The sequence below is a fragment of the Triturus cristatus genome, chromosome 2_1, assembly GCF_964204655.1.
Source record: "Triturus cristatus chromosome 2_1, aTriCri1.1, whole genome shotgun sequence".
Lineage (NCBI taxonomy): Eukaryota > Metazoa > Chordata > Amphibia > Caudata > Salamandridae > Triturus > Triturus cristatus.
In genome coordinates this window covers 618,399,515-618,543,693 of record NC_140581.1, presented here as the reverse complement: position 1 = coordinate 618,543,693, position 144,179 = coordinate 618,399,515, and positions in this window count along the sequence as shown.

The window sequence follows — 144,179 nt, the reverse complement described above, 5'->3', positions numbered from 1 at the left end:
CTATAACATTGAGAAAAATGGCGGGAACCTGTATTAAATTGCAAACCAATGTAATCTCAGCCACGTTGTTGCAACAGTTATGTTCTAAAATCATTGTTCGGCCACATTTTTTCTCGGGTGGAAACCCAACAAAAATAACCACGGAGAAGGGCGACCTGCGTATGCTGACCTATGTATCTTAGGATACTTTATGAGTGCTCCATAACTTGCAGTTATGTGGCCACATTGTTTGAATACTATGCAGAAATACACACCCACTACTCCCAATTTAAATACAATTTCCCAGCAGTGGTGGGAACCCCCAAACTTTTAACAGTAGGTTTAGGCTTGTTCGCTCCCTCTCTGCCATTCAAGGTGTGCTTTAAATTAGGAGCGAGAAAGCAAATGACACACAATTGATGGACGGAATGCAGAACAAATCAAAACATTCACCCTCAGACAAGAGATCTGGATTAAATCCATCATTCTTTTGCTTACCATGCCTCAAGAATCCTAGGACCGGTTTCGGGGTTTCACCCCTCATCAGCCAGGATAGCTTGATTCCAGTGGCACAGTGAGCTCAGGACCCACGTTTGGGCATACCTGACACACTTGGAGCAAGAAAGCAAAAGACACAGAATTGCCCAGACGTGGGTCCCGTGCTCTCCATGCCACTGGACCCTGGCTGATGAGGGATGAAAGCTGAAACCGGTCCTAGGATTCTTGTTTACAGTCCAGGGAGGACCTGGCCTGGCAGTTCGGGCTGGACTGTTCCCATTGGACCCAGGGTCAAAACTGATTTGCATATAGCTGGATCTAAGCTGGAAAGGCATGGTGAGCAAAGAATCGATGGATTTAGGCCCAGATCTCTGTACTGGGGTGAATGCACGGCATTGTACTGCATTCTGTCCATCAATTGTTGTTTTTGCATTTAAATTAGGAGCGGGCATTTTTCTTTTGGCTACTTCCTTGGAGAGAGTCATCATGACGCACACAAGGCTTTGCCTTTCATGAGTTACGGTTCCTTTCTCGATGGTAATAAATAGCATATTGCACTCTGCACAGTTGCATGTTTACTATACTTTATGGGCCTTATTTACAAGAAAGTGACTCAGCACAGCACTGCAAGCCATTTGGCTGCGCCGCACTGAGTTACTTTCAAAGCACAGGTATCGACCCACAATTGGCTGCCATGTGCCTACACAGCCACCCTTGCATCATGGACACCTTCCTGCACAAAAACAATCTAGAGAGGTGATTTCCTCTTTCTATGTGTGCTACAGAATGCAACACGCATAGGAAGAGGAGAAAACGAGGAGACATGAAAACATTTCTCCTTGTTGCGCCTCCCTACACCATTGTGATGCCTTCCCAGGTAAACAACAGGTTGTAAATCTGGGAGTGCGGCAGAAGCCATAGGCATTGAGTAGGAACACCCACAGTATCACCTATGGCACGCACCTTTCATGCTAAGTGCTCAGGACTGGACTGAGAAGCAAAATTGGCCCTGGCAAAGTGCTTGGCCGGCCCCCCGAAGGTTGAGGGTGCGGCCGAGCTGCTTGCCAGGGCCGGTTTTGGCCGATTTTGTTACAGGGAGTGATATTGCAGCTATGCTGCAAAAATGGCCCTGTAACAAAACGGCCCCCTGGGGGCCCAAAACCGGTCCCCACTCTGGCGGCCCACCGGTGAAACGCCCAGTGCCCACTACAGCCAGTCAGGCCTTGTAAGTGCTGTGTGAAAAGGGCCAGTATTTAAAAGGACACGAAAGGCAATGCAGGGTGGCTTACGTGTCCTTTTAAAAATGGGGTAGCAAAATTCGCCGCCGGTGCATCACGAAAAGTAAAAAGTAATGCACGGCCAGCGCAAGGGATTTGTAAATATGCCCCTTTGATTTTTTTTAGAAACATAAGGGCGGAGATACCACTAAAGCTGTCTCCAGGCCATTCCTAAGGTCTTGCATTCCCTGCTCTCTGTGCTCTTGAAATCTCACAGCAATAAGCACAGCATGGCGCGCCAACCTCTCTGCAGAGCACTGCCATTTGAAGGCTTGCCGGGGACAGGAAACACTGTCATTTATATGCCATGGTTTCAATTATATTCTGAGATTCACAGATGTTAATGGAAGTTCCATTTACAAAACTGCTTTTGAAAGATCGACCCTGATCTTGTCTTCAAATTATAATCCTCATTTGCACAACAGGCACGGGGCATACATATGTATAGCCTCACAATATATTCCGTCTCATATTTTTTATTAGGTTCAATGTTCAGTGTAAGCCTTGCCCCAAGGTAAATTGACAATCAGTGACAAAAACTATGCAATTCCAAAGTAAACAGCGATATGCACAACGATTTAAATGTCGTATCTCATTTACCATTTTCGAAATTAAAAACAAACCATGGAAAAATACTGCCTAAAAAGATAACGTTTTTCTTAGGCTGACAAGTGACTTAAGGGCACTCTGCTAATCTTTTAATTCTGCCACATTCCAAATCCCCACGTAGTTTCTACAGCAAACATATTTATCCACAGGATCAACAAGTGACAGAATAAGCTTCAAATAAACAGATGAAGCCCAAAATCTATATTGAGACTGAGTTTGCTGTCCATTTTCACAATCAATTTAGCCTTGGTCGGCCTCGAATGGTCTCCGTATATGCTATTTGATTTTTAAAAATGATATGAAACAACCCTACTCATTTGGAGACCTCAGTTGGTCTGCTTTGTACATGTGTATGATGTTGTCTTCCTTAGGATGGTTGTCCCCCAAATGTTTTGCCTTACTCCTGCATTTTTGTGACTCTCGTTTCTGTTGACCATAGGACTCTGTGCACTGGCTACCAGTGCTAACATTCTTGTGCTCTCTCTTTTAACCATGGTAAAATCAGTGTTAGACCTGACCGCTTTGACAGTTTAACCCCCAAACGTTTTGCCTTTTGCCTCCTATTTTTCTAACCTTGTTTTGGTTGGCTATAGGATTCTGGGCACTTTACCACTGCTGATCAGTGCTAAAGTGCATACGCTCGCTGTATAAATTATGACATGGATTGGATATCCATGATTGGCATAGTTGATTTACTGGTAATTCTCTAGTAGATGCACAGTGTGTGACAGGGTCTGTAAATCAAATGTTACTAGAGGGCTTACAGCACTGGTTGTGCCACCCACATGAGTAGCGCTGTAAATGGGTCTCAGACCTACCACCATATTGTCTGCGCACCCAGTTGTAAAGTGCCATGTTGTTCCTGCAAGTGCACCCAATTGCTAGGCCGAAACCTTCCCTTTCCTTACATGTAAGGCACCCCTAAAATAGGCCCGAGGTACCCCCATGGGCAGGGTGCAGTGTTTGTGAAAGATAGGACATGTACTGGTGTGTGTGACATGTCCCGGTACTGAAAGGCGGTCTATTTCATTTTTCACTATTGAAAGGCTGCCTGACCCATAGGCTTATCATTAGGGTTACACTGTGACATTTTTACATGTGTAGATTTCCATAGGGAAAAGATAGAAAAGGAGTTTAGGATCTCTGAACTCAGAATTTATTAACACACCTTTTGGTAACAGTGGTTTTTAAATTCTGTGTTTAAAAATGCCACTTTAGAAAGTAGGTATTTTCTTGCTTTACCATTCTGTGTGTCTATGGCTATTTGTGATTTAGCATCTGGTGTTTGAGTGACAGGAGCTGGGGATGTGCATTCACTCTAGACAGTCACTAGGGGGAAGTTGAGCTGTGCACTGCCTTGCCTGGGTGACTCATCACAGGGCTGAAAAGACCTGATCTGCATTTACAGTGGTGGTAGGAGTTTTGCTTACCTTGAATAGGCTGTGCCTCCTTTTTCACAAGGCTGTCTCCGCCCCTGTGGTCATACTGCAACAGGGAGAATAAGACTGGTTTGGACTGGGTTCAGAGACCCTCACAGCAAAGAGAACAATGACAAAATGGGGCATTTCCTTTTCTGAGTGAGGAGTAGGTTGGCATGTAGTTGCTTCTTCTGTCTGTGCTGGAGGAAAATGACTGCCTCTTTTTTCCCTTCCGTGATATCCTGCTTGTGAAAAATCTCCAACGGAGGAAAAGCTGCAAAACGGTGTAAGGAGCACTGCCCCTGATGTGTATGGGGTGGGACAGCCTGCAGTGGCTGCTCCTGCCTAGAGCAGAAGAAGGGCTGGACTGCCCTTTGCCTTTTTATTATCCAGAAAAAGAAAAAAGTTTAGGGGACTTCCTAAACAAGTGTAGGTTGAGCGCTTTGTGGTTACCTCCCCAAAGTGCATAGTGAGAGCTTTCCAGTTGCCTTTCTAGGGAGTGTGTGGATCATTGGATTTCTCACAGAAGAAAGGTTTGAAAATTAAAAAGAGCATGGTAAGCACTTTGAGTCCTGTGATCTGTGGCGTGGGCTCACTTTACAAGTACGGCGGGTGCAGAGGAGTGAAGCAAAGGCCGGAAAAGATCTCCACAAGTGGGCACAGCCGCTCGTCAGCGAGCCAGCGCAATGGATTCCCCGGTGTTGCCAGGCAACCAGCATGGCCGCCTGGAGGTCCTTAAATTGCCAGGCAACCGCCAGCAAGTGGACAGGGAAGCAGCATTGTCTTTGGCCACCTGGAAAGGCCAACCAGCACCGCCAAAGAGGAATCACTGGTGTGGGGCAACACAGGGCACTTCCCGGGTAGGCCGGCGCTCCTCCCGCACAGCCCCAGCTGCAAAGGACCAACGAGGATGCCCCACGGAGAGAAACAGCACCTACTGCCCCTGGATGGAAATCCTCGGACAGCATGGCTCTTTGCTAGGGGCAGCTCTCTAGGTGATACCGGCTGCTACCCTATACAACCGGGGAACCCAGCGAGGCCCCCGTGATTATGCCCTTGGAGGTATTGCTGTTGAATTGGCCCCTCCCCAAATAACCGCACAGAACTGGGAGCGGTCTCCGAACGAGTTGCCCAGCAGCAGCTGCCCCTCCGTGCAATTGCAGACAGCTTTGGGATCACATACCTGGGGGGGTACTATTCTGTACTGTTGTGGCATAAGAATGTGGCTTTTGGGAAAATGGCCTATCCACTTGTAGTAGGAGTGCAGGTGTTCCTGCGGCCTACGTTCCCGGGGCTAGCCTAGATTAAGTGATCCATGTGTTTGATCTCTTCATTTTACGACTGTATTTTTAGGCCCTGATATGTGGATATATATTGAGTTTAGGCCCTGATGTTGTGCTTCCCATATGATACCCAGAATTTGATGGCCTAATGTTGTGGGTTATGCCAGTTAGACCTGGCCATGATAGGGAGATGAGTACCCCTGACAACTGAATCATATGTACCGTGAGGGTGCACTAAATGTGGTATTATATGTTTTCATAGTATATGTTTTCACAATGTTTTAGGAATTGTGCACCTAATAGATATTTACTACAGTGCACTTAATGTGATGTCATGACAATTGCCTAGTTGGCAAAGTGATTTATGACTCATGCTTTATTATGACAATTGCCTAGTGACAAGGTGATTGATGTGAATTGTGGTCTAATGTGTTTTATGTAGAATACAAAGGATATTTTTTTTTATAACCTGGTGTGGAGTCTTTTTTTTGGTGTGCCTCGTGTGTCACTGGTGTGTGTGTGTTGCACAAACGTTTTACACATTGTCTCTGAGATATGCCTGACTGCTCTGCCAAGCTACCAAGTGGATGAGCAGGTGTAATCTTGTGTGTGTAACTCCCTTACCCTGACTAGAGCGGTGGGTTCTGCCTGGCTTAGGTGCATAGCCTAGCCAACCAGAAACCCCATTTCTAACAATTGGCTTACACCCAATAGGCACATTTAATTTACATGTAAGCCCCTAGTAAGTGCTACTTCTTGTACCCAGGGACAAGAAATGGAATGCTACTCGTGGGCCCGCAGCACTGATTGTAGACCCCTCTTTAGTAGCCCTTTAAACATGTCTCAGGCCTGTCACTGCAGCCTGTGTGTGCAATTTCGCCAGGAAGTTTTATTTTTTGTAGCCATGCCTAAACCATCCTTTTTTTATACATAAAAGTCACCCTAATGTAGGCCTCAAACAGCCCAGAGAGCAGGGTGCAGTGTTTTATTGAACTTGGAAACGTCCTTTTCACTTTTAAATGTGAGAGGGCAGGGTGCAGTGGGTTTAAAACATTTGGACTTTCCTTTTAACTTTTACATGTCCTGGTAGCGAAAAACCTTACATTTATTTTTCATTACTGCAAGGCCTGCCTCTTTCATTGGATAACATTGGGCTAACCTATTATATTTAATATGAGCTAACTTCCAACTGGAGGCAGATAGGAATATCAAGTTTGCTGTATAAAAAAACTGTAATTTAAAACCCTCTTCAATAGCAAAGTCGGATTTTAAGTCAGAATTCTGAAAATATGTTGCCCCTAGCTTAGGGGCAACGACGGACAGAGCGGGGCCTCCTTAACCTGAGCCAGGTTCCAGGGTAGGTGAGGTGAAATCCCTGATCACGCTGGGTGATGCTAGCACCCTGTGATATAGAGGATTAGGACAACGTGAGGTTGTATTTATTACTTCTTCTTATGTTAATTTTCACTTTTTACATTTGCACTATTTGAAATCCATCAATTGAATGCAGTAGCATTAATTTATATAGGTCCTGAAGAAAGCCGTGGGCTATAATCCCGTGAAGGCTGAAACATGTCGACCCTCATTCAACAGTGACTAGTTAGCACTGCTTGGTATATTTTCTGTTCACACACCTTTTTAATCGAGATGTGCGGAATGAGTGAATTATATCGTACTCTTCACACAATCTCCTTTTAAAATTCACATTTTTCTTTTGCACTGCACTTCCTTTGTCTGGTGGTCACAGTCTGTCACGTGCCTTCTGGAGTTCTCTTTATCAACCCAAGTGAGCAATAGAGCCTTGCACTAACGAGGAAGTCTCTATGATCAAGAGGCATACCTCGGCTCTAGGTGGAGACCATTTGATATAAACTGATCGTGAGAGGTGACTTTGCTCTCAATATTGGTCTCTTTGGTTGAGTCGGTTTGATGGTTTTCGTGCTCTGCTCTGACTATGTATGGGTTTGATACTTCACACACTGTTTTTCCCTTTCTTTATTCTTGTGCTGTCGACCATTAGACCCCCTATTCTGTTGTGTGTATACAGTCTTGTTATGGGGATTAGAATTTGGCCAGGTCTTTAAAATTTTTTCCCTTAGACCCTTTATCCAGGTGGTAGTTTTGATGAAGAATTCTGAAAATGCCACTTTTAGAAAGTTGGCATTTTCTTATCCTAGTCATTTGGTGCCTGAAGCCTGTTTCCTGGGTCACATGACTAGGTGTAGCTGGCAGTTAGTCTTTGTGTATTGCTCCCAGTCAGTGAGACAAAGGAGCATAGGTGTTGGCAGATGGGCCATCTCTTACTTACTCTTACCTACCACACTTGCACATCACAAAGGCTCTGCCTGCACACACTCACAAAGGGTTTGACACTGGTCTATTGTGAACCCAGACAATCTCGGGGCAGGGAGTAGAGGCAGGACATTCCAAACACCTCTAGAGTGGAAATTTCCAGAACCTTCTCCTACTTCAAAGTGGGCACCAGGTATAAATATTGCACCCTCAGATCCATCGGAAGCCCCTCATCGACAGCATCCTTGATATCGACACAGGAATCCACATCACAGTCCTGCAGCTTTTTCAGAACTGCTGCGGCGAAATGCATCTTTGGCACAGGACTTTGCATTGCAAGCCTCCCGTCAACAGCATCCTCAACGATGAGGCAGGGATCCACCTCTCAGCTCCTTGGAACCTCCGCTGCACTACACATTCTCAATGCAGGATCTCGCAACGCTCATCAAACCAGGATTTATGGAACTTTATTAAGTGGGCCTAATATGGTCTCGGTGCGGTCGGCCTGAACTTATGATTTTGTCCTGGTCTGGCGCAACCATATAACCACAGTTAGCACATTTTCACTTAAAACTTTTTAATTGCACATATCTTGGTCTACTGATTAGATTTCTATTATTTTAGTGTCACGTAGTTTATTACATTTTGCTCTATTGTTTATAAATTGTTGTGGGATTTTTCTTGTGTTCTGTTTTCACTTTATTACTGCTTGAAGTGCTGCATAAATAATTTCCATATTGCCTGTAGGTTAAGCCTGACTGCTTTGTGCCAAGCTACTGGAGGGTTAAGGACAAGTTAATTTGTGGTTTGGTGGTGTATTTACTGTGACAGAAATTGTGGCTGCTGCTTAAATAGGGTACCACCCCCCCAACCAGTTACCCAGTGTACAACAGTCCCCCATTTGTAGGCCTTTCAGCCCACAAGGAGTTCATGGCATTTAAAATTCAGCCCTTTTGAAAATTAATGCTACCATGTCCTTACAGAGACAAAGCGCCCAAAGCTATTTTCACGGTGGCAGACCTAGCTATTCTTTGTAGAAAACCAGAGTGCAACTTAAAATAGTTGCCATGCTATCTCAAGAACAGGACCAGCTGGAAAATAACTAAATCACTATTATAATGTTTATTAAAAATCCAAATAATTGTTGATATAGATATATAGATATATATATATATATATATATATATATATTCAGTGAAAAAACCATAGGTTTCACACACGTTATAGTTAGGAATTAGCATATAAAAAACCTTAGAAATTCAGTGAAAAAACCATAGGTTTCACACACTTTATAGTTAGGAATTAGCATTTAAAAAACCTTAGAAATTCAGTGAAAAAACCATAGGTTTCACACACGTTATAGTTAGGAATTAGCATTTAAAAAACCTTAGAAATTCAGTGAAAAAACCATAGGTTTCACACATGTTATAGTTAGCTGGACATTTTACTCGTAAAAAACCATTGAAATTCCCCCGTTATAGTTAGTTCAGCTAACTATAACTCGCGCGCCCGCAATGCACTGCTGATGACGTCACATATTACATCACTCATGACATGGTCAGTGACATCACTCATGACATCACTGATGACATCTCAAATGACATCACTGATGACATCACTGATGACATCATCCTTGTGATAGAGTGGCAGACCTCCTCTCACCCTAATATAACCTTTGATACACACATTCAAAAATAGAGACTAAAATTTTCAAAACAATGGACATACCAATACCAGTTACAACAACCTCTTCAGTAATTCTAAGATCCACATACACATCCACTCATTCACCAACAGTCCTATACAGGCACTCATACATGTACTCACTCATCATATGTACTCATACACCTATACATCCTGTTACACAATGCCACTCATCCATAGAGTTACTCACACACATAGTCACTCATGCTAATAAAGAATCAAACATACATTTACTTGCATATACAGTTATACACACACCACCATACTTACTTCTACGGAAACTTACACATACTTAGTCTTTTAAACAATCACTTATAGAAACACATACTTATTCATACAGGAACTCTTTCAATCTCTCACTCTCACATATACTCACATATATACACCAATAGTCACATATACTAGTTTAAAACATATGTAGTTACTCATAAAGACACTATTGAGACAGTCATTCACTCACTAACACACCCATACACACACTCATCCACCCATACAGTCCTGCACACATGCTGTGTTCAACACATACAAACAGTGAGTCACTCATTCATGCACCTATGCACTACATAATACCCCCCACCGAACCATGCAGACACTCAGACTGATACTCAAAAAACCAACTAATAACCTATATAGACACCCATGTAGCTACTCACCAACCCATGCAGCCACTTATACACAAAGTGAGAGACTGATACAGATATTTACATATTTAAACATTACTGACTAAGCCATGTATTCACTATGATACACTTAATCAGTCAGTTACCCAATCAATTTTTCAAAAACAAATCATCCATTTAGACACTTATATACCCATTTATTCTTCCATAGACCTTGAGATATACATATATAAAACATATTTAATTTTCAGAAAAACACACATTCACTGGATGATGTCATCAGTGATGTCATCAGTGATGTCATTTGAGATGTCATCAGTGATGTCATGAGTGATGTCACTGACCATGTCATGAGTGATGTAATATGTGACGTCATCAGCAGTGCATTGCGGGCGCGCGAGTTATAGTTAGCTGAACTAACTATAACGGGGGAATTTCAATGGTTTTTTACGAGTAAAATGTCCAGCTAACTATAACATGTGTGAAACCTATGGTTTTTTCACTGAATTTCTAAGGTTTTTTAAATGCTAATTCCTAACTATAACGTGTGTGAAACCTATGGTTTTTTCACTGAATTTCTAAGGTTTTTTAAATGCTAATTCCTAACTATAAAGTGTGTGAAACCTATGGTTTTTTCACTGAATTTCTAAGGTTTTTTATATGCTAATTCCTAACTATAACGTGTGTGAAACCTATCGTTTTTTCACTGAATTTCTAAGGTTTTTTAAATGCTAATTCCTAACTATAACGTGTGTGAAACCCATGGTTTTTTCAGTGAATTTGCAAGGTTTTTTAAATGCTAATTCCTAACTATAACGTGTGTGAAACCCATGGTTTTTTCAGTGAATTTGCAAGGTTTTTTAAATGCTAATTTTTTTTTTTCTTCTATTTTTTCTAACATATTTTTATTTTAATTTTCTTACCTTTTATAAAGACTATGATTAAATTTTTAAAATTCTTAAATATGTTTTTTTTAATATATTTTTTAAAATAAACATGTAAAATGTATTTGCAGTACTTTTTTTCTATTTTTTTTTTTATTTTTTTAGTACGCGTACCGTAAGCTCACGGTAAGCGTACGGTTTACGCAACGTCCGTAATTTTCCTACGCTGCTTGCGTATAGTTACGCAATTTGCGTAGCCGCGCGTACTCTGCGTGGGACGCGTACGCGTGTACGCTACACGCGCACGTTACGCGGAAGTGCCGGGAGTCACTGTTATGCGCATGCGCGCAAGCGCGTGTCTTTTTTACGCGCATGCGCACTTTTGCCGTAAGCGTACCGTAAGCGTACCGTAAGCGTACGGTAGGTCATGTGATCATGAAACACAACTTTTGATTGGTTGAAACTACTTTCAGTTCTAGAACTCTCCTACACCACACCCATTCCCCTCATTTCTGCTTGTGATCCCTTGGGAGAAGGAGCTGGTTTGTCTTTGGGATACGATGGCAGAACAGCAGAGCTCTTCTGAGAGTGAGGCTAGCACTAGCAGCACTGTCTTGAGGCAGAGATCGAGGAAACAAAAGCCCTCTTATGTATGGGATTATTTTACTTTTCCTGAAGGCCAGCAAAAGGTAAATGCACCCTTAGTGACTTGTAAGCTGTGTAAGCGTGTACTTTCTAGAGGTAATCCTAACAGGAAGTATTCCTTTGGGAATCACACCATGAAGAGACACCTCCAGGATGTACACAGAAGGACACATGGTCATCTTTTTGGAGGTAACTCTTCAGAAAGACAAGCCAGTACATCCACAGCAGCTCAGCCTGAACCATCATCTGCAGGGCTGACTCCTTCTTCTGCAGGTCAGGTGAGCCCTTCATCTGTGGGGGGAGAATCTCCTTTTGCTGGCCCTCTGGAAATCAACCCTCGATTTCGGAAGGTTGATATTCGATGCACATTTTGTCAAGATCTAATTTGCTATAGGGAGACCAGTGTTTCCCTAGTGAACAACAAAATAGATCAACACATTTGTCGCTTTGAATAATTTTCCCATGCTTCCTTTCCTCTGTCCCTGCATGAACACAACGGTTCTTTTAAGAGCCAACCTTATCTTTCATCTTTTTTTTACATATGTTTTTAAAAACTTTTTTTTATTTTTTTTTTACCGTACGCGTACGGTGCGCGTACTTTTTTTTTTTTTTTTAAAAAACACTAAAAATCAATAAACACATTACAAGGTCCTTGAGAGACTACAATTATTATTATTGACTTACCATACTCACTGAAAATATATTTATTCATTTGTTTTTTTTAAAAATAGTTTTAAAAATGTTTGTACTTTTCGAAAATTTTCTATATCTATCTGGAAAAAAAGAAAAAAGTATTAATATTTTTAAAACATTTTATAATACAGTACACATATTTACATGGGTGTGTGCTAAGAGTCTGCTTCTTCCCCCAAAAATTCGCTCCCCCTTTCCATCTAATGCAACTGTGAAATCACCAGAGCAAAACGCAATAAATCTCTGCCTATAATTCCTCTCTGCACACAGAGTCATGTTTTCACATTAGTCCCAAAACGAAATTTCTTTGCCAATTTGAAAGCACACTTACTGCTCTTTTTTTTTTCGGGGCAAGTGAAAATCACTTTTACAGACTGACACATTATGAAACCACTTTTTTTGATTTTTTTAAATGCACATGTCCAAACTGTTTTTTCAGACCACCACCATGTGTATTCTCGGTGACTGCCTACACTCCAGCAAGGGCAACCAGCCTTAGTGATGCTGAATGTATTTGCATTACAGACTGAAACCTGAAAACCCCACTCGCTTGTAAATACTGTGCATGACTATACATGGCAAGCACATGGGTGTGTGCTAAGACTCTGCTTCTTCCCCCAAAAATTCGCTCCCCCTTTCCATCTAATGCAACTGTGAAATCACCAGAGCAATACGCAATAAATCTCTGCCTATAATTCCTCTCTGCACACAGAGTCATGTTTTCACATTAGTCCCAAAACGAAATTTCTTTGCCAATTTGAAAGCACACTTACTGCTCTTTTTTTTTTCGGGGCAAGTGAAAATCACTTTTACAGACTGACACATTATGAAACTATTTTTTTTGATTTATTTAAATGCACATGTCCAAACTGTTTTTTCAGACCACCACCATGTGTATTCTCGGTGACTGCCTACACTCCAGCAAGGGCAACCAGCCTTAGTGATGCTGAATGTATTTGCATTACAGACTGAAACCTGAAAACCCCACTCGCTTGTAAATACTGTGCATGACTATACATGGCAAGCACATGGGTGTGTGCTAAGACTCTGCTTCTTCCCCCAAAAATTCGCTCCCCCTTTCCATCTAATGCAACTGTGAAATCACCAGAGCAAGACGCAATAAATCTCTGCCTATAATTCCTCTCTGCACACAGAGTCATGTTTTCACATTAGTCCCAAAACGAAATTTCTTTGCCAATTTGAAAGCACACTTACTGCTCTTTTTTTTTTCGGTGCAAGTGAAAATCACTTTTACAGACTGACACATTATGAAACCATTTTTTTTTTATTTATTTAAATGCACATGTCCAAACTGTTTTTTCAGACCACCACCATGTGTATTCTCGGTGACTGCCTACACTCCAGCAAGGGCAACCAGCCTTAGTGATGCTGAATGTATTTGCATTACAGACTGAAACCTCAAAACCCCACTCGCTTGTAAATACTGTGCATGACTATACATGGCAAGCACATGGGTGTGTGCTAAGACTCTGCTTCTTCCCCCAAAAATTCGCTCCCCCTTTCCATCTAATGCAACTGTGAAATCACCAGAGCAAGACGCAATAAATCTCTGCCTATAATTCCTCTCTGCACACAGAGTCATGTTTTCACATTAGTCCCAAAACGAAATTTCTTTGCCAATTTGAAAGCACACTTACTGCTCTTTTTTTTTTCGGCGCAAGTGAAAATCACTTTTACAGACTGACACATTATGAAACCACCATGTGTAACTACAACAAAAACAATTTCCATTTCTATTATTCATTTCTTAAGTTACCACATACATCCCCTCTCAAACTGTAAACTCACCTTTAAAATTAGTTAGTTGTGAAAGAAATGTGACACTCAAACAGCAGATTATCAGAGCCAGGATCTCTGCTGTGTTCACCTCTCTCCTCTCAGCAGAACCAGATAATGGCAAACTTTCCCTCTATTTTTCCACACATATACTTGTAAGTTTCAAATCTCAGTGCTTCCCCCTTTTTTTCAAATGTAATCACACATTTCTATTGGTTGAAAACCAACCCTTTTCCAAAAGTACCCTTCCCCCAACTTGACTTCTGCCTAGTACCCTTCCCCCAACTTGACTTCTGCCTGCTACCATAGCAACAGCTCATGGAACACTGCTGTGTTGAGTTAGGTCAGAAGTTCGCCAAACAATGTTTCAATTCCACAGAGCAAGAGTGCTTGACTTTTCAAACCTAACAGCAAATCCATAGTACTGTTCTTTGGTTACACATTTTTTTTTACCAATACAAAACATGCTTCTATTAATTTACACATACAGCCTAGTTTTTATTCTAGAATGGTATGAAACAGCCAATCAGTTCTTTTTGTTTTGTAAAAAATATGTATGCCTCCATTTCCAAACTGTCTTTCTTTTCATATTGCCATTCTACTGAAAGACACCTCCTGAGTGCATCCAGTTCTCCTTTGAAGATGTTCACAGTGTGGATTGTAGGGCACAGCTATGTCTTCTGGAGTGAAAAGTTTGCAGAGAAAACAGGTATGGTGAGAGACCTTGCTTTGCCAAATGTAGACATTAAATGGATTGGTCAGAGAGGGTTAAAGTGGCACCAATTGATGCCATTGGTGAAATCCTTCATTCAAATCCAACACCCTGACCTCATAATAGTGCACTGTGGTGGCAATGACCTAGGCACTTTGACTGGGGTAGGTCTGGAAATGCTTATGAAGGACACCTTTGCACAACTGTTTACACTTTTCCCTAAAACTGCCTTTGTGTTTTCCAACATATGCCAAAGGCAAAAATGGAACTGGTCCAATCATTTCTGTCCACAGATTGACAAAGCAAGAAAGCACGTCAACAAATCTGTTTCTGCTTTCCTCCGTGACTATGGTATGGGTGCCATTTACCACAACAACTTGCGTTATGACATGCAAGACATTTATAGAGGAGATGGTGTACACTTCAATGAAGAAGGGAACAGAGTCTTCCTCTTGAACCTTAGACTCTGCATCGGTACTTACTTGTAGGTACCACTTAAACAAGCATTTGCAATGCAACAAGTCTCGCATTTACGCGAGTTTGAGCTATTGACATGTAAATGACAATGCCTTTTATTTATGTTTTGGTTTTTAAAACATAAAAGGCATTGTCATTTACAATGCTAATAGCTTAAACTCTCACAAAAGCGAGACCTATTGCATTGCAAATGCTTGTTTTATATGGGGCAGACTTATTACGGGTGTTTGTAGTGAAAAACGATGACACGACTGACCGAAGCATGCTATCCTTGTATTCTTTACGCGTATTCCATAGTAAGAAACGGGAGAAACTGATTTTGCCTGACACATACTTTTATTATAAATGTGGAGAAAATTACATCCGTTCAATTTCTTTTTATACACAATCCCCAAAAATGGAGCTCTATTGAGTTTTGCCTGCTTCGAATTGGTATGAGCATACCCTGTTTGCTCCACTCTTGCTAAGCATGCTGAAAAACTGTGGAAAGGGCATTTTTTTTCTCCCAAAACGTTTATTCTGTTTTACGCAGGGTGGCCAATGAACGTTGTCTGCCTAAACTTTTTGAAGCTAATATTTGAATAATCGTTTTTTGTGTTGTTTAAATAAAAAAGTACAATTTGACGTTCACTGCGGGGGTAAATAATATGTAGACCTATTATCCAGTTTCTAAGCGCTTATTTTTAGCAACCACCTAAGGAAAGACAGTTGAGTTTGCCCTTGGCAGAACTTGACCTCATGTCCAGGAGGTTACAGTAACAGAAGATGTCAGCAGTGAGTGTTGAACTCTGTGCTACGAGTCCCCGTCTGCTGCCAGCTACTTTCAGAAGCAAACATACCTATTCACACTTTAGGTGCTGACAGGGGTCAGCTACGGTTAATGGCTGCGTCCTGGGCGCCAGAATATTTCAGAAGCGGTGGTGAAACTTGCTTTTTGCTAACCGCAGTGTGAATTCCCCTGCGTGAAAAAAACAGATCTTGCAATGTTGTCATTAGGACCTGTTAAGGTTTCTGTGCCCATAATGCTCAGATGCAAAGAAATGCATTTTCCCACTTAAACTCCGTTGGCACGCGCGTGCCAGATGTCAGGAGCTCAAATGATTAGCAGAGAAATGTTTTCATATCTCGGAAAATAACTTAATTACACAACGTGGGCGTGAGAGTAAAACGTCTAACCATCCTTAGCCGTGACAGCGGGGTTTCAGTCAGCGCAGTAAATACGGAGTTGGACATTAAAACAAGGAGCGAGGGGCGGGTGATGGTGGGGGGGGTGACCACCGAGGAAAGCGGCCGTGCATATATTAAGCGTATGCGCGAACCAGGCGTCATGGCGAAAACATAACGAAGTAGTCCTTTAATTAAAAGATACAGCCCTGTAGCGTAACTTAACAGTAGTTGGCCGGTGCTGCTTCCTCCAAAAACGGAAGTGACCTATGGCATCCAGAGGCAACCATAAGCCTGCTAACTGAAGCAATGCCACAGTTAACCAATGGCAGGCGGGAGGAGAAATTACCATCAATATTGTATTTACTGGAGGTCTTGCGACAGCGCATGCGCTGTCTAGGCTCGACCTAAAAATGACTTCATAAACACAACAGCTCTTTTTAGAGCTCCCTAATATCTAAACTCTTAAATCTGCTTTTCATTTTTTTTTTTTTATTTTTTTTTTACCGTACGCTTACCGTAAGCTTACCGTACGCGTACCCCGTGATTTTTTTTAAAATCAATAAATGTTTTTTTTGTACTTTTCTGTCCCTCTTTGACCCCCTTACAAATGTTAGGGGGTCTGTAACTCTCCTCATTGCCCCCTTTCCTTGTTTTCACTCTTTTTTTTCAGAGTGAAATACACAAAATGGCGGCCGCCGCTTCCTGGTTTCGACCGATTCGAATGTTTACTAAGATCTAAGAGCCAATCAGAATCGCGCTCGCGCACGCCACCGTACGCTTACCGTAAGCGTACGGTAAGCGTACCGTAAGCGGGCTCAGATATATATATTGATTTAAAGGCTATTTTCTCAGAATCTACTGAACAGATTTACACCAAACCTACAAAAGGCACTTCCTTGACCTAGGGACTACCTCTCTGCCAAATTTTGAGTAATTCTGTTCAGCCGTTCGGGCTGTAGCTCGTTCTAAAGGTCCTATGGAAAAATGCATGGGAAAAACGCGTTTTGGGACCCCCCTTTTATCTCAGCCCCCGCTTGACGGATCCCCCCGAGACTTTCAGGGTAGGAGCGGAGCGTAGCGCCCCACCTATTTTGAGAAATTCGCGAGGATTCGTCGACCGGCGCCAAAGTTATTCAAAATAGAATGTTGCGGATTTCCTATGGAAACGTGGTCCTAACTATAACTACCTACTGGCGACCGCCAGTAGGTAATATATATATATATATATATATATATATATATATATATATATATATATATATAATTTATTTTTTAAAGGAAATTATATTTTAGAAAGTAACGTTTTTTCTGCTTGAGCCTTCTGGAGGCTGATCAGCATTAACCTTTGGAATCTGGTCAGTTGGTCAGAATGAGATGTCACTGAGGTATGAACGTCCTCCCAATAGCTACACAGTAGGTCAGCTTCATTGACAGGTCAACCTAAATGGACGGGGATGGCTCCTCTGAGCTCATTAGAATATTCAGTTTTGGGGCTGTGGGCATCCTGTTGGCACAAAAGTGTCAAATACTGCCTGACTTTGAGTGGTGGCACATTCTCAACATTTCTTTTAAATGTCTTCCGCTGGCCTGACCCCAGTTTAATGAAGCAAGGCGTGATCTCTAAGGGGGACACATGTTTAGAGGCAAGGTGTATCAAATATAATTATACATCTCTTTGATGTATGAGTTTAGGTTGTATCAACCTTGAACTCATACAGGTGATTTTCTTGTGACTAACAGTGTTCTCCATGGCTTGCGCTTTCACCCCAACTCATTGAAGAAAATATACCCTAAGGGGAGTTCATAAGGACGAAAAGTAAGTGCTCTGAGGTAAAAGAAATGGAATCCAAATTCAAGGAAACAAAACAGAAATTCCTACAAAGAGGGTACAAAGTCAGCGACATTCAACATGGAGAGGCAAAAGCAAGGTGCGTAACAAGAGCTCAGACTCTTGTGAGCAAAAAGGAAGCAAGTAAGGATAAACAAAAAAGATGATACAATTCGGATGATCTTAACCTACAGCAAGGAAAGTTTCATGATTCAGAAAATATTGAGCAAATACTGGAATGTTTTGAAAAAAGATCCTGATATTGGAGAAAAGTTGGGTGTACCGTAACCAAGACCTGTGTGGTTGAAACGCATAGGAGGAGTGAAATGACTTGCTAAATAAATGAATTATAACATCCCCAGGAGAGTGCTACCTTATTTCGGATTTGGTGAGAAATATACATTCAAGAATAGGCCAACTTTGCCGCATGCACCAGCTGACAAGTGCGCCTTATGTTAATTCACCAGTTATAAAGTAACTATAACTCTTGCCCTCTAGCCTCTGGCATGCACAGTAGTATTATCAATGATGTCATTTCAGATGTTGCAGTCATGAAGTCATAAAACGTCATCATGAGTGATGTAATATGGGAAGTAATTAGCAGTCCAGTGACTTTGCTTGTTGAACACGGTATATTTTTAGTGACATTTTCACCTAACTATAATGACTCTATACCCTTTATTTTTTCTAGTGTATATCTAAGCTTTTTTTTAATGCAAAGTAACATATTACTACCATACCTAACTACAACGTCAATCTATACTTTGTTTTTTCCGGTGTTTTTTTTTATTTGAAGTAAGATGTTCATCGCTGTGTGCAGCATAGGGTTTAGCACAGGGCCTGAACACAGCAGCTTACAGCCTTAGAACACATTCCTCTCTCCCCTTAAAAATCCTTTGTGCCCCCAGACCGTCAGCCACCCTGGGATTATTTTACAAAAACAATATTGCTGCTGATTTGTTGATCTAATTTTTTTTCACAATTTGTTTTCTAAATATATATTTTTGGCTCTTGGAGGGATTCCTCTGAGACCCCTCACTAGGCCTAGGAGGGCAGGTTATCTAATCAGGTCTCATGTAATGTAATGTAATGTAAACAGATTTACACCAAATCCCTTAAAACACGTTTTCTGGACCAAGTTCTAGTTTTCTGCCAATTTGGTTTTATTCTGTTCAGCCGTTTAGCCTGCGTCTAATTTTTCTATGGAAAAACAAATGGGGAAAATGTGTTTTGAGACTCCCACTTTTTCTCGGCTCCTGCTTGACTCACTGATACTTTCCAGGAAGGAACTGGATGGTATCTCATTTTTTGGGAAGGGGGGATTTTGAAAAGATTAGCTAAAAGACCTGCAGCAGGGAAACTGCAAGGCCGAATAGAATATTTAAGGAGTTACCATTCAATAATTAAATTTTCTCATCATGTTCCTAAGGGAGCGATAACAATCCTTGAAGAAGGCGTTTTCGACAAAACTCATGTCAGCTGTTTTCAGAGTATACAAGAAGACCTTGATTTCACATACAGACTACAACATTATTGACAATTAAATCACCTGTTTTCAACTGGTGCTTGTCGGTGGTCTTATTGATGGTTCAGTCTTCACTTACCTATGTTTTTGGACATTGTTCTTGAATAAAATAGAATATACTCCTACTAAGTATGTATAGAATCCTGATACTCCACTTTCCTGATTTAATTGTGGCGCGCTCCATATTTCTTGAAAATTTGGTTGAGTGTACCAAGCCGACCAACTCGACTTTCCCTAGACCCTGCTGGTGGCTTCCCCTGGAGTAAATCCTGACCTCCAAGGGGCCCTGGGATGCGTAGCAGCGTATACTCATCCTACCTAATCCAAAAGGCTGAGTCTAAGAAACTTTTTGAAGGATTTTTGCCAAAAGAAACACAGGCTGTCACCGGAATGCCCGAGCCACAGCCGCTGACGTCGCACTGCCGATCTGACTTAACTTGCATGTTTTATCTGTGAAAAAAGAACCTGACTTTCAAAAAAGTCTGACGATAGAAATCTTCTCTGGGCAAAGGTGTTAAAATTATCAGCCAACAAAGGACTAATCTAGGGAATTACATTTAAATTCCTCCCGCTCAATGCATTCTCACTAAAAGTGAACAGCTTTACCCGGAATTTGCCTGACCGCTACCTGCTGTGGTGGAAGCCATCTCAGCCACAGCCTGCTGCCTGGTCCCACTGAAGATTTTTGCCTTTCATTTCAGGGATTAAATCAGAAGGGAACATTTTTCACAGACAAAATCTGGTCCCTATGTCTGATCCGCGCTCCAATGCGGTTGGCTTAACTTTTGACTTTGACCTGGACTACTGCGACCAGATACCCGCGGTTGGTGTTTTGTGCTTTTTGCTGCTGGAAACATACAAAACTTTGAAAAATCATATCTTCTGTTCCCTACATTTGATTTTTTAATTTTTTTTAACTGTTTTGATACCGATGAATGTTTTATGCATTTCTCCTAATATAGCCCTGTGTGCTCTGTGCTACAGATACCAAGGGTTTAGCTCAGGCTAGAATTATTGAGATCTAACTGGACCTAATAAGGAATAGCGCCATTATTAATTGAAGAGGACTATCATCGACTTTAACTAATTATCCACTTTCTCACACATTCCATAACTCTTTGCAGCAACTCGCTTCTCCAGCACAGACACAGATTTATGGACACAGTCTTCAATATTATGCACTATAAGAGCGGAGGAGCCGGGTGGGGGTGGGATTTTGAGGGACGATGACAAGGGAAAATTAAATAAAAATAATAAATTTTCTCTCGTTATCGTCAGCAGAAGCCCCCCATCCCACCAGGCCCCACCTCTCTTACCTGCACGGTCCGCGGTTGGCACTAGGTAGGCGGCAGCAGAGGGAATTGGATATAAACTGCTCTCCAGTTTAAATTGAGATACTTCTTGGTCTCACTGCAGAGAACAATCACGCAATTTGGTGCCTCTCAGTAAGTTGCTTCTGCTGGCAGTTGTACATATTCTTAAAATAAAGGTTATGCCCTTTCAAAAATATCCTTTGTATATTGCAGATGAGAAAGATATCCATCATTATCCATCTTAAACTCATGCCTTGCACCTAATTGTCACAGTTCACAGACAATTGCATACACTCTAGGTAGTACTCTATGCATATGATCAAATTGGAATTGCAGTGGCAATCCCCAAAGGCCCATTTTCAAGTGCAGTAATAGGGTGACTTCTGCATGCAGGTCTAACAGTCACATTATGTTATGTTATGTTATTATTAGAAATGGGGTCTCTAGTTGACAGAAGTATTTCCTCTCTTCAAGTTGAGGCCCCACTCCTGTTTACTCTCTGGTAGCTTGGCACAGAGCAGGCAGGCTTAGAAGGCAATGCGTAAAGTATTTTTGCAGTAACTCATACAACATCACAGTAAATACATCAAATAAAGACTTCACACAAGGTTAGACAAATAGATCATTATATTCTGAATGAAACAAGAACAAAATAACAAACATTGAATGTGTAGAAGTTGAGATATTGAATTTAAATGAATAAATGCAGAAAAGTGCTTAGAAGCATGTAGCGCTGAAAAGATTACTTTAGGTTACACACCGGACTGGGGAAAAGTCAAAGCTCAGGCTGACTGCAATGGAGCACTGGCTGGCTACAGGATCCATGCAGGCCCCGGTGAACAAACTACCTTTCATTGGCGCAAGCAACAAAATGTTTGAATCTTCTCCACACCGCGGAGGCAATGCATCAGCTCTAAAGATGGGTGCCAGAGATAAAAGACGAGCATCTGTTCAAATTCACGCACTCAGTTGATGCATCGGAGTCAACCCTTGCGGTTGGGTCCTTAGATCAGCGCTGTGTCATTGTCAAACCTCACAGTCAGGTTCTGCATCGTCGTTGAGCTGTGCTGGAATGTCTCTGGATCAGCACTGCGTCAGTGTCAAAGAGTACTGCATTGGTTCCGATTGGTGCAGTGGTGACGATGTGTCGAGTTTGTAGCAAAACTGCTGTAGAGCCCACTTCTGAGGCCCAGAACTTGGAGAGATCACCTCAGGCAAGGGTAGGACTCACAGATGGCAGAGTCCAGCAGCAGGATTGCCGGACGTCCCTGAGACTTCAGAAAACAGGAGGCAACCAGCAAGCCCTTGGAGATCATTTGACGGAAAGGCAGACTCCAACTCTCCTTCAGCAGGGTCAGGAGAAGCAGAAGAGCGGATTTTCCAAAAAAGCAGTCCTTTGAGCAGCGCATCAGTCCTTCTGACAGACGTTCAGTTCAGGATACAGAAGTCATGGTGAACTGAAGGGCATGTGAGGAACCTTGGAGCACTTACTTGGTTCCGCATGCTGAGTTGTGCTGAATGTGCATGGGATGGCCTGCTAGAATTCTGGCATGATGCACATTTAAATATAAAATACATTAATCTGTAGATGCCAGGATAGCTGAGCTCACTAGACCCTGCACATTTTTGCAGATATTTTAATCACAGATTTCAAGAAATGATGGCTTTCATCTTGAACAAAAGAAAACCTCCTCTTGGTGAAGTGATTTATTTATTTTGGATTAAAGAGTACCAAGCCATAGATGCTCCCTATATTCACATGCTGTTGTGGGTAAAAGATGCCCCAAAGTTTGGAACAGACAGTGATGAGTCTGTGCTGTCTTTTATTGAACAATATGTGACTGTCTCCATCCCAATGGAGAGTAGTGACAACATATTAAGAGAACAAGTTCTACGATTCCAAAATCATAGATGCGTAAAATACTGTCAGTGAAAATACAGAACAAAAAGGGAAATTTTATACAAGATGCCGTTTCGGAATCCCACAAGCTCTCATCTGACAAGGAAAAGTTAACAGCTTTTTGTCTGCAGTCAGACATTCACTTATAAGGAAATCACCCAAAAAAACATGCAACCTAAGTAGAACAGAGGCCTCCAAGTACATTAATGACTACAAGCCTGTGAATCTGAACATGTGGAATGCAAACATGGATGTACAGTTTGTTGCAGACAACTCAATTGCTGTTGCTCGGTACGTTACAGCTTATATAACAAAGTCAGAGATGAAAGAGATGTGGGAGGCGATTTCGGCAGAAAGGAGTCTTACGACGAAATTGTACAGCTTTAGTTTGAAAATACTTTCTCACAGAGAGATAGGCTCCCATGAATGTGAAGACTGGTTAAGCTCAGCTAGTTTGTTTTTTAAATCTAGAGGAATTCTCTGGTTGAGTTTAGGACTTGCTAATACTCGTAACAAAGTACTGAAGTCTTTTCCTGAAATTCAATATCTTGCAGAATTTGAGTCACACAGTACATATATTCTGAAGAGTAACATGCTGGATGCGTACTATCCAAGAAGAAGTTATCATCTGGAAAGGATATGTCTTTATGACATACTTCAACATTATACTTTCAGAAGGGGAAATGTCCTTTTGGACAAAGCCAGAATCACACTGTGCCAACACAGTGCCGCCAATAGAACGAACGGGGCATTAGCACGCAAACGTTCAGTAGGCAAGTTGTAACACCAAGGGGGGAGAAATTGGTGGAATGGTGTTGGATTTAAAGTCCACAACCTTCCCTACTGTTGCACAGACTGGAGTTGGAATATTAAATATAAACTATTCAAACATCCAGCACCCCCCTGAGGCAAGTGGTTAAAATGACTTGGGCGCTGAACAAATGCATCCTAAAGACTTATCGTACAAAAGACAGCATTCAGAACGCATGCATCCTAAACCCATGAAGAATACCGTCATCCATGTTTTCAGAAGTAATGCCAGTGAAATCATAGATGAAGGTAAAATTGCTGTGACTAGATGTGAATGATGTTTGGTGAGACATGACAAAGGAAGTTAAATCAACCATTGAAAGCTTAGTTGCCAAACTCAAGACAAAAGAGAGTTTTTCTATTTAGCCTTCCGACAATTGTTAAGCCATGCCAAACAGAAAGTGAGCTACTTGGAGAATTTGACTCATTCATTGCAGTGAAAGACAGCATTGAGTGCTGTGTGTTTCCAGTGTATCTTCAAAAGTTGAGAGAAGAGATTGAATGAAAAGAAACAAATGCTGCTGAGATAGCAAGATGAGAGTTCTAAGAGCAAAGGTCAGCACCTGGAAGTCAAGATCCTCTTGGACAGCACATCATTGAAAATGAAGCTGCAATAGCTATGAATGAAGTGGTGAATGCAATGCAGCAAGTAAGATGGAAAATGGTGGATCTTGAACTACTAATACATCAATTGAATGTAGATCAGAAATAACATTTTAAAAAGGTAAAAGGAAAAGTATAACATAGATTTCTCCATGTGAATAAAACGTGTGCATGTTCTACATATAAACCAGTTCGATTGTACATAAGTGGTCAATCTGGAACTGGAAAAAGCTTCTTGACTAAAGTACTGACAAGTTACTTACAGAAGACAATAGATTCCAATTTTTCGTGTGTTGTCAGTGCACAAACAGGCTCAGCTGCTCATAATGTTAAAGGAGTTACCCTTCATCGAATCTTAATGCTGCCTGTTGAACATGACAACAAATTACAATACAACAAATTATCTGGTGATGCTTGTCATGAAGTGGCAAGAGTATTAAAAAATTAAAGCTACTAATTATTGATGAAGTCAGCATGGTGCCTAAACTTATGCTAGGTTTTATACATTTAAGAATGGAGCAAATGTTAAAAACAGACTATGATGTACTTTTTGGAGGAAAACACTTAATAATCTTTGGAGACCTGCTACAACTAACTCCCATAAAAGGACAACCTGTATTCAAGAAACTATTACATTCTGAAACAAGGAATTCACTAGAAAGTATTGGAAATCTAAACATTTGGGAAAACTTTCAATACAAGCAGTTCATCCAAAATATGCGCCAAACATCTGAAATGCATTATGCAGATTTAATAAAGGATATAAGAGTGGGAGTCCTCATTCCAAGTAATGTTTCAGCAGTTGAAGTAATGTATAATTTTGTAATGGAAGAGAAGTCTATTGTTTGTTTGATGCCAACTCTTGAGGAGTGTAGTAAGTTCTATGAAAAATTACTGCAACTGGAAAAAGAAGAGACCATCAAAATTTGAGCAAATGATAAAAGAGAACATCAAGGATTTACAGTACTACTAACAAAAAAACTACAATCACAATTGGATAGTTTAGAAAAGTCTGTGTCGAAAACTGCAGGATTAGGAAAACAGTTACGTATCTATAAAAATTGTTCTGTAATCTTACTTTGGAATTTAAATGTTGAAGGTGGACTAGTGAATTGTACAATGGTTAAAATTATGAAATTTGTTAATTATCCGAACAGAAATTATGCGGAATTCTTAGCTATAACATTCGATGATATTACTGAAGTTAAGCAGATTGGTAAATGTGTTGTATGTTTCCTACTAGTGAAAGACTTGTATGGCCAGCAAAAGTAGTTCCAGTGTCTTTAGCATATGCAGGAACTGCTAAATAATCGCAAGGTTTAAGTGCAGATATAGGTCTTGTATTGGTAGTGGTTAAATCAAAGAAGGAATGTCATATTTTGCTTTGTTGGGAATTGGCACATTGTCTGGTTTATTTCTGATTGATTTGGATGAGAAGAAAGTAAGTGCTGATGTGAGATGTGTTACGGAGTATAATCTATTGAGAGCTCAATATGCTCCTCATTTAGGCCAGTATCCTGCGGTGAAAAAAGCAATACTGTGTCCAAAGTGGAAAATATCAAAACAGTTTATCTGAGTTGAACAGAAAGATTAACAAAAGGAAAATCAAGACAGAGGGAAAAAAAAAGCTAGAGCACAATGAGGAAATACAATGCTATCAGTTTGATAATTACTCTTGAGTGAACTGTTATGCAAATGCAGTGTTAAATGAACTATATCGTTTGCTTCATTTTACAAATTCCATAAAAGAAAAGGTAGATAAAAGAACTTCTACACCACTATGTCGTTTACTTAAACAATTAAGAATTTACAGAAGTATTATACATTCTACTACTGGAATAAGAAAACTCACCGATGACTGTACTGGATCAGTAGTGTTCTCTCAAAATCTTCAGCACGATGCTCAAAAATTTCTAATGGTGATGCTAGGACTATTAGATGAAGAAGATGTGAATATCAATGAATTATTTGGTTTGACTTATAAATGAACCCATAACTGTGAAGATTGTGAATTTACGTCTAGCACTGAAATCAATTCAGAACAATTCCTCTACTTGACAGTACCGGATTGTAAAGCTGTGTTGTTTGAAGATTTAACTAGAAACGCCCATCCAGATATGACCTGTCCAAACTGCAAATCAGAATCTAGGTCAACATTATTTCTACAAAGGTAATATATCGTAGTTATGCTACAATGATGCAGAGTGGATGGTACTCAATTAGGAACTGAAATTACAAACTTTAAAGCTGCACAAATTACCATCTCAAAATAACTTTTACAACTAATCATATTTCATGAAGGAGTTAATATAACCTCTGGACACTAAACAATACATTTAAGATGTCAAACAGGATGGACAGAGTGCAATGACATACAAGTGACATTCGAATCAAGACTACCCAAAAAGTCTTTTTGTCAGAGTTATTGGAGGGTGATTTTAGGGTGGTGTTTTACCACCTTAATTTGAGCAGGGATGTGCTATCTAAAATAACAAGACACACGTGTGAGATGCAGGAACTGAGTCAGAGTGGCATCATTTTAGATGAAGAGTAAAAACATGCAATCTAGTAAGTTATCAAATCACAGCAATGCAAAGGACAGAGAGAGAGAGAAGAGAGAGAGAGAGAGAGAGAGAGGGAGAGAGAATGAATTTCAAAGTACAATGAAGCATTACAACCACACGTGTGACCCAAGAGTTCACTGCGCGAGGTGGTCAACAAAAGGACTGGGGGCAGCTATTTTATATTATTTTAATGAGGAACTGCTGACCACAAGTCTTGATTATGTCAGATGTTTGACCGTAAATCATAACACAAATTTGAACATTTATCAAAAACAATTTGCGTCACTTCTCGGAAACTTTTAAGAACGCAGAAGATTACAAAAGGTAAGAGGTCACTTGTTAGGCCATGTCACTATCTTAATTTCTAAAGCTGTGGAAAGTCCCAGTTGACCCCCACTCCTACTCTTAGCCAATTTTGTTCTTCTAAATGACAGACACGTCATTTCATTGCTACATATTGATGTTCAGAAAGATGTACAAGAAAAGGTCATAGGAGAGATACATCTGAGTATACAGGAGGGCATGGAGCCTACTGTCTTTGTAAACGCTCAAGGCAGTGTGGACAATTTTAACACAAACCTGTCTATGGGCTGGCAGGGACAATTGAGACTCTCATGGTTCAGATGTGGACAGAATGGGCCTGGGGTACTATATGGTAAAACTAGACCCTGCTTCAGAGTGTGTCTGTGAATGTTTTTTATTTTGCTGATATTTGTGAATTCGCCACAATATTATACACATCAGGGGGCACTGAAAGACCCTTATATGCCAAACATAGCTCCGGGGTACTTTGACCCCGATAATTTATACAACCCAGAGACTGTTCCAATGAGGTAAAATGACAGTCACAACTCTCTGCCCAGGTTGCGGACAGCCAATCACAGCATTCCTGTTGACACACGCATTCATGATTAATCACAAAATTGTCACAAATTAGCCCCGATCACAGAGATCCTAATTTGGATTTCGACCAACTCATAAACTGATTGACTCCAAAAAGCACAATCTGGGTACCAAAAGCTAGCTTTTTGCCTACTTTGTTGTAATTTCATTGAGTGGTTCAGGTCGCAGGTGTATCTAAAGACTCTATGGGAATATCGATGGGAAACACACTTTTTATGACCTCTGCTTGACAGATTACCCCAAAACTTTCCATGTAGAAAAAAAATTACTAGTGCACTATTTGGAATATCACAACTCTTCCAGCTGATCTGCATTGGGTGGGCGCCCCTCCTGAGGCTATAATTTGCCCAGGGTGACATTCCCCGGGGCATGGCCCTTTTTTTAAAATTAATATTATTTTGTAGGGGGGCTGGCTTGCCGCCCTCCTGTGGCCACTTATGGCCCCGGGGACCCCATGCCCCGGGGCCGGCCTTTGTTTTTTTAAATATATATATTTTTTTCAATTTGAGGTGGGGGGCCGTGTAGCCCCCCTCCCGGGTCACTGATAACCCTGGGAACCCCATCCCCCGGGGCTGGCCCACTCCGTTGGGGGCCATGGGGGGGTCCCCAATCCCCCCACGGTCCCAGCCAGCTCCCCGCGTCTTACGGGAGCCGGCATTGCTTTTCCACATGGGGAGCAGCTAACATGCTGCTCCCCCTGTGGAAAAGCAATCTGCTTTGCTATTTGGAAGAGAGAGCAGTTTTCCTGCTCTCTCTTCCAAATAGCAAAGCAGTTTGCAATGACAGGGTGGGAGCCGCGAGGCTCCTGCCCTGCCATTGCAAACTACAGTGTCCCGGGGGTGGGCACCCCGGGACACTGCAGGAACCGGCCCTGGGGGGTGGTGGTTCCCAGGGCCTCGACAAGGCTCCAGGAGGGGGGCCGCGCAGCCCCCCTCCCATATTTTGCAAAGCCCCAGGGTTGGTGGTCCCTGGGGCTGGGGGGTCTGTCACGGACCCCCCAAATTGAATCTTTAGTGCCCCGGGGAGGTGGCCGTCCCTGGGGAATGTGGGGGGGCTTGAGCCCCCCACACAGGGTATTTGTTGAAAAAATAAAGCTTCGGGGGTGGCGGTCCCTGGGGCTGTGGGGGGCCGTGAACCCCCGCCATTCATGTTTTAAAGCCCAGGGGGTGGTGGTCACCGGGGCTGGGGGGGCCTGAGAGCCAACCGCAACTAATTTTAAGAAGCCCCGGGGGTGGCGGTACCTGGGGCTGGGGGGCCTGAGAGCCCCCCCACACCGAAATTTAAGAAGCCCCAGAAGGTGGCGGTCTCCGGGGCTGGGGGGGCCTGAGAGCCCCCAAACCTAATTTAAAGAAGCCCCGGGGTGGCATCCCCTGGGGCTGCGGGGGGCCATGAACCCCCGCCTATATTATGTTAAAGCTCTGGGGGGTGGAGGTCCCCAGGGCAGTGTGGGGGGGATTGGGCCCCCCACACTTTTTTTGATTATGCCCCGGGGACTTGGCCCCCCCAGGGGCTAATTAACAAAGAAGCGCAGGAGACCACGCTTCATTTTTTTTCCATCGGCAGGATCCGCGCTCTCAGCGCGGATTTTGCCGATTTTATTTTGGGCCTTGAGGGTCCTTGTGGGACCCCCTGAGCAGGCCTAGGGGGTCAGGTGTTTCTACCCTGCCCCCTTTTTGCGTTCTGTGCGTTTGTTTTTGTGCTCTCTTGTGCCTCGGTTCTACCGAGGCACAAGATGGCTGCCAACACTTCCTGGTTTGGAGTGTTGACAACCAATTAGCATCCTGCTCTCTCTTCCAAATAGCAAAGCATGTTGCTTTTCCACATTGAGAGCAGCATGTTAGCTGCTTCCCATGTGGAAAAGCAATGCCGGCTCCCGCAGGAGGCGGGGAGCTGGCGGGGCCCTGGGGGCACCCCCCCACGGTCCCCAACGGAGGCCAGGCCCCCGGGGATGGGGTTCCCCTCTGCAAAATAAAAAAAAATTAAATATTTTAAAAACGGCCCCGGGGGATGGGGCCCCGGGGGATGGGGTCCCGGTGCCAAAAGAGGCCACAGGAGGGGGGCAAGGCAGCCCCCCTCCAAAAAAACCCAAAAGTAAACAAAAAACGGCCATGCCTCGGGGGATGGGGTCCCCGGGGTAAATTAAGGCCTCCGGAGGGGTGCCACGCGGCCCCCCTCCACAGTTTAAAACATAAAATAAAAAAATAGGGGGCAGGCCCTGGGGGATGGGGTCCCCAGGGCCAAAAAATAAGAAAAAGAAGGGGAGCTACACAGACCCCCTTCTTAAAAAGAAAAAAAAACAGGATTGGGAGGAGGCCACGCCCCCTCCTTTCATCACTCTGCAAACGCGCCCCCTGGCACGTTTGCAGAGGGGGAACGAATTCCCCTTCAATACTGGGGTCCCAGGGGGCCAACTAATCCACCAGGAACCTCCAGTATGCGCCAGGGGGCTGCGTTGCAGAGAGGTGTAATGAGGCCATGCCCCTTTTTACACCTCTCTGCAATGCAGCTCCGTGGCACTTACTGGAGGTACCTGGTGGGCTAGTTGGCCGCCAGGGGACCTCAGGATTCAAGGGGACTTAATCTCCCAACTTAAAACACGCCACGAGGCGCGTTTGCACAGTGGTGAAGGTAGGGGGCGGTGCCTGAGGTGATACTGTGCAAACACGCCCTGTGGCGCGTTTTAAGTTGGGGAATTCATTCCTCTTCAATCCAGAGGTCCCCTAGGGGACAACTAGCCCACCAGGTACCTCCACTAAGCGCCACAGAGCTGCGTTGCAGAGTGTTGTAAAAAGGGGTGTGGCCTCTGAACACCTCTCTGCAATGCAGCTCCCTGGCGCATACTGGAGGTACCTGGTGGGCTAGTTGGACGCCAGGGGACCTCAGTGACAGAACAGCAATCCACACAACACCATACAGCATAGCACAAAGACAACAGCACACCCAGGAAGTGAAGCAATAACACAAACAACACACATACATCCAACACAACACACAATAGATACACAAGTCTGGGACACAAAGGTGGAAACAACTTGACCACAGGACTGGCCAGCACACACAGTTGAACTGCATAGCAGCAACCATGACTGACAAACAACACCAGTAAATCACACATGACCCATTGGTGAAATGCACTGAGTGACACATTGACTAAGGGTGGGCGTAGTTCGCGAAGAAGCACTTCGCGAAGCTACGCAAAGTGAAGTTCGCACTACGTGAGCTACGCGTAGCACTTCGCGAACTGCGTAGTAACATGTTCGCACTGTGCAAGATGTTGTTTTCAATGATTGCACAGTGCGGACAGTAGATTTTTACTCGAGCGGCAGCTTTCTCAACGCGAACTGGTAGTTTCTCATCGCGAGCGGTCGCGAGCATACGCGACCCCTCGCAATGAGAAACCTGACCTCCTCGCGTTGGGAATCTCGCCGGGAGGTTTATTTTCCATGCTCGCGATTGCCAACTTGATGTTGCTGATCGCGAACAAGGAAAAAGTCTCGCCGGGATGTCATTTTGCTTGCTCGCGGTCGCCAACTTGACGTTGAGGACCGCGAGCAAGCAAAAAATGACCGCAGCACTACGCAACACTACGCTACGCGTGTTCGCACTGTGCTGCGTGCAGTTCGCGTAGTGCGAAGTAGCGCGAACTTCGCAAATTACGCGAGCGTAGCGTAGTGCTTTGCCCAGGCTTAACATTGACCCTGGACAAAGAACTGCACCACAAAGCACAGTGACACAAATGAAGTCACGGGGAGGCACACGCACATACAAACCAAGGGGACAGCTCACACCAAAGTGAAGTGTACTGTATGTCAGTAGGGGACATGGCAGGAATGTACCATACACAAATAGAGGGAGTGCAGACCCACAATGGGTAGGCAGCTAAAGCACAGATAGGGGATAGCATGACAACACACACAACATGCCACACTGGAGGCAAGAAGGCACCATGGGACAGCAAGGCATGAGAAAACACAACCACAATGGCAGTGGGGATCAGCAGGTCTGCACAGACCCCACAAACAGCCACCAGACACAGGGATGTGCAACAAAACACAAAACTGAATTTCCAGTAACACCCTCTGCATACTCACAAGTGACAAAAACAACAAGTAGGAGTCAGACAGAACTGCAAGAACACACCAACACACTGCACAGTGCACAATATCCAACTCACACATGGACATACAACCACATCCACAGGGATGAGCAATCAAAACAACAGGCACACAACTCCTGGGTGACACATGTGTGTAGTTGACATTGTAGAGGCATGCACACATCAACACTCCCCACAAACTCACCCCCTTCACACTGCACAATACCTGGTCACCCAAGAGCACACATGGAAAGTAAGCCATGGGACTAGGATGACTGACCATCACAAGATGACCACACACATACACCAATGGGCACACATATAGAAAGAACACACCCATGATGACCCTGGACAGCCTGACTGAAATACTGTGTGCAGAAACCCACCCTGTGCTGGCAGTGCCCCCCAACCTGACATGTGTACAATAGAGCCAACATGAACTAATCAAGTAAATGACTACTGCTAAACATTCTAAATTGACACCATTGCCATCACAAGTATCTGGGCCAAGAAGAACTGAAGCCCCTGTCACCCCTGAAAAAAAGAGAGCAAGTGAGCCCAAACATTGACCATGTTGAAGTGCCACACAGACCATGTGGCACAGTAAACCATTTACACACAGCAAAATAACTTTATTCAGTAAGGACACTGACAAAATAGACAACTGGAGCAAGTGTTTTTATTCACAAATTGCACAGATAGGCACTATGAGAAGAGATGAGTAAGGCACAAAATGCAGAGCATGTCCATGAGAAGATGCACAGGCAAGGGCAAAACAGCAGTGAATAACAAGGCCAGTGGCCAGGGCAGGGTGCAAAGTGTGTCCCTGAGAAGCTGCACAGGCAAGGGCAAAACAGCAGTGAACAACAAAGCCAGTGGCCAGGGCAGGGTGCAGAGTATGTCCATGAGAAGCTGCACAGGCAAGGGCAAAACAACAGTGAACAACAAGGCCAGTGGCCAGGGCAGAGTGCAGAGCATGTCCATGAGAAGCTGCACAGGCAAGGGGGCAAAACAACAGTGAACAACAAGGCCAGTGGCCAAGGCAGGGTGCAGAGTATGTCCATGAGAAGCGTCACAGGGAATGTGTGTGACTGTACCTTTCCATGGACAGCAACACAGTCAGGGTGCAACAATGTGCAGTACAGGCCCTCCTGTGTGAGACACAGGTGTGTGAGGGTTACTACCACTCAGACTTGGCTGTCAGGCAGACTGGGTGCTGGCTGTGCCTCCGGGACTGTCGGGCACTTAAAGGGGGAGAGAGCGGAACAGCTGAGGTAGAGCGATCAGTGTCTTGGCAGGCTGGAGGGCTGCTTTGACCAGGTGGTGCAGTGGCACGTGGAGGTGGAGTTATGCAGACGGGAGTCACGGTGTGGCTGGGAGATTGTGGAGGGGTGCCCTTCCACTTCTTGGGGATCCTAAATGGCTTGACTGACTGTGGATCAATGGGAAGTGGTGTAGGCACAACATGCACTCTCACCACCACTGCTGCAGCAGGTGCAGGCGCTGGCAGCCCCTCTGGTGATGTGCTGGACCCAGCGGAATGCTTTGCCTTGCTTTGCCTCTGCCCCCCCTTCTCCTGTTTACTAGGTGTCACCCCTACAGTCCCCTCCGGCCCCTGCTTCACTGGGCTTGGAATGGGAGTTGAGGTGGTAGGAGATACTGCCTTTGAGCCCTTCCCATGTGTACCCTTGGCATGCCCCACCTCCTTGGTGGGCACAGACACTGTACGATTATCTTTGTGCGATGCCTTAGGGGCAGGAGAGTCCTTGGATGGGGATGCCACTGAGGCATGTGTGCCTGAGGTCTGCTGCTTTGCTAATTGTCCCCTGGTGTCACCTGACGGACTTTTCTCCCTGCGCTCTGGGGTGCCTTTGGTCTTCTGTGGGGATGGTGTCTGCACACGGGACCTCTTGGGTTGTTGCTGCTGTGTGCTTCGTGTGCTGCATCATGACTTTGATGTATGTGGGCCATGGTCACTATCGTCAGACGTGGCCACTGCTAGCGGGGTGGACAAAGGGACCAGAGCTGGACTGTGAGAATGTGCCTGTTGCAGGGCAGATGTCACTGTTGATGACAAAGCCTGGACTGTCCAGTGCAGCCCACCCACATCGGAATGTATGCCCCCCATGAAGGTAACCACCTGGGCCAATTTCTTGTCGTGGTCAATGAAGGCATTTAGGAGAGCTGTCTGGCCTACACACAGCTGGCGCAAAAGGCCCACAGACTCAGCACTGATGGCAGCAGGGGGGACAGGGGCAGGAGCAGCAGTGCCAGAGGTGAAGGACACTCTTCCCCTCTTACTGAGGCGGACACGGGCAGCACCAGAGGAAGTGGCTGGGAGGGTGGGCAATGGCCACTGAGTGGTGGAAGTCGAAGCAGAGTATCCGTTCCCTGTGCCCTCCAACATGGATGCATCCCCGCTGGCATCGGATGATGTGGTGCTTTGCGTCTCACACTGGGACTCCTCCAGCAGACTCCTGTCCCACTCTGATGCACTGGTGACATCTGTGTCACTGGGCTCCTGGGCACCTCTGGTGCTAGTTTCACCCCCACTGGTGTCCGTGTCCTGTCCCTCTGTAACCACAGGTGATGCTACATGGGAGAGAGAGATGTAGGGTCAGGTCAGTGGCAAAAACAGAACAAACATATGCAAGCAATGCATGACAAAAGTTGAGCAATCTACATGTTGCACACCACCCTGTGCAATGACATCGTGCCAACTCACTACATAGACTCAAGCAGTGCATGGAAATTGGAAACTCAGGCATGAGTGAGCCATGTGATGACCACACAGCACAACACCCTGCTTGTGGCTCTGTTCAAACAGACACACAACTAGTTCTGAGCACACCTAGGGAAATGATGGGGGCACACAACTTGTTGCCAGTGACAGAACTGGATATAACAGGAGGGGACAACACAGACCCAGATTACAACATGACAGTCCACAAGGGACATTAGCCCATGCCACCCACCATGCCGTACCTTGGGGACAATAGAATGCTGCACATTGATGTAAGATATCTAGCCCTACCCAATATGGGTGCATGCAATGGACGCATTGATGTACTCACAGTCAGATTGGGTACACTGCCGTTCCCTCCCATGGATTCCCAAGACTACACCAATGCAGAAGAAACATGAAGAGCACAACTCAGAATGTAATGTGAAGGCACAGCTTCCAAATCAAGTTTGGAAGTACAGGTAGGGCAAATGCATGCCACAGGCTCCCAGGCCAGCAGCCACTTACATGCCACAGCATCACACTACCAACATCACAGAGGCCAGCGCTGGCACAAGTTCTGTACACATGCAGCCACTCCCATCAAAGTCAGACTCCCCAAATGCTCACCCCTGGCTTGCTGCTGATGCTCCTTCAAACGTGCATCCAGCTCAGGCTGTGTCACCGCCAAGATGCGCCACATTAGTGGTGTCATGCTGCGCTGTGCCAGACGCCCAGTGCGAGGAAGCCGCCCCAGGGTCATCAAGAGGGAGAAATGATCAAGTATACAGTGCCATGTAATGACATCTATCAGTATAGCAGCAAGATACAACCAAATCACATATCCAACAATAGATCAATCAGAGACTATAGTATAGCCCACATGTTCCCCTGCATGGGAAAAGCTGATGTTAAAGCATGCAGGTGTGAGGGGGAACACAGTCCCTGCACATCTCACACACATGCAGGATGCCAGCACTGAAACCTGCCTGCCCACATCTCCAGGCAATTGTTGGGTTGAGCAACACATACATCACATATCAGCCTGTGTTGTGGGGGTGACCCACTGTGTCCAAGACTGTGCAGCCCTCAATGTCCCTGCCCTGTGAATAGATATCTGTGTTATGGATGTCACATTGAGGGACATGATCTCACAAATACAAAATGCCCTTCACAAGGGCGATTGTGTGCAATCTACAGTGCTGAGATGGGCCACAGCTCGAGTGCAATGTGAAAGACTGATGTCATACTCTGTAAGTGAAGTGATGTGTCCTTGTCGTAGTAGACGGGGACTGTGCAGACCAGCTGGGCTCACACTGAGATGGACTACAGGGGCACACACAGCCATCCAGCCAAGCAATCACTGTCCTGACTACAGCATGAACAAACTTCTGTGTCACTGTATGGCTGACGACACAACACAGGTCACTCATACTTACATGTCCAATAAGGGAAAGCTGTGGCATTGGGTACACACACCCTCCCACTGGATAAAGCATGTCAGGCAGTGCATTACACTACTACACACTCCCAGGCACATACTGCATCAGTCCACTACATGTGTGTCCCCCCTGCCCTACCACAACACTGCTTAAGACTCACCACGACATTTCGGGCACCATATTGCCTTGAGTACTGTGTGAGCACCTCGTCCACCAGGTCCTCCAACTCCTCGCTTGTGAAGGGACTGGCACGGATCTTCTCTGACCTTGCCATCACTGTGGATGTGATGGAATTCTGGTGGCGAGGGTCCCCAGGCAGAAGTCCCTGGAGGCAGCAGCAGGTGAGGGGCAGCAGCAGGTGAGGGGAGTCAGGCAGCAGTCCCTGGAGGCAGCAGCAGGTGAGGGGTCTCAGGCAGCAGTCCCTGGAGGCAGCAGCAGGTGAAGGGTGTCAGGCAGCAGTCCCTGGAGGCAGCAGCAGGTGAGGGATGTCAGGCAGCAGGCTCTGTGAGCAGTGGCAATGTGAGGATCACTCCCACATATATAGCCCCCTGGGGTCGTTTCAAAGGTGCCAAGCTGCAGCAATTGGTGGTCCATGTCTGCCTCTTTCAAATGCAGCCAAAGACGGCCTCCGCGGTGGAGTAGCACGCCTACCGCGATCTTCAAAATTGCATCATGCCACCGCTATCGAGCTTCCCATTGGCTCTATGGCGAACTCCGTGGCAGTGTAACACCGTTGTGGCCTCGGGTGCGCTACCGCGATGGTGCATCTTTGTTAGACCTGGCACCTTGGCGTGAGTTTCCCTTCCACTTTTTGATGGTGTGCCTCGATTGTTTTGCTGGTGTTGTCCGCTCAGGGCACTGCGCCACGGCTAACCCGTGCCGCAGTGCAAGTGCTCCCTAGGTAAAGTGTACCTGTAATTGATGCTCATGATTGGTTTATTGGATTTACTGTCAGTCCCTAGTAAAGTGCACCAGGGGTGCCAGGGCTTGTGAATGCCAATGCTGCTGGTGGGCTTGCAGCGCTGGTTGCGCCACCCACAGAAAGCGGCCTTGTAAAATGTGTCTAGGGTCTGCCACCGCAGACCCTGTGCGCGGTCTTGGACCGTCGCGCTGACTGCGCAAGTGCCCCCACTTGCCAGTCCCTAAACCTTCCCTTACCTACATATTAGCCACCCCTCTGGTAGGCCCACGGGCATGGTGCCTTGTAGGCATAAGGTAGGACATGCCCTGATGTGTGTGGCATGTCTTAGTAGTGAATTACAGCCATTTTCGTCTTTCACTATTGAAGGCTACCTGCTCTCCATAGGCCAGAATGGGCTGCTGGAGTCACTACACGCTGTGACCCCAGTGGACTCAGAGAGCATGGTAGAATGTCAAGTTTAGTATGCCTGAACTCAGAATAATAAAATACTTCTTGTAGTCAAGTTTATTTTAATATCCTGGGTTTGTAAATACTACTTTTAGAAAGTTAGTATTTACTGACCTGGCCATTCAGTCCGCCTCTGCTGTGTGTGTGTGTTCTGCCTAGCAACAGTAAGGAGCAGGGTTGGGGAATCCCCAGAGACAGGTTGGCTGCCAGGTGGTGGGTAGAGAGATGACCCCAGGATGGGTGGGAGGAGTACACCTTGACTCTCGAATAGACCTGTGCTCTGCCACCACAAAGCCGGCGCCGCCCCCTGCGGAGCGGCTGATGTCTCTGCCCTGCTGCTGAAAGGAAAGAGCCGAGTCACCATAACAAAGTGCTCCAGAACTGGACTGAGCCAGGCCCAGGCCCCCTGGCGCTAAAGAACAAAAGAATCACTGTATAAAAGTAGGAGCCTGGCTCCTAAGAAATCAGAATCCTGTTTTACCACAAAGAACCTCTGCCCGACTAGAAGGAGAAGAAGACGCTGGAGGAGCTGGCCTGCTGCTTGCCTTGCTGAGAAAGGAGAGGAAGAGACTACTGAAAAGACTTTGCTGCTTTGTGCTTTAAACATTCTCCAAGGGCTTGATCTGAGCTTGCCCCCTGAACTGAACCCCAGGACCAGTGGGTTCTCTGTGCTTTTGCTCCGATTCGAGCCGTGTGTGCATCCCGCTGGAAAGAGACTGCGCCCCTCATCGCCCCTCCTAGGGCCGTGACACTCAGGAGCTCGCCTGCCGCAACCCCGTGAGAGCCCCGCTCCGTCCGGAGCCGCTCTCTGTCCCCGGGCTAGGCCGCCTGCGCCCCTGTCACCGCCTGCCACTGGAGCGCGCTAAACGCGCTATCACCCCTCCCTCCGGAAACCGTCCGACGACTGTGATCTACGCCGGGTCATCCAGCTGCACCGACCGTGCCCTGTGACCCCGCTTCGCTATCCCCGGACATCTCAGGCCGCGCCGCCCCCGCTGTGGAGACCCCCCTGCACCGCCGTGCTGAGGGTCGCTGGCCGCGCCTGCCTACCTGCCCACACCCGCTGATCGAGGACCCAAGACCACTTCCCAAGCTGAGAGTCGCACCGACCTGTGCTGATTCTCCACATCACTGAAGAAGTTCCAGTATCGGGCTCGGGGCCCGCAACGCCTTATTTCCCCGTTCGCAGGAGTCGATCCCTGTAAGTACTGGAACCACAAGTGACATTTGCAAGAGACTGCAAAGTATCTATTTGAAGCTACGAACAAAGAACATTTGCCTGCTTTACAACCTGGTGGCATAGCGAAAACGTTATTGGTCTTGTGATAAGTCTGCTGAGATATATATACCTATTTTTACATAAAGAAGCGTATTTTTCTACATATCCAAGGCTGGTGTCCGTTTCTGGGGGGATTGATGTATTTACTGTGTGTGTGATTGTAAGTGCTTAACCAACAACGCCTGAGGAATCGCCTTGGCTGCTCACGCCACGCACCTAGAGGGTGAGCAAGGGTCATTCACAAGGGGTTATCCTGCGCCCTGACATAGAGGAGAGGGTTCCTGCTTGACACAAGGGCAACCTTGCGCCAACCAGAGACCCCCAAGTCTAACAATCTTCAAATGCAGCCAATGACCGCCGCCGCGGTGGGGGAGCATGCCTACTGCGATCTTCAAAATTGCATCATGCCACCGCTGCCAGGTGGTAGCTACCACGATATGGGTGCCATGCATTGACATGAGGCACCGCCATTCAGGTGGCAGAGCATGCCAACCGCCATATGGGCATGTCTCCATGCCTATGAGTACCTCACTTGTGTGAATGGGGGTGCTGGTGACACACCACCAGTGCCAGGCAGTAGCTACCGCGATATGGGTGCCATGCAATGGCGATGTCCATCCGTCACACATCAACAATGCATAGTGCCAACATGTTCAATGGCACATCATTGTGCACATGATGCCAATGTTCTATTTACTCCACTGATGGCTACACATGCCATGTTTGTGTGTGTGTAACGTACATTTGTCTGTACCCACTCACATGTCACTTGAGGATTTGATGTTGGTGTAGGCAGGACAGTGTAGTCCTGGACTGTACAATGTGTACACATATCAATGTGTTGAGGTCCTGTGACAATCACAGCAATGCTCGTTTCGATGAATGTTGATCTAATTAGCATTGCCTTTCATGTCTGCTCATGAACACATTCATCATTTCAGCACTGACTGTGGTCATTGTGTGGTGGATGTGTGCCAGGTTGTAATGACGCATCAAGGTGTGACCGGTACAGCAGCTAGGTAGGAGACAGTGATTTTGATTAGTTACACATATGCTGGATGCTAGACTCCCAGGCGTGCACATGTGTACTGTGGCCATATGCCTATGTGCATTCACATAGCCAAAGGTGGTGTTTGAGGTACTTGTCTTGTGTAAGTTGACACGTGTGCCCTTTGTGTAGCTGAAGGTGTCCCTCCATGTAAGCTGGTCTGTTAGTCACTCTAGATGTCAGTCATTGTTGTCATTGTGTCATCCTGAACGTGATATGCTGTGCACATCTCTTGGTGTATTGTATTGATATGTGTCCACTATCGACTCCAATAGGAGGAGGCCAAATTTGATTCGTCACTTGACGGTTCTGGAGGACATGGAGGATTTTACGATCATACGCAAATGCCGCCTGGACAAAGCCACCCTGAAAACCCTTTGTGATCTGTTGGAGCCCCACCTGCAGCCACACAGGACATATCCAACAGCTTTCACCCTTACTTATAAGGTAATGGCAGCCCTGCATTTTTTTGCAACAGGATCGTTCCAGGAGGCTGTGGCCAGTGCTGGTGGGATGTCACAACCGATGTTCAGCATGGTGCTGCGTGATGTACTGTCCACCATGACGCTATACAAGGACAGATACTTCCAGTTCCCCAGGGGTGCTGAATTACCAGCTGTGAAGGGAGACTTCTATACCCTTGGACACATCCCCAATGTTGTTGGGGCCATTGATTGCACCCATGTCACTCTTGTGCCACCACAGGCAAGTGAGGACATTTACCACAATCGCAAGCATTACCACTCCATCAATGTGCAGGTGGTGTGCCTGGCAGATATGACCATCTCGCAGGTGTGTGCCAAATTCCCAGGCTCGGCCCACGACTCCTACATCCTGCGGAACAGCATAGTGCCCCAGCTGATAGCTAATCTTCTTCCAGAGAGTGCATGGATTGTGGGTGAGTATGCCTAGTTGTGTGGCGTGCTGTGTGTGTGACCTGCTCCCCTGAGACTCTGCGACATTGCAATGTCTATTTGTGTTTGTCATACCTAGGTGACTCTGCATATACCAACCGTCCCTGGTTGCTGAGCCCACTGCAGAATCCCAGGTCCCCGGCTGATGTCCGCTACAATGAGGCCCATGGGAGGACACGTCATGTGGTGGAGCGCACATTTGGCCTGCTCAAGTCACGTTTCCGGTGCCTGAACAAGACCGGAGGTGCACTGGCATACTCGCCCGGGAAGGTGTGTCAGATTGTTGTTGCATGCTGCATGCTCCACAATCTAGCCATTCGCAGGGAGATTCCCCTGCTCCTGGGTGATGGTGAGGACCCAAGGCCCCAGTCTGCAAACCAAGCTGTGTCCAGTGATGAGGACAGTGGAGAGGAGGAAGGTGTTGACCTGCTTGAACAGCTCATCACCCGCTACTTCACTTGACGGTGGGTGGCAATATGCAACATAACCATTGTCTGATGTGATTGCTGTTGTCATGAGGGGGCATGTGAGAATTGTAACATCAGTCAGTTGTAGACTCAGTGGTGGTTGGAAATGTTTCTAGGACATGTCATTTGAGAACATCAATGGGGCCTGTATGTTGACAGTTGGTGGCCATTGTGACATGTTGGGTTATCCTGGTGTTAGGGCTTGTGTGATGTCTGTGATGCCACACCCAGACCAGTGACAGTTGTCAATGAAGTGGTGGAGAGGGTTGCCATCATGGCTGGCTCTGTGACTTGTGTATGGCAGGTGCTTTGCCTCCAGATACTCCCAGGTTCTTCTTGGGACGGCCCCTTTGTCGTTTGGCAGGGGGGTCCCTGCTGCAGGGCCAGTGGGGTCTGAGGACTCACCCCTCTCTGTGGGCGCAGGGGAGGATGGTGAACTGTCAGTGTGCAGCCCACCAGAGGGAGGCGGAGGTGTTGTCTGGGGCGCATGCCTGTCCCTCAGTACCGCCACTTGCTGACCCAAGAGGTCCACGATTTGTCCCATGCGTCTATCGATGGACCTCATCAGCAGGATGAGCTCGTGCAACAGATCGTCCGACCGGCCCGTTCGTCCCTAGGCTTGTTTGTATGCACCCAGGACTCTGGTGATGTGTTCCAGGGAGTGAGTCTCAGCCTCCTGGTGACCCTGGGTGACCCTTCCCCTTCCACCTGCCCTGCTGCCACGGACCTGTTGCCTCACCACTGTGGGCACTCGCATCCTCTCCGTGCCCTCCTCCATGGGTGGCGTGTGCAGGGCATCCTCTGGGACAGGGAGGGTGTTACTGGCAGCACTGGAGGTGGTGTTGGTGGTGGTGGCTGTGGCTGCACAGGCCGTGACAGCAGGGGTCTGCTGTGGAGTTGTTGTTGCCGCAGATGTGGTGGGGGGACGCTGGGGTCCTGGGACCTGTTGCTCCCTGGCACACCAGATGGGCCGGCCTCAAGCTCATCGTCCATGGAATCCTGGGAGCCAACTTTCGAAAGTCCCTGTACCGGGGGTGGAGACTGGCTCTGAAGGTTGCTGGTGTTGTCCTCTGCAGTGAGTTCTTGGTCACCTGTGGGTCAGATGGGAAATGGTCATTTCAGTGCACCCGTCAAGCTTTGGGTTAGCTGTGTGTCATTCACATTTTGTACACTGCACAATTGACATATCATCACATTGTTGACTGTGCGCAGTACTGTGTTCCCTGACATGATACAGTGGTACAAGCATTACTTGTCCATGGTGCGAGGTGTCAGGGCATACAATGCGAACCGTGTCCAATTGTGGTTTACTGGGACTTGTTGCCATCTAGGGCCTGGCACAACATGTGTTTAATTGTGGACTCATGGTTTAGTTGTCTGACCTAGCAGACGTCACATCTGGCCATGGACTGGCCATTGTCATCTCCTGCATCCCTTTGTCCTGTCATGTGCATAACTTGATTTGTGCCACCACACATGCTTTCATATTTTGAGAATGGTCCTTGTTGCACTTGCACCATGGTGATGCACATGTAACTAGTCGCTGTGCATGAACTTGCCCAGGCTTTCTTCTACTTGTGCATTGGTGTGTCACACTTTGGTGGTTGTGACAGTTTCATTGGCTTACCTGTGTGCACACTGTGCTTGGCAATGGGTAGGTATGGCTCTTTGTGCAATGTGAGGGCTGGTGTTGTCATATGTCACCATTTAATTTGGGGAAATGTGTGGGTGCACGTACTGGCTACCTACGTGTGAGTTTGTTTGTTATACTGCAATGGCTTCCAACTGCTTCTGGGTGGGGTGGGGGAGTGCTCCATCCTGCTGAAGTGTGGGACAGAAGGCATGGTGGGAGTAGTAGTGCAGGCCCTCCACCCCCAGACACCCTCATTGTAAAGATGGTTACCTACCTGTAAGTTTGTTTGTTGTACTGCAATGGCATCCAACTGCTTCTGGGTGGGGTGGGGGAGTGCTCCATCCTGCTGAGGTGTGGGACAGGGGGCATGGTGGGAGTAGTAGTGCAGGCCCTTCACCCCCAGACACCCTCATTGTAAAGATGGCTACCTACCTGTACGTTTGTTTGTTGTACTGCAATGGATTCCTACTGCTTCTGTGTGGGGTTGGGGAGTGATCCATCCTGCTGCGGTGTGGGACAGGCGGCATGGTGGGAGTAGTAGTGCAGGCCCTCCACCCCAGACACCCTCATTGTAAAGATGGCTACCTACCTGTACGTTTGTTTGTTGTACTGTAATGGCTTCCAACTGCTTCTGGGTCTTGTGGGGGAGTGCTCCAGCCTGCTGTGGTATGGGACAGGGGGCATGGTGGGAGTAGTAGTGCAAGCCCTCCCAGCCACAAACACCCTCCCAGGGAAGATGGGTACCTACCTGTAAGTTTGATGAGGGTTCTGTAATGGCTGACACATGCTTCTGGGTGGGGTGGGGGAAGGATCCATCTTGCTGAGGTGTGGGACACAGGGAATGTTGGGAGTAGTAGTGCTGGCCCCCCACCCCCAGATACCCTCAGTTTGAAGATGGCTACCTACCTGTCAGTTTGATGAGGGTTGTGTAATGGCTGACACATTTTTCTGGGTGGGGTGAGGGGGTGCTCCATCCTGCTCAGGTGTGGGACACAGGGAATGTTAGGAGTAGTAGTGCAGGCCCTCCCAGCCACAACCACCCTCCCAGGGAAGATGGCTACCTACCTGTAAGTTTGATGATGGTTCTGTAATGGCTGACACATGCTTCTGGGTGGGGTGGGGGAAGGATACATCCTGCTCAGGTGTGGGCCAGAGGGCCTGGTGGTTGTTGTAGTGCTGTGTGCCTGTACACATGCCCCAATGGTTATGTTGTTAGCTATGTTTGTGGTGAATGGGAGTGGGTGAATGTTGGATCTGTGAGCCATGTTTTTGTGAGTATGTGGTGCAGATGAATGGTGTGTGTCCTAGGTGGTGTAGCTTTGTAGTTGTGCGAGGCAGTACATAGCAGAGTGGCGGTAGTCATTTGTTTGTACTTACCAGCCTCCACTCCCCCGGCTACTCCTGTGAGACTCTCTGGATGCCGTGTGGCAAGCACCTTCTCCTCCCATTGTGTGAATGTTTTTAGTGGAATGGGAGGGCCACCGCCAGTCCTCTGAGCCAGCTCACGGTTCTTGCTCCTCTCCTTGACCACTCTCTTCAGATCATGCCACCGCCTCATGATCTCCTTTTTTGATCTTGGGGTGGACCCAAATGCATTGACCCTTTGGACAATCCTAGTCCACATTTTTGCCCTTGTGGCTAATTGTGTCTGTTGGACCAGGGTACCAAAAAGCTGTGGTTCCACTCTGACTATCTCATCTACCATGACCTTCAACTCACTCTCAGTGAATTTGGGCATTTTCTGTGTGGCCATGGTGTGTGGTGTGCAAAGTGATTGTGGGTGCAGGGGTGTGAGTGGTGGTTGTGGTTGTGCTGTGTATGGTGTGTATTGTGCAGGGGGGTTAGTTGTGCTGGTTTGGAGGTGGTGGTGGAGGTGGTGCTGTGTGTGGTGTGGCTGCTGATGTTGTGTCCTTTGCCTCTCCTGTCAGCTGGGGTGTGTGTCCCTTCTCACCTGGAGTTTTGCATGGGAGTGTGGTCAGTGAAGGGGCTGGTTTTATACACAGCTATGTGGGTGTGTCCAATTGGGGTGTTGCTGACAGGTGTGTAGTCCTGGGATTTGTATTTTTCGTTTTGCCATGTGGTTGTGTCATTGGGGTGTGTTTTGTGTATTTGGGGGGCATGTCTAGTTTTCTGTGTGCACTTTTTGGCCTTCTTGTGGGGCTTTGGCTTCGTCTGCCATATTTTTGACGGTTCGTCCGCCGCGGTGGCTGTGCTTTAGCTCTTCCGCTGGCTCTCCCATTTATTCCAATGTGCGACCGTGGCGGTCGGAGTCGGCTGTACGTACCGCGGGACCGTCGGGGATATACTAATTTCTGGGGCGGTGTCTCCGCTATACTTGCGGCTGGTTGTTATTTTTCAGCCGCGATTCCAACCGCCGTGGACGGATTTTGGCCATCTCCACCCGCTACGGGCGGTTATTCTGGGGCAGTCGTTTTTTTGGGGCGGATAATGCTAATTTGTCCGCCGGTTTTCCCACGGGGCCGGCGGGTGGATGTTTTCCGCTTCCATGGCGGTCGGTGTGTTTTTCCGCCCTGCATCCTAATGGACCTCAGTATGTCATATATTTGTAACTTGTTTACTTTGATCAAAGCCTGATCAAGGATGGTCTGGCTATATCCCCTTTCCCTGAATCTTAAAGTTAAATCTGATTGTGCTTGTGCTAATGTGCTTGCCTCACTGCAGTTCCTTTTCATTCTGAGATGCTCCGCGTAAGGAATGCTTTGTTTTAACTTTTGTGGGTGGAAGCTTTTACTATGTACGACGGAGTTCCCCGCAGTGGGCTTCCTGAAAGTGCATGTGTGCAAACAGCCTTCACTGATAAAAACCTCAAGGTCTTAAAAGTATACAGAAGAAGAACTAATGGTGTCAGTAAAAATCAGATTAAGATCATTTTCATTCAAAGGCGAGATAAAAAGTTTTGCATCCATGGCGGACCCTCTCCAAATGATGAACAGGTCATCAATAAATCTGACCCACAGCAGGTTGATATCTTCCCATTCCAGCCTATGGGTGGCCATGAGTACCTGCTCCTCCCACCAGCCCATGTGGAGATTCGCATAACTGGAGGCCAAGCAGGTACCCATGGCCGTTCCCTTGACCTGTTTGTATGTGTCATTGCCATATTGAAATAAGTTGTTTTCCAGACAAATCTCCGCCATTCTGTTCAACATCTCTGAATGTTGATACAGTTCCAAAGGTCTGTTGCCCAAAAAGTGTCTTAGCGCCCTCAAACCACCAGTGTGGGAAATGCTTGTATAAAGCAAGGAGACATCAAGGGTGATCAACACGTCTCCTTCTTCCCACTTGATCTCACTTAATTTCTTCAAAAAGTCTCCAGTGTCTTGGATATGAGAGGGTAGTTTTTCGAAAAAATCCTGTAAAAAGTAATCCAGAAATCTTGATATTGTCTCAAAAAGACTGCCTATAGTCAAGATAATTGGTCTCCACAGCGGTGTTGTAGCATTTGTATGTATTTTAGAGATTAAATAAAATTTTGGGATTACAGGATTGTCCACTCTTAAATATTTAAACTCTGCCTCTGAAATTAACCCCAAGCCTCTCCAGCGTGCCAATTCCTTATGAAGTCTGGCTTGGGTTTCCAACATACTAGTAGAGGGGACCTTTTGATAACATTGTTTTTCTTTTAATTGAGATCTTGCCTCAGCATCATATTGTCAGAGGGGCCACAAGACAACATTTCCCCCCTTCTGTCTGACAATTATGCCCTTCCGTGCTCTGATTTTGTTCATGATCTTGTCATACTTGATTGCTTCTTCTTTTTGATTCTTGTAAAAATCTTTGCTTGATTCTGTAGGAAGGTGGAATCTGACTATATGTTTGCCCCCACTTTTCTCCGGGTGTTTTGCTGGTTTATGACTTAGTTGGGCTTGGACCCTGTTATTCAGGGCCCCAGTCTATCTGCTTTCTCTGTAAAATGGTTTCCATGTACATTAGGTACATTTCTAATTGGGTTCTTGAGTGCCTTATAAGCCCCTAGTATATGGTATACTATGTACCTAGGGCATAGGTACCTCAGAGGCCTACCAGGGGCTGAAGCATGTATTATGCCACCCATGGGAAGCACTCCAAAATGGCACCACGGGTCTGCTACTGCAGCCTTTGTAAGGGTGTGCTAGCACCCCTTACAGTGGTATAGACTACCTATATCACTAACATTACACACACATGTAAAAACCTATAAGTCACTACTATGGCAGGCCTTAACAATCCTGAAGGCAGAGTGCTTGGTTTTTATGTGAGAGGGTGCCCCTGCATGAGCAGAGCCCCTATGCAGCATTCGGAGTATCTCCTCTGATGCTGTTTGTGGTGCAGCCTGACCATATACTCTTAAGTGCATTGTAACCTCGCGGTAAATGCTAACTTTGGGATGGCTGCACGGAAACATGTCGTGTTTGGTGTCAAACGCTTTGGAATACTACCCCCCCTCCGCCAGTTCTGGCAGCGGGGGTAGCATTCCACCCTTCTAGAGGGAGAGACATGTTCACACTGGTCTAACCCAGTAGGACTTTCTTGAGCCCTGGCATCACAAAATGGATGCGTCAGCAACAGACACGGTTCTGGCCTCCTGCTGCTGACCGAAACTCTGGCTGGGGAGGCCTGGACAATAGGTTTCCTATCGAAGGGAGGTGTAACCACTTCCCCAGACAGGCAGATGTGTATTGGGGCTGGGCGGGAGCACTCTCTGGTGCTTTGAAATCCTGCACTGGGGGCACACTTGGTGTCCATGTGTATAGTTCAGTTCAACCCGGTTGCAGGGGCTACATGCCCCTGCTCAGGTGCAAAACTGGACAAAGGAAATGGGTGTAACCACCCTTCTTTCCTTGCACTCCTGCCACCCCCACCCATAGGGCTTATGTTGCCCATCACTACTGCCACCCCCACTCATAGGGCTTATATTGCCCAGCACTCCTGCCACCCCCACCCATAGGGGACCTGTTGCCCAGCACTCCTGCCACCCCCACCCATAGGGGACCTTTTGCCCAGCACTCCTACCACCCCCAACCATAGGGGACCTGTTGCCCAGCACTCCTGCCACCCCCACCCATAGGGCTTATGTTCCCCATCACTCCTGCCACCCCCACTCATAGGGCTCATGTTGCCCAGCACTAGTGCCATCCCCACTCACAGGGCTTATGTTTCTCATCACTACTGCCACCCCCACTCATAGGGCTCATGTTGCCCATCACCCCTGCCACCACCATCCATACATCCCCCCTAACATCATGACAACAGTGTGTAGTCTGTGACAAATGTCCACAACAGTGATTATAGCTTTGAACATTCAATGTAACTACCATCACGTGTGTGACGAAAAACTGAGTGTGGCCTACACAAGGCAAGCATCACTATAGCACTGTGTCAATGTAAAACTAACACACCCTCACTGTGTAGAACAAAAGTTAAGTGTGTGGTTCCAAACTGCAGCAAATGTTGAGCATTGTGGTGATGGGGTCCAAAAGCCCCCTACTCACAGTGACCAAAAGGTAAGTGTCATCATGGTCAAAGCTGCAAATGCCAAACAGCATGTATGATTCCTGATCCCAACACATGAAACACTTGTGGGGCAAAGTAGTGGTTGTGTCCCATACCCACAGAGATGTGGTGAGGCTAACAGTGCTGTGAACCCCTAACATACTCTCGGCCATGTGCAGACAGGCACCACCCATGGGGGCTGACAATGCATACAGTGTACAATGACACAAAAGCAGAAGTGACCATCACACAGCATACACATATCTAAAAAAAAAGACACACAAATCAAGATATCCTGTGTAGACTGTAGGTGTCAGATCACAAACTCCCATTCCATGCCAGCAATGGGACCTAACAACCAGGATGAATGTGCAGAATAATGTGATATGACTCACAGGGACAGCAGGGTAAATCACAAAAACAACATCCAGAAAATGGCCCACAACAGCAATACCAATGCACTGGTGCAGATGCACAAACACTAACAGGCAACCTCACACTGCACATCTGACACAACATGTGTGTGTGCGTGTGTCTCAGTATCCCCAGGCAACTACACACCACATGAGGGTGGCTGAACCACAGTGAGACAGATGTGGACACAGTGCCATACAAAAGTAAACCATCAATGGGCCCCCCTTAGTGGGCAATCAGGCATTGTGAGATGAAAGAGAGCACACAGACACATGTGAAACAAGCTGGAATGAACAGCAACCAACACAGCAAGAGACTGACACACAACAGCACTACCCCCAGGGACCAGACATTGGGGTGACACAAGCATGCATGATACGTCCACTGTGCTGACAAAGGTAGATGTCGTACAAACTGTGAAGCCCAGACGTGTCCTGTGCCACAAACATACATCACACCTACACAAACACAAATCACTCAGCATGGCCCGTCATCCATGTACAAACGGGAGCTAGGGGCCCATCCATGCAAACATTTGCATCAGTCTACCCTCAACACCACACACCCTGAACTTCACCAATGTGCATTTGTGAAGCCCACATGGACCCATGACAAACACAGTAATGTTTGGAGGAACTAAGGTGCACAGACTCATCACACAAGGACAGTTTACAACCCTGGTGAATGACAGACATACTGCACAGAATGCAGTACATGGCCATGACGTCAAAGTTACCGTAACCTTTGGAATACCTGCCACAGTCCCAGGACAATGCAGAAGCCAAGGAGAACCACAAGGCACACATGCTGACACCTGCAAACATTGCAGCCCTGAACCGGACAAGTGGGAGCAGTCACACACACATACACATGTGTCAGTCACTGAAAGGTACCACCTAGGGACAACTACATGATATTGCGAACAAACAAGTGCCTTTGGGACCCCTGACTGTGTCCCATCTGCATCTGACCACATCATCACCACTCAGAACTGACAAATCCCAATGACAAAACACCAATTAACAGTAGTGTGTCATGCATCCCCACATCTGGTAGCCCATGGCAAAGTCGTGTGATGAACACAGTACAACTCAGCAAGCATCAACAACAGGAATATATCAAAGGAAAATACTGCCTTTGTATGAAAAGGGATGTGGACACACACACACATGCTCACACAACACACACCATGAGCCCAGGCAATGTCATGGAACAACACACTTACTTGAGGGGACTCAACTCCTGTGGAATCTCAGGTGTGCCAAACATAGTCCCAGCAGGTCTCCGTCATGTCAGCAGAACACTTGGTCAGTCAGCCATCAGTTACCACACAATGAAGGCTCTGGTCACAACAGCCTGGGTACGGTAGTGCCCCTTAAGTCATCCGCACTTACTCAATACATATGTCCAGCAAGTTGCACAGAGGACCCAGTTGCTCCTACACCAATGATGCCCACACTTCCATGTCCAGTGGAGATGTGAGCACAGTCAGGGAAATAGACAAAGTGAACAATGGGACGCACATCATATGTGCATGTATGCAAGCCACAGATGTGACCATGCAAATGCAATGTTTACAGAGATGTTCACAAATTGTTAATCATGACACACCCAGTTAGCTGCAAAGGATAATATGGATAACGAAAAGAATAGGATACATATCTCATGGACCACATGGAGTACCTCACATCAACACCTCAGTATTCAACATTGGAAATCCAGTATTACAACTGCAAGGTCATGCTAAACATCATCAACATAATGTACAGCTAAATCAAATTCACAAGGATAAAGGAAAATGCTTTATTCAGCAATTTTAAAATGCAAAGCCCTTTCAAAACAAAGGCCAATAGCCAGTCCATATACAAATTACAAAAAGTTAACTTGAGTGACAACTGTCACACGTTGCTTCCCTGCACTGGTAAGGACAGGGGACATCCCCTCGGAGGGGCATACATGGGGGCAGGCCAGGCACCACAGAGACAGGATCAGGGCGCAGCAGAAGGAGGCAATGAAGGGGTGGTGGATGCAGGAGAGTCACTGGCAACTGCAGTGGAGCTGACTGAAGTGGTGGGTGCAGTCACAACTGTGGGGCACAAGTCAGATGGGGTGGGTGCCGGACAACTGCAGTGGGCAGGTCAGATGGAGTGGACTGGGTCCCCACTGTAGTGCCCAAGTCAGACGGGGTGGTCGTGAACTCCACTGCAGTGCCTAACTCAATGGGAGCGGAATGGGGTTCAGGTGAGGTCGGCAGGACAGAGGGGGGGACACGGTCCCCACATCAGTGGCACAAATTGTCTGACCGGGGGTGGAAGAGCAAGTGGTGGGGGGAAGGGCCTCAGCATTTTGGGGATGGGGTATTTGTGGGTGGGGGAACCTGGGGCAGGGTGTGGCGGGGGAACCTGTGGAGTGGTGGCCTGGGGGATGGAGGACGGAGACTTTGTCGTGGAGCTACGGGGCGGGGACGGGGATGAGGTCTTGCTCTTCTGGCTCCGGGGGGACTTGCGGGTGGGGGCCTCAGTCTGACTGCGCCTGGGGGAGGGTGTCCGGTTGTGAGGGTCACTCCCCTCTGTGTGTGGGGACGAGGGGCCCGATTCACAGAACAAACTTAAGACTAAATCCTAAACTTAGTACCATTCTGGTATTCACAGAATGCACCTAGTACTTCTGGTATTCACAGAATGAACTTACTACTTTTGCTATTCACAGAATGAACTTAGTACTTTTGCTATTCACAGAATGGATTTACGACTCCTAAACTTACGTCCGCACTCGGGCCGGAAATTCCGGGCCGGAGGCGGAGCTTCCGGGCCGGAGGCGGGGCTTCCGGGCCGGAGGCGGAGCTTCCGGCCCGGAGGTGGAGATTTCAGCCATAGCTAAATCGGCCGGAATCCCCACCTCTGGGCCGGAAGCCCCGCCTCCGGGCCGGAAGCCCCGCCTTCGGGCCGGAAGCTCCGCCTCCGGCCCGGAAGCTCCGCCTCCGGGCCGGAATTTCCGGCCCGAGTGCGGACGTAAGTTTAGGAGTCGTAAATCCATTCTGTGAATAGCAAAAGTACTAAGTTCATTCTGTGAATAGCAAAAGTAGTAAGTTCATTCTGTGAATACCAGAAGTACTAGGTGCATTCTGTGAATACCAGAATGGTACTAAGTTTAGGATTTAGTCTTAAGTTTGTTCTGTGAATCGGGCCCTACCTCTTCCCCTTGTAAGCTGGATCTGCTGGGTCAGTGGGGAAGAGGCCAAGGTCACAGAGGAAGAGCTTCTGTGGAGATGGGGTTGCAGGTGAGGTAAGGGAAGGGGGCTGGGAGGGAGAGGTATCGGAGGACTGCGGAGTGGTTGTGGATGACTGTGTGTGTGTCTGCAAACCATCCCCTGTGAGTGTGGTATTAGTCCCCTGCGCTTGCTTGTGTGCACGTCTAGCCCTTGGTTTGGGTGTTTGTGTGCTGCCCGTGTCTGTGGCTTTGTGAAAATGTGCAGGTGTGTGTGTGCTTTGGACAGGTAGGGTGCTAGGAATCGTGGGTGGTGCAGGGGTAGGAGGGGTGTGGGACTGTTGGAGGAGGGACACTGTTGCCATCAGGAAAGAGGCCACAGGCTGGTTGGTCCTCTGTAGGGCAGAGATGCCCGGTGAAATGCCCTCCGTGAACGACACCAGTTGTGTCAACAGACTGGTGTGTGCATGGAGGACACTCAACATTAATGTCTGCCCTACATGGATCTGTAGAAGCAAGTCCACAGACTCCTCACTCAGGGCAGCAGGGGACACAGGGTCAGGGGGTGCGGTGCCTGGCACAAAGGAGACATGCTCCCGAACACGGGAGCCTCCACGGACCTCTGGGATGGGAACCAATGGGAGGGTGGTGATGATGGTGGTGGGGGCGGTGGCGGGGACAGCCTCACTAGCTGGGGTTTGGTGGCTGCTGACACCTGCCTCCACAAGGGAGTCATCCTCTGGGCTGCTGTGGCCCTCAGCTGGGGTGGATGGTGCTGAGGACTCATCGGTGTGGCTCCACTCACCCTGCGTGCCACTGGGTCCCTCCGAGTCCTTGCCTTCTGTCCCAGTCAGGCTCTGTGAAGCTGTCCCCTCCTGTGGCCGTGGAAGTATCCGGATAGAATTAGGAAAAAAGAGAAAAACATCAGTCACCTGCACTGACTGCACACACCACAGTGAGTACATCACATCACAGGTCAAGCCCTGGCATCATCAGGTGAACACTGCTCAAAGTGCTCACACTTTTTAGAATAAGCCAATTGTCAGTCTCACCATCAACCATGGCACTCATATCCCTCCTGGACTTGCACCCATTTGTCTGTTGCATGTTGGATGCTAATACCCCAATGTGCAGACATGCACCACCTACACATTTGTTGGACATGCAAGTGAACATGTAGGAGTATGCCACTAACTCAGTACAGGTGTCAGGATGAAGGGATGAGCAGAGTCTTCTTTCACATGCTTGTGATGCATGCGAGCAACACACACTATGATGTTCTCATGTCCTGATAGTCAATGCCACAATGGGGTGCATGGAGCACATTTGTACACAATGCAGGACCACTCATAACAAGTTAGATGCCATGGAACTGGCATGCCTGGAAAGTCAGTCAACACTGTCTCCTGTCACAGGGGCATGGCATCCAGACAACAACAGTATGCACTGTGTCACAATCATAGCTCATGGGTAAAGCAAACTCTGCAGCTGACAAGTGCACATGCCCATCCCCTGCAAACAACATATCCTGGACCCAGAAGACCCCACATCATACAAAACAGACATATGAGTCTCTGCGAACACAACTCCCTGTACATTAGCACATCACAGTCTGCTGTGCATGTAACACAGCTGCCTGAAGTGCACAGTTGCATATACCGTTGTGCACTGTCAAGTGATCACACACCTATATGTCACACAGGTCTTGTCTCTCATAGTCACATCTCAGATGTCCTGCTGACCCTCAAACTCATGAATACCACACTTGTATGGATAAAGAAGCCACACCACAATGACACAGAGGCACACACCTGAAGGCACATGTCACTAAGCACAACCTGTAAGTTAATACACAGGAGTGGAATTACAGATTGTTTCTAAATGCCCTTGAGTAGGCATGACTGCCCAGGTCTTCGTGAAACAGTGTTTAGTCCTACACAGTAGTCAGGTGGCTAAGCAAGTGTAACACAGTTCATATACATACTCCTGAGGCACACGAATTGGAGTCCCCTGCTGCATGTGTTTGTTTGAAATAACCCAGCCACATGTGGCGAGTCATACCAGCAATTGAAACACATATCAAGGGCACACACAGATCACATGTCAGATCTCAGGCATTGTGTAAACAATTGACCCACCCATGAAACACACAACAGAGTCACGGTAACAGATGCTGTCCGGAAGCTGAAGCATAGCTGACTGCAGGGACACAGTGCCCTAGTGACACAAGCAACAGACTGTAGGGTCCACACCTGTGGATCAGATGAGGAGGGTGTATCACACAATTGAGGGACATGAGTATTGGACTACAAGACCTACGTAATGTGGAATTGTGACCAGGCCAAAAGACTGCAATTAGCATGTCAGACATAGTACACAGATTAGGCATGGACTTACCCCCTCCTTGCTGCTGTCTGGCCGTCAGCTGCCCATCCAGGTCTGGGAAGACCACCGCCAGGATCCTGTGCATGTGGGGGGTCAGGGTCCGGTGTCCATTGTCCACCCCTCCTGCGAGGAGGCAGCAGCTTCATCTGGACCCTTGCGATCCTCCGGGTCCAGCCCCGAAGGTCCTGCCACCTCTTCTGGCAGTTGCGGGTCCAGCGCTTGTAGACAACCACCGATCAAACTGCCCGGGCGATCGTCAGCCATATCTCCTGCTTCTGGTGGGCATCAACCTGTGAGGATGACACAGTTAAAAGTCCAGTAACACACATGCCCCATATTTGTGTTGCACACAGTTGGATATACATGTCGTCACCAAAAATGAAAATGAGTTACACAGGTAGTGCACCGATGGAAAAGGACAAATGCCCTGCATGTCTGACATGTTAACAATGCCTGGTAAGGGGAAGCTTGCACAAATGCACTTTAGCTGCAGTACACCTGTTCATTACATGTACCTACACACTTTGGGGGATGAAAATACTCAGTGAGTATGCTTGCCACTGGTGTATACACTGCTAGTACTGCTAGTCAGACAACATGCACAATTAGGAAGGCAGTGGACTGCACACTCACCTACTCCCCTGGTTTCCCATACAGTTTGCTGTACTGTGGAAGGAACCCGTCCAGCAGGGCCTGGTTCTCCTCCTCAGTGAAGGCTGGGGCCCTCTCCAAAGTATGTGCCTTAGCAGTAGCCAGAGGATGCAGAGACAGCAGCAGTGGTAGCAGGGATGTGGTCCCGTAGCATGTAGTGCAGGCAAGTGAGCTCCCTTGGGGGCCAGCCAGCCTTATATCTGTGCTGCAGAGGCTGAATCTGTGTCATGTGTCCCAAGTGATAGGTCCAACACGGTTGCATTCTATGAATCTGGCCAATTTATGGAAATGTACGACTCGTACACGTCTTCCGCATCGTTCAAATCTTCATCTTCTTAAAACTCTAGGAATTGCAATATTGTTGTAGGCATCCAACTGAATTTCCAGTGCATGATTCGTACAAGTTTTGAATCTGCATCCGTCTCCATGACAGTCCAGAGCCAATGGGTGCGCCCGGCTCGGTTAACTGACTGTACAACGCGTAGTTTGAAAATACACACGCACCCGTCTCCATACGATTCAATGGCCAAGGCATACACTGGTCTCGGACCATGCCTGCCCGATGCGTATGCATGATAGTCACCCACATTGGACCTCATTGTAGTCAATGGCTAAGCGTACGCACGGCTCAGTGCTGAACTGTGCAATGCGTACACATAGTCACCCGCATCGAACCTGATTGCAGTCAATGTCTAAGCATACGCACGACTCGGTCCTGAACTGTGCAATGCGTATGCATAGTCACCCACGTTGGACCTCATTGTAGTCAATGGCTAAGTGTACACACGGCTCGGTCCTGAACTGAGCAATGCGTACGCATTGTCACCCGTGTCGGACCTCATTGCAGTCAATGGCTAAGCGTACGCACGGATCGGTCCTGAACTGTGCAATGCGTACGCATTGTCACCCGCGTCGGTCCTCATTGGTGTGACTATTTGACGGCTTCAACACATAATTACTTGCCAGGGACTCAGGTGCACACCTACCACCCTACAGCATTGGCCACACAGTTTCCCATGGAATGTAAGGCTGCATTCCCTTTGTGTTTGGGGGGGGCAACATTTGGTTTGTTGTGTGGCACTTTTGTGCAGCCACTCCCAGGCTGTGCACGTGTTCATGGGGACAGAATCCTATGTGTGTGTGCACATTACCACTGTGATGTGCAACTGTACAGTTATGGGCATGAGTGATGGACACCGTTTCAGGTTGGATATGTTTAGGACATGTCACATACACCCTGAGTCCTGGGGGTGATGGTATGTACGTCACAGTGAGACCTATAACCACAATTCTGATGTACACCCACATTCTGTGTGCATGTTGTGTCTCAGATGTGGCTGAGCAAATGTGCCCAATGGGAGACAGTCTCCACATCCATGTGGTGTGTGCATCACTTTGATGTTGTGTGTGTCTAATTGACGTACATGTAGGGCCTGCAGAGACAACAGTGGCCACTACCTGTCGGACTCACGGTTGCCTTGTGGCGTGTACATGATACGCCATGTCATGACAGTGTCCATGTGGCAATACAGGGACCCTGGGTATCTGCATGGCAAAGATCTGTGATGCCTGGGAGACATCAGGCCTCACTTGTCACTGTGGTGTGTGTTTGTAACGTCACAGCAGTACATAGGTAGTGTGACACAGCCCAATGATTGGCCATTCAACTACATGGGACTATTGTGGACATGTGGACTTGAGATGTGAGGTGATGGGCATGTAGGTGACAGATATGTCCATGCCCAACAGCACACACCTCAGTACATTGTGTATTGTCATGATGCATCTTGTGATATTTTGCTTGGTCATAGCCACATGGGTGGATGAATCTACAATCTTCCTTTGTTAATCTCTGTTCTGCAGGGCACTAGTTGTCCATAGACCGTTCCCAGACCTTGAAACCATACAGGAACGTGACTGCATCAGACGGTACCGCTTCACCAAGCCACTGATTGAGGAGTTGGCGGAGCAGTTGGCGCCACATCTGCTACCTGGCCGGACATACCCTACAGAACTGACCCCAGAGGTGAAGGTGATGGCAGCCCTGCACTTCTTTGCTACTGGTACCTTCCAGTACACTGTGGCTACTGCTGGTGGTATTTCGCAAACTATGTTTAGTCGTGTGCTACGCAATGTCTTGGAGAGGATGTTGCATTTCCTTGACCTATACATCAAGTTTCCTAGCTCAGTTCAACTCACTTAAATAAAGGATGCTTTTTTTTACACTGGGGAGGATGCCGCACGTCATCGGATCTATTGATGGTACACATATGGCCCTGATACCACCACAGGCCCATGAGCAGGCATTCTGGAAGAGGAAACATTTCCACTCTATCAATGCTCTGGTGGTGTGTCTTGCAGACATGTGTATCACACATGTGTGTGGGCGTTTCCCCGGTTCTGTGCACAATGCCTACATCATGAGGAGTAGTCGTATTGTAACACTGATGTCACAGATATCAGACCAGCATGTGTGGTTAGGTGACTCCGGATACCCCAACATGCCGTGGTTGCTGACACCCCTCAGGAACCCTGTGACACCAGCCAAGATGCGCTACAATGAGGCACATGGTCGGAGCAGGAGGGTGATTGAGCTGACATTTGTTCTCCTGAAAAGCCGCTACCACTGCCTGGACAAGACCGGAGGGGCCCTCCCATATGACCCTGCAAAGGTGTGCAAAATTATCCTTGTATGCTGCATGCTACACAACATGGCAGTGCGGAAGAAGTTGCATCTCATCCAGGATGACGATGACCTACCTCCGCCACCTGTGGAGGATCCAGTCCTGGCTCACGATGCCAGTGATGATGATGATGAGGGTGACGTCCGCACACAGCTCATCAACAACTTCTTCACCTGAATGTGAGTTTACAGGGTTGTTTTGTCAATGTATGGAGTTAGCCTGAAATGTGTTGTGGCTGCTCTGTTGCTGTTTGAGTGTGTCTGTGTGCCACTTGACTGGATGCATGCAGTAATGTGTCCTTTCAGGTGGTCTGTACTTCACAATAGTATCGAACTGCTAACTTGTTTCTGTTTAGTTTTCTTGTGACATGTTTTGTGCATGTGTATTGCATTTCTCTCCTGTTCTGCTGTGCTTTTGACTGTGTCTTGTGTCTGTCCTTCCCAGGGTACTTTACCTGTTGGTTGTTTGGTCTGTTTTTTAGTCAACACTGACCACCAACACCCAGAATCTAACACCAGTGTGGAAGTTGTCAATTCCCATTAAGTGATGTGCCACACACCGCTGGACTTCAATTCTCCGACACTTTGTGACCGTGTGTCCACTGTAACGTACAATTACCTTGCAACTATTGTGGAATAAACATGTTGCTGATGTGTAATGAACCTTTGCTACGCTTTGTTAGGTGCGTTGTCTGTCTGTCCACATCTGACTGATATTTGCTTACTTCACCTGTGGGATTGTTACGACTGACTGTGGATAGGTGTTGTGTCTGTGCATACCAATGTATTTCAGGTCAACATCATTGTGTGGGATGAGCTACATGGACATGGTGACTATGTGTTGTGGTGCCATAGTGGTGTGTCTCCCTCACATGTGTCACATCAACATGACTCACATAACGGTGGTCACATTGTTGTAGTATTTGGCATGCACTGTGTTGTTTAGCAGATCAACATCTCCATGACACATGACAAGTTGGAATCACAACAGAGGCAAGTATGGTGTACTGGTGAGTTTATTTACAAACATGTGTGAGGATAGTGCACAGGATGGTGTGTGCTGTTCATTGGGTTTTGAATCCAAAGTTCACAGTAGAGTGGGAAGTGTTGGTAGCTGAAATGTCCAGAGTAAAGTCCATAGTCATCTGCTACATTGGAGCAACATGAACCCTCCATGTCATGTAGGCGAGTTGTCTCAAATACGAAAAGGTGAATGGGTTGCGCACAAACAACATTGTCCAGAACAGGTTTAGAGGCCCTGGGGGATGTGCAGGGACATCTGCGTCTCACTTGTCCTTCTTCGGATGACCCCTCTTCTTCTTTGGGAGGGATCCTCAGGTGCAGGCGTCTGCGATGCAGGGGACTCTCCGCCAGAGTCATTCTCCCTCCCTGTGGCACTGGCAGATGGTATGGCAACAGATGTTGTGGTCAAACAGGGAGGTGTGGACATGTTTGTGCTGATCTGGCGGAGGCATAGGAGTATGCCCCGATGTACCGCAGTAAGTGCATCCCACTTTGCCTCCATGCGGGCATGGTGGGCAGCCTGCTCCTGTTGAATGTCCTTGAGGATCCCCACTACCTGGCAAAATCCTCCGGTGCTATCCTGGTACGCATCTATGATGCGTGCCAGTTGAGGGTCACCATGCAGTCCAGACCCCTTAGCAAGGCGTGCCCTCTGCCTCCCACCCCTCCCAGCACCCCTATCCACATGGGCAGAACCTGCGGCGGCACGCACAGGTGACACTGGGACCCCTTGGGTGTTGTTGCTGATGGTGGTGTCTGTAGCTTCCTGGGGGTCCTGTGTCCCTGAGCTGTCAGTGTTCTGTGGCCTTGGTCTGTCCGTGTTGGTGGGGGTGCCCTGTCTTTTTCCAGATGCTGGAGGCGTTCGTACAGGGGTGCAGCTGTTGGTATTGCTGGTGCTGCATGATGACTCACACCGGAGGTGCAAGGTTGTTCGTCGTCATCCGAAGAGGACAGAGATGGATCCACACCAGAGAGCTGAGGGTCCACCAGAGTCTGGGTCAGGGACTCCTCTTCATTTGTTGCTGTGTCCCCAGCACCACCTGTGTTTGGAAGAGACACACAATGTAAGTTATGTTTCTACAGGTATCAATGGTTCACATACATGACATTTTCTACTGTATGTCCGGATGCCTGCCTGTACACTGCTTTGTCCAAGGTTGTCACGGACAGAGATTGATATTGTTGTGGCACATTGTCCAGCCAAAATGAAACATTTCAATGTGCATGTCGAAGTGTGTGCATGCCCAGCTCATGTATAGATTTGTCTGTACATGACCATTACTATTCAAGGGCCATCACATTACTGACACAGGTGTGTCATCCCTGTACACATGTGAGCTTTAACAAGGACATACGTGCAATTACACTGAGGATATGTTGTAAGATTGGGGCATGTGTGGTAGCAGATTTTGATAGTCTTTGTGTACCACATTGGTGTATTGGTACAACATGGTCACAGTCCGGTATGCCTGTGATCTCTTTGGGGAAAGTGTTTTTTTACAGTGTTCCTAGTTCCCATCTCATTTCATACAAGTGAAGATGTCACCATCATTAATGAGTCTGGTGCTGAGTTTTGTACGTTCATATGTGATTTGACTTGTCAATGTTCTCCATGGTGACATGGATTGGGCAAGGTAGCACTCTAGCTTTTCAATGCTCACGACAGTGAGGGCCGGTGGTGTGTGTGTGTTGCAGTTTGGCTGCTGAGAGTAGCATGTCTCCTCCAATGCAGTCCAGGTTAGACCTTGTGTCTACAATGTTTATGTCAGTGAGTGGTGTGGTGTGTGAAGGATGCATATGTTGCAGCACGATGTAGGAGTGGAATACAGCTCTCAACAGCACCGAGTGTGACTGAGACCATGCTATGTTGTCGGCTATATTGGTGTGTCCATTCCATTCACTGTCAGATGTCTCCTGTCAATGATATATACGTGAGTTCCTGTGTGTTTTGTGCAATGTACCATATATGGATCTCCACACTTATCATCTGCAAGACACACCTCCCCAGCCAGGCCAGGGGGCACCCCTGAACACTGCATCCCAGACAATGAGTTTGAACATATGGTTGCAATGGCTGTGTGTGCGACCATGTTTTGTTTGGCCAGTGCATATGTGTGATTTTCAGCCACATCAGGCCCGCGTGTCAGACATGTTGCCCGGGCATCATCTTTGTGAGTGACTGGTACCACGTCTGCAATGTGTTTTAGCATAGAAGGTGTGTGTATGGCCAGCATCAGTGTTATTTGTTTACAAGTCAGGGCCTCCTTCCACTCCAGGCCAGTTAACCCATCATGAAGTGTGCCACCATTGCAGTGGGTGCAGGTTAACTTTCAGGATGTCAGTCAGTGCAGTCCTGGTGTTTGTTGTTGTCCAGTTTCCAGCATGGCCTTGTGCTCCCCACAACAGAGCCCAGTGTCAGACATCTTGTCAGTCCATTCCCACTCCCTGTGAGGCGAGCATGGTTCAGTGGGAACTTGCTGGGCCATGTGGGTGGGTGCATTTTGTCTGTGACTGCAACTCCCATCATGCTCTTGGCTACACCCCCCTTCCAAGCATGCCCATACTTCCTTCCTTTTGACTCTGCTTCCCTGTGAGGGGGTGTGACAGTAATGGCAAGATGGATCACTGTGCAGTCCTGGTGTTTGTTGGTGCCCAGTTCCCAGCATGGCCTTGTGCTCTCCACAACATAGCCCAGTGTCAGACATCTTGTCAGTCCATTCCCACTCCCTGTGAGGCAAGCATGGTTTATTTTGAGCTTGCAGGGCCATGTGGGGGGGTGGGGATTGTCTGTGACTGCAACTCCCATCATGCTCTTGGCTACACCCCCCTTCCCAGCATGCCCATACTTCCTTCCTTTTGACTCTGCTTCCCTGTGAGGGGGTGTGACAGCAATGGCAAGATGGCTGACTGTGCAGTCCTGGTGTTTGTTGGTGCCCAGTTCCCAGCATGGCCTTGTGCTCCCCACAACAGAGCCCAGTGTCAGACATCTTGTCAGTCCATTCCCACTCCCAGTGAGGCGAGCATGGTTCATTGTGAGCTTGCTGGGCCATGTGGGGGGGGTGGGGATTGTCTGTGACTCCAACTCCCATCATGCTCTTGGCTACACCCCCCTTCCCAGCATGCCCATACTTCCATCCTTTTGACTCTGCTTCCCTGTGAGGGGGTGTGACAGCAATGGCAAGGTGGATGACTGTGCAGTCCTGGTGTTTGTTGGTGCCCAGTTCCCAGCATGGCCTTGTGCTCTCCACAACAGAGCCCAGTGTCAGACATCTTGTCAGTCCATTCCCACTCCCTGTGAGGCGAGCGAGGTTCATTGTGAGCTTGCTGGGCCATGTGGGGGGGTGGGGATTGTCTGTGACTCCAACTCCCATCATGCTCTTGGCTACAACCCCCTTCCCAGCATGCCCATACTTCCTTCTTTTTGACTCTGCTTCCCTGTGAGGGGGTGTGACAGCAATGGCAAGATGGCAGACTGTGCAGTCCTGGTGTTTGTTGGTGCCCAGTTCCCAGCATGGCCTTGTGTCCCCCACAACAGAGCCCAGTGGCAGACATCTTGTCAGTCCATTCCCACTCCCTGTGAGGCGAGCATGGTTCAGTGTGAGCTTGCTGGGCCATGTGGGTGGGTGAGGATTGTCTGTGACTGCAACTCCCATCAGAATCTTGGCTACAGCCCCCTTCCCAGCATGCCCTTACTTCCTTCCTTTTGACTCTGCTTCCCTGTGAGGGGGTGTGACAGCAATGGCAAGATGGATGACTGTGCCGTCCAGGTGTTTGTTGGGCTACAAGTCCAAAGAGAGCCCCTGTGCTTCACACATCAGCACCCAGTATGGTGTATCTTTGGGTGATATTTCACTACGGTGTGAGTCAATGCTTTCTACCCGGTGAGTTGTGTGGAGTTTGTGTTGAGGGGTCTGTGTGTCTCCACATGCTGGTAAGTATGGTCAGAGCTTCCCAGGGTACTTTACCTGTTGGTTGTTTGGTCTGTTTTTTAGTCAACACTGACTGTCAGTGCTGTCAGTCCTCCTTCCCACCCGGCCAGATATCCCACCATGAAACTTGCTTCCATTGGAGGGCGTGCAAGTTGTCTTTCAGGATGTCAGTCAGTGGTGTCCTGCTTCTGATTGGCGCACAACCCTTACCAGCAGGACCCAGTGTCAGCCATCTTGTCAGTCATTTTTCACTTCCTGTGATTTGGGTATGGTTCAGAGAGGTCTGGATGGGCCAATTGGGAGGGGGAGCATTATCTGTGACTAAAAACCCCAATACACTCACTTTACCTGCATACCCACTATTCCTTCCTGTCAGTCAGCTGCACTGTGAGGTAGTGTGTTTGTGGTGGCAAACTGTCTCTTTGTTTGTAGGTTTGTACATGTCATGACACAGTTACAAGTCACTATGAGATGGCATGTATTGTGTTTGTCTGACTAGCATACACATCTTGGGATGATTATCTATTGGTTACTGTGGCTTTGCTAACGGTGCATGGTTTCACTGTCCCCTTGCCACACAATATTGAGTATGTTGGTTGTGTACTCACCAGGCTCTGGTATGTCTGCTAGACCATGGACGCTCCCTGGTGGTAGGATGTCCCGCACCTTCTCCTCCCAGGACCTGATGTATACTGATTTGGCAGGAGGGTCACCGCCAGTGTGCTGACTCAAGGCTTGATCTTTCTCGATGAGTTTCTTGACCCTTCTGCGCACGTCATAACATCGGTTCTGGATATCGTCCTTTGTGCGCAACGTTGGTGCTTGTGCATTCACCTTGTCCACAATCCTCGCCCACATCTTTGTTTTCTGTGACATGGGGGTCCTTTGGACCAATGTACCAAACAAATGTGGCTCTACTCTGATGATCTCGTCGTCTACCAGCACTTCTAACTCACTATCTGTGAACTTTGGATTCTTCTTTGGGGGCATGGTGATGGGTGGTGGTGGTGAGTGATGTGTGTGTGAGGGTGCAAGTGAGGGTGGGTTAGTGATGGTTTTGCTAGCTGTATGTGTGGGTGCTTTTGGTGAGGTGCTAAAGGTGTGAAAGTTGTGTGATGGGTGTGTTGTGAGTGTGTCTGTGGTTGCTGTGAGATGGTGTTTTCTGCTGGCTGTTGTCTTCTATTTGCAAAGGATCATGGTATTTATTGATGTCCTTTATATAGGTGCAGTTGTGGGTGTGTCTTTGTTCCAGTTTTTTTTTTCATATTTATTGGCTTTGTCATTGCTTGTTTGGTCCTTTTTTTGTATTTTCTCCTTTGGGTTTTCTAGGCATGAAGGAGGCATTCGTCTGACCGAGACAGACACTGATGTTGGCTTGTGCGGGCTTCTCCGGCTCGTTCACGCTGACTTTCTTCTGTGTTTGATACGCATCGGTCGTGGTGATCTCTATTGGTTGAGGTCCCTGTTTTCTGTGCGTGTCGGTCATGCAGCTTGGTTTACACGCATTGCATCGTACTGCGCGGATCGGACATCGCGGGTACGTGTCGGTCGGGTTCATTCCTGGTATGTGTCGGTCGGTGCAAATCGCATCCGTTTTCCGGACAAATCACTGTTTTCCCTACGGCTTGGTCGTACAGCTTGTATTCCGTACGTGTCGGTTGTAATTCACACGTGTTTCATCGTACTGCACGTGTCATACGGCGCCGGTCCGTGTCGGTCGGTCTCCGTTCTGTGTCTGTGTTGGTCGGTAAGTTTTGCGGCCGGAATCGGAATTGGCCCCTAGGCGTGTGGGCTGTAGTCCACCAGGGCACTGGTATACATGCCTCTGATACCCTGGTGCAATGGAGTACAGCCCATCCTTTCCTAAATGATCCATTCAACCTCCCTTTATGGCACTTCTACTGTTGTGCATTGACTATGTCAACACAATAGCCCTTCCACAGAAGGTCATGACAGCCATAGAGCTCATTGGTTGATCCTCCCGCACTGCAAGTACCTCTCCAAGCATAACTGTGTATCAATTTGCCCTCTAGTTTTAAGTACAGTATTGAGAAGTGTGTTTGTGATTAAAGTGCCTTTACTTTCTCAAACACAATCACTAGCTGGACAAGAATGTATTAACTGTTGCAAATACGCTTTACTGAATTCTGAGTGTCTAATCCCACACCACTTTCTTGGGTAATACTTGAACCCAAGTGCTAAAGTTATGTAGTTGGTGCTCAGTTTTGGGTTCAACAGTGAGGTAATGCCCTAGAGAACCAGTGGTAAAAAACTCTTGTTACTGTCCGAACCTAGTCACCCTTATTTTGCCTATGACTCGTGGAAACATTCTCAGAGTTACTTATAGCAGCATTATAGCCATGTTTGCAGGTGCACATCTATCCCCTGTACATTTAAATGATTGCGAGGAGGTGAGGACATGTATCACTCCACGTGTGTGAGCATCTCTGATTATTCTTTGTGACTAACATTTATGCAGAATCGTATGAACAGTTGTAGAAGTAAACATGCAAAGCACACAAAAGGTGATTGGAGACTGCTTACAATAAGTCTAACTACTGGTAATAACTCGGGCAGCACACCAACCCATGGTTCTTTTGCTCAGCATCCCACCTCAGTTTGAACCCAGGTATAAGCTAGTCAGTCTTTACCCTAATTCAAAGGCAGTGGGTACCATAGGCCCCCGCACCCCTCACTTTGCGGGGAGGCCTCAAGCTCCACGAGGCCCCTTCAACAGAATTTTCTGGACTATGCGCTCCTTACTGACTCCGGAGGGGGGCCCTATATGTACTTTGCAGGGGGGCTCCCTCAAGTTTCGTTACGCCACTGTCCAATGGGAACAGTCCAGCTTGAACTGGCAGGCTAGGACCTCCCTGAACTGAAACACAGGCAACCCAGGACCTATTTCGTCGTAGCTATGGGCTCATCGGCTTGGTACAGCTTTATTCCAGTGACTCAGAGTGAATGGGACCCACGTCTGGGCCTACTCATGCCATTTAGGGTGAAGCAAAGATGCATACATCTTTGCCAACTTTCAGTTTATGAATTGGCCCCATTTTGCGGGCTGGAGGCTATAGTACTAAGAATTTTCAAGAAATGCAATCTCCCAGAAAATAAGTGACCCAAAACCCTCTTCTGTATGTAAGTATTCTCATTCGGCTGGGTTCACATGAATCATCGTGTGTTTACATCTGAAATGAATCTGATTTTTTTATATTATGAATAGAAGTCATAAGTAGCACACAACTGCTGAACCTCTATAATCTGAAGTATTACAGTAGAATGTATTGATGCTTGACATATATTTTCGACTGAACAAAAGACAAGTGGGAGTTCGATCAAACTATTTTCAGGTGTTTTAAATAGGCAAATACTTCTGTATGTTTTACATTTCACAAAGAACATAAATACAAATGATGCTTGAGGTGCTCCAGATTGAATCAATGTTTTATTCACTGATAGAACATCAAGGCAAGCATGAATAATGCATAATGATCATATTCACTGGGCCAGGTTACACATTTCCTGCCAATAAACCCTCTACATCTGACTGGAAGAGTAGCTTGCTTACCATGCAACTCCAGGGATTGGATAAAGAGACTTGAGAGTGCTGTAAAGAGCTGTTTGCTGTCTTTTCAATATTTATCATATTGGAGAGCTAATAAACATATTCCATTTGTAACACACTTTGCATGTATAGGATGAAATGAATGTATTTTAATAAAATATGGTTTTCGTTCCCCCATCTTTCCTTGCTGTGCGTGCTTCAATTTCCCTTCTAATAAATTCACCACATTGAGGATTTACATTATAAATAATTACATAAGAGAGTGCTAACCTAAAAAAAAGCATCCTAGATAAAACAGCCAATCTCTTTGCTTTTTTTTTTAGAATATATGAAGGCGTAATTCACCTAGAATAAGTGAATATTTGTTCTTAAGTAATGGGTTGTCTGGAGCAGACAATAATTTTGGCCAGCTTTTGACTTATGCTTAAACTTTAAGAAATGTTTCTTTGCATTATTTCACAAACAACATTCATCCAGATGTAAATTAAAACATAGTTAGCTGTAGAAACAGGCTCTTTTATAAAATATGTGCAGAAATCACTTTTTATTATATAATCACATCGGAATCAAGCGTTGCCACTTGTTTTGACATCATACGTCTGTTTATCTAGGTAAAGTACTATAGCCCTAAATTATGTTGTGTTAATCTTTTACTTGAACCAGTATGTTCATGCACAGGATATCTCGGAGCTAGAGATGAACAAGAAACAGAACACAGACAAAGTTGTTAAAGGAATCCTGAACTTGGAAAGGCCCCTGTAGGACTTGGCCTTTTTGGCTAAAGTTCCCTAAAACTTTTTGCTTTCCCCTTAGACCGGTTTCCTGATATAGAGTTGCCAATTTAGATGCTTTGGGTGCTTTGCCACTGCTAATCAGTGCCAAAGTACAAAGGCTCCCTGTGTAAAGTGTAATGGTAATTGCTTGGCCATGATTGGTATGTGTGCCTTACTAGTAAAGTCCCTAGTGATGTGCACTGTGTGTACCAGGGCTAGTAATGCAAAGGTGCGCTGAGAAGGGAACTCAGCAATACCAAAGGGGATGATGGACGGAGCGTTTGAGCAAATCAAACACTCACCCACAGTCAACTGATCTGGGTTTAATCCATCATCATTCTTTAGCCCACTCCACCACCCCAGTTCAGACATGGCCATATGCAAATGAGTCTGACCCTGTGCCTCATGGGAACAGTCCAGCCCGAACTGCCAAGCCACGTCTTCCCTGGACCAGAAACAAGCATCCTACGACCGGTTTCGAGTTCATAACCCTCATCAGCCAGGCTATATTGAATCCAGTGGCAAAGTGAGCAAGGGACCCACGTCTGGGCATACCCTGCCAACATAGGGAGAACAAAGCGATACCAAAGGGGATGATGGACGGAGCGTTTGAGCAAATCAAACACTTACCCCCAGTCAACTGATCTGGGTTTAATCCATCATCATTCTTTAGCCCACTCCACCACCCCAGTTCAGACATGGCCATATGCAAATCAGTCTGACCCTGTGCCTCATGGGAACAGTCCAGCCCGAACTGCCAAGCCACGTCTTCCCTGGACCAGAAGCAAGCATCCTGGGACCGGTTTCGGGTTCATAACTGTGTGTTCAGAAACCACTCTTTTAGAAAGTGGCTGAGTTTTGTGCTTTAAGCATTTCTTTGTGTCTCTGCTGAATGTGGCTTGACTGCCTGGATCTGAGAAGGGAGGGGTGCAGATGGCACCAGGCTGACCTGCATCTGGAGAGTATGCGAGGAGAAACTCCGGGAGGTGAAGAGGCCTGGGTTGCGGCTATAAAACAATTAACCCATCTCCTGCTGAGTGATTAAGGATCCAGACCCTCAGTATCAAAGGGAGAAAGGTGACACTGGGAGGGAGACACCCAGAACTGATTTAGGCAGGGGTCAGGGTCCCCTGAGCTCAACGAACTTCAAAGACATTTAGGGGTATAACTATGAGAGCTGAAACCCCTGAACGTTGGAATAGAAATGGATTGAGACTGAAAAGGCTTGGACCAATTTCATGGTCAAGAGGAACTTCTGCTAAGGACAGAACAACTGAAGAGATTGCTGGGAAGGACTGACCCTTGCTTTGTGATCTGGGGCTGGTCTGCAGTTTGCTGTTTTAACCAAGGAAGAGGCTGTTTTAGGACTGTGCTATGTGCGCTGGGTCCCCCTGCTTGAAGAAGACTGTACTTTGTGCTGTGTCTTGTTACCCCAAGGGACCAGCAGCCCGGAGGAGCTGAGCTGCCAGGCCGAGGCGCTGAGGCCCATTGAGAAAGTTCTGCAAGGAAGGCCCAGTTCGTTGAAGGAGGAGAGGAGAGTGGGGTCGCGGCCCCAGGTAACGCAGATCACTGCCTGGGTCGGGTGCGGGCTCGGAGGGATACTCTCTCTGCCTCTCAGTCCTTCTGGCACGTGAGCCTTTGCTTCGGCTCAGATTGGGGCCCGTACTAGCCAAAGGAGTGGCAGTACTAGGGCCCGAGTGAGAAGCTGTACTTTATGTCATCATTGATGCGTGTGGGGGGCAACTGTTATCGAAGAGGCTGACTGTCGTAATACACATTGCCAATATTGCTGCTAATGAACTGCCGGACTGTCTTAAGATGCCTGACATTATTTCTGCATAACGAAGTACACGATTGTAGCGCTACGCATTGCATTATTTCTCCCTTGCAAAGTACAGGATTGTAGCAGCCCGCATTGCAATATTACTTCTTTGCAAAGTACATGATTGTAGCAGGGTGCATTGCATTATTCCTTAATTGCAAAGTACATGATTGTAGCGGGGTGCATTGCATTACTTCTTCATTGCAAAGTACGTGATTGGGGTGTGACGCATTGCATTATTCCTTCATTGCGCAGTACGGGCTCGATTCACGGAACTAACTTAAGACAAAATCCTAAACGTACTACTATTTTGGTATTCACAGAAGGCACTTACTCATTTTGGTATTAACAGAAGGCACTTACTCATTTCGGTATTCATAGAAGTTAGGAATCCTAACTTTAGGACTCCTAAATGCCTTCTGTGAATACCGAAAGTCTTAAAGTTAGGATTTTTCTCAGTTTAGGAGTAGTAAAGTTAGGATTCCGAACTTTACTACTCCTAAACTGAGAAAAATCCTAACTTTAAGATTTTCGGTATTCACAGAAGGCATTTAGGAGTCCTAAAGTTAGGAGTCCTATCTTTACTACTCCTAAACTGAGAAAAATCCTAACTTTAAGACTTTCGGTAGTCACAGAAGGCATTTAGGAGTCCTAAAGTTAGGACTCCTAACTTTACTACTCCTAAACTGAGAAAAAACCTAACTTTAAGACTTTCGGTATTCACAGAAAGCATTTAGGAGTCCTAAAGTTAGGATTCCTAACTCTACTACTCCTAAACTGAGAAAAATCCTAACTTTAAGACTTTCGGTAGTCACAGAAGGCATTTAGGAGTCCTAAAGTTAGGAGTCCTAACTTTACTACTCTAAACTGAGAAAAATCCTAACTTTAAGACTTTCTTTATTCACAGAAGGCATTTAGGAGTCCTAAAGTTAGGAGTCCTAACTTCTGTGAATACCGAAATGAGTAAGTGCCTTCTGTGAATACCAAAATGAGTAAGTGCCTTCTGTGAATACCAAAATGGTAGTAAGTTTAGGGTTTTGTCTTAAGTTAGTTCTGTGAATCGGGCCCTACGTTGGTGTTGGATTGTAACCAAAAATGATGAAAGCTGCACAATGCACTGCTTCGGGTTATTTTGTGTCAAGGGGATGTTCCATGGGTGGTTCATGGGTGTTCTCATGCAACCACTTATTGGTTATTGTAGGAAACCGGCTCTCTATATAGTGTACTAAAACAAAGTACACTGTGCAGAGAGTCCAGTGGATCCCGTAGTGGGACACAGAGGTTAAACTAAGTAATACTAGTGCTCTTTTTGTGGTAGTGTGGGCAAACAGTTAGGCTTATCAATGGGTAGTGTTAAGCATTTGTTGTACTCACAGAGGCAATAAGTGAGACACACACTCAAGAATACTTTTGAGACCAATTTATAAAAATAATATTGATTTTTATGTATATTTTAAGACCAAGAACTTCGATCCACAGAACATACTTTAGGAGTTATAATTTTTTAGGGTTCGGAAAATATATCATTTTTGTGCCAAAATGCACACCATTGAAGTCAATGGGGAAAAGCAGAAAAATGCATATAAAATCTGGCAATGTTTTCACAAAATTCCCCTTCTAGTTTTAGGTTGGTAGCTGGACCAGGTATGAAGTTCCATCAGCAGAAGATCAGGAGAATACCGTATTCGGCTGGGTGCTGAAGGTGCTGGTAGCTGCTGCGCTACGAGGAAGGGGCCACATGGAAAGGCACTGCACAGGAGGAACTAGAGGTAGGTCCGGTGGGTCCCATTGGAGGGTGGTGGCAGCAAGGGTTGCAGGACAATGTGAGCATGGCTGGTTCATCGTTGCCGGGGCTTGTGGGGCTGGGTACAAAGAAGATAGTCTTGTCAGGCATTGTGAGTTGAGAAGTCCTTGCATTTAGGAGCAGGCAACTTGGAGAGGCGATTTCGGGACAGTTGGGCCACTCAGGATGCAGGTCTCAGTAGTCTCGACATCTCTCGATAGGTGCTTCCTTCTGGTATCATTGGAGTCCGCCACAGACTCTTCGTCTTGTTGTTTGCCGTAGGGGGTCCGATACCATGCGTATTGGTACATTGTGCCACCGGGAGGTCCTGGTGTCTCCAAACTTGGTAGGGAGACAGATCTGACCCTCTGGAGCTGGTGTACCTTTTTGGGAAGGATGCTGCATTAAAGTCCTCGGGGAGCAGTACACCGACAAACCAGACTTAGTGGGATCGGTGCCTGCGGTGTGCAAGGGAGTGATAACTTCACTTCAAGGGAAGTTCATAGTGATTTCGCAAAGGCTGGAGGAGCTCAGAGGTTCTTGGAGTTTTCACAGGTTTAGGAAGACATGGAACACTATGAATGTCGAAGTCTTAGAGGCAGCAGGCAGGGTTTGGTGCCAATTTATTTCTGCAGCAGGGCTTCAGTTCTTGGGCATCGAGCCTCCTTTGTCCTGGTCTTCTCCTTGTGCATTGAATCTGGGTTCCAGGTCTAGGGATGCCACCTAAATACTGAATTTAGGGGTGTTACAGGGGGAGACAGTTAGTAGCATATGGGTTATCTAGCTCTAGGGTGCCAACACCCTCTAAGTGACCACTTCTTGTAGGAAGGGGCACTACCCTAGCCCTGATAGGTTGTTTCTCCATTATCCCTCTGCCCAGAGCAGGCTTTGTTTCTGGCCACTGATAGTACAGGCTCTCATCCCATGAGGTCAGAAACATGTCTGGTAGTGGCAGACTGGCTGTGACTAGTCAGAGACCACAACCGTGCTTGGTAGGTTTTCATGGACTCACTAAAAGGTCTCCTTGATGTATGTATTAATAAATCTCTCATTGGCATCAGTGAGGATTTATTAAGACAACATGCTTGGTACCAAACATCTTAGGGGGCAGTGAAGCCATCATGGAGCTAGGAAACTCATAATGAAAAGTATCCAGCCCATGTACTCTTTATGACTTCCCTGTGAACTTACAATATACAAATATGGCTCTGATATTGCAGGGTCATATATGCTCATGCAAAAATGACCACACGTGGGTTATAGTGCACACAGCCTTAGGGCTGTAAGGCCTGCAGTAGGGGTGACTTATCTATATCTCGTGCAGTGTGAAAGGGCATGGCACATAGATTGTGTGCCATGTCCACTCTTCGCTTTTCTCTGCACCAAGACAGTCAGCCTGCAGTGGCAGTTTGCATGGTCTTGGTGAGGGGTCCCTGAGGTGGCAACATTTGTGCTGCAGCCCAAGTGGGCCCTCTTCAATACCCATGCCCTAGGTACCAAGGGTACCATTTACCTGAGACTTACCAGGGTGGTTAAAGTTGTGCCAATCATCATACAGTTTTGGGAAGAGATCTGGCACTAGGAACCTGGTTAGCAGGAATCCTGCACACTTACAGTTCGAAATCACATCAGGCATCTGGCATCAAGCAAAACATGAGGGTTAACCATGCGAAAAGAGGCACTTTCTGACAACTTTGGTGCAAATTCTTATCTACAATTAATTTTAGACAGGTATTTGTGCCTCCTTGAGGCAGGTGTAATGAAGAAAAATATTTTATTTTCCCTCATGTTTCACTCTTTGCATGTTTGCTGCATTCTAACACACATACAAAGTGGAAACACTTTACATTATAGGTTTTGTACTTGAATGGACCCCTTCCTGTACAAAAACTATGCTTACCACAATCCTGACACCCTTGCACTATGGAGTAAGTCTGTTTATGTTGGCACTTGGCAGTCAAAGTGCACCATCGCAGGGAGACAGAAGAAAATCCCTACATCTTAATAGATATGGTGCTGTTCTGCTGTCTACTGTTCACACAATGTAACACAGAAACTTTATTTGCTGCGTGATTTTTTATTAAATCTGGGATATGGTTTCTTCATTTTACCTGAAACAACAATCTGTGGCGAAGTTTTGAACTGTTTGTAACTTTAAATCAGAACATTAGGCAAATCTAGATATAATGACCTGTAACACTAAAGACCTGCTGATATAAAGACATTATCAATTGTGTCTTAGAAAAAAAAGTAAACCAGGTAAATAAGCTTCAGAGAGCAAAGATGTAAGTAACACATCTTGACTATTGATTTGGTCTAGACCCACATGGTTAGATCTGAATCAATCTTTACCACAATGTTATTAGCAATGCTAGTTAACAACCCAGCAAGGAGGACAAAAACAACCACTCCCAAAAAGATGAAGGTTTCACTGGGTGCAGAATTTCATTTTTCTCACCATTCAATTTCAGACAATTTTGATTCATACAGTTATGGACTTCGGGGAGGCAGTAATATACCTCTATGGCTGCACACTCCACATCATCTTCATTGCTTATTATATTCTCTGTGTCGTTTAAATGAAGAAACACATCAATGCCGCAGCTACTTGGCTAAATCAGTTTCAGTTTGGTGCTCAAAACAGGATTCAGAGTCAGATTATTTTTTCCTCTGCGCAAATTGTGCATGTCTTGTTTTCCAAGTTACATACCCAAGCTATTTGCTAATAAGTTTGTGCCAACTAACACGGTGCAAGAATTTTGTTGGCAAGTAATGTGAAATTTTAGTTGTGCTCTCTAGAAGGTGTAAATATGTCGGGTTCAGCGCTGTGCACAAATACCTATGCAGTATTGCATTTGAACAATTGATATGAATTCACTTACAAGCATGCGCTACAGTAGTGGTTCTTAACGTGTGGTCCAAGGATCCCTGGGGTTCACAAGGCATTCTCAGGGGGCCTGCGACTGTTTACAAAATGAAATCATGTTAAAATTAATTAAAATAATAAAGTACATGCAAATAAAGAAGCAAAATAGAACATTTTAAAACTTTTCCTATATTTGATTTTGAATTAAACAAAATATTTCCAAATTTGAGCATTTGCGTGGTGTATACTTCTTTTTTTTTATTTTTGTGTATTGTTTTGAGTATCAAATCACAGAAATTGCTTAGGCACGGGTTTCCAATGCTGACCCAGTGAGGGTCCCTGTATTCCATTGATGATTCAATGGGGGTCCACAGAAGTCAAAAGATTAGGAACCACTGCACTTGAGTAAAACTGTAATGAAACCTGATGAGTAGTGTGAAACGTACTGTAATCCAAGCGCTGTCGGTGAACACCTACAAGGTGGGAGAGAAACACAGTACAAACATACCGGCCAACAATTCTGATATCGAAATCAAGACAGGGAGGAACTGGAAGAATGAGGGTCTTAAAGAGTCAAAATAACAAAAGTGAAGGATCACAAAGTCCAGTAAATGAACATTAGTGAGCAGCAGGAGTCACAACAACACAACAACCCTAGATTGGTGACAGTTTCCAGCATCTTTATGATGTTGCCTAGCAAGACCCAGAACTATTGTGTGACACATATTTCTAATAGGATTAGTGACACTGAAAGACTGCCTGCAAAATGTGCTAGTTCCCCTTAGGCACCTTTGTCCAGTATTCCAGAGCCCCCATTGCCTAGACCTCAGTCTCCTGCTCCTTTCCTGATTCTAAATAGTTTCTCACTGAGAATAGATAGTATGCTGCTGGCACACACACACCGCAGCAGCCTGCAAACACTGAAATAAGGTAAGGAATTTGCAAATAAGTCAAAGATAAATTTAAAGGTGATAAACGTCTTGCAGAGAAATAGTAGAAAAGATTTTGTCCTATTTCTGATGTTTATAGTTTGATGAAGAGTGCTCAATTAACCAGAGGCGCGTGTTTGACCTGTTAAGTCCTTTGTGCATGATCTCTACTTTGTTCAAAATGAAAGTTCCAGGATTCAGTCCAAGTACTGATGGGCATATTATCAAGCACGGCGTTAAAATTATCGGCGCTTTAGCGGCAGAAAACTGCCGCTAAAGCGGCGATAATGGGCTTGATAATATGCCCCAGAGAATTCCAATAGAAGCCCATGTTGACACCAGAACATTGGCTTCTATGAGAATTCTCAAGTGCATATTATCAAGCCCATTATCGCCGCATTAGCAGCAGTTTTCTGCCGCTAAAGCGGCGATAATTTTAACGCCTAATTTTAGGAAAGAAGTTGTTATACAGACTTCTAAATCATTCACGTTGGGTGGATATATTCAGCAGGGTAATTCTGCAGGATTTCAACTTTCATTTCAGAGACTTAGGCACTCATTAAAGTGGCAGTCAGACAAACATTTGAGCATCACCGCCGTCGGGCTGGCAGGCTGAAAAGTGCTGAATAATACTGCAGCTTATACTGTGGCCCTGTACATTTATGCACCGTGTACTAGGCACAATGTGGTGACTGGCACACAGTGCATGAATGTTCGTGGGGGCACTACATGTGCCTCTAGGGCCACATTACAGTGTCCCACAGGGGACGGGAGCCCTGCTTGGGGCCCCCAAAATCCTTTTATGGCTACCTTTTCATGGCGGTGGGACCACCATGGACAAGCAGTCAGTAAGGGTCATGGTAATACTGACTGCGGGATCTGAGCAGGCACCGCCTCCATTCAGGATTATGATTTCGACCCCCGCCCCGTCGGGATCAGTAGATCCTTTGGGAGGTGGCAGTCTGTCCTCCGACAGTCAGGGGTCTGACTGCCTGTATCGTAATGTGCCCGTCTGCCCGAAGGGCTGTCTGTCAGTGAGACTGCCACTGACGGTCTGTTGGTGGCAGTCCCACTGGCTTCATAATGATGTCCAACGTTCTATGGTAAAATCTTTGACCAGGATGACCCCACGGGATGTATCCATTCTGTGTTTCATCACTGCCAGCTTGAAATTGCACCTAGGTCCTGTTCACCCATGAACAGTGACTTCTGATTTGAGCATTACTTTTCTTGGTGCTTCTACTCATAAGTCTTGAAAAATTCATATTTCTGGGTCCCCTTATTGAATTCCTTTTTCATTTTTGGTGTCATTTTGTTTTCTAAATTTTTGTCCATGTTTATAAATTAGAGTGGAATTTTTAGTGTGCTTGTTTTTGAATTTTTAATTGCTTTGGTACTTTCAAATGCCTTACACATCTTTTATTTTTTATTTTTATTTTTTATTTTATTCAGCAAATAACAGATTTCATTATTGTCACATTACAGACAAATCCTATACAATACAAATGCAAAACTAAAACAGACACGGGGGGGCAAAAAAAAACAAACATTAAAGTACAGTTAATTCACTATAGCCTTTGATCACAGCCATCCTGTTACATGAGCCCATAATTGCTCACCAAATATCTTTCTCCTGTGGCCTTTCAATTTATAAAGAGCCATTTCCAGGTTATACAGAGCGAGAATCCTAGCCCTCCATACTGAGAAAAGAGGTGGACCTGGACTCAGCCAAAGTGAAGTTATACAGAGGCGCATCACAGCCATACATAAAAATAGAAAACTCTTCTGTGGTACTATCCGTTTGCTAATTGTTATACCAAATTTGATGCCAAACAGAGCAAGTCCCACATTAAGAACTACCGGTATTTCTAAAGAGAGATTCAAGAAAAGCTGTAGATCACGCAGGAAGGGGACTAGAGACGGGCATAGAAAGAACATATGTGCAGCATCAGCTGCTACCGCCCCACACCGAGAGCATTTATCCCCCCTTCCAGTCTTTCATCTTGCGATCTTAGCAGGAGTATAATATAAATCGAAAATCGCCATATAGCACTGGCTCTTAAGACTTCCAGTTAACAGTATAGAGTTAGCCATTTCCAAAGACTCCTGTAAGTCTACATTTGTGATCCCTAACCTATTTTCCCATTTTTGTTCCTGTGTTAAAAGGTCGTCATGCTGCCCCCGAATAGCTTCGCGATACAATTGTGCGAGCTTACATCTACCCATTATTATCTCAAAAATACATATCTGCTCAAATGAGCCAGTGCCCTTTATAATAGCTCTGTCTAGGAAGCTCCGCAGCTGTAAATATTTGAAAAAATCACCCCTATCAAGATCGAATTTCTCCCTCAATAGAACATAAGACATGATTTGGCTATGATCACAGAGATCTCCTATAGTCCTTATGCCGGCCGCACGCCACTTTCGCGCAACAGAATCGAGAGAGCCCCCGTCAAACCAATAGGGGTATACCGATTAAAATCCCTAATCTTAAACAACACACGGATCTTTTTCCAGACAGAATACGCAGCCATCAGAATTTTAAATCTGGTTTTCTTATAATAACTCGGCTCTATAATCCTAAGAAATAAATACCGAGCCTCTAAACCCAAAATGAATTCATAAATAGAAGGAGAAGTAGCCGGATCCTGAACAGCTCCTTCTCCAAAAATTAGAATACCCATGTGCTGAAACAGTGATATATAGCAATAAAAATGAAAGTTAGGGATGGACCACCCCCCACGAATTCTAGGTAAGTAGAGCCACTTCAAGGCTCTTCTAGACCTTTTGTAGCTCTATAGAAACCAAGAGCACATTCTTTCAATTCTCAAAAATAAAGAGTTGGGAAACCATAACGGGACAGCTCGAAACAGATATAAAAATTTCGGGAAGATTAACATTTTAATAACATTGCTTCTTCCATAAAGAGACAGATGCAGATGATCTAATTTCTCCAAAGTTTTATTAGAGGCTATAACAATAGGATCAGCATTTAAAGCACGGATATCTTGTACCTTCGCAGAGATTTCTATACCCAAATAGACTACCTCAGCAACTATTTTAGGATCAGACGGACAGCCCCTGTCTGAATGTAAAATCTGAGTTTTAGCTAAATTTAATTTATAACCTGAGATCCCAGCAAATTCCTTAGTCAGAATCTCTATTATTCCCAAGGCCCCAGTCACATCACTTGTAAGAACTACTAAATCGTCAGCGTAAGCCAATACTTTGACATCATGTGACTGGGGTTTTACTGGAATGATCAATGCGTCATGTTCCAAGTTAAAAATTAACGGCTCAATATAAAGAGCAAAAAGAAAAGGTGAACAGGGGCAGCCCTGTCGGGTTCCCCTGAACACCCTAAGCTCCTCCGATTCCACCCCCGAAACCCGGACAGTAGCAGCTGGTTTCCTATATAGCGCCTGAACGGCCTTCAAAAAGTCCAGAGGAAATCCCTTCCAAATAAGTACCGACCATAAATAATCCCAGGAGACCCTGTCGAATGCCTTCTCGGCATCCAACAGGGCCACCCCCATCTGAGAGTCTGTCGCCTGGTTCCAGTCGAACAAAGATATGAAACGTCGTATATGGTCAGTAGTGCCTCTGCCAGCAAGAAAGCCATGCTGGCGTATGGAGACTTTAGAAATAAGGACTTTAGCAATTCTCCTAGCAAGTAATTTTGAATACATCTTGCTATCACAATTAATTAAAGATATAGGTCGGTATGACCCAAGCTGAATCCCATCCTTCCCCTTCTTCTTAAAAACCACTATCGTCGTTTTAGACCATGAATCCGGAGGAGTGCCTTCAAAAGCATGCTGAAATAGAGACAATAGCTCTACCCCCAACTCCGCCCTAAATGTAGTATAAAACTCCAACGGAATTTTATCAGGACCCGTCGCCTTACCATGAGGGAGTGAGAGGAGAGCTGCCTCCACTTCTTCCCATGTAATCGTCCCTGATAAAATATCTTTCTGAGCTTCTGTTGAAGAAGAGGTCACAATCCCTGCCAAATAGCGATCCGCCTGATCCGTTTCCTCCTTAGAGTACAGATCCTCATAAAAGGCCTTAAAGGCTTTCCGGACTCCTTGAGGAGACTCCTGGATTGCTCCCTGAATATCTTTAATTTTAGTAATTTTACTTTGTGTCTCTTTTTGGTGCAGCCAATTAGCAAGAACTCTACCAGCCTGCTCACCATACTCATAGCACTCCTTCTTATGAAGCTGAAATTTGGCGGCAGCCTCATCCGCAAACTGCTGATAAACTAAAGATCTTTTAATAGCAAGCTTTATCAGTACTCCCTCTTTTATTTTTTATCCAGCTCACATTCCACGATACTAAGGTCCAGGATGCGCTTTTCCATAATCTTCTTCGTAATTTTACGTTTTTGCGCGGCAAAGCACAGAGTTTCCCCCCTGAGTCCCGCCTTAAACGCATCCCAAACCATCCCTTCTGAAACGGAATTCCTATTAATCTGAAAAAAACGGACAACCAGACCCTAATATAGTTACAGTACTCCAAATCTAGCAGCAGTTTCCTATCTAAGGTCCAATTAAAAGAGTATGGGGCAAGCCTATCAAACTCAATCTCTAAAACTAAGGGATTGTGATCAGAAATAAACCTCGGCAAATTAAATATGGACACCTTACCCAACATAGAATGAGAAACGAGAAAATAATCCAATCGAAACAGTTTTTTATGGGGAACTGAAAAAAACGTATAGCCTGCCTGGCCGACATTAAGCCTGTTCCAAACATCAGAAAGTCCTTGGTCCAAAGCCAGTCTATGAACACTTTTATAGACTTGTGACTTCCTACCATGATAAACCTGGGTAGAAGTGACATCAAAATCCCCATCCAGATGTATATTTAAATCCCCACAAATTATAAGAGGTTGAGGCCAGAGAGACAATTCTAAATTAATCTTATCAAAAAGTTCTGGGTCATCCAAAATTGGACCAAACAGAGTGCAGATAGTAAACATCTTTTGGTTATTAAAAATGACTTCTGTAATGGCCCACCGTCCCCACTTATCCTCCTTAGATTTCCTGGATGTTACTACTCCTTTCTTACAGAGAATAGCGACACCCCTAGTGTTGGCGACTGCCGTGAACATGCAAGCAGATCCATGCCCAACGCTTTGAGCCAGCCCCTATTTCACCACGAAATATGCGTCTCTTGCAAACAGAGGAGATCCCAAGATAGCGCCTGATTTACCTTGGCCCAGACCCGTCTTTTATTTGGATTATTCAAGCCTCTTATATTAAGATTACAAACTACCAATTTGTCCATTTGTATAGATACATTTATCATTTCGAGTAGACCACTGCCCCTCTTCCAATGCTTTCCCCCACCTGCCCTTGTCATTCCTCACAGAATTAGAATCACATAGAAATAAAAAAATACAGCAATTAAATTTCAAGTTGGCACCATGACCAAAGAAGCCCTCATACAAACACAGAAAGAAATCATACAATGCTGAATTTTCCACCCCCCTAACCCCTCCCAGAACCAGAGCAGCCAACCCCCAACCCAAACCCCCCCCTCCCCCACCCAACCCCACCTTGCCTACCCTATTGAAGCAATGGGACCATCGTCCCTTGTGATGTAGAGCCGGGTACACAAACCCCTCCCCTCGTCTCCAAACGATCAATTGTAGACCTACTTGTCATCTCATAAACAGATTAACTAGTTACAACCCAGCAACAAAGAGAAAAAAAACAGATCCAGGCTCATATCCAATTTATACACCGAAAACCAAAATTTAAGAGTCATAAAGTCATAAAGTCTGCAAAAATTCCTTTGCTGACGACTCAGCAAAAAACATCTGAGTCCGCCCCTTTACAGTAATCTTCAGCTTAGCCGGATTCTGAAGATAGGCCTGAGCTCCTTTTGCCTGAAACTGGGGCATGAGCTGGCGTAATCTCCATCGAAGATCAACAGTGGATTGGCAGAAATCAGGTCTAACAAAAAAATCACAGCCCTGCGCGTGCCCTTTCTTAGTAGGGCGTGCAAAATCATAAAGTTTCTCGTGAGCTAAAAAATTATTTAGCGAAATAAGAATTGCCCGCGGAAGAGAAGCAGTCTGGCTCGCATTCTTTCTTTGATTAATTGGAAAGCGATGAGCCCTCTGTACCTCCGTCTGCCAATCCCACTGTAAGAGCTCAGGAAAAGCCTCACCCAACAATTCCACTACAAACTTGCGGGGGTCAGAACCCTCTTTACCTTCAGGAACCCCCAAGATTCTGAGATTATTGCGTCTTGAGCGATTCTCTAAATCAGATAGTTTCCACCGCAGGTCATCACGATGAGCTTTCAAAGAGACTGTAGTTTCTTTCTGTAAAATAAGATCATCCTCCAGAGCAGAAATCCGAGTCTCGGCCTCATTGATTCTATTGGAGATATCAGCACACATCCTCACCACTCTCCGTATCGAATTTTGCAGTTTTTTAGATGCACACTGTGTGCGTATGCTCTCCGCCTGAGTTTCTGCCCTATGTGCCACGATCAAATCATAGATTGTCGCCAATGTTATCTCTCCATTATCACTCCTGATAGCACCAACAGGTACAGCTGACTGAGAGACTGAAGGGGGAGTCATTGTATTTGGCGAGCTCTGATAGTCCCAGGAAAGTTATGAATCTGACCCCGGCGGACTTAACCCTTGTGCCAGATTCGTGCCACAAAATACATTCTCTCGGGGCCTGCCAGCTGGTGCCATCGAAATCTTTGCCTCAGCATCCTCTTCATTTCCCTCATCGCCAGAACTCACTCCCGCAAGCCAGTCTTTTACAAGGCTCTCGGCTGAGGAATGGTCTGACAAGGAAAAGAAGTCATAAGCATTGGATACTTTGTCAGGTGGCTCGCTTATCTCTGGATAGTTCTGGTCGCCAGCACCCGCGGGTACCATAACAGTGCCAGCCCTTTCATTTTCAGCAGTAACTATAAGGGTAGAATCAGGTAAGGCATTACCCTTAGCAGCAGCACCCATTGGAGTAACACTAACAGTGGGCAGCACCCTTGTAGCTTCCAGCAGAACTTCAACTCCCACAGTGCCCCTGGATACAGGCATAGTTACAAGCTCACCACTCTGCTGAGATTCGGAGTGAGGGAGAGTCAAAGTGTAGATGCCACATTCCGTTCCCCCCGTCGCTTCACTTACCTCACTCACACCATTCTCGTCAGGAATAGCATTTTCAACCCACCCCTGTATTTTGCCCTCTGTATGTGCAAAGAGGGGCGGTGCAAACTGAGTGTCTAAGGCATCGCCGCCACCGAGAACCCGCATTTCAGCCTCCTCCTGGCATTTCTTTTTATTGACTATCGGCTTAAACATTGCCGGTACAGCCTGAGTCGCGGCTTTAGATCATCTTTTCTCAGTTAAGTATATCTGCTTTCTGACATAGATACCAGGGGTTACATTTAGGTTTAAATGACTGAAATCTTTGCCTTTACTGAACAGGTTAGTAACTGTTTTACTTGTAGTGGACTACCATCCATGCCAATTAATAATTAACTAACAACAACCTATCAAACCCAACCTGTAGGACTTGGCCTTTTTGGCTAAAGTTCCCTAAACCTTTTGCTTTCCCCCTAGACCGTTTTCCTGACATAGAGTTGCCAATTTAGATGCTTTGGGTACTTTGCCACTGCTGATAAGTTTCAAAGTACAAGTGTTCCCTATGTAAAATGTAATGGTAATTGGTTGGCCATGATTGGTATGTTTGCCTTACTAGTAAAGTCCCTAGTGATGTGCACTGTGTGTGCCAGGGCTAGTAATGCAAAGGTGCGCGGAGAAGGGAACTCAGGCCTGCAGTGTAAGGCCTGCGCACAGTTTGCTAAGTTAGCATGTTGTCCTGACTAGTGCCACCACTTGTCAGGCCTTACTTTTCCTTTTACATACACATTGGGCACCCCAGTGGTAGGTCCCGGGTAATCCCTGGGCAGGGTGCAGTGTAGGTAAAAGGCAGGACACATACTAAGGTGTGTTATGTCCTGACAGTGAAAAACACTCCATTTTCTTTTTCAGTGGCGAAAGGCCATCCTGCCCATAGGACAGAATAGGGAAGGCTGGGTGTTGTGTTTGTTAGCCTAGTTTCCTGTAAGTTTATAATGGAGAGGTGAGGTTTAGTATGTATGAACTCACAGTGTCATAACATATCTTTCTGTGAAGGTGGTTTTGTCACTGTGTGTTCAGAAACCACTGTGAGAAGTTGGCCTGGTATATGCTGTCCACTAATTATAGTGGGCATCCTGTACCAGTCCAAACAACCCCTTATTGATGATAGGTTAAAGACAACCTTTATTGAAAGCTATCCTAGTGGTAGCGATATAGAGCAGCCTTCAGGCTAAGTCCTGAAGGAATGTAAAGCAGCTTGTTTTACCAGTCTATAATCTCTTGAATAGCTAAATGAAAGACAACCACATCAGGTATATATATAAAATATATGTATTTATTTCTAAACACACCCTCCTAGTCTCTTTATGAGGCTAGAGGTCAAAACAAATATTACAGTAAAATAGTACAAATACATGTCAGGCCCTAGGGGCCAAACCATATACTAAAATAGTGGTATAAGAACCACAACTTAACTAGACACAAGGCCTAGAGTCTGTAGAATCTCTGGGACCCCAGGGAAACACCCAAGGTAGTGACACAGGGGACCCACGGGGGCCGTGTGCAGTGTGAGAACACAGCCACGAGCTCCCGTTAGCTTCTATGGGGAAAGTCGCGGTTAGATTTTTAAAGATTAGGGACACTTAGAAATGAGTCAGGACCAAACCCTTTGGGACTTAGGAATTTCTAGGGTCAACACCCATGGGAGCACCAGAGGACTTGTGTTAACTCACCCAGGGAAGCTGGGTGCATAGGTGTCAAATGGTGTTGGGTTGCGTCGTCGATTTCAATGGGAGCTGGCAAAGAAGTGCTTCTGCCGGGAAGATGCGAAGTGTCCGAAGAGATCCAAGCCTGGATCAAAGTTGAGAAGAACCTGAAAGCAGAGGGGACAGAGTCTGGGTCACTTGCCAGTGACCAGGAGGACGATGGGCGAATGCCCACCGAAGTCAGGCGATTTCAGTTGAAGAAGGTGAAGCTTGACTCTTCAGCCACGAGGACCAGGAGGCATTGAGGACAACCAGGAGCTTGATTCGAGCTGTCCCATGAAGGATGTCAAGTGCTGCAGAATTGGTGCCCAGATTGAACACAACAAGACTTGGCAACAGCAACCCACGCAGAAAAGAGAAAGATGCTTCGGTGCAGACCGGCAAGGTCTGAGTGACTCACCACTTGGTAGGGAGTCAGGGCACATCTGGAGCAACCAGGGAATCCCAAGGAGAATCCAAGTTACCTTCACAGGGATCCACCAGTCGACAGACCAGGGATTGCGAAGGGACCTCAAGAGGAAATACAAAATGGCGGCCCACGGGTCACTCACGGTGACTAGGCTGACAATCTTCGGTGGATTCTCTGCTCGAGGTAGGGGCTACTATTAACCCCAAGCACGACTGCAGGAGACGTTGAGAAGTCAATGCACTTGCAAAAGTGCCTGGTGACCAGGAGTTCCGGTTCCATGCTACTCACAAGGGCTGTGGGTCTAAGCTTTGCTGGGGACTCGGGTCAGCCTCTGAGATGTCTGGAAATCCTCTTCCTGGGCTGCAAATACTTTGGAGTCCAGCATGAGCTTAGGAAATGCAGATCGGCAAAATGCTTCATTGGTGCCTGCCAAGCAGGGGAGTCACTCCTTGACCCCAAGGGAGATTTCTTCAGTCCTCTAGTCTTTAGTACAGCGTCAAAGTTCCAGGATTCATCTTCAGAGTTTCGTCCAGGGATAAGTTCTGGTTACAGAGGTTCCTTACTTGTACCTAAGGAAAGGGGTGGACTAGCTCTGGGGACCCACCTATGGGAGGGTTTGGAAAAAGGGGTGGCTACACCCATTTCCTTTGTCCAGTTTCATGGCAGAGCAGGGGCTGGCAGCCCCTGAACCGGTTTGAACTGGAATATGCACAGAGACACCAAATGTGCCCCCAGTGCAGGACTTCAAAGCACTCTGAAAGTGATCCCACCCAGCTCCAATACACATCATCCTGCCTGGGAGGTGGTTACACCTCCCTAGGACAGGAAACCTATTGTCCAGGCCTCCCCTGCCGGAGTTTCAGTCAGCAGCAGGACGCCAGACCTCGGTGGCTGCAGCATCCATTTTGTGATGCCAGGGCACTGTTAAGTTTCTACCGGGTATACCAGTACTGCCATGTCTCTCCCTCTAGAAGGGTGGGATCATATCCTCACATCAGGACGTGATGTGGGGCTATGATTCCAAGGTGTTTGACACCAAACACAACATGTTTCCATGCAGCCAGTCCAGAGTTAGTATTAACCGTTTAAGATATAATGCACTTAAGAGTATATGGTCAGGCTGCACCACTGCCAACCCCAGAGAAGAGATTCCGAAGGATGCAGAGGGGCTCAGCTCATGCCTGGGCACCCTCTCACATATAACCAAGCACCCTGCCTTCAGGATTGATAAGGCCTGCCATAGGGGTGACTGATTGGTTACTATGTGCAGTGATAGGTGAGGTATAGTGAACCTATACTTCAGTAAGGGGTGCATGCACCACCTTACCCAGGCTGTCTGGTGGGCCTCTGGGGTACCTTTGCCCTGGGTACATAGTATACCATATACTAGGGACTCACAAGGGTACCCCAGAATCCAATCTGGAGTGTACCTAAAGTACATGCAATCAATTTAGAGAGGAAGCAGCTAGGCTGGAGCCCTGGATAGCAGAGTCCCAGCCAGACTAAAGTCGAAAAACAGTGAAACACCAGCAAAAAGTGGGAGTAAACATGTGAAGCAGACCCTACTCTCTTACACAACCCCCCCCAAACGAAGGGACATTAAACTAACCTTGACCAGTTGAGTCTTCATGTTCTAAGCGGACATATCTGGAGAGTCCATCTGCATTGGCATGGTTACTCCCAGATCTATGTTCCACTGTATAGTCCTTCCCCTGTAGGGAAATGGACCACCTGAGAAGTTTGGGGTTTTCACCCTTCATCTGAAGGGCTTATGATCTGTCTGAACAATGAAGTGAGTACCAAACAAGTATGGTCTCAAGTTCTGCAGGGCCCAAACCACAGCAATGGCTGACCAACGTTTCTCTCTGGGGGTCAAACTTCTGCTTATGAAAGCTACTGGTTGATCCTGACCTTCATCATTCAACTGTGACAGTACAGCCCCTACCCCCAACTCAGATGTATCTGTTTGCACAATGAACTTTTTGGAGTAATCAGGAATTTGCAGAATGGGAGCAGTGCATATGGCCTGCTTCAGGTCATCAAATGCCTTTTGACAGCTAACAGGGGTGTCACTATTGATCCGTATCCTATGACAAATCTTCTATAATACCCCGTCAGGACTAAGAAGGCTCTCACCTGAGTCTGGGTAGTGGGAGCAACCCAGTCCATTATGGTCTGGATTTTGCTCTGCAATGGTTGAACCTGGCCTCCACCTACAAGGTGGCCCAGGTACACAACCTGACTCTGCCCTATCTGGCACTTAGTAGCCTTGATAGTTAGGCCTGCCTTTTGCTGGGCCTCCAAAACATTCCTCAGGTGGACCAGGTGATCCTCCTAGGTGGAGCTAAAGACAGGAATATCATATATAGATATGCTGCACTATAGTCTTCCAGGCCTGTAAGGACTTGATTCACCAACCTTTGGAAAGTGGCAGGTGCATTCTCCAAACCAAAGGGCATTACCACAAATTGATAGTGCCCACTAGCGGTAGAAAAGGCTGTCTTTGGCTTTACATCATCAGCTAGTCTGATCTGCCAGTAGCCAGCTGTCAAGTCAAATGTGCTTAGAAACTTGGCTGAGGCCAAAGTATCTATTAGCTCATCTGCCCTTGGGATGGGATGGGATGGGCATCAGTCCTAGTGACTGCATTGAGACTCCTGTAGTCCACACAAAACCTCATCTCTCTCTTGCCATCTTTGGTGTGGGGTTTAGGTACCAGGACTACTGGACTAGCCCAAGGGCTATCTGAGGGTTCAATAACTCCCAAATCCAACCTTTTGTTGATCTTCTGTCCTTATACAGTCCCTGACATGGTCAGGTTGCCTGTAGATCTTATTCTTCACAGGCAGACTGTCCCCAGTGTCCACTTCATGAGTGCACCAGGTGGTCTGACTTGGAGTCAGAGAAAACATATGTCTAAACTGGCTGACAAGTTTTCTGCAGTCAGTTTGTTGCTGGACAGTGAGGCTGCCTGCCAAGGCTACATCATCTACTGATCCATCATCAGGGTTCTGAGAGAGCAGGTCAGGGAGTGGGTCACTATCTTCCTCCTGTCCTTTATCAGTAGCCATGAGCAAGCCCATGTCTGCCCTGTCAACATATGGTTTAAGTCTGTTGACATGAAGTACCCTGTGGGGACTCCTAGGGGTTCCAAGGTCTACCAAGTAGGTGACCTCCCCTTTCTGTTCAACAATTGTATGGGGGCCACTCCATTTGTCCTGGAGGGCTGCTGGGGCCACAGGCACTGACACCCACACTTTCTGCCCTGGCTGGTAAACAGTCAGCACAGCCTTTTGGTCATTCCAGGCCTTTTGCAATTCCTGACTAGCCTCAAGGCTTTTAGTTGCCTTTCTCATGTACTCAGCCATCCTGGAGCGGAGACCAATTACATAGTCCGCTATGTGCTGTTTAGGGGGTTTGAGAGGTAACTCCCATCCCTCCTTCACCAGACACAAAGGACCCCTAACAGGATGGCCAGACAAAAGTTCAAAAGGGCTGTAACCAATCCCCTTTTGTGGCACCTCCCTGTAGGCAAACAAAAGGCAGGGCAAAAGGATGTCCCATCTCCGCCTAAGCTTCTCTGGGAGACCTTTGATCATGACCTTTAGGGTTTTGTTGCATCTTTCAACTAAACCATTGCATTGTGGGTGATAGGGTGTGGTGAACTTGTAGTTCACTCCACACTCCTTCCACATTGCAGTCAAGTAACTAGACATGAAGTTGGCACCCCTGTCAGATACTACCTCCTTAGGGAAGCCCACTCTTGAGAATACACCCAAGAGAGCTCTTGCCACCACACGTGCTGTAGTGGTCCTAAGTGGGATTGCCTCTGGGTACCTAGTGGCATGGTCCACCACCACCAGGATAAATCTTTGCCCGGATGCAGTTTGAGGATCCTTGGGACCAACAATGACAATCCCAACCCTCTCAAAGCGAACCCCCACCACAGGTAGTGGTATCAGGGGGGCCTTTGTGGTTCCACCTGCCTTGCCACTGGCCACACAGGAGGGACAAAACTCCTTAATGTCTTCAGACATGTGGGGCCAGTGAAAGTGAGGGACAATTATGTCCCAAGTCTTGTTCTTACCCAGGTGTCCTGCTAGAGGAATATCATGGGCTTGTGTCAATAGAAAGCCAATAAACTTCAGAGGTATAACCAACCTCCTGGATGCACCAGGCGAGGAGTGCCTGGGTAGGGTGTGCACCGAATTTGAAGTAAAGTCTCCACAGTGCCGAGGGCAGGTCTCGGTGTTCACTGAGACCGCCGGAAGGAGGGCCAAGTCATTGGGCCCTCGGAGTAAAACAGTAGCGACCCGGACCGGCAGCCCGGGAGGAGCTGAGCCGCCGCCCGAGTCCACCCCACCCCGTGATGGAGTTCTGGATCAAGGCCAAAGTCGCTGAAGTCGGAGTGGAGAGTGGGGTCGCACCCCCCCAGGTAACGTGGATCACCACCTGTGGTGGGGTGTAGGCCCAGAGGGACACTCTCTCGGCTTCTCGCTTCTGTCATCTGCGCGAGCCTGTTGCTTCGGCTCGGATCTCAGCCCGTGCTGACCCAAGGAGGGGCAGTACTGGGGCCGGAGTGGGAAGCAGTACTTTTGTGTCATCATTTGATCCATAACGGAGCACCTAAACTGTCATATAACACTTTGCATTATTGCTGCTAACGAAATATCGAACTGTCATATGACGCCTGACCTCATTTGTGCCTGACGAACTACATGCTTGGTGCGCTACGTACTGCGTTATTTTTTCCCTCTAGATTACCTGATTGTAACGTGGTGCATTGCATTATTTCTTCATTGCACAGTATCTGATTATAACGTGGCGCAGTACATTATTTCTTCATTGCACAGTACCGGATTGTAGCGTGATGCATTGCTTTGTTTCTTCCTGGTACAGGGCATGTTGGTAGTGATACGCATTATTCCTTCAATTGCAAAGTACATAACTGTGGAGCTACATATGGCATTGTTTCTCTGTTGCACAGTACAAGAGAATATCGTTATGCATTGCAGTATTTGTTTTCTTTTGCAATGTGTGTGATTCTAGCAATACGACTGGCCTAACCTTTTGGAAACAGTTAGAAGTGAGCTTAACAGTTGGTTAGAAGCAGTGGTTGGGATTAGAACCTACCAACCCACCGGAAAGAATGCTACCCATTCTTTTATGTTGGTTTTGTATCTTGTGGTCATATCGTATAACTTCTTATATAAAGATTATACTCATTTTATAAAAACTTGTGTGGAGTCTATTTGTGGTGACATCATTGGGGTTGCTGTGAGTGTGGTTGCACATACTGTACACTCGTGCCTTGAAGATAAGCCTGGCTGCTCGTGCCAAGCTACTAAGGGGGTGAGCAGGGCTATCTCAGACAGTGTCCTTACTTAGCCTAACGTTGAAGCGAGGGGTTGGGGACTACCGCCTCTAGGATTTGGTGGCAGTGGTAACCGATAATGACCCCCACTTACAGCACAACCGAATTAATTTTCTTATAATAACCTAATTGATGGTGAAAAACATGTTCATTATCATCTGCTGTGAGAAATTGGGTTGCTGGTTAAGGGGGATGTGAGTCCTTCTTAAGCAACAGTCACAATCCTAGACAGGATAAATCGCAAACGTCATTAAAATAATCTGTGCTTAGCCCTCTGATAACTTGGCAAAAAAAGCAGTCAGACTTAACTAAAAGACAGTGTGTAAAGTATTTATACAGCACACAAATAGTAATAAATTGACAACACAGCAAAAGACAAATCACACACCATTTTAGATACATAGAGTGCAAATAATGAATTATTTGACACCTGCAAGTAAATGCACTCAACCTTCCCAGCTCCCACAGCTGTAATGCAGCCGCTATAACACTTAGTAGCTACACCGTCACCTCGCAGACTAATCACTAGATTATATAAACACACGCAAACAAGCATCCTATGGGATGCCCCTAAGGCACTTGCACACTGGAGAGCAGATCATGAAGAATTACCTACAGATGAGCAATGGTCATTCAGCTGCTCACAGCTGAGATACTTATCCCTAAACTATAAACTCAAACTCATCCACTTCAAATTCATACTTGGAAAGTATCGCACTCCCATGCAACTACACAAACTGGGGTTGCGTCCTGATTCGCGCTGCTGGATGTGTAAATGTGAAGCCGCAGCTTTTCTGCATGTGGCATGGAGTTGTCCTCCCATAGTTGACTATTGGAAAGAGATCTATGGGACTATACAAACTGTCACAGGAGTGGTGCTGGAGTGTACTCGCATAGTGGCACTGCTGGGTTATGTGGGGGACCTTCCACCCGAGAAGCGTCGTTTGATGACCATGATGCTGCTACTTGCTAAGTGCAGGTTAGCCATCTGATGGTGTGCCCCCAAGGCTCCCCGAGCTGCTGACTGGGTAAAAGATGTGGCGTATTGTCAGGAGCAGCTTGCGGCATTCCGGGACCTAACCACAGCATTCCGCCCGAGAGACATATGGGAGCCTTTCACCTCCTGGCTTAGAAGTCAAGACGCTGACCACCCTGATGGCTCAAGCTCAGCACCAATACCCTCCCCGCCAAGCTCGATCCAATAACTGCCTCCACATTAGCTGTTATCCGAGACTGTCCTTTGCACATAAGGGTTCGCCCCATTTGACAAATGGGTGATGGTTCGCCATAGCTATCCTCCCATTACTCATTTCCGAAGTTTAAATTGATGTGTCTGGTTGGCCCAAGTGGGCGCTTTTTGTCTTAATTTACAAAAGTGTGGGTAGTAAATTATTATTGGTGATGATTGTTACCACATATTGTTTGATTTTATCTTCTTTTCCCTCGAAAAATGTACAGGACGCAATGGAGCAAAATGCCTGTTTGATAAGTGATATTATTCTCCATGTTCATTAGACTGTTGCAAGTTGCAATAATAATGTGAAGTGTTGATATACATGTGTGATAACGGTATATTGATGCCTGACTGAAAATCAATAAACAATTATTTTTTGTAATGTATTTGACACCAAAACTACAAAAATCCATTCAGTAGAACTGAAGATATGCAATTTCAAATTATTCAAATGTAAAACTAGAGTCAAGAAATGCAAAGCGCCAACTGTGGTTATCTGGATGCACCGGATTGCACACATGTACAAGTTTAGGCACACCACGATGCAGTGCGTGCCCGATACAGAGACCAGGTTAGTGCCACTGAGAATTGTACCTTATGTCTTTGATGTTGAGCATTGCATCATGCTGCTTCAGTTCCAATGAGGAGCTGCGAGGGCTGTGATGAGAGGTCCTGTGGTGAGTTTCATCACACTGCGTTGGTTCTGGGGAGGAGCTGTGAGGGCTGCAAGGCAAGGTCCTGGGTCAAGGTGCAAAACTCTGCCTTGGTTGCGATGAGGAGCTGCGAGGGGTGTTCCTGCATCGAGTTGCTTTGTGCTGTGTAGGTTACAATGGACCTGGCAATTGTGGGCTATGAGGTGCTGCAATGCGAGGTTCTGTGTCACACTGTCAAGTTGCGTCACTTCTGCGGAAACAAATAGTTGGGTCAGGAGGAGTACACTCAGATGGTCCTATGACCTAGGGGCACCGCTTGGGGGGTAAGGACTCAGTTTAGCATAGGCCAGCAGCAGGGCACAAGCAGATCCATTTGTGTCTGGGCAGGTGCGGGTCTCTCCACTTTGTAATGCCCGTGTAGCTCGGAACAGGAGGACAGTAAGTTAGCCTTTACAGTCACTCAGATGGTTCTGGGATCAAGGAGCAGGGCCAGTTTTCCTTTTTCAGGCAGCAGAGCAGTATGGCAGTCTATCTTGCAGCAGGATAACAGGGCAGACTTTCCAGGAGCAGGACAGAAGAGAAGTCCTTCTTCTGAGTATTCCACAGGTCCAGAAGTGATTTCCTGCCTCCCTGCCCTGGTACCAGGATGTCTGGGGGCAAAAATAGGCTAGAGTGAAGTTCTTTGTGTGTGTGTGTGTGTGCTGAGGCAGTGTATTTGAAGTGCAGGTAGAGTTGTGCACAGCTCCACCCCCATCCTGTTTGGATGGGAGTGGAGCTGTGAGTATGACCTCGGCATCGTACTCAATTCATCACTCGCCATGAACCGACAGGTCAACGCCGTCACCTCCTGCTGCTTTAACACCCTCTGAATCCTTTGCAAGACCTTCAAATGGATCCCCCCTGAGTCAAGGAAGACAGTCACCCACACACTCATCACCAGCGGGCTAGACTATGGAAAACTCTCTACGCCGGCATCAACAAGTCCCTATGCCGCAAACTCCAGATAATACAGAACACTGCGGCCAGACTCATCCTCGGCATTCCCTATCACAAACAAATCAGCCAACACCTGCAGAGACTCCACTGGCTCCCCGTCGAGAAGAGAGTCACCTTCAAAATCCTCACTCACGCCTACAAATGCATACACAACAACGGACCCAAGTACCTCAACGACAGGATAAATTACCTCGTACCCAAAAGAAACCTCTGATCTGCCAACCTCGCACTGGCAGAAACCCCACGCATCCACAGAACCAGAGCAGCCAGAAGATCATTCTCCCACATCACAGCCAAGACATGGAACGAGCTACCGACAGACATCAGACGTGCCCCCTCCCTGAACACCTTCAGGAAGACCCTCAAGGCCTGGCTCTTCGGCTGGACGGACCTCCACCCGTCCCCCCCCACCTTAGCACATTGAGACCCTCACGGGTGAGTAGCAAGCTTACAATTTCCTGATTGATTGATTGATTGATTGATTGATGGCCCATCCTGCTAACATCCAGGCCCTCTATCACATGCATGGTTTTTTGTCTAGGCCCACAGCAAAACTAGGGTAATAAAATAAATAATTGTTTCTGTAAAGGACTGATAAGTTGTGTCACTCATTTAAAATGCTGGGGTTTTGTTGATTCTCATCGTGCCAAATGAAGTAATCCCTGGTCACAGATGCCCTAGACATAAAGGATTATGTATATGATTTGTACTTAGAAGTATAAGCTAAACACCTCATACAAGTTCAATGTGATGAGTATTGGTCTCATGTAATTCATTTGTCAGCTTACACATCTAGAAATAATTTGACGCCTTTTAAAAATACTTTTGGGTTGAGTTTTAAAATATAACTAAGTTTTATGGTTTTACATCCATGTAAACTGTAAGTAAGTAAAATAAAGTTCTACTTCCCCTCTAAGTTTTAGCAAACCATAACTAACAAACACAGGGTGGCATTTTATATTTTGTGAAGGAATATATTAAGCAGGTCAGAGAGAAGAAAGAACATGATTAAAATAAGTATTATTTTCCTGAAAACCACATTTTTTTTCCATTTTGTGTTCTTTGCGGTCTAAGACTCCTTCTATCTGCCTTCACTCACTTCCCATCCTAGGCAGTTGCACAAATTACACATCTGAGTTTTTTTGTTTGGTTGAAAGCAGTTATGCCAATTCCAATTTTTGCTCCTCGCAAACCATGATCCTTCATTTGCATTTCATTAACTTTTTTTGCAGCTTTTGTTTATCTTTTGAACTGTCTGCTGGGTTTAAGGAAAACTCCCACCTGAGATGCCCAGGCAGAGCTTTGATTGAAAAAATGCATTGGGGTCTTCCCTGTACCAGATCTAGAAAGGGATACAATAGATCCTCCGGGACGAGGCAAGTGGTCTGAGGGTGATAGCAGGGGAGAGGAGTTTTAGTGATGGGAGAGAGGGTGGGGTGATGGGAGAAGGAGTGATTGGATGCTAGGTAAAGTGCTTAGTGAACAAATGCTTCCAGTAGAGGGATCTGTGCTTGACCTCCATTTCCACATGTTGGAATTCCAGTGGATCATGTCAGCTTCCATTATATAAGGAGAGAAGGGAGAGTTAATAGTTGGAGGTGACAGAGTGACTTAAACATTTATGGGAGGGTAGCTTAAAGAAAATGGGGGGATAAATAAGGGGATGCGATAGCATTGTGGCTTTGGGAAGATGGGTCAGTGTGTAAGGGTAGTTGACAGAGGCAAGATGGGAAAGTCAGTAGAGAGTATAGAGAATAATGAGGTGGTGAGTGAACAGATAATGTGAGAGTACAAACTGTATAAGGTGGCAACACAGATAAAACTAGGCATTGGCTCAAAGGGAATGAGAGATTCAAGAGTGCATATGCAGTGGTGAAAGAATGAACAAATGGATATAGTGGGTGAGGGATCAGGAGAAGTAGAACAGCAGACAGGGTAAAAGAGGCAGCAATATCTGGCAAGAACAACAAGCGAGGAAACCCCCTGATGTCTTCAATTGTCATCTTTCATATCATTCACCATGGTGCAGGCCCATCACAATTGCAGCGCTCTGGGGGGCAGTGTATATTGAGACTACTGTATATAAGTGCAGGTGCACAAAGTAGTCCTTCAGAGCCCAACCCCAGTGTTGCCCATTGCTGGGGTTGCTAACATCAAGGCTGCCCAGTGCCATGTTGTGATTCAGTCTCATACCTCTTTCTCCTACCACGCTAAATGTCCTCTTTGCCTCACTTGCAAAGATTCTTTTTTATCCCTGCTTTGTATCCTTCTCACTGTTTTACTATCTGCCTTTTCCTCCTTTCGCCTGCTCATAGCCAAAGTCTGATGATAAAAAAATAAGTAATACCCCCCAACAAAAGATTGTAGATGTCCACGAGTTGTGTTATACAAAATAATGGCGCCCCCCTGCAGAATATGGTGGGGGCCCTCGGAGTCTCTCATATTCCACAGATAGTCATAGACCTTGGGCAGACTGGTGGGGTGCAGTGTGCCTTGAAGGGTGGTGACCCCCCATGCTGTTTGGATGGGCTGCAGGGGTCTATGCTATTCCCCTTGTTCCCACTGCTACGGGGACCAGAAAGTTAATGGAATTTGCAATTATAACTCCTATAAAATCCTTTAGGCACCTTAGGCTTGGACCTTGCACACTGGCACTACTGTTGGCATTGCTTTTCATTCCTGAGAGGAAGAGCAACATGGCGCCTATCAGTGTAGACGAAGTGAAAGGTGAGTAATGGAAAGCAGCATTTTTCACTAAGTAGCTTAGATTGTTTTTTGTTATGGAAACAGCTAGAACATTTGGATCAGAAAATGTGTCCCACAGTAGTGCTGAACAGTACAAGTCACAATAGATGTCAGTGTGTTTCACATTACGAAAAGAGTACATGTGAGAAGGAGTTCAGTATACCAATTTGTATGAGATCAAGAATCTAGAATCTTAAACCATGGACTGTGACGCCATCAGACCTTAATTCTAACTCAGATTTTTGTACTTGACCACGTTGTACGACCTTCAGTAAATTACGTTATCTTACAATACCTGAAATGCATTTTAAGACACAATATGGAGTGTGTAGAAAAAGCTTTATTGTCATCTGTCTAGTGAAAATGCACTCTTACATTTTGCAAAATTTGGACCAGACCTATCATATGAACCAGCAGATTTGGCCAGTCACCTATGTGTGGCAAGAATGTTATTGCTGCTGGCATTGAGTCCTGTGTGCGCCAATTACTTTGCCACTCTTCATTTGAATGACTAGTATCACAACATAACGGTACCAAGCATCTGAATCTCTCTTTCCAATGGTTATAGTTCTCTAAAGTGGCATCCAGGCATTTCCGATTATAGCCTGCAAGAGGACTGAGGCTTTGGAATGCTGAATTGTTTGGTCCAAGGTCCTTAATTGGGGTTAGGTGGCTACATTAGGATCAGCACTCAGATCTCTAGCTTCAGTGGGCAGCGATTCAGCATTTGTTTCTTGCATTAGGAAGTTGAAAGTTATTTGTAATGCTTCCAATACTGCACAAATAATCCTTTTTCATCACCATAAATTTACCATTAGAGTAGGAAAGGATTGGCCAGTGATAATGTCTATAAAACCTACAAAACTGAGAACTAAGTAGTTGGATTAATATATGAAAAAATGTATCTGCAAAATGATTAAAGGAGTCAACATAGAAGTACCAGGAGTGTGTTAGCAGACAGTCAGAGGGACCTATGTTGAGTACAAAATTGAGTTACAACTTTTTTCTACTTCGGGAATTCATGAATCAGTGTGGCCTCCATGAGCATTTGCAACGGATCTGCAAATCTTGATGCAGTTTGGGGAAAACATTTTTTCAGACACTCACACAAGTACACTCACACCCATTTATCGACCCAAACAGGCATTCACACACGCACTCACAGATCCATGGAGGCACTCTCAGACCTACATAGGCACTCACATACCTACTCACAGACATATGCAGGCATTGACACACCCTCTCACAGGTCCATGCAGACACTCACACACCCACTCACAGACCCATGCAGACACTCAAATACCCATCCATAGACCCACTCAGGCACTCACACACCTACTGACAGACCCACATAGCTACCCACACACCCACTCACAGACCCACACAGGCACCCTTATGTAATGTAATGTAAAAGCGTATTTGTATAGCGCAACTATCACTCCAAGGAGCATCTTGGCGCTAATACGGAAAAACCAGAGATGGAAACAGAGCTGGTTTGCTGCTCCTAACAGAAAAAGAAGGGCCTTCAAATCAGAGTTTTATAAATCCAGATTTTAAGTGCCTTCCTAAACACAGACTCAATCTGGCGAAGCTGAGGTGGAAGAGTATTCCATGCCTTTGAGCCTATAACCGCAAGTGATTTTCCCCCTTTTGACACCAATCTGAAAGTTGGAATGATCAGCAGATTTGCGTTGGATGATCTTAAGCTACGGGAGGGAACGTAGCGCTTGAAGCCAGTTTGAAGATATTGGGGGCCTCGTGAGTGAAAGACCCTGAAGGTGATAATAAGGACCTTAAACAAAACACGTTTGTGAATTGGTAGCCAGTGCAAGATGTCTAATGCCGCCGAGGCAGATGATTTCCTGGGCCACTTCAGTACCAGCCATGCAGCTGTGTGCTGGACCATCTGAAGCTTGTGCATAACTGTTCTGTTGGTTCCTGCATAAAGGCTGTTACAATAGTCCAGCCTAGATGTGATAAGGGCAACAGCAACAGTTTGCCTGGCTGAATAGGGAAGCAAGTCGAAGAATTTCTTTAGACTTTTTATAATATGGAAACATGTGCCCCCAACTGCCAGGGATTGTTGTTTGAAGGATCAAACTTTATTCCTAATTCCTAGCTGCATTTATTGTATTAGGGGGGTGGCATTTTCTGGCCACCAAAGTTTAGGCACAAAGGGGTTTTGATGGCCAAATGGCAGGATCTCTGTTTTTTCCGAGTTACACCTCAGATGGTTGTTATTCATCCATTTGAAGGTTGCTGAGAGGCATTTTCTGAGATTATCTTCCGCCTCAGTAGTGTCCTTATCCAGGACCAGGATAAGCTGTGTATCGTCAGCATATGAGATGGTATTGATCTTGAAGGACGATATTAGCTTGATCAGAGGTGACATATATACATTGAAGAGGGTCGGAATCAGGCTCGATCCCTGAGGTACCCCTGATATGAGTGCTTTTTCTTCTGAATTATATTGTCCTAGCGTGATCACGTGGTGCCTATCTTTCTGAACGTTCTTAATCCACACTAGAACATTACCAGATATGCCAGATGATGAGAGACGGTCTAAAAGAATGGCATGTGAGACCGTGTCGAAGGCCATAGACAGGTCGAATAGCACCAGGACTGCTTTCTTTCCCTGATCCAGGGCTGCTCGTAGGGTTTCCGCAGTATACAAAAGGGCAGATTCTGTCGAGTGTTGGGCTCTAAAACCTGATTGATTAGAGTGCCATACATTTGTTTCCTCTAAAAAAGTAGTGAGTTGTCTATTTACAAATTTTTCAGTTAACTTAGACAAGGTAGGTAAGAGTGAGATGGGTCGTAGGTTGGAAAGGGTCGTAGGATCGGCCAGCTGCTTTTTTTTTAGATGTTTTACTGCTGCGAGTTTCCATTCTGTTGGGATCTTGGCTGTGAAATGTGAGGAGTTTATTATATTGTTAATAATGGGGTTTACAATATCAATGAGGGCATGTAGTAGAGTGAGGGGGCAAGGGTCGAAAGGAGAGCCAGATATGATGGACAAGATCGCCAGACATGATTCCTCCAGCGTAATGCTCTGGAAAGTTTTCATACAAGCTGTGTCTGTGCCTGCAGAGGTTCCCTTATTTATGATAAATGGAGTAGGGGAGGGGAAATCTTTTATAAGTGTCAAAACTTTTTCTTCAAAGTAGTCTGCTATATTATTACAGAGGCTCCGGGAGGGAGGGATCTCTTGAAGTAAGCTATTCGAATTTGTAAACAAATTAACTATTTTAAAGATCTCTTTCTGTTTGTTATTGGTGCTTTTAATAGCCTCAGTGTAAAAAGTTTTTTTAAAAATTTCGATCAAGACATGATATATTCTGCGTGCGATTTTGTAGATGTTAAGGTCATTACTATCGTAATTCCGGCACCATCTACGTTCTAACGCCCTAACATGACCTTGCAGTTCTTTTAAGGATTGTGCGAACCATGGTGCAGAGGGTTTCTTTTTTGGTGGCCTGTGAGGTGAAATTGTAGGTGCCGACTTGTCTCTTAGTTCGAGCATCCATTGCCCAAGGAGCTGGTTGTCAATTATAGGGTCTCCAACCATACTGGGTCTACCCAGGAGGGGTTTTAGGGCGAGGTCTGGAAGCCCTATTAGTGCCTTCCAACTGGCTTTATTCTGTTGTAAGTTTTTTATTTTTTCCTTAACTGGGGGCCTGTCCTTTGTCAGAAATTCAAAGGGAATTAGTTTATGGTCGGTCCATTTTTGCGTAACAGGGGACTTCACTTAGAGAGTATCCAAGTTAGAACAGATGCAGTCCAAAATATGGCCTGCGCTGTGTGTAGCAGATAGCGAGAGTTGTTGCAGGCCAAAAACGTCCATTATCTCTTTGAAGCAAGTTGCTCCAAGGTCCTTATGGGAGTCAAGATGTAAATTAATTTCGCCTAGCAGAGTAAAATTAGAAAACCTAAGAGCAAGGGTACTAACCACCTCTCCAATGCTTTCTAAAAACCCATTGTGCTGTCCCAGAGGGCGGTAAACTAATGCCCCTGCAAAGGTGAAGGTGTCATGTAGCCGAATGCAAAAACTGATGCTTTCTGATCCTTTCAGTTCAGGTAGCTGATCTACTGTGCACCTAAGAGTGTCGCGATAAATAATTGTGAGACCAGCCCCAGGTTGCTCTGGTCGGTCTGCCCTTTGAATAAGATAGCCAGGGGGAAGGGTGTTCACGATGTTTGGATTGCACCAGGATTTTAACCATGTCTCGGTCACATAGAGGCAGTCCAGGTCATCGTCAACTATTAGGGCAAATATATGACGTGCGTGTTTGCACATTGATCTTGCATTTATAAGGCTCCACATAAACTTCTACGTAAGCCCTTCTCTAGAGGTGTAGGTGCTTGTGTAAAATTAAAAACATTTTTACAGTTTTTACAACTGATCAGTCCCTGCCATTTAGCGGCGTTTAGAGACTGATGGCATTTAGGTGAACATTATTTAAAGATAATATGAGATTTCCCACCCACTAACAGGCCCACACAGCTACACCCACACACAGACTCACACATGCAATCTCTCACCAACTCACAGACGCACGCAGCCTCTCACATACCCACTTACAGACCAATGCAGGTACTGACAAACCTATTCATATACTGTTGGAAATGGCCCTTTTTGCAGGGTTATCCCTAAACTTTTTGCTTTTTCCTCCTATTTGTTCCTGACCTGTGTGTGTTGGTTTTAGTACTCTGGGCACTTCACCACTGCTGATCAGTGCTAAAGTGCCTATGCTCTCTGTGTAAACTGTGTTTTGATTGGTATTTCCATGATTGGCCTATTTGATCTATGTCAGTCACTAGTAAAGTGCACTGCCAGGGCCTATAGATCAAATGTTGTTAGTGGGCCGCAGCACTGGATTGTGCCACCCACGTAAACAGCCCGTAAAGTGTAGCTCTGGCCTGCCATTGCAGAGTCTGTGCGCAGCCTGGGGCTTCCATGTCGACTTGGCAAGTGCACACAATTGCAAGTCCCTAAACCTTCCCTTTCCTACATGTTAGTCACCCCTGAGGTAGGCCCAAGGCACCCCTGTGGGCAGGGTGCATTGTATATGAAAGGTAAGACATGCCCTGGTGCGTGTGGAAAGTCCTAATAGTGAATTACAGCCATTTTCGTTTTTCACTATTGCAAGGCTACCTGTTCTCCATAGGCCTGAATGGGAAGTTTGATTATTACATCTTATAATCCTAACAGACTCAGTGAACATGGTGGGAATTCGAATTTAGTATTCCTGAACTCAGAATGATAAAATACATCTTTTAGTAAAGTTGGTTTTAACATTCTGGGGCAGATTTACAAGCCCCTTGCGCCTCATTTATGCCGCCGTTGCGTCACTTTTGTGACGCAGCGGCGGCGCAAATCCTGCGCCATGGTGCGGGGTACTTACAACGTGACACATCTGGAAGATGCGTCACGTTGTAAAGCCCTGTGCCACATGTAGGCGACCCTGCGCAGGGGGGGTTGTTCCAGCGCAGGAACGCCTCCTAAAAGTGGCTGAGTGAAATCTACAAGATTTCACTCAGTCACTTTTAGACCCATGCTGCGTCAAAACCCTGCGCCTGCCTGAAGCAGGCGTAAGGATTGATGCAGCATTAGCAAGATTGGGCCCCCTAGAGCATTGCTGGAGTTGCGTCGCGCTTGCGACGCAACTCCAGCAATGCGCCACTTTTATGGCCCAGATGCGTCACGCATCTGTGCCATTTTTGCCCCATGCTGCATCGCATTGTAAATGCGGCGCATCCATTGTGGCGGAGCTGTGGCGCACAATAACTGGCGCATCCCTGCTGATATGCAGGGATGCGCCAGTTATTGTAAATATGCCCCTCTGTGTTTGAAAATACCACTTTTAAAAAGTAGGTATTTTCTTGTCTAACTATCCAAACCTGCCTCTGCTAGGTTGTGTATTCCCTGTCTGGAGTTTGAGTGACAGGGCTGGGGAATTCCAGGAGACAGGGTGAGTCCACCTAGTGGTGAATACAGAGATCTGCATCTAAATGGGAGGGAAGAGTTGCACCTGGGACCTGAATATGACTGTGCCTGCCCCCCACAGTGCTGGCTACACCCCCTGTGGTACGTCTGATGTCTCTGCCCTGCAATGTGAAAGGAGAGAAGGAATCATGTCAACAGTAGGCTCCAGGGCTGTGCCTTTCCTCCACAATGCTGGCTCCACCTCCTGTGGGGCGTCTGATGTCTCTGCCCTGCACTCTGAAATGAAAGAAGGAGTCATGTAAACAAAGTGCTTCAGGACTGACCAGAACTGGTTTGGACTAGGCAAAGGCCCATCTTCTCTCAGAGGACAAAGGATTTTGGGGTATAAGTAGTGGGACCCTGATCCCAAGAATTTAGATCTTGCTGGAATCAAGGAACCTACCAAGACGAAGAGCTGGAAGAGCTGCCAGGAGGAGTGCTGCCCCTTTGCTGTGTTGTTGCTTTGTTGGGTTGGCCTGCAGCTGCAGGCCCTTGGAGTATCTCCAAGGGCCTGAACCGAGCTGGCCTCCTGTTAAGAAGTCTCAGTGACTGCAAAGAATTCACCGCTGTTTCAGTTGCCATAGAGAAGAGGGAACCGCGACCAACTCCGTCATTGACTCCGTCGCTGGCCTTGTGTCCTGAAGGCACTGCAGGCCGCACCGACTCGCCCTGCACCGCAAGCCTTGGTCTCACCGACTCCGTCACCGAGCCGCTGCCTGCACCGCATCGAGAGACAACGCGACCTGCATCACCTCGCTTCACTTCGCTGGCCAGGGCTCACCGACATGGTCGCTGCTGGCTCGACACCCGTGACCGACTCGTCACGCACAGCTGTCCAGCTCGGCCAGTGCCAATTCCCACCAACCGGCTCTGTCGCTCGCATCGCAACTTGCCAGCACTGCATCGAGCACCGTCTCGCCCTGCACTGTAAGCCTTAGTCTCACGGACGTCGTCTACACGATCGTCACCGAGCCGCTGCTCGCACTGCATTGAGGGACACCGCACCTTGCATCGCTTCCACCTTGCACCGTGACCGCGACGAACGCCACAACCGGCTCTGTCACCTGCACCGCAACCTGCCAGCACTGCATCGAGCACCGACTCTCCCTGCACCGCAAGCCTTTGTCTCACCGACACCATCTGCACGATCATCACCGAGCCGCTGTTCGCACTGCATCGAGGGACACCGCACCTTGCACCGCTTCCATTTTGCATCGCAACCACGACGGATGCCAAGACTGACTCGCACACCCGTGTGAGCCGCACTAAGAAGGGTACTGTGAATGAATCTGTCCCGCTGTTGCTGGCCCGTACCGACGCGGTCAGCAGGAACTGCGAGACTCTGTTGTTTTCAGCATTGCGGTAGGCTCGGACCAAGCTACCGACTCCTACGAACTGTGTTTTTCAACGTATTTTGCAACTTAAAGACATTTTGAGGAGTAACTATTTTTGAAGTACTGTATTGTGGATTTTTATCGTATTTGGTCTTGTTTTTATAAAAATATTGGATATTTTTCTAAAACTGGTGTGGTGTCCGTTTGTAGTGCTTTTGGTTTTTTGCAAATGCTTTACACACTGCCTCTAAGTTAAGCCTGACTGCTCGTGCCAAGCTGCCAAGGGGGTGAGCAGGGGTTATTTTAGGAGTGTAACTCCCTTGTCCTGACTAGAGTGGTGGTTTCTGCCTGGCTTGGGTGCAAACTTTAGCCAACCAGAAATCCCATTTCTAATGCATACCAACACAGACACTTACTGACCCAGTCACAGACCCATGCAGGTGCCCAGACATCCATGTACAGAGCCATACAGGCACCCAGAGACCCTCTCATATACCCACATAGGCACTCACACACCCACTTATCCACACAATGACTCACACACTCACTCATAAACCCATGCATGCACTCTCATGCCCACTGAAGAACCACACAGGCACTCACAGGCCTACACAGGCACTCATGCACCCACTCGGAAATCCATGTAGGCACTGACAGACCTACTCACAGAAAAAACTCAGGTGCTCACAGACTTATGCAGGTACTCACACACCCACCTTAAGGCCCATGCATCCACCTACACATCCATTTACAGACCCACAGAGGCATTCTCACACCCCTTCACAGACCCACACAGGCACTCACACCACCACCCACACTTGTGGGCTGACATGTTTACACCCACTCAGAGTCTCACACATCCACTCACAGATTCCTGCAGGTACTCAGACACCCACTCACAGACCCACACAGACACTCACAAACCCACTCATGGGCCCACTCATCCACTTACAAAGTTATGCAGGCCCTCATAAAGACACTCCTCTACCCATGCAAGTACTCACACACCTATGCAAAGACCCATGCATCAACTCACACACCCACTTGTAGGCCCACACAGGTACTCACACACCCACTCACAGAGCTATGCAGGCATCAACACACTCACTCACAGAGTCACACAGAACCTCACACACCACCACACACACCCAGAAAAACCCCTCATACATCCATTCAATGCCTAAACAGACACTTATGTACCCACTCACAGACCCACACAGACTCACACCCACTCACAGACCCATGCAAACACTCACTCACCCACTCAAAGAACCACACAGACATACACACCCACTCACAGACCCACTCAGAAACTCACACACCCACTCACAGACCTACAAAACCACACACACTAATGCACCAATACAGCTACTCAAACACCCACTCACAGACTAAAACAAGCCCTTTCACACTACCTCATAGACCCATATATTCACTCACACCTTCTCACAACCCACACAAGCACTCAGACACCCAATCATTGATCCATTCAGCTACTCACACACCCACTAACAAACCTATGCAGGCACTCATGTACCCACTCACAGACCCATGTATCCACTCACACACCCACTTACAGACTTTCACAGGCACTTGCACACCCACTCACACACCTATGCAGGAACTCACAGACATAATCACAGACCCATATAGGCAGTCACAGACCCATAGGGACACTCACACACCCACTGACAGACCCACAGAGGCACACACACCCACTCACAAACCCATACAAGTGAATCCTGAATGTGCTGCTTTGTATTGTGGGCTTTTGGTTTCTGGATCTGCGCCGGATCTGCTAAGTCGAATAAAAAAACAAATTAAAAAAAGAATATGAACCAGTGTTTGGGAAAAAAGGTGGCTCTAAAAGGATCCTTTGTGTTGATGGTGTGCGGATAATGACTGCACATAAAAAAGGATGCCTGTTGCCTTTTTCTGTGAAATTAACTCCCTCATTTCTAAAAATACCATCCATATCAAACGTAAATTATTTTTACGTTTTCTGGATTTGTCTATCTGTGGACAGACTTAATTTGACCATGACCACTTTTGCCTTTGGCAAATATTGGAGAACAGCAAGGCAGTGAATGGAAAAAGTGACATTAATTTAACTAAGGAATCCTTAATTAGGGTTTACAGCCCAACCCCAGTAATTGTGCAAAGGTCATTACCACTTCTGTGTACAATCATAAGGTCTGGATGTTGGCACTCTACAATGCTTTCAACCAAAGGTAGCAATTGATGCCACTTTAATTCTCTCTGGCCAAGCCTAGTAATGTATGCATTAGGTAAACCCAAGTCCCTGTCAATGGCAATCTTTGTAGCACTTTCTCTGACCCAAAACTAGGGGTGGGCAGAATTTGCGTAGTCGCGCTACGCAAAGCTCCGCGAAACGGTAAAAAATCTCCGCGAACACGCAGAAATTCCGCGAACACGCGGAATTGCTTGTTCGCGATATTTTTTGCCTGTTCGCAATCACTGTTTGCGTGCTCGGGGAGAAATATCTTGCGAACACGCATTTTGAGAACGCGAACAAGCAAAAAATTCAGCGGAGCCGCAGAACGCAGAATTTTGGGCAATTCCGCGTTCTCCGCGGAACACGAAATTACCCAAATTCCGCAAATTCCGCAAGTAGAACGGGATTTACTGCCCAGGCCTACCCAAAACACAAAACAATGGCACAGATCCACACTCTAACCATTTTGGAGGCAAACTGGAGTGTAACACAGGAGACAACGGTAGCTGAATGTAGGAAGCAGGCTCTCTATATAGTGTGCTAAAATGACGTACACTGTGCAGAAAGTCCAGTGAATTCCAAAATGGTACACAGAGTTAAAAGCAAACAATTCTAATGGTCCTTTTGTGGTAGTGTGGGTGAACAGTTAAGTTTATCAGAGGGTAGTGCTAAGCATTTGTTGTACTCACAAAAGCATTAAATGAGACACACACTCAAGAAAAAATCTGTTACCAATTTATAAAATAATATAGATTTTTATGTAATTCTTAAGAACAAGAACACAGTTCTAAGATAAGTACTTTCGGAGTACAATTTTTGAAAGTTCGGAAAGTATATCACTTATTACGCACCATTGGAAACAATGGGTAAAAAGCAGAAAAATGCATATAAAATCAGACAATGGGTTCATGAAGTACAGCTTCTCATTTTAGGTCAGTGTCAGGCCCGGCCCAAAATTCCAGCAGGAGAAGTTCGAGAGTGTCCCAGGTCAGCCGAGAGCAGAGTGCTGAGGTTCTTAGAAGCTGGGGCGCAAAGATGAAGGGGGCTATTTGAAAACACACTGCACTAGATGACTTACTAGTAAGTCTGGTGGGTCTCTTTTGAGGGAGGAGGGTGTAGAGGCTTGGGGACCACGGGGGCACAGCTGGTTGGTCGATGCCAGGGCCGGTGGGGTTGGGGATGGGTGCAGAGGGAACAGTTCATCCAGGTGTTGTGCGTCTTGAGGTCCTCATGGTAAGGAACAGCCAAATTAGAGAGGCAGTCTTGGGACAGATGGGCAATTCAGGAAGGGGGTCCTGGGCGTCTTAATGTCCCTTGACGAGTGCTTGCTTCTGGTGTTTTGGGAGTTCAATGTGGACTCTTCTACTTGGTGTTTGTCATTGGGGGTCCGGTGCCACGAATATTGGTACACCGCAACTCAGGTAGGTCCTGGTGTCTCCAAACTTGGTGTGAAGACAGATCTGACCCTCTGATGCGGTTGTACCTTTTCTTGTTTTGTACTGTGAAAATGTCATAGGGGAGCAGCAAGTCAACAAACCGGACTTCACGGGGTTGGTGTCTGCGGTGTGCAGGGGAGTGATACCTTCACTCCAAGGGAGCTTCTTTGTGATATTGTGAAGGCTGGAGGTGCTCTAGGGTTCTTGGAGTCTCTTCAGGTTCAAGATGAGGCAGCAGTCAGGGTTTGACACCTTTTTCTTCAGATGCAGTACTTCAGTTTCAGTGCAGCCAGTCTTCTTTGTCTTGGTCTATTCTTGTCTGTGGAATCTGATGTTCAGGTCTCAAGGTGCCACCTAAATACTGAATTAGGGGAGTTAAAAGAGGAGACCAGAAGTTGCCAATGGGCCACCTACCTTTAGGGTGTCTCCACCATCTAGTGGAAGGGGAACTACCCTAGCCCTAATAGGTTGTTTCTCTGCCATTTCATGATGGTGGAATTTCAGGAGAGGGGTCCACATTGCCTGCTCTGCCCTAGAGGTGGTGTAGGCTAAGTGGGGACCCTCCTCCTAATCTAACTAAGTTTCCTGCCTTTCCTCCCACCAAAAGTGGAGCAGAAAAGGAGCCTGGCTTCCCCCACTACCCTGAGGTTCATGTGTTGGATTTCAAAGGTGGCATTGCCTTTAAATCTTCCTGCCCAGGAACGCCATCTTGTCCTGGAAGAGGTTCAAAGCACCTCCACCCAGAGCAGGCTTTGTCTCTGTCCTCTGAGAGCACTGGCTCTCATCTCATGAGGTCAGAAACGTGTCTTGTCACACCAGTGCTTGGTAAGTTTTTTAGGGGACCTTCCAAAAAGGTCTCCTGTGTATATGTATTATTACCTTCAACACTGGGGTCAGTGCGGATTTATTAAGACATGATATTTGGTACCAAACATCTTAGAATGTACTCCCTATGGCCACCCTGTGCACTTACAATATCTCAGAATAGACTGGACATTGTAGGGGCATATCTGCTCATGCTGAAGTGCCTCAGGTAGGATATAGGGTGCCCTGCCTTATGGCTAAAGGCCTGCAGTAGCGATGATTTACCTATTTCCTATGCAATGTATAGGTGGCATGGCACAAGGTACAGGGCTGAGTGGCATGTTGACTCTTTGGATTTCTCTGCATCAAGATACCCAGCCCGCAATGGCAGAGTACATAACCTTGGTGAAGGGTCCCTGAATTGGCACAACCAGTGCTGCAGCCCCAGAGGACCCACTTCAGTACCATGCCCTAGGTACCAGGGGTACCATTTAGTAGGGACTTACAGGGGTAGTTGAAGTGATACCAATCATGGTATAGTGTTTGGGAAAGAGAACTGGCACTGTGAACCTGGTTAGCAGGAACCCAGTGCACTTACAATTCAACATCACATCAGGCATCAGGCAAAAAGTGGGGCTAACCATGCAACAAGAGCCACTTTCCTACACTGAAAGAGACATTTTTCAAAATGAAAGACAGTTAAACTGTAGGACAGCACCCAAATTAATAAAGAGCACATTTGATTGGATGATGTTAATATGCAGGTAGCTAAAAGTAGGTAGTGATTTGTGAAAAAAGTAATTACTTCTGGATTTCGGAAGAATAAAAAAATGTATGCTGTTTGGGATGCACTTAAAATGCCAAATAGTCAACCACACCTGCTACATTTCAATTTGAAGGCATTATGGTGCTCACAGAAAGAGTTGTGAACTTTTGACCTGCTACTTGCAGTTGAGTGTTCTAAACATGGTTACTATGGAAATGGAGCTAAAAGATTGTGGGGCTGGTAAATGAAAGGACTGTACTGTAATATTTAAAAGGAGAGTGGTGGAGACACACTGCTTATTGTGGACTGTTTTCCTTTTTAATCACTAGTTTCTTACAAAGTGAACTGTACATGCAAACCATAAACAGTACAATGATAAATTCATGTACGGCCTTCTGTTGGGAATCGCGGATCCGTCGCAAATTTTCGCGGGGGCCATGCTGAGCACCACGGCGGATCAGAGAATCTAACCAAAAGCACTACCAAACTGCGCTTCTTGACAGGAGTCTAATAAAGGGTTAAAATAGACTAACCATTCAGAAGTTCTATAACAAAAATAAAATAAGAAAGGAAGATTACAATTCAATAACTACATCAGTATCACTGAGATGAGAGTGGGAAGGGTTTGCATTAGTGGTTCTTCTGTACTGAGAGTGGTATCCCCCTTTTATACTGCTGGCTTGAGATTTTCACTGAGAAGCACTTCTAAGTGACATTGAAAAAGAATTAGATTGCAGCAAAGAAATTTCACAAATATATCAGTAAGGGTGTTCATTTAAAAAAAGTATATGTATATAGTAAGTTATGAATGTGTATGAGTTGAAAGAAAGTGAGTAGGATGTATACAACAATAAAAGGAACCATGTAAGGGAGGGTAGATGATGATGATAAGGAAAAGCATAGTGAGTAGCAAGGGAGGTAATTTATGAAGGTACTGTTAAAGATTGTGTTTGGAAGAACAGGTGGGTAATTAATTATCAGAGCTAATTTAATAGTGTTAGAAACGGGGTCTCTAGTTGGCAGGGGTATGTACCCTAGTCCAAGTAGGGACCACTGGTTCTGACAGGGTGAGTCTCCAAATACCCTAGACCACCCTCTGGTCCACCATCTGGTAGCTTGGTGCAGAGCAGGTAGGCTAAACTTGTGTAAAGTGTTTGCGTTACACGCACTCCCACCAACACAGTAAAACACCACAGATAGACACCACACCAGTGATTTATAAAAATATAAATATCTTTATCTCAAGTTCTATGTAAGATCAGATCAATAAAAATTCCACAGATGTCAGGAGCTCTTATTTGCCATGCTTGCTGACAGTGTTCGTTATGAAGGAAACAGTCTTATAAGTTCTGTTAGTCTTTATGGAGCATCGTTGACCCAAAGCAATCTAGAGGCTACACGGGCAGCAATCTGGGAGGCGGGCCACCTGGAACTAAACTAGCCTGACAGCGGGATCTTCCCCCCTCCGTCTGGGGACGATCTCGACCCGTACGTGCCCTGCAGGGCTTTGCCATACCGGGGCATATTAGCATTAAGTACACCATTCTTTCTGGCAGGTAGCTAGGGGCTGTAAGTACAGCAGAGGCATATATTGCATGTGACGGCCGAACACTGTGTATCTGGGGCATATCCCTATTGTGATCTACTCTCAAGCAGATATTAAAAGCGGAGGCAGCGCTGGAGCTGACAGCACCTCCGGGGACTCAGCAGTATAGTTTAAACCAGGTAACTGTCTCTATGGGTCTATAAATGGGTTTGTAAGTGCCTCTATGGATTGTTTATTGACTGCCGGGAACCCCCCCACGGGATATCTTTTGACTGGGACCTACTAGGTATGTCATGTTTAGTATAGTTAGAATCATAGCGGGGAGCCCTTTCTAATGATATTTGGGGTTTGGGCACTACTACTTTATAAAACCCACTTTTAGAAAGTGGACATTTTCATGCCTGCACTTAGTTTGTGCACTGCAGACTCCCCCCTCCCATCTGCATGCTGATAGCCTTCCTGGGCTGTGTGGAGGATGTGGTGATTCATACCTTTGCATATGAATAGGCTGACCAAGCGGCCCCACAATAGACTTAACAACCCTGCCTTTGTCACTGTACACAGCCAGGAGCCAGGTCAGGGAAGGGAAGTTCCAATCTCAGAAAAGTGCTTATGAACCCAAGTGAGACACACTAATACAACCATTCTCACACCCATTTACTCACCTAGATATGCACTCACTTAGTCATTAACACCACCACTCAGACACAAATACAGCCATTCATGTATCCAGAAATCACTCCATTACAGACAGACATATACAGCCATAAACCCAGTTAAACAGCTACTTGCCCACTTATACAGGCACTGACATACCTATTTACAAAACCAGAAATCCACTCACACATCCAGTTAGAGGGCAACAGAAGCACTTACACATCCAGTCACACATCTGCACAACACTTATATATCCATCAGTAACAGAGCCAGCTGTACATACAGTTACGTACCCCAACACTCTATAAGACAGCCAGTAAGCAATCCATACAGCCACTTAAATACATATTTACAGACCCCTACAGTTACTAAGAGAGCCAGTCATATAGTGACAAAGTTACTTTCACGTCCAGTGATACACCCACAGGGGGTCTGATACACTCACCCAGGTAAGTATTCAAGTACTGACACTTCTAGTCACCCATCCAGACAAGTAACTCTTTAAACGTGTTATGCCTGCTACTGCAGGGCCTATGTGTGCATTTTTACTGCCAGGCTCACTTAGCATTTAAAACCCTTTGCCAAGCATTAAATTCCCCTTCTACTACATATAAGTCACTCCTAGGGTAGGCCACAGGTAGCCCATAGGGTAGGGTGCTATGCCCTTAAAAAAGACATGTACTTTGAAGTTTCAGTGAGTTACATGTGCACTTATAAACCCATATACATTCAGGGACCAGTTACGATGCAGCATGTAAAGGCTCCGACCTATGGGCGGAGCCTTTACGGCAGCATCATCATGGGCCGCTCAGTTTCCTTTCCGACTGCCTCATTACGATTGGGGCATTCAGAAAGGAAACCGACTGGTCATTGCCGCTGGTTTTCAATGGGCTCGGAGAGCCCATACGCCAGGCAGAAGCTGGGTAGTAATATCAAAGGCAGTTCTTTCCGCTCTTGAGATTAAGATGATGGTTTCCGACATGGTTTCCATGCCGCCCTGTCCGACATGGAAACTATGATGGAAAGAGTGTTTGGGGGTCCCCAGCAGAGCCCCCTTGGGTGCATGGCCTCTCGTTGGAGGCCGAGGGGCCAACTAGGGTGCCCACCTGTTGATCCCTGCACGATGTGGCAGGCACCTTGATAGTGAAATGGGAGGTGCAAGGATGAACCGCACCTCCCATTTCACTATGAGAGCATGCAGTACGGCCAGTTTATGTCCATGCTACATGCTCCGATAGTGAAATATAGCACTGCGACAAACAGTGTTCGTCCTAACGAGACAATCAGGACCGCCGACTGGGTGTCAGACGGTCCCGTGACTGAGTCGGTGTCGGGTGTAAGTCATTTCACCCAACATCCTAATAATCCCCTCAGTCTCCCACCCATACTGTGACTCTCATACATATATACAAAAGCATACAGCCACTAAAACGTCAAGTCAGACAGAAGCACTTATACATTTACTCACACATCCACATAGCACTTATATATCGAGCAGTAACAGAGCCATTTGCACAGTTACATGCCCCAACACACACTAAGACACCCAGTAAGCAATCCATACATGCACTTACATACACATTTACAGGCCAATATAGCTACTAAGAGAGACAGTCATATAGGGACATAGTTACTTATCTTTCCATTCATCCCATTACTTACAAAAAACTGTAATAGTTGCCTTGGTTCTATCGAAGATAGACTACTGTAATGCTCTCTATGTGGGAGCACAAAAGTGTTTGCAGTCGAAGCTCCAGTTTTTGCAGAATGCTGCAGCCCCCTTACTATTAAAATTTCTAAAATGTAGTTCCATATCAAAGAACATTAGGGACCTACACTGGCTGGCTGTCCAGACTATGGTAAAATGTAAGGCCGTATGTATCGTACAGAGGGCCCTCAATGGTGTGGGCCCTTCCATTCTTCAGAAGTCACTTAGGTAGCATGTCCCTCAACGTTACTCAAGTTCATCCTTTTAAGTTTCACTGAGTTACATATGCACTTTCGTACCCATACGCCCAGTTATAAATCCAGTCTCCCACTCATACTATGACCTATATACCTATTGACAAATATATACAGCCACTCACACACCCATTCAGACAGTGACAGAGTTACTTACACATCACTCACACATCCACTCCACACTTATGTATCCAGCAGTAACAGAGCCAGTTGCACATACAGTTACATACCCCTACACTCACTAACACAGACAGTAAGCTATTCATACAGCCACTTACACACACATATAACGATCCAGAGAGATATAAACCGAGCCAGTCATATGCTGACATAGTTACTTAGATATCCAATGATACACCCACAGAGGCACTGATAAGCTCATTCAGATATGTACTGAAGAACTGACACTACCAAGTCACCCATCCACACAAGTAGCCCTTTAAACATGTTTCAGGCCTGCTACTGCAGAGCCTTTGTGTGCAGTTTTTTTGCCAGGTCAACTTGCATTTAAAACCCCTTCTCAAGCCTTAAACCCCCCTTTCTACTGCATATAAGTCACCCATAAGGTAGGCTATAGGCAGGCCATAGGGAAGGGTGCAATGTGCTTAAAAGGTAAGACATGCTTTGAAGATTCAGTGAGTTACACACACACTTACAGACCTATAAACCCAGTTATACATCCAGTCTCCCATCCATCCTATGACTCACATCTCTATGTTCAAAAGCATGGAGCCAGTAACACAACCAGTAAGACAATGACAGAGTTATTTACACTCACTCGCCTGCCCACATAGCACTTATGTATCGAGCAGTAACAAAGCCTGTTCCACATGAGTGCCATACCTCAACACTCAGTAAGACAGCCAGTAAGCAAACCATATAGCCATTTCATACACATTTACAGACCCATAGAGTTACTAACAGAGCCAGTCATATAGGGGCATGGTTACTTGTGGTGCAGATCAGAGCTTCCGAATCCCCTCTACTTCCACGGACGGAGCAGTCTCACAGTCACACACGCATACACACATCACATGCTGGTGGGGCCCATTACACCAACATTCATCCTACCACTCTTATCCGTGCCATGTATATGGGGAAACACACCTTTGAATACCTATCCGATCTGCCTATACTTTGAGGTCAATGCGACCACTAGTTGCTTATAAATCTAGCGAAAAACATTTCAAAGAATACACAAATAAATTCAATAAACATGACCAGAAATAATCACCCGACACAGAGATTCAAACAGAATTATTTGTTTATCTAAAATTGTAAGAAAAGCCAATTAAATGCAAATTCATTTCTCTCATATTTACCTATTCTGTCTAAATGTCAGATCCTAAGTCAGAACCGGTCCTCTGTAGAAGAATTAGAGTTTCCTGCCGTCATGTAGAGTCATCGTCCTCTCCGTCAGCATAGGGACCTCGGATCATCAGCTCGGGAAGAAGTGGCGCTAGACCTCTCTAGCCTACTAATATTTATACTAAAATTTACATTCTGTAAAGTTACAATTTATTATACAGAACGGATGAATGGCGGAAATAATGTCATCTTGGTACATTTACGCTACTGTGCGAGATTTTCTCACACTTAGATTGTCCCAAATAATGAATAGGAAAATTGAATGTTCATGTCTAATTCGATACATCCACGGATGATTTATAAGATAATTTGTATCCCAATGGTGGGATCAACAGTTCATAAGTTCAATTTTCACTTTTTGTAACAATCTTCATGTTCAGGGGCTCTTGGCAACCATCCTGTATTTGTCGTCATGATCATGGCTTTTCAGTTTTGTCGAGTGGGCAAGGTCACAGGCAGTGCGAAGCTTCCTTGCAAAAGTTTCCATCAACTCAAATGCAGGCTGCGGGTGGTAGCCATCTTGTAGTAGGCCACATTAGTCAACTTAAGTGAAAATAAACATAAAACAGAATTACTGCACGGAAATGATTAAACAGTGTTATACCCCTGCTAATACCCTTATGTGTATGAATTTATCTAGCCATTTGCAACATCAAAAGCCATTAATGCATATTAATTTAAGCGCAAACACAATAACATTACATAAGCAACATCGATTTCTGTCAGTTTGCTCACCAACTTAGTTCACTTATTATTTTTGCCATGCAATAGCATTCCCACGTGTAATTCTTTTGTTAATAAGGTTGGTTAGACATCATTTGACAAACTTTTAATAATTAATAATTAATCAGTAGTACTTTTAGTTATAACATGCGAAAATGAAACAGGTATTCGGTTTTAAAGTAAAAACCCTGCTCCATCACTTGCACATCCAGTGACACACCTACAGAGGATCTGTTACAGTCACTCAGATATGTACTCAAGTACTGACACTCCTAGTCACCCATCCAGACACGTAGTCCTTTAAACATGTCTCAGGCCTGCTACTGCAGATCCTGTGTGTGCAGTTTACTGCCAGACCGACTTGGCTTTGAAAATCCCTTGCCAAGCCTAAAACTCCCCTTTGTCTACATATAAGTCACCACTAAGTTAGGACGTAGGTAGTTCATAAGGCAGGGTGATATGTGCCTAAAAAGTAAGACATGTACATTGAAGTTTCAGTGAGCTACATCTGCACATACAGACCCATACACCCAGTTATACATCCAGTTTCCCACCCATACTGTGGCTCACATGCCTATGTAGAAAAGCAGAGAGCCACTCACACACCCAAACAGATAGTGACAGTAGCAATTATACACTCATTCACATGCCCTCACAGCACTTATGTATCCTCCAGTAACTGAGCCATTTGCACACACAGTTACATCCCCATCACCCACTAACACGGCCACCATGTCACACATCCATACACTAATAAATTCACTTAGACATCCTAAGTGGCACACTTACAGTGCCTGTTACACACTGATAGAACTACTTACGTAGCTCTGTAATTGCTTATTGGATGTAATTTAATAGTATGTAATGTAAAAGTCCATGTATTATTTATTTGTTTTTCAGACATCTACTTGTATTGACAAAGGAAGATTAACAATGCCGAAAAGACAGAAAGAAGAAAATCAAAAAGTAAACAGTGATATCTGCTTTCAACTGACAGTAAAAAGGGACATAATGCAGAACTTGTGATTAAAGAGAAAAGAGCTGCTGGTAAGAAAACAAAGACATTTCTAAAAATAGGCTGTTGAAAAATGTCAATGTACAAAAATATGCTAATAAAAATCGATGTTTAAAATTCGCTCAGAAAGGAGGAGAGTACATAAAATTCAAAATCAGAAATCTTGTAAGAAAACAACTAGTTAAACAAGAAGACAGCAACAATTAAAAAAATATAAAAGTGAGAATGTTTCATAGTAGGGTAATGCAGAATTTGGTATGAAATATGAAGCAGCAAAAGAGGAAAAAGCAATCACTGAAGCGAAAAACAACATATTGAGAGTTTAGTTGACACAGCAATTGTTGTGAAGTAGAAAATATTTATTTTGATTCTGAAGAGAATGAGAACACTGGATGATAGTGTTGTCTATCAAGAGAAAAAGCCAGAAAAAAAGCTTCCTAATACAAGTCATTGTTGTAAAATCTTCTGGGGAGAATGGAAGCATATGTCTAGTACTGAACCTTTCTTTAATTAACAAAGCTACTTGCAAGTGAACACATTAGTGCAAGCAGTTAAAACAAATGGTCAATGCTATGAGGTAAAAGATGGTACTCCCATTTCAAAAAAGAGACGGTTCCTAGAAATGTAGACGAATAGATAGCTGAAGAGGTACAAGTAAAGCATAGACATGCTCCTGGGTATAAATGGGAGTGTAGCAGTATTTGTAGTGTTTGCCAGGAATCAATAGATATATTAAGACATTTTCTACGTTATTTTCCAGGTAAAAGTGTGAAGTATGAAATTGCAATGTTACAAGGAATAGATCTGTGCAAAATAATGAAATATACTAATTGTGTCTGCCCAAGAAAGTGTGCACAAGCACCTCTCGTCATTTCCGAATGTTGGATGTTCATCATTCAAAAACGCAAACTTTTGTTAGCAGACTTTACTTTATAAAAATTCCAGCACTAGAGAAATGAACAAAGCACTTGTGTATGGTACAGTATCAGCTGTTTCAAAAGTTTGTGATGATAAACAATTCAATTTCTTTGGTCCTGAAGTAGAGTTGGGGAAAATGAGGAGTTGGTATGTCCAGGTGTATTTGAAAAAAACACAGATGTTATTACTGATAACTTTGCACGAGTAATATTAATGTTTAATGCACTTTCTACAAAGAAACCAACTTATGTTTGTAAATGTTGTTGGTGCAAGCACTACAAAGGCCAAACATGAAATGTTGATATGCTCTAAAAAAGTGAGCAGAAAAACAGAGAAAAGAATTTGCTGTGCATTTATTTGTGGAGGAATGGTTAGATTTGGTAACACAGCAGATCATGTGTAAGTAGAGCTATGACAAATTAGAGGACAACAAAATGCCTGTGAGAGCAATACTTAATAAGTTAGAGTGTGTTCAAATTCCAGAGGAATTTATAGATCAAAATGTTTATGAAAAAAATATTGATACAATCTGTACACCTATTTCAAGCATTAGTTCATGTGGAACCAAAGACAGGGAAACCACCACTGACTAAGCTACAGAAAGGCCTTAAAGGTAGAGTTTTGTACTTACCGCAAGATTTTAAACTTAATGTTGAAACTGTGGATGTAGAAAAAGATATAGAAGAACTGGATATTATTCTAGTGAATGGTGTGCCCACAAAAACAAAAAAATCTGACAAGAACTAGTGGATGTGAATAAATTGTAGAATGCTACATTCTATCTGAAACAGAACAATGTGTATTACAAAGAAGTAGATGTTCTCACAGATGGAAGTTGCATGGAGGAAGAAATGTTACCTTCAGTTGGACATTTTGAAAAAGTGGATAGAACTAAATCTGAAGAAATCTATGAGCACTACAGAATCCATCCACTGCATTCAAAAGAAGTTATGGGGATGCCATTGAACTGTACCAGATGAAACAAGCTAAAGAGAGAAAAGTTTAGACGCTCGCTGTTTTTCACAACTATTTCCAACTGGAATAGGCAGATGGTATGATGACCGTCCAGTGCAAATACCAACAGCTGAGTATAGATCATCCAGATTATTTTCAGAGGATCCTAGATTTCATCAAAGTATTCCATATATATTCCATCTGTTAATTGAAAGTGATTTGTACACTGTTAACCATATTCTTAAGACAGGAGTTAATCTAAAAAATATGTCTGCATGAAAGTTTATTGACAAAATTAATGAACAAGATAAGGAGTTGGAATGCAATTTGATACATTTGAAGGCATTCCACTGTGGCAACAATGAATATCAGTATCGTTTTCATGGTAATCTCAAATGTATGTTACAAAATTTAGGTGCACCAACTTGGTTTGTGACCCTCAGTTATGCAGAGTATAGCATGGGATGACATACATGACGTTTTGAGAAAAACAAACTATGATATTAGGGGCATCATTCTGAAGACACCAGCAGAGCTTTGCTCTTTGGATCCTACAGATGTTTGTAGGTATGTTAAGCATAGATTTCAAGCAAGAGGTGCTCCTCAAATTCATGTGTTGTTGTGGATTAAAGATGCACCAGTATGTTAAATGTACCATCCCAAACTGAAAGACAGTGACAACAAAGGCCTAACACAGCAAGTTCTGCGTTTTCAATCACATAGATGTGGGAATTTCTGTCGATGGAAGTACAGAGTTAAAGTCAAATTTTACACTAAATGTCATTTTGGATTTCCAAGACCTGTTTTTGTTAAACGAGGAGTCAGTAATTTGAAGTCTTCAGTCAGAAATACTCTTACTCAAAAATCACTCAAAACACGTACAACCTGAGGAGAACAGAAGCATCATGCTGGAAAGTGTGTTACTATTAGGGGTAAGGATGCACCTACCACCAGCAATAAAGCCACCAAAGCAATTAAAGGGCCAGTCAAGCTCCCAATACAGTAGCCTCTGGCTCAGCCCTTGGTAGCTGGCTGAACAATGCGGTACAAAAGGGGGTGGTTATGGACGGAGCATCAGAACCAATCAAACACTCACACCCAGTCAACAGATCTGGGTTTGATCCATCACCGTTCTTTAGCCCACTCTGCCACCCCAGTTCAGACATGGCCATATACAAATCAGTCTGACCCTGTGCTTCATGGGAACAGTCCAGCCCGAACTGCCAAGCCATGCCTTCCCTGGACCGGAAACAAGCTTCCTAGGACCGGTTTCTGGTATTTCAGCCGTCTTCAGCCAGGCTTGCTTGAATCCAGTGACAAAGTGAGCAAGGGACTCACGTCTGAGCATACCCTGCCAACTTATGGCGAACAATGCGGTACAAAAGGGGGTGGTGATGGACGGAGCATCAGAACCAATCAAACACTCACACCCAGTCAACAGATCTGGGTTTGATCCATCACCGTTCTTTAGCCCACTCTGCCACCCCAGTTCAGACATGGCCATATACAAATCAGTCTGACCCTGTGCTTCATGGGAACAGTCCAGCCCGAACTGCCAAGCCATGCCTTCCCTGGACCGGAAACAAGCTTCCTAGGACCGGTTTCTGGTATTTCAGCCGTCTTCAGCCAGGCTTGCTTGAATCCAGTGACAAAGTGAGCAAGGGACTCACGTCTGAGCATACCCTGCCAACTTATGGCGAACAATGCGGTACAAAAGGGGGTGGTGATGGACGGAGCATCAGAACCAATCAAACACTCACACCCAGTCAACAGATCTGGGTTTGATCCATCACCGTTCTTTAGCCCACTCTGCCACCCCAGTTCAGACATGGCCATATACAAATCAGTCTGACCCTGTGCTTCATGGGAACAGTCCAGCCCGAACTGCCAAGCCATGCCTTCCCTGGACCGGAAACAAGCTTCCTAGGACCGGTTTCTGGCATTTGAGCCGTCTTCAGCCAGGCTTGCTTGAATCCAGTGACAAAGTGAGCAAGGGACTCACGTCTGAGCATACCCTGCCAACTTATGGCGAACAATGCGGTACAAAAGGGGGTGGTGATGGACAGAGCATCAGAACCAATCAAACACTCACACCCAGTCAACAGATCTGGGTTTGATCCATCACCGTTCTTTAGCCAACTCTGCCACCCCAGTTCAGACATGGCCATATACAAATCAGTCTGACCCTGTGCTTCATGGGAACAGTCCAGCCCGAACTGCCAAGCCATGCTGGCTGACAGCAGATAGGCTTAACTCAGGGTACAGGTGTGTAAAGCATTTAAAAACACCAATAAATTAAATAAGTAAGACAAAACACACATTATAAATCTAACATTAATTTATAAAAATAGGGAATATTGTTATCTTTACAATGTTAAAAAAAATCCATATTAGGGAACTAGAGATATGAATTTCTAAAGATTAAGCACTTTCTAGTGCTTAAAAATGATATAGCGCCAACTTGGGAAATCTGGTCGCATATGATCGGGACAAAGGCAAAGTTTGAGGCCGACGGTTATGGAGCCTGGTTGGATATGCTAAGTGGGAGGCCCGGTCAAAAGTTTACCATCACACTTAGAAACTTTTCTGGAGGATTTTCTCTCAACAGCGAGCAAGTAACATAGTCAGGCCAGATTTGCAGTGGGTGATTCAGCTTGGATCAGTGGGAGCCCCAGGTCCTCCCCTGGAATGGGAAAGCTCTGGCCAAATCCTTAAAAATCCACTGGACACACTCCAGGATGGGGAACTCTTGAGGGAGATGGTGCAGGGAAGCTCTGATAATCTATTGCTTTCAGGGATTCCACTCCTTATTCTTTTTGAGGCAAGACAAGGTCCTCAGGGCTGTAGTTCCATATGTACAACAGGAGCAGTCCTTCAGATTGCAGTAATTTGGGATGCAGACTGGGGTTCCAGCAGGGCAGTCCTTCTCCGTGTAGTTTTAGGCAGAAAATCTGAGTTGCTTTGCAGCTCTCACATATGTATTCAATGATTTGGGGCAACAAGCAGGGGGGGACTCCTGTCCAATGAGATGCAGGGTGCCACCCAAAAGCATGACAGCGTCTTTCAAAGTGTGGCATATTCTGGTCCCACAAAACACTGCACTTTAAAATTCAAGATGGAAGATTCCTCTTCAGGAGAGTAAGACCTGGCTAAACCAACCTATTGGTGTGACTAATTTTCATTAACACTCCCCATCCATATCCTTCACAAATTATATTTCACGGCCTGCTATCTGGCTGGGGCTACAGCAAGAAATGGAAGGCCTGGCTGGCATTCTTTACTGTCCTGCTCTCTTTGAAAACCAGTTTGATTCTCCCAGCCCCTGGCCTGGCCTGATCTCTGCAGCTGCAGAGCTCCCCATATCATATAACCTCTGCTCTATGCAGGCCACTTATCACCTCATCAAAACAGCTTGGCTAAGCCTGTTAATGCTGACCAATCAGAAGTGGCTGCTTGATGGCTGGATTTTGGCTCATAGAAAAGAAAAGGCTAGTTTTTGGATTTATTATCTCCAATCTTTTAAGTCCTTTAATGACATTTTGGGCCAGAGGTATCAAGCTATTTAGCTTTTGCAAATGCTGTGGATCGCAAAAATAGGGTGTTTGCGAACGCAAAATAGCCTGTTCCAATGTATGAAAGTTTTTACCATCGCAAAATTTGCGACTTCTAATTTTGCGAATCAACAAATCTGCGAATTTTCATTAGCGAATTTGCAATTTGAGAGTCTCAAATTGCGAATACGCAAAAATGGTGCTTGCAAAATGCGAATTCCCAAAATGATCTATGAAACATTTGCTAATTGCAAATGAGCCAAAAATCGCAATTTTGCACTTTCACTTTTGCAATTCAGGTTAGGTGGTAACCAGGTGCAACCTATTTAAACAGGCCCAGAGTGCCTCAGTTTCTTTCACAATGGCAGCACTGTCTGTCATAGCAAGGAGGATGCTGATTCAATCTGCAGCACAAAGAAGGAGGAGGAGAAAGGAACGCATTTACAGAGTGCGCATAACCCTGATTCAGCAGACAGAGGAAGAAATCTATGACAAATATATACTAGACTCAGCAACAATACTAGGCCTGATAGCTGACCTACAAGCAATACTGGAGCATCAAAACCGCAGGACCCAAGCCATTCCAACACATGTGCAGGTCCTATGTTCACTGCACCTACTAGCATCAGGGAGCTACCAGGGGGCGACATCTGCAGCAGGAGGGGTGTCCCAAAGTTGTGTTTCACGTTTCTTGAATGCTTTCTTGGATGCAATGGTACAGAGGATACACCATTACATCAAATTCCCCACTATACAACAGGCACTGCAGCAGACTAAATTAGATTTCTACCAGATAGCACAATTCCCACATGTAATTGGGTGCATTGATGGGACACATGTAGCCATCTGTACTCCCTCAGATAATGAGTATGTGTTCAAGAACAGGAAATCCTTCCATTCACTCAACATCCAGGTCATGTGTAACACCTCGACCCTTGATCGTGTTTCTCTTTTTGCTGGACTGCCTTAAAAAAAATATATATATATATATTGCGCCTTCAAATGTGGGACAGTTTTGGAAGAATATATATATATATATATATATATACATATATATATATATATATATATATACATATATATCCACACCATTGGTTCCCAGTTTCCGGGCTTTTGCAGCGCTCCTCGTGGGTGCATATCCCGCGGCAGAACCACGCCGCCTTTAATTCCACAAAGAATCCCTCTGGTTGGAAGGACAAAACGGGACGCACTCTTAGCAACCTTTTTGCGCTTTTTTTATTTTTTCTTCTTAGTTACTTTGCTATACGGGATGCAGGCATCAGTAGATCTACGCGTTTCGGTATCGCAGATACCTTGCTCACGATCAACTGTTTACTTGGCTCCACCCCCTTTAAATTGGTTGTTGTTACATCATTTCCTGGCAGTCAATCAAGTTCCCTTTGCATTATGGAGGATGTGGTTCTTTACATAATTTTGATTTTACTTCGTTTCCTTTTGTTCTATGGGAATCACTATATTCAGAAATTAATGATAACTGTGTAGAAAGATAGGGTGATATCCAATATCTTTTTTATCCCGCTCGGGAATGTAAAGTTCATTTTCTTCCTTCATTTTTGACCCCTCCAGTGGGGCTATTGTCTGTCACCATCGTGTAAGTTGGAAAGTTTATTCATATTTAACTTTCTGTCCTTTTTCTTATTGTTGCTACCCCTCCAATGGGGATTGGTCTTGTTGTTATGTTGTGATATGAATTGTCCATTCAATTTTCATATTCGTTATCCATCTTTTTATACATGAATTCTATTTTGTATGTCATTGTTCTTTATTTTCCATCCATATGTTTGTTCCCATTTTTTATTTAATTCCAATCGTTTTTTCATTTAGATTTTATTTTTATCAGATTTTTTGTAAAGTTTTTTTTGTGTGTTCTTTTCTGGTCTTCCTTTTTCCTTGGTGGGAGGTTATTTGTTATAAATGTATGTAGAGCTCTTCTGATTGGTTAAGGCCATGCGGTTGTAAAGTTCGTAATTTCAAGATGTAACGTGATTCTTTTTGGAGCAGTTGTTTTTCTCGATCTCCCCCACGTTCTTTTTTCGGGATCGTCTCAATCCCCAAAAATTTTAATTGCTTCCAATCCCCTTGATGATATTGCTCCATGTGTTTGGCTACTGCGTTGGATCTGTCCTTATGTATTGTCGCTCTTATATGTTCCAATATCCTCTTTTTCAGTTCAAAGATTGTACTCCCTACATAACTCAATGGGAATGGGCATTTCAATACGTAGATTGTATATTGCGTTTTGCATGTTATCAATTGTCGGATTTCCCATGTTTTGTTATCCGCCATTTTTATTTCTTTTGTTTGCTTCGCGATTTGGCAGGCTTTCCACATGTGACATTTTATGAAGCCTTTTGTCTTCAACCATGTGGTTTGTTTGTCTTTACCTTTAAAGTGAAACCAGATTGGTCGCACACTGCTACACCTACCAGGCGTGTTCCCCCAATGAAAATGGTCCCTGAAGGTCAGCGTCGGCGGATACACCTATGCTCGAGTGTGAATGCAAGTATGCGTGGCGTGTGCCATCCCTGGACACGTGTTTCGAGGTAGTTGCCTCTCGTCAGCAGGGAGTAGGAAAATGTGTGGGGTTGCTGTGTAAGCTGCTAAAATCGTTATTAGGTCTAGTACCTCTCGTAGCGCGCAGGTGCGTAACCATGAGTCCGTCGACTCCACCGGCTCAAGGGAGCCTGAATATAAAGTTAAACCAGATTGGTCGCACACTGCTACACCTACCAGGCGTGTTCCCCCAATGAAAATGGTCCCTGAAGGTCAGCGTCGGCGGATACACCTATGCTCGAGTGTGAATGCAAGTATGCGTGGCGTGTGCCATCCCTGGACACGTGTTTCGAGGTAGTTGCCTCTCGTCAGCAGGGAGTAGGAAAATGTGTGGGGTTGCTGTGTAAGCTGCTAAAATCGTTATTAGGTCTAGTACCTCTCGTAGCGCGCAGGTGCGTAACCATGAGTCCGTCGACTCCACCGGCTCAAGGGAGCCTGAATATAAAGTTAAACCAGATTGGTCGCACACTGCTACACCTACCAGGCGTGTTCCCCCAATGAAAATGGTCCCTGAAGGTCAGCGTCGGCGGATACACCTATGCTCGAGTGTGAATGCAAGTATGCGTGGCGTGTGCCATCCCTGGACACGTGTTTCGAGGTAGTTGCCTCTCGTCAGCAGGGAGTAGGAAAATGTGTGGGGTTGCTGTGTAAGCTGCTAAAATCGTTATTAGGTCTAGTACCTCTCGTAGCGCGCAGGTGCGTAACCATGAGTCCGTCGACTCCACCGGCTCAAGGGAGCCTGAATATAAAGTTAAACCAGATTGGTCGCACACTGCTACACCTACCAGGCGTGTTCCCCCAATGAAAATGGTCCCTGAAGGTCAGCGTCGCATACTTACCTGCTCCCTGCTGACGAGAGGCAATTACCTCGAAACACGTGTCCAGGGATGGCATTTTAACCTTATACTCGTGGCATAGGTGTACCCGCCGCTGTCACTACATCCTCCAGAATCCTATGGGGCTATTTGCTAGTATGACGAGCGGTGTGCGACCCACCTCGCATTTTTTACCTTTAAAGTGACTGTGAATTAGGTGATCCTTCAAGTTTTTTGCTCTCCTATAAGTCACTGTTGGATGCTTCCCTACCAATTCTTTCACAGTGGAATCTAACTGCAGTATCTTCCAATTTCTTCTTAAGATACTTACTACTTGTTTGCTCTCCAAAGAGTAATATGTTATGAGTCGAATTGTCTGCTGCTCTGTTGTTTTTTGTTTTCAAGATAAACACTCTTCTCGTGTTTTGCTGTTTGTTTTTTCCCAGCATTTTTTGACTATGTTGGTGTCATATTTCCTGTTCTTAAATCTTTCCATGGTGATGTTTCCATGCTTTCGCCATTCCTCTTCTTCACTGCAGATTCGCCGAATCCTCAAGAATTCCCCGTAAGGAATACTTGAGATTAGGGGTTTTTGATGAAAGCTTGTTGCTTCCAGGGTGGCGTTGGTTGCCGTGCTCTTTCTGTGTAATGTTGTCTGTATGTGGCCATCTTTGATGTACATTTCTGTATCCAAAAATACTACTCTTTCTTTGCTGATTTCATACGTGAATTTTAGATTTGTTTTGCTGTTGTTTAATAGCTCAAAGTATTCTTGGAATTCCATTTATGTTCCATCCCATATGATAAATAAGTCGTCAATGAAACGTCTCCAACTGACGACTTTGTTCAACATTCTGTCATTATTAGCACTCCAAGCCACTTCCTTTTCCCAGTACCCCATCGCTAAGCAGGCGTAGCTGGGACTAAATGAAAATCCCATTGCAGTCCCGTTCCTCTGGCGATACACTTCCTCTCCGAAAACAAAGATATTTTTGTTGAGACATATTGATATAATTTCTAGAAGCATCTTGTTGTGTTCACAGTATTGGATGTTACGATCTTGTAAAAAAAAATTGCATGCTTCCAAGCCCATGTCATTCCCTATATTTGTATATAAGGATATGACATCCATTTGTACCAATTGATATGTTTCTTGCCAGGGAGTATTTTGTATTAGCCGCAACAGGTCCGTTGTATCCTGTATATAGGAGCTAAGTTGAGTTACGTAGGGATTTAGAAAAAAATCAATGTAATTTGCCATGGGTTCCAACAAAGATCCCTTTGCTGACAAGATGGGTCTGCCTGGTGTTTTTTTTTTTATCCTTATGAAGTTTTGGCAGAAAATAAATTGTAGCTGTAATTGGATGAGTTACTGTTAAAATTTTTCATTCATCCTCATTTATCAATTCCCGTCCTGCCCATTCCTGAAGCCGATTGTCCACTGCTTCTTTTACTTCTAAGGTTGTTTTTTTTTTCCAATTTTTCATAGTATTCCATGTTCCAAAGTTGGCGATGTGCTTCCAGATCACTATGTTTTCCCCCTTGTCTGCCATTTTGATCTCTATTTGACTATCCGTTGTTAGGTTCAGCAGGGCATCCCTCTCTTGTTTTGTCAAGTTATCCATGAATTCCGGACCTTTTAGCTTGTACAGATCTTGAATAACCGCTTCCTGGAACAAATCTATTTTATTTCCTGATGCCAGCTGAAGGTAAAATTTTGACTTTGGTTTCATTCCACTTAAACCTGCTCCTCCTTGTGTAATTGCTATGTTCAATGGAATTTCCTCTCCCTCAATGGCATCCAAATTTAAAAGCGTCAGGAAGCTCTCTGAATCTTTCACTTGTACACTTGCTGTTGCTTCTTCCGATGTTTTTGTTTTTTGTTTGTTCTGTTTTTCTGCAAAGTATTTTGCTAACTTTATTTTGCGGATATAGAGGTATAAGTCTATCCTTACTTGCGCTAAATCCATTCTTCTTGTTGGGCAGAAGTTTATGCCCCTTTATAATAGCGTTGTTTCCATTTCTGAAATGGGTCTTTTGGATAGATTAACCACCTGCAGTTCTTCCTTTACTTGTTCTTCCGGCGCATACTCCTTGTTTGTGTTCCCATCTTTTCTGCAATTGCACTTGCCTCTTTTACCCCTTCTTTTGGGTTTCTTTGTGACCATTGCCGTCCTCTTCCTCTTCCCCTATGTTGTTGAAATATGGGTCGATTTTGCTCCCATTGCCTTTGTTGCAATACCAGGCGCATGTCCCCTAAAAAAGACAACTTGCTCCTATTTGCTTCAGTTAATTGCTCTCCATCACTGGGATCATTGGATATTAAAGAGGAGGCACTGCTTGAGAAGCTTAATGTGCTGTTCCAGGTCGCTTGTTCTGTCATTGCATCAAATTTTCTCGAGAAGGTGAATATGCGCCCCTCAGCATAATCATTCGAATCTCTGATGAATTTAGAGTGCTTGCGTTCCCTCACTATATCCTCATGTTTTTCGATTTGTGCTTCCAGCTCTTCTTTGAATTTGGTAATTTCTGTTGTCATCTTGAGTGATGACAATTCTGTTTCTGTTTCACATAATTGTTCCTTTATTTTTACTAGGCCGATTTCGATGTGTTTCACCAAAATTTCAATTAGGCCTAATGATGATTTCAGTATGAAGTCACCCCATTCCTGTAGTAGCTCATTTGACGCATCCTGATGATTGGGCATTAACATTATCCTCAGCCCTCTCGGGACACGTTGTACCTCCAGGTATTTCTTCAAAGTGATAAGCTCCCAGGATTTATTTATTTCCTTGCGGCTTAGTTTTTCCCATGTACGTATTTTACTTTTAATGTCCGTTTTTCCTGTTACATTGGATGTTCCTGGGTCTTTGTCTGCATAGCCCTTTTCAAACATAGAGCTCAACAATTCATTTCTTTTAGCCTCCCATTTCTCCATATCTTATGCCTGCTTTTTTCTCCCGATATTTTTCACTTCTTTGTAACTCATTCAATGTTTTGTAAATGCGCGGTTGCAACCGGAGATTACTGTAACTTTCAAATACATCAATTCCCCGCGCGTTTCCTCATTGAAACTTTTAATGCGGTTTTCTTTCTGTTATAGTTACTTTCTCCGACACTTAGCTGGCTACTTGCTGATGCGAGTCAATGTTATCACGCTCTCATATATGTATTATATAATTGTCCAAGCCTAACTGCTGTTAAAATGTAATCCTGTGTGAATTTACTATTTGTTTATATAGAAATCTAACCACTAGTATATGTAGTAGACCTTTGTACTTACTACCATTCCTATGTGATTTTAGAGTTTTTCTGTTTGTATCTCTTCCATGAGTGACTTTACAACTTGTACATGTGCAATTTTTTCCTGTTTTTATCTCTTCCTTGAGTGACTTTACACCTTGTACATTTACAATTTTTTTCTGTTTGTATCTCTCATGCAGCTCATGTGATCCAAAGTCCTTACGTAATGCAACTGGTTCTTTTGTAAAGCGTTCTGACACTTTCGGGTAATGTTCACGCTAAATAAAATTGCATTAAATAAAATAAATAAATAAGCACATAATAACTGAAATAGTAGCCAAATATCCTGGCAGGATGCACAATTCATCAGATACAGTGGAATATACACACGTCTTACTGGGGGTGAATTTGGCGAAGGATACCTGCTAGGTAAATGCATGTGACACACTCTGATGGTCTCATTAGATCTGTAGAAATAGGACAGTGATTAACCATATGCCTTTCCTCCTGTAGGTGACATTGCAAATGCTGTGCACTTCTTCATACTCACACCATACCTCAATCCTGCAACTCAGAGTTGAAGGAAATACAATGCCGCACACAAGTCTATGTGCAATGTCATAGAGCGGACATTCGGACTACTGAAGAGTAGGTTCCGTTGTCTACACAAAAGTGGAGGAGCACTGCAGTATAGGCCAGAGATCTGTTGCAAAATTGTGGCCACTTGTGCCATACTGCGCAACCTAGCTACAACCAATGGCATTACATTGGACCTCACAGATTCTGATCATGATGAAAAGGAGGAACCAGGTCCACGTCTGAGAGCTGCAAGTGGTGTAGGTGCAGCAGATGGCAGACAGACGTGATGAAATAACACACAACTATTTCTAGGTGAGTATTGATGACGCAAACCATTACTGTTGAACAACTGTGTTTTTATTAACCTTAACATCAGGTAAAATGTGTGCAAACGGCCTTCCAATCATTACTTGTGTGTGACTTTTGTTGTTCAACATGGCATGTACACAGTCCATGCACAAATGACAAATATTTTGCTCGTATGCCATGGGTTACCTCACCCATTCACATGCCTCGGGCACAACACTGTCTATTTCTTGCGCCCACGCACAGCACTTGAAAAGTCAATGTTCACACTGCCCTCCTTTGATGAGACTTCGGATGCTGTTCCTTGCCTTACACTCCGCTGTCAGGGTTCAGTCACCGGTGGAGTAATGCTCTGTGACTGGATGCCTCCTCACTGTCCCTTGCACCCAGAATACCTGTGCCAGCTATGTTGGCTGTCTGTAGCTGTTCAACAGCAGTGGTGCCCTGCAACAACCCCCTGGCAATATCCTGGCTGCATTGTGCCATTTCCACCTGCATGGACACAGTGCATCTGGAAAGGACAGCCGTGGAATTGTATAGACGGTTAACTGCCTTGGTGTAACCATCCAGACGGCTAAATAGGCATTGCTTTTCCCTGCCTCTGGAGGCATGGTCCCTCTGCATGGTGGTACAGAGCTCTTTGATGCTACAGTCATGTCCTTAATACTGTCTGCATTAGCCCTATGTCCCTCTGCCACAGTGTTGTTGAACTCCCTGATGCTGTCTTTGATGTCAGTCATATTGTGACTTAGGGACACCAGCTGCCTTTGCATTGACTGCATACTTTTTAAGTGCAGCCGCTGCACCTTCAGCATAGTGCCCTCCAGCCCAGAGAAGACAGAGGCTTCCTCTCCTTCGTCAGCAGCATGTTGTGCTCTTGCTCTGCGTCTTAAGCGACTGCTGTTGCTACGCTGCACGTAAGACTGGTCATTTTGACGCTGTGCCTGCTGTTCGGGCCTTGACTATGGCTCATCCTGGACAGCTTCCACTCCTGCCTCCAACTCCTGTAGTGGAGCCACAGTGTACCTGCGTGGTCTTGGTGCATGTGTTGTGTGATCTGACTCCTCTTCCCCTGCCTGTTCCTGTAGCTGTGGTGCCTCATAAATCGGTGCTTCTTCACCCTGTGGTGCAGGTTCTTCTGTGAATACTTATTTTGTGTCCTGCTTTCTGTTATTTTCCATTTAAATGTACTTTAATTGGTATACCTAAACGCTGTGCTTAACTTGGTCATTTACTGGTGTGTCTCAACTGCGGATATGTTTTTCTGTATCAATGCTTTACTATCTTAGGTGTGGGACTGCATCTCCCATGATGCATTGCTGGGTGGTAACAAAGTTGTGGCATGGAGTGGCAATCATACTCGATAATTGAGTAATCTTTAAGTGGGGTGTTTAGTGAGTAATGGGTCAGGGGTAATATATCATGCATCCTACCTTGTCTGGTGTTGGGTGTAGCTAAGCTGTCAATGTCTGCTACGCCAGTGATGGATTCTGGCTATAGGGTGGACTCCACCAAGTCCTCAAAGGGAATTGGATGCCAGCTCTGTAGATGGTCCTCCACCGGTTTTCTTTGCGTTCGCAAGCCTGTTTGCAACCTTCTCTTTTGCTCTTGAGCGCAAGTCATACCAGCACTTGCGTAGATCCTCTACGGAGCGCTGTGTGACCCACAATGGCATTTAATTTTGCTTATATGTCCAGCCAGATTTCCCTCTTCTCTGACTCAGGAATGTGCAGGGATTTGTTGCTAAAAAGCTGTTCATGGCTCTTCACCATTTCCTCAATTTGGACCTTCAATTCTTTTTCATTGAATATCTGTTTTCTTTTGCATCCTGCAGCCTCCTTTGCCTTCTCCTGTGTATCCATTGTGTTTTGTGCCTGTCTTTGCACTCCTGACGGGCTCCTGGGTGGTGTGCTCCTGCTCCCAGCCTCTTACACAGCCTCAGGCACTCAGAAACAGCATGGGCAGTCACACTTCTTGGTTGTGATGTCATCAGACTGCATCCAAATATCAGATTCACTAAATTGCGATCTCTTATTCTGCGAAATCGCAATAACAGATTCACTATTTTGGGAATCGGTAATTGTGATTGCGAATATTACTGAATCACAATTTTTTTGTTATTTTTTACCTGCATAGCGTTTTGTGATTTTCAAATAGCGATTCAGTAAAAATCGGTATTTGGGAATCGCTAATTGCTTTTTTGATACATCTGGCCCTTTGTCACTTCCTAGCAATATTTATACTTAAAAAACATATCTCAATGTTAGCTTATGGAGCTAAGCATCTACAATGGGAAAAACTGAAAGTGGCAGTTTTTTCCTCACCAGAGCAGATAACACATATCTTATAATGTCCCTGCATTTAGTTACATGTCACCCCACCCCTTGGGCACCTAGAAGAAACCTTGGGGGTCACTTATACGTAAAGATAACGCAGATTACCATTTTCAAAGTATCTTTAATTCTAAAGGCGAATTTGCATATAATTCACTTTTAAAGATAGTCTGCATTTCCAATTATAATTGTACCTAATTACCAAATGCCTTTTTAATCAGAGCACTTACCCTGGGCCTGGTTAGCAGAGCCCAGGGCACAGTCAGAGTCAGTTACAACCAGTATCAGTCAAGAAATTGAGGTGAACAGGGCAAAAATGATGACTTACTTACATATCACAATATATCAAAGACTACAATCCTGTCACTTGCAAAATGTGGAATACCAATATGGATATCCAGTATTTGTGGCAGACAACTCCATAGCTGTTGCTCGTTATGCTACTTCGTATGCAATGAAATCTGAAAAGACAGTGATGAAAGATATGTGGGAAGCAATTTCTGCTGAAAAGTCTTTAACAAAAAAACTGTACAGGTTCAGTTTGAAGATGCTTTCACACATGGAAATTGAATCTTATGAATGCTGTGATCAGTTGAGTTCAGCTGGTTTATTCTTTAAGTCAAGAAGAATTGTTTGGGCGAGTCTAGGCCTAGCATGCACATGAAATAGAGTGCTTCAGTCTGTTCCTGAAATACAGTACCTTGCAGAATTTGACCAAGAAAGTACAGATATTGTCAGCATAAATATATAGGAGACCTACTATCCAAAAAGGAGTCAACATCTTGAAAATGTATGTCTTTATAAAATACTCAAAAACTATAGATATAGAAACAATGTGACAGAAAATGTGGATGAAAGTAAAATTGCAGTACGAGTTGGGATGGTTGTTTGGTACGACATAGCAAAGGCAATCTATTTAATCATAGAAAACTGAGTTGCCAGACTGCTGAGGAAAGTAAAGTTTTTCCATTTGGTACTTCTACAGCTCTTTAAGCCTTGCTGTTCTGAATCAGAATTAGTAGGAGAGTTTGACTGCTACGAAGAATCTTTCAATGCTGCAAAGGATAGCATTGCGTGTTCAGTATTTCCTAACTATTTCAACATGTTACATGATGAAATTGACCAGGAAGAAACAATTGCTGCTGAGATAGCTGAGAGTACAAAAAGCAGCCAAAGGCCATGTCCTCTGATTCAAGAACCTCTGGGACAGCCACTAATTGAAAATGAAGCTGCCATTGCAGTGAAAGAGGTGGAGACTGCAATGCAAGATAGGAAACTATTGATTTGGAAGAGTTAGCTGCACAACTAAATGACCAATACAATTAAATACATATGGAGGTAAAAGCCAAAGTTGAGCATGGATTCCTCCAGGACAAGAAACAGTGGGTATGCACATCATTTAGGCCTATACTGTTGTATAACGGCGGGCAAGCTGGAACGGGTAAATGCTTTTTAATACAAGTTCTCACTGCTTTCCTACAGAAGACTAAAATTTTAATTTGTCTTGTGTAGTAACAGCACCCACTGGATTTGCTGTGCATAATATCAAAGGAATACTTCCAATTGACTTTTGATGCAGCCTGTGGAGCATGAAAACAAAGTAGAATAACAAACGTTATCCAGTGATGCTTGCCATGAAGAGTTTAGAGTGCTAAAAAAGTTAAAGCTTTTAATCATTGATGAGGTGAGCATGGTCTCAAACTTAATGCATGCATTTGTACATTTAGGAATGCAACAGATTTGAAAAACAAACATTGATTTCCTATTTGGAGGAAAACACTTGATTGTTTTTGGAGATCTGCTGCAACTTACACCTGTGAAAGGACAGACTGTGTTCAAATGATGAAACTCTGAATTCTTTGGGAAGCATTGAAAATGTCAATATTTGGTTAAACGTTCAGTACAAAGAACTACTTAGGAATATGTGGCAAGCATCTGATGTTGAATACCGGAAGGATAGTCTAGTACCTGTTCTTTCTAAAGAGGGAAATCATCTGCTAGAAAGTCATCTTCTTAAAAAAGTGTTTCCAACTAACAAGAGAGCAGCAGAGATAATTTTCACTTAGATTCAAGAAGGAAAACCAATTGTGTGCCTAAGGCCTACACTAGCAGAGTGCTCCTCTTTCAACAAAGAATTGCTGCAATAGGGGAAAGAAGAATTTTTGGAACTGTTGACTATAGACAAAATGGAAAACCATGGTGTCACAGTATTGTTAAATTAAAGATTGCAAACAAAATTGAATTCCATGGAAAAATCTGTAGGATTGGATAAATTGTTAAGTGTTTGGTGAAACTGTAGAGAAACTTTACTTCAAAACTCAGATGTTGAAGAAGAATTAGTTGATGGTGCAATGGGTAAAATTATTGATTTTATTAGTTTTCCTAACAGGAGTGAGAAAGAGTACTTAGCAATTAACTTTGGTCAGATTGATATCAAAAAGCAGATTGGAAGGTCCATTGTAAATTTTTTGTTTGTGAAAGACATATGTGTGAAGGAAACAGTTTCCAGTTTCTCCGGTATATGCTGTAAGTATTCATAAATCTGAAGGTATATGTGTAGATTCAGCCTGGTTAATGTTGGGAGTACAGTGTTTAAGGAAGAAATGTTTACGTATCCTTATCTCAAATTAGAACATTGTCCGATTTGTATGTGGTTGGATTTGATGACAGTAAAGTAAGTGTTGATCCAAGTTGTGTTAAAGAGTACAATTGATTAAAAGTGTTTATGCTCCTCATTTAGGACAATATCCTATTCATGAAAAACGCATCATTTGTCCAATGTGAAAGCTTCCAAAGGAGTGTAGTTATGTCGTTGGAATTAAAGAAATTGTAGAGAAGAAATAAGTTGAATAAAAATGACAGTGAGTGAGAGATTCTTTGTTACCAGTTGTCTGGTGTCGACTGCTATGCAAATGTTGTTCTAAACATGCTCTTTTAATTATCTCATCTTGTATAGACAATTGAACAGAAACCACAGCAGAGGTTGTGTTCTGCACTGTGTGCTTTGTTGCAGCGTTTACATACTGATAGAACTATAATAACACATTGTGCTTCACATATTCAAGACCTTGTAGATATATGTAGTGTATTTTTACAGTTTACTTAGACATTCAACAGGATGTATAGGAGTTTATAATGGTGATCTGTGGGGAAATAGAAGAAAACAAAATATGTATTGATAAGTGTTTTTTGGACGTACTTACTCATGGAACCATGAGTGTGAAGATTGCTCAAGTATATAAATAGATGCAGAGCGGTTTCTTTTTTAAACACTACCAGATTGCAAAACTGTGTTTTATGGTGGATTGTTCAAACAAGCTAAACAAAACTATACTTGTCTGAGTTGCCAATCAGATCTCATTTCAACAGTACATGTATGAAGAAGTGGGGAAAATCTTATTTTAATGCAACAATGATGCAGAGCAGATGACTGTAAATTGGCAACAGAGATGCCAAATTTCAAAGAAGGACAAATATCTATTTCTGGAAGAACATATACTGATATGGCTGTCATATTTCATGAAGGAGTTATTGTTACATCGGGTCACTACATTGTCTATGTTAAAAAGTAAAAGCGGATGGACAGAATGTAATGATAGCAAACTCAAATTGAAGCAAATACTGTCTTTTAAGCTACTAAATTCTTATCTTTTGATTATGGAATTGGAGTTCTAAGGAGGATTACAGTGAAAGTAGTATACTATATTTGTTCTAGATCTATTATCACTATTTATGACATCATTTGGCCTAGCATGGGTGATGTATTTACAAGGCTTACCATATGCTGGTGTGCCTTGTGTATCTATTAGTAGTTCTGATAATGAGGGTGTCATTTTCAGCATACACTTTCTTAAATTAATAGTGCAAGTATAGGTAAAACAATCATTTTAAAAATGTGCAATGAGTGCAATGCACACTGTGGGATATTCTCAAGAATATGTCATAACTATCGCAAACATAGCTTAACGCAACTCTTCACATCGCAGTCTATCGCGGAAAAATAACTCCGTGTTAACGTGGTATTCTCAACATGGCAGCACCATGCGATAGACCCACGATAAGGCATCAAATGAACGTGTTAAAATCAACGCGACGCTGCAAAAACGTGAAACACATACTCAAAAATAGTAGCAATAACGCTGATCGCGATACAAAAATCAGCAAAAACCAGCCACAGGCCTGCAACCCCCGTCATGTGGGAAAATGCACTATAGAAGTTGAAAAAAAAATACATACTAAAGCCAAACAACAGCGAAGCACAATGGAGGTAGCCGGAGCAAGTGCAGAGGGCAACCAGAACCCCACAAGCCCCCCGGATGACCAGCCTGCGACCTCGGGGTCAGGGAAGGACAAGAAGAGTAGGAAGAAAAGGTTCAGTCCGCAGAAAAACAGGATCCTGATAACGGAGGTGATAGAACACCATCAACTACTGTTCGTCCTCTCCACTGTGTCACTGGCAACTAAAAATGGAATATGGCAGACCATCATGGACAAGGTGAATGCAGTCGGAGTGCTGAAGAGGATAATGGAAGAGGTCAAGAGGCGCTGGAATGATGACAAGCGCAAAACCAAGCAGAAACTCGCAAACAACAGGAAAGCAGCAATGCAGACTGGAGGTAGGAGCCCAGCGTCACAGGAGGAGCTGGACGAGATGGAGGAAATGGTGTCCACAGTCATCAGTGGGGAGACGGTGGCAGGAGTTGGGGGCCCGGACACTGCTCAACATGACCGGACACAACAGCAACAGTGTGGGTAACGACCAGGGACTGAGGGGACGGGGTGAGATGGCCACAATGGTGCACATGCACAATTAAGCATAGCACAGCTGTGGACAAACCATGCCCCAGAGTCCCAACTCCCACCAAGAGCACAATGTTCCCCAAGTCTGCAACATCCCAGCACTGTATAAGCACAGAAGTTAAAGGCACACCGCATTAAAGGGATAAGGGGCATCCAAAACAGAGCTGCAGGGGCGACTCTCCCAAAATGCAGCACACACACATAACATGCAGAGCACAGCAACATTGACAACAATGTGGTACAAACCGCAACACGTCCACAACAGAACAGAGGATACAACTGGTGCCGCTTGTGTGCAGAAACTGGCCAATCACATTTGGCATAGCAGGGAAATGTGAGATGATGATGTACAAGTACAAACACACATCCGTGATGTTGTCAAAATGTCCACTGTACCGCATCAAATAGGCAGCTCCCCCAAAAGAGTCCCAATGTACACTGTCGTGCAGTCTGAATGTACAATGTACAATGCTTCAACACACATGTGAACACAATGTTAAACTGCATCTCCCCTTCACATTGCAGGGGGAAATCCAACACCTCCTGCAGAGCAGCCCAAACCTGTCTTCTCCGATGATGAAAAGGACCATCACACCTTTGACTCCGACGCCCTCCAACAGCACGTGGAGAGCCTCCACAGCCCACTTCCAGGAGCAGGCAGCCCAGCTGCTACGAACAGAACCCACACCCTGCACAGAACACACAGCAGGCAGCACCCACCACCATGGCTTCCTCCCAGGACCCCCACGAAGGAACACATGGCCTTCCAACGCCGTTTGTTGGGGTGCCAGGAAAAGCAGGCTGAACAGGTGCAGGTCCACATGGTGTCTAAGTCCCATCAGGGATCACTCACCGTCCCTAACAGACACCCACAGTCCACTCCATGCTCTCCAACGAACAATGGCTGACATCGCCAGAGTCCTGACTCTGAGACAAGAACGACTGTCTGGTCAGAGTGGCTCCAGCGAGCCCGCCCGGGAGTTGGGACTCATACGGAGGCTCATGGAGAACATGGAGCGGACCCGGGTGGAAAGAGTGGCTGCCACAGCTGCACACCAGCGAGAGGGAGCTGGGTCCCTCAATGCCCTAAAGACCATCCACATGGCATTGCTGACACAAGGCCTGGCGCAGAGGCATGCTGCTGCTACCACTCCATCCACATCTCCGGCCCCTGATGTGTCAGTGCCACACAGTGCAGTGGACATTCCACCTCAGGCCTCTGAGGTGTCACTGCCACACAGTGCTGGAGACAGAACACCAACAGCCACATGTGAGGCACATGCACCAGAAGAGGACAAAGATGGAGATGAATCTGCCTTCGTGGTCAGAAGGACGCTGTAGCATGCATCTCCGCCATATGGCCTGTTTCTGCCCTCTGCATCATCACCTTCCACTGTCCCCCGATGCACTCTGCGACACTCACCTTGGACCTCGACATGGACTGCCATATTCTGTTTGGTTACCAATGACACAGCTATCAGACTGTGGACTGAACTCCTTCTCTTCTGATGCACTTGTCATTCCCTGAAGGACTCTGGCTGGCCCTCTACGGGCCAACAATGCAAGGTGTGGTTGGCACTGTCCTGTACTGCTTCAGCTACAACACTCCACTGAATGTACATTAAACATTCATTTTCACACCCATGTGTCATGTCTATGATTTTGCAAGTGTGGAAGTATGGATGAATGTAGGGTCAATGATTCCCCCTTATGTCCATGTTGCTCATGTTGTGGGACTTGGGTCACAGGGTGACACTTTGCCGATTGTGGTCCGGGTGGCGTCGACACTAGAACAGAGACGCACGCATTAGTTACTTCCTTGTCCAGCCCAGAACGGAACTACGCCCAGAGCCCAGAGCCTGGGGATCATTGTTCACACCCTTGTTCACACCCTTACGCTGGACTGGCATATGCCAGGCCAGCCCACTCCACTTACGCTCACAGAGGGGGACAACAATGCTACATGCCCCAGGTCTTCCCTGTAGGGATCTGCTGCTCACAGGTCTAGCATGCCACAGCCACTCCCTCACGGCTGGTTTACACCCACACCACACCCATCCACACAGCCATCATAGGACATGTGACCCTGCCAATAAAAAGGGCCTGGAACACGTGCTGGATGCCATTTCCACTCAGTACCTGGGTGTCTCCGTGTGGTTATCATTTATGTATGAGGGCCTAGGGCCCTGTCACAGCACATTGCCCAGTGCCGGGAGTGACATGATGGCGTCCGCCCCACGAGACTCAATTATAAAGGGTCCATGGCTTGCTGTGCACAGTCTTGGTGGCACAGGATATACTGCGGCAGGCACAGGCACACCGCCACGGGATGGTGTCTTTTGGTGCACTGAGGTAGGGGCATCTTAAGTGCTGAGCGGGTGTGCAGCCTGCGATGATGCACCGTCCTGGTGGACCGGACTGGTAGGATTAGTGTGAGCCCTGCTGGACCGCAGTGTAGGCCTGAGCCAGCAGGCAGTGCAGGCATACCGACGCATAGCGTTGCCTCACGGTTCACAGAGTTAGTGACACCCCAAGAGCTGAGCGGGTTTGCAACATGCGATGATGCCATGTGCACTGATATGTTCTCTGCCATAGCTAAATCAAGACCCAGAATCAAATGTGTGACCTGGTGGTCCGCGGTGTGGGGTTTCATGATGTGGAGGGTGCCATGGTTGTGGACCATGGGCTTGGAGCTCCCACCTGCACGTGGTGGGCCCTCTTGGAGACACGCCAGTGGCGGAAGGTGAGCAGTGAGGTCTGGTTGTGAAGGGGCAGGCAATCACCACTAGGCGGTGAAAGGGGCTGGGGTGCATCAGCCTGTGTGCACAGGGGCGGGCAAGCGATGATGGCGTGTGCTACTGTATGGACTCTACGATTCATGTCTCTGGAAACTGTTTCAGATGAGGGACCTGGGGGACTTCAGTGGGTACCGGCACGTGGCTGGAGACACATCGGTGGCAGCAGGTGAGCAGTGAGGTCTGGGTCCGCAGTGTCGGCACTCTCTCTCCCTCTCTTTCTCTCTCCCTCTCTCTCTCTTTCTCTCTCTCTCACCCTCTCTTTCTCTCTCTCTCCCTCTCTCTCTTTCTCCCCCTCTCTTTCTCTCTCCCTCTCTCCTTCTCTTTGTCTCTCCCTCTCTTTTTCTCTCCCTCTCCCTCTCCCTCTCTCTCCCTCCCTCTCTTTCTCTCTCCCTCTCTCTCTCTCTCTCCCTCTTTTTCTCTCTTTATCTCTCTCTCTAGTTCTCTCTCTCTCTCTCTCTCTGTACTTTGATGAGCGCATGACACACCATCTTATCTAGGTTTTTGTCTTGCAGGCTGTGACTTACAGAATGTCCTGAGAAGACCCAACATGACTCTTCCGAATTGTTGTTTTGGGTTTATTCTATAATAAACTGATTATTTGGATATTCAAAGATGAATGTATGATTCTCCTTTTTCTGACCACACATGTATGTTAGGTGTTGTGATTGTAGAACTACAGGCGATTTGTGTGGTTCATGTTTTCTTGGAGTTGATGTGCAATATCTTTGTCCAAAGGGGTGGTGCCCGGGGTTGGGCCCGAGGGGGTGCTGGGGGGGTCGCGGTGGGTGTTCTTGCCCTATTGGGGTTCCGGGTTCCGGGTTGCATGTTCAGTTGCTCCATTGTCTCGTGCCGGTTGTCGTCCGACTTTACACCAGGTCAGAGCAGGTGTTAGTTTCCCGCTGCTAACGCACCTTATCGCCTGTTTTGTGATCTTATCGCAGATCTGGCTGGTCGTTGAGAATGTTGTAAAGTGGTGTTGTCACGGATTTTTGTTCGGGAACACCTACTCTACATCTGATTAGCGTTAGTTGCCGGGGTCAGCTGTGGCGATGTTTTCTGCGGCGGCTATTGCAGGTAAACTGGTGATATGGGCTGTTAGCACCAGCTTGTGAATGGGGCGATAAAGTTATCGCGACTTTGGCTGTGCTAAAGTGCCGATAACTCAGCTATAGATCCTTGAGGATATGCCCCACTATTGCTTAATTTCAGTGACATAGTGTGCAGTATTGATTTTTTTCTACAATCTTTATGATTGTTTTTTCCCACCATTCAATGATGATAGTACATCATTATTTATTGTGTATGAGTACTGAGAAAGGGGAAATTAATGCTTATTTATATTATAAGATACCTGTACAGCATGACAGATTTCTACTGATTTCTTTGAAATATGATGTTATGGACTGTTGAAATTGTACGTTTATTTCCTAATTAAAAAAATTGCAATACTAATTAATTTTTCACTTATTTTTCTTTTTATACAGATCAATGGAACCTTGCATTGGACTAATGTACTTTACTCATTAGATTCTTTCAGTGTTGTTTCATAACGTTACATTGTCAGGGTGTTTTAAACTACAATAAAAAAATAGACACCTGCTTACAAATCCCCACACTCACATATACTCCTATACACTGATACTCATCCACTCACTCACCCATACGGCCACTCATAAAGCTATTCAGTCACACATAGAGCCACTCACACACCCAGTCCTTGGCCCATACAGCTACTCACATACCCACACACCCATACAACCACTCACACATACACTCACAAACCCATAGAATCAATAACATACTCATTTACAAACCCATATAACTGTTCACACACTCAACCACACCCACTTTGATACCCAACTCAGACACCCACTCACACACTTAAATAGGCAGTTACACATTAAGTTTCACACCCACAAAACCACTCACTCACAGACCCATAAAGACACTCAGATATCGACACAGCCATTTAGGCATTCTGCCATAGGCTGATACAGCCACTCAAACACCTATACACCTACTGATTCAGCCACTGACACACCCAGCTACACACTAATACAGACACTAACACACCATTGAACACATTGTTACAGACACTGACATACCCAGGCAATCACTAATATAGCCAATGATACATTCAAGCTCACACAGTTAGAGCCACTGACACACCCAATAACACCAACTCACAAATTGATAGCACCACTTTCACACACAGGCAAACACCGATACAGACACTGACATGCCCAGCATCACACCAATACAGCTACAGGCACACCGAGCCAAATACTGACACAGTCACTTACACAGCCAGCCAAACACCGATATAGCCTCTCATACACCTGTAGACACACAGATAGAGCCACTGACATACCCAACCACATACTGATAAAGAGTCTGAAACACCCAGACACACATTGTTAAACACTGACACACCCAGACACGCACTGATGCAGCTAGTGACACACCTAGTCACACTGAGATACAGAGACTGACACATCCATGCACACACCAATACTACAGGCATAGAGGCATTCAGGCACTGGCCAATACAACCACTGACACACCCAATCTCACACCGATACAGCCTCTGACACACCCAGGAACACATGATATAGACACAGAAATACCCAGACACACACTGATTAAGCTTCTTACACACCCAACCACACTGTTACAGCCAATGACACATCTAGTCACATATCAATACAGCCACTTAAACTTTCAGCCAAACACTGCTACAGCCTCTCAAACATACATACGCATAGTGATAACGCCACTGACACACCTGAGCACACACTAATGCATATATTAACAAACCCAGACACACATTGTTACAGATACTGACATACCCAGGCACACACCGATCTGAAGACTGACACACCCAGGCATACACTGATACAGCCACTGACACAATCAGGCGCACACTCATACATCCAATAACACATCCACTCACACATCTATAGAACCACTTACATACCCTGGCACATACTGATAAAGCTATAGACACACCCAGTCACACTCCGATACAGAGACTGATGCATTCATGCACACACCAATATACCCACTGACACACCCAGGCACACACCGATACAGCCACAGACACACCCATACTCACATCGGTACAGTCACTGATACATTAAAAACACATAGTAAGCTCTATGTTTGACCAGACGGAGGTTCTAACAAGAACCCATTTTTTGGGGAAGAGGGGTTTTTGAACAATTTTGTACATTTTTTTTATACAAAAAGTAAACAGGGTACTAAAAGGGTAAGGTAAGGGAAATGGAAAGAAGCATTTGGCTTCAGTGTTGAAAAAACTTTCAGTGGCAACTGGAAGCAAAAACAAAACTAACAACAATGTTTCTTTACTTTATCGAATAATGCACCCACAGATTACATTTTTATAGTGACAAGCATGTGGCATTTATAACCATTTCACTTAATTCTTTGCATGCATTTGGTATAGTAATGACTGCAGTTGATGATGGTTCTCCCAAGGGTGATCTATAGGTGGACTGTCCTGCTGCACCTGCTTTATCTCACATCATCTGGTTGTAGACCCTTTAATGCATTGTTTTTAAGGGTTTCCAAATAGAAATTGTCCCATGTGAATACTTCTTTGCCGTACCCCTGGATAACTGATTGCCGCAAATGCTGCGCTGCACATATTTAGCAGTAACCATCCTTTCTCATGAAGATATTATAAAATTCTTCCAGACATCACTTTGTTTTCTTGGAGGTAGTGTATCTTCCTCCTCATCCTCAACAGGATCTGGATGTTTATCCTGGACAGAAGATGAAGCTTCAGCGATTCTATCAAATATTCACAAATGTGAACAAAAAGCAGAGCACCACTGGTTCTGAATTCTCTTTCTATAGTTTCTACAGTTTTTAGGTGTGGTTGTACATGTAAAAGGGTGGGGTCCTTATATACCCAATCAAAAGGCAAGGTTTGGGTGTGTTATCGATCGAAGTCACGATTCTAGTATGTAGAGTCGCAAATTGGCAAATGGAAACGCGAATTTACAAAACTAGTAAAACTAGTAACTTTCTTGAAAAACAGATATAGGGTGTTATACATATATATACTTAAAAATATGTTCACAATGATGTCATTAATGAAAATAGAGGTATAAACATATTTCAAATAATTGCCAAATCCGAGAATCACATTTTGTGGATTCATTGCAATTACGTGATCGGGATTAATAACCATAGAGTACTTGAAGTTTAAGACTCATGGAGGTACCGAAGTACCAAAAAATAATTTAAAAAATGATATTTTTGACATTAAGTTGATATCCAATGTTTACATTTCAAAATGTATATAAAGTATATTTATAAAAAACATCTACATTAAAAAAATATATTACTAAATTAAAAAGCAAAATAATTTGTAGAATATAATCCCTAGAAATTAACTAAAAAAACATTAACATTACAGGGACAGAGTACTTTCAGAATAACATTTGGAAAACCTTTAAAATTCACTGAAACAACCAAAGGTAATAGGGACGTTATAAATAGGCTCACATTGTACGCGCACTTAACCATAGATATTCAACAATTAGAGTTACCTGAGCTAACCATAACGTATGCCGCCGCAATGCATTGCTTATGACAGCACATATTACATCTCTCATGACATGGTCAGTGCTACCACTGATGACATCTCAAATGACCTCACTGACGATATCATCCTCAGAAACACTCACACCCAAATGCAACCTCCCATACACTCAATCACATACCTATACAACCACTCACACACCCACTTACTCATTCCCAGAGCCACTCACACAGTCGCTCACTTCCATACAACCACTCACACAGCTACTTACCCATACATCGACTCACACAGCTACTTACTCACCCATACAGCCAATCGCACATCCACTCACTCACCTATACAGCTACATAAAACACCCACTTATTCACCCATACAGTCACTCAGACATCAACCACTTGCACACCCATTCACACATCCATGTATGAACTCACATGTCTAATCACTCACCCATACTGCCACTCACACAGACACTCATTCGCACACCCACTCAGTTATCCAAAAAGCTACTAAAACAGTCACTCACTCACTCACACTGTCACTTACGCACACAGTTACTCACTCTACAGTCACTCACATAGCCATTCAGTCACTCATAAAGCCACTCACACAGCCACTCACTTACCCACAGACCCACTCACACACCCACTTACATATCCCTGAGCCACTCACACAGCCACTTATTCTTCCATACAACCACTCACACAGCTTCTCACTTACCCATACACCTACTCACACAGCTACCTATTTACCCATACAGCCACTCAACCAGCCACTCACTCACCCATACAGCTACTCCCACACCCACTTATTCATCCATACAGCCACTCACACATTCATACAGCCTCTCAACAGAGCCACTCATTCACTCATACAGCCACTCACACACCCACTCACACACCCAAACAACCATTTGTATACCCATTCACACATCCATACAAGTACTCACACTTCCACTATCTCGCCCATAGCCGGCCCACCTCCTGGATCCATAGATGGCCCTTATGGACCGCCACCCCCTGGGGCTGGCTCCTGCTATGTCCTGGGGTGCCCACCCCGGGACATAGCTGTTTGACATCGCTGATGACATCTCAAATTACATCACTGATGATATTACTGATGACATCATCAAGTGAGTGCAAGTGTTTTTAGTGTTTAAGGGTCATGAGTGATGCAATATGTCAGGTCATATTCAGAGCATTGTGGGGGCGTACGTTATAGTTAGCTCATGTAACTATAACTGCTGAATTTTTATGGTTTTGTACAAGTGAAATCCGAGCCTGACTATAACGTCCCTGTAACCTTTGGTTGTCTCAGTGAATATATCTATATCCATATATGTATCATATTATATTATATGACATTATATTATATTATATTTTATGATATATATATATATATAAATTTTCTACTGGCGGTCGCCAGTAGATAGTTATAGTTAGGATCGTGTTTCCATAGGAAATCCGCAACATTCTATTTGGAATAACTTTGGAGCCGATTGACGAATCCTTGCGAAATTTTCAAAATAGGTGGGGCGCTCCGCTCCGCTCCTTCTCTGAAAGTCTCGAGGGGATTCGTCAAGCGGGGGCTGAGAAAAAGGGGGGTCCCAAAACGCGTTTTCCCCATGCATTTTTCCATAGGACCTTTAGTCCAAGCTACAGCCCGAACGGCTGAACAGAATTACTTGAAATTTGGCAGAGAGGTAGTCCTCAGGTCAGGGATGTGCCTTTTGCAGGTCTGGTGAATATCTGTTCAGTATTTCCTGAGAAAATAGCATTTAAAAGCATATATATATCTATAAGCACCGTGCGCGTACGGTAAAACTTACCGTACGCGCACGCTGCCGTGCGCGAGCGCGATTCTGATTGGTTGTTAGATCTTATTAAACATACGAATCGGTCGAAACCAGGAAGTGTCGGCCGCCATTTTGTCTCTCGCAGTCTGAGGGGGTGAAAAAACAAAGGTGGAGAACGTGAAAAGGGGGCAGGGTGGACAATTCCTGACCCCCTAGCCTTTGTCAGGGGGTCCCAGAAGGACCCCCAAGGGCCATAATTTCTTTTAAATTTGTTTCGAAAAATCGCGGAGTGCGCGTAGTGTGCGCATACGGTAGAAACGGAAAAATTCCACGAACTGCGTAACGTGAACTAACTATAACGGGGGAATTTCAATGGTTTTGTACGAGTGAAAAGTCCAGCTAACTATAACGCCCCTGAAACCTATGGTTTTTTCAGTGAATTTCTAAGGTTTTTTAAAATGCTAATTCCTAACTATAACGTGCCTGAAACCTATGTGTATGTGTATGTTTGCATATCTATATATATGTATATATATATAGATTCACTTAAAAAACCATAGGTTTCACACATGTTATAGTTAGCTGGACATTTCACTCGTGAAAAACCATTGAAATTCCCCCGTTATAGTTAGTGCAGGCAACTATAACTCACACGACCGCAATCCTCTGCTGATGACGACAGATATTACATCACTGATGACATATGTGTCTTTCTGAAAAAAAAATATTTGTAATATATGTATAGCTAAAAATTAATGGAAGAAGACATGGGTAAATAAGTGTCTAAATACAGTGATGTAATATCTGACATCATCAGCAGAGG